Raw genomic sequence first — 107,567 nt, 5'->3', positions numbered from 1 at the left:
TCTGTGTGTGTGTGCGTGTGTGTTTTTTTTATTGCCCACAGAACTTAACTTAAATGTAATAAATTTACTTAAATGCAGCTACGTATGTGTGAGCACGTCGTATGCCCAGAGCATACATGGGGCTGGCCTATATTAGTTCTACACGTAGACGCGGTTGGAGGGCACTACCAAACAAATGTGGCACGCCCACCGCCCAACGCCCAACACATGCGACAGGCATGAAAAAACAGCAAGATGTGTGTATGTGTGTGTTTGTGTGTGTGTGTGCAACTCAATTATGGCAGACCTTTAAAACAGCAAAATTTTAACACAAAGGTTCGAAAGTTTTGGTTAAGTGCATGGTCATCGAGCCAAACCCCAGACCCAGAGTTGGCTTCAGGTGCATGCGAAAAGTTCGCACTGACGACAATTTGTAGTTAAACTCTACGAATAAAATTGCGCACAAAAAAGAAAGGGTTTGCATAATAAAGTTGTCAGAGTCTATAAATAATAAAAAAGCAAAGGGCACAGAACATTTCAAATTTATGTCGCTGCGATTTGTTAGAGCAAAGAGCAAAGCTGAAAAAAATGCTACTAGCACATACTAGCTGTTGACTCTTTCCTTACTGGCTGATATTTAAACGCCTTTAGCTATGCACTCAACTTTTTTAATTACTAATATAAACTTACAGCTGTGAGGCTTTGAGCTGCGCTTATGCCAAATTCTTAATGCTTATTGTGTTTTTAAAGGCTTTTAGCAATGCCAAGAGTTGCGAAACTTTAAGCTTGTTCACTTCGTGGTTGTCTTGCATGCAAAGTGGTTTACTTAAATACCTTCTGTACACATATCTGTGTATATATTAAATGCACATGCATATAAATGTATGCATATATGATTGTATGTGTGTGTGTATGCTGGCGTTTGTTTTGCTTCTTTACATATGTGCAACTGTTTCGCGCGCCAGAGGCGTAGCCAGGATGTAATTTCATTTGTTATACTCATACTGCAGTTTTACTTAAGCTCATTAACAAACAAAGCAAGTTTAAAATTTAAATAAAATGCAGCCGGCAGCCACTGTTTTTTAGCCATAACTTGAAGAAAACTCAGCCGATCTTTGCATATTTTACTGCGTTATGCTCGTATTGCTGCTAAAAACAAAGTTGCATCATTACATTTGGGAATTTAGAATATTTAAATTTTGTCAAAAATTTGCAGGGGTAACACTGCATTTTTTGCCAAAAAATCGAAAATTTTAAAACTTCCAAGTTTAAATGCAGTTTTAATAAGATGCATCTCACGAGTCTAACGCGGCATGAAACTCTGAAATCGGACGACATTTCGCTGAATTAGGGCTTATCAAAGTGCGATATTTCACAAAAATGTTGTCTTGTTTGCTTCACCCTATTTTTCCATCAACTTCGCCCAAATAATTTTAATTTATGCATACAGTCTTTGGTATACCCCATTCTTACATGCATTCCACGCCAACATATTGATACAAAGCAGTTATTGCCGATCGGCTTTCTTTTTAGCCGAGTTATAGCTCTGCAAGGTTTGATTAAACAAAAGGATACTCTTCAAGCCATTGTTTGCTTACCATAACTATGTCAAAAAATTTGTTTATTTATCGAACCAACAAAAATCATGTTTATTTGGTATCTCATGAGTTAAACTTAAGCCCCATGCAAAACACTCTGTGGCGATTATTTTTGACTGAGATATTTTTTTTTTTTTTTTTTTTTTTTTTTTTTTTTAGCCTCTCAAAGCTTAGAAAGTGATAAAAAAATGAAACGGCCATCATTTCTTGCGCCAAAAGTTACAGGGGTTACATCACGTTTTTTGCCAAAATTATCGAAAATCGATAGGATTTATCAAGCTTTGATGCAATTTTGGGGATTCTTAGTATCTCACGAGTCTAACAAGGCCATAGAAATTGAAATGAACTTGATCTTAACATCTGATTAGCTAGCTTAGTCAAAAGATTGATATTTGTAATACAGCTTAAGTTGCTGCTGCCTTGGATTATCTTATTCTCATACTTAGCTAAAATCTAATTACCTTAGAATTTATGCCTCATTTATTGTATTTTTTATGCGCACATAACGTGGTATGAAACAGCTAAATCCGTTTTGATTTCGCTGAGTTAGAGCTTGTCAAAGTTTGAAATTCAAACAAAATAGATAAGCATCAAATTGGGCGAACTTTGCACATTTACGCAAGGGGCAGCTGCTGACCCCCCCTTGGCCATTAGCTGGCTACGCCCATGTGGCGCCACTATTTATGCAGTTAGCTACATTTGGCCCAAGTGTGTGGGAGAGTTTATTTTATCGATTCAGCAAAAGTTCATGACGATTAAATAACACATAACTGTTAGCAGCAGGATGCAATTGCATAAAGGAACTACAATTGACACTGCAACTGCAACAGCAACTGTCATTGCAACTGCAACTAGCACTAGGTATTTGCTAGTCGCACATACTACGCAAACTTTAAACTATCTTGTTTGTTTTCTTTGGTGTGTGTTGTTAAATTTCAAGTGCAGATGTTAAGTTAATTTTGCCTATTGGTTTTAGTTGCTCTATTTGTTGTTGTCAATTGCAGCACCACCAACACCACAGACTTTACTTTTCAAAAGTGATTTAATCATTAAGTTGCTTTTGTTATTGTCTTGGGCTGCAAGTACTTGCTTATAAGAGAAGCTGCTTTTATATACTTTGTTGAAATTATTAAAATAAGCTTATAATAGTTTGATATATAATAATTTTTAATAATTTAAATACATTATAGCGCTGCTTAAAAACAATTGCCATAGAGTGTTTGCTTATTCATAAGTTGGCGGAATTTTAAAATAAAAGCATACACTTAAAATTAACTTAAACATGTAGGTTGAGCGCTTTGTAATTATGCACTTACACTCTAATATCAGTTATAATTTAAACACAGCCTGTTGTATTCCACAAAGTTCATTTTTTTAATGTGCTCATGCGCATTTACAAGCTTGTTCCTTGCTTCCATTGAATCAGTACAGGACATTCATTCTGTAAATGAATTTGTGGAACAAAATCAGAACTTGCTGGGCATAACTTAAACTTTGTTACCCTAAATGCATTTCTAATGCTAAGCAAGCTCTTTTATATTTTAAATACTTATGTGTATTGTATTGAAACTTGTCAATTTATTTAACATAAATTTATAATATATTTAAACTTATTTTGTGAAATCAAATTGGTTACTCACCTAATATAAACATGTTTTTTAAATCTTGTATGCAAACTATTGCATTTGATATGCAAATGGAATCCACATAACGAAAAACGCTGCGGGGTAAATCCACAGAAGCGAGAGAGCGTGAGTGGAACAGTTTGCAAGTTAACGCGCTCTCTCTAACGCTCTCTACACTATGCTACAGCATTTGCATTTCCAGTGGGCTGTAGCTAAGCACAAGTTAGTGTTCAATATAAATATATATAAAAATCAATAATACAATATATATGCTCATGCCTACAAATATGTTTTTAAGCCTTTGCTTTACTTTTATTTATGCTTGCCTATAATATTTGATATCTCATAAAGTAAACAAAGTGCGAATCAAATGCATAAGTAACTTGATTTTGTTGCACAGTGTTAGCTGCTGCTGAAGTAAGCGGTACGTATACGTCTGGTATGCCGAAGAGGCCAAAGCAGTTGTCAGTTTTGGAGGAACTCTGCACCAATGCAGTCGTTACTTGGAACTTGGCTACGCGTGTGCTTTATGGGCAAAGTCGTTTATCAAACACTTTGAATCGATCATATCGAGCATATGTTTACAATAATAAAAATGTAATTAGTTGCACACACATAAATTGTCAAATACTTGCCAGCAGCAAGATTAATAAACAATAAGTTGCCCAGCCAAATTTTCTTTTCACATGCCGCCGTGGAGTGTTGTACAATAAGTAAAACGCCGAAGTAAAGCAGAGTTATCAATGTTCTTTATCAAACAAAATTAAAGCCAAGCACATGCTTGCAATATTTTGAGCAGTGTAGTGTGTTGATAGTGGCTAACTAAGTGCAAGCATAAATATTAATAAGTTTGTGCTGAAAGCTGAAAGAAATGTGTAATTAAGAAAGCAAATAAAACGCAACTAATTAAATTCCGCCAACGACAACATGTGAAAGCTAAATGGCAAGATTCTTGCCATTTTATTATGCTGCTTTTATAAACTGCGTTTGTTTATAACAAAAGCCACAGTGCCAAGTTGCAAACTTATAAATTTCAATAAAACGACAACACACAATAAAAGTTATATGGAGCATATAAATAAATATTAGCAGCGCGTCGTCATAAAGAAAACTTCAAGTGATTTGTGCTCTCCACACCGCATCACCACATAAATTGTCATTGTTTATAGTTGTGTATTGTGGCATGTAAGTTGTAGTTGTAGTTGTAGTTGCGGCTGCCCCCGATTATGAATCCAAAAATGTGGCAACAGCTGTTGTTCCCAGTCATTACTGACAGCCGCCATTATTCCAAAAGGCATTGCAACCTAGATAAAGTGCCGTCACTTTGCAACTTTTATGAAACATGAACAATTTTTATACTTATTACGTATACGCACACACACACACAACCACGAGCTATATACATTTGCATAGTTGTAATAGTGTCCAACCCACAACGAAACTTTAATGCTCTGCAAGAATTTAATATAGCCTTTGTTAAAGTCCCACGCGCCGCGCTTGCCAATTTTCAATTTATTATACAATATCAAAAAAGATTTCTTTACACATTTCTCTTTTTCTTTTTTTTTTTTGTGTAGAATTAGCAATATTTTTCAAAATTTATGCGTGTGTTTGCTCCACATATAAGCTTTTAATAGCGCACATTAATTGGCTTTTTGCTGAATCTTTTTTTTTTTTTTTTTGGAAATAAAGGGAAGGTCGCAGCTGTCGTTCATCCGATAAAAAAAAACCAAATGGCAGATAACGGCTAAGTAGATAAACAACAGAACATGAAAGCATGAAAGTCTCCCCTCCCAAGAGCATACAGACCAAGGGGCTATGCTCCCTGCACAGTCAGCCGCATATAAATTTTAACAGATTACTGCATATTTAAAAGGCCAAGACCAACAGCAACACCTACGCAAATGTACAAAGTCAAACAAAATTTTATGTACTTATCTCAAGCAAGTTAAACTTTAACAAGAAAACAGCTTATTTGCGTTTAGAGAGAAAGGATTACAGTTATATTTGCACAAAAATTTAAGCCAACTTTAGCTTAAAGAGCATAATATTTTCGGCTCATCTTTGGCCACATTTGTGTTCCTGTGTTTATGGCCAACATAAGAGTCAAAGATATTGAACTTTGAGTGTGAAATAAATCTTGTGCGTTGGACAGGGCGTAAATAATGATGTATCTACGCTCGAACATCGATGCTTAAAAATGGATTTCGAGTGAAAGGCCAAGAGTGCAAAAATATACAACAATTTATTTATGTTTGTGGCTAGAAGCAAATTTAGCCAAACTTAACGTTAGCTCAACTACAGAACGCAGTGTGACTAAAAAGTATTTAATTGGATTAATAAAAAACCCATTTGCTGTTATCACGTGAGCGATAAACAATATACAATGACAAGCTGATGACTGATACCGAGACTTAAATATTCATTCATTTGTACGTACTGGAATTTGTAATTAGATTGAGTGCTGTGTATATTAATAGTTGGCGTTTCCAAAAATAACAGCATGATTTCGTTGAGGTAATACTATAGTTTGCCACCTGAGAGGCGTTAAAAGTTAATTTGCTCAAGGGTTTTTCTTTTTTATAGACTTAAGAACGCCGCCGCGTCTCTTGCGTATTCAGTTTTAATTTGCTTATCGTACAAACATACAAACTTTCCTATGTATATATATACATAATTGTAATCTCTAAGAGCCATAGCATGCGGTTGGGCACGCTATCGGGCGTTGAATAAATAATACTTAATGCCAAATTATTGTCAAACGCCAACGCCTAGCCTGGCATGTTGTTGTCTACTTGGCTATGCAATAAAGTTAATAGCAAAGTTGAGTTGAAGTTCATAGAAAGTTGCAACAAGTTGTCTATAAACTTATTTTTGTATCTCTCTGTTCTCTGTTTTGCAGCAATGAGAATCCAATAAACTTCAACATGCGATACCAAACTGTTCTCATATACAATGCTAATCCTAGACGAACTAATTGCCAACACTTTGCATTGACTCAACAGCTATAAATAGTCGTCTGTCCGCAATATCTATGGCTGCGCTTAGACTGAGCACTGCTGCTGCTTTCCTTTCAACGCTGCTGAGCGGTGTGGTGAGCGGCCTGCTCGCCACTAGAGGCGGCGTCCATGGCTACAAGCAGCAGAATTCGAGCAATTCCCTTGTCTACTACGAGCACAGTGTGCTGAATAATTCACTAACAACCGAAGCCTTTAATGATGCTGAGAACGAGAGCAGCACGGAAAGTGGACCCGCCTTAACTACGTTTAATTACTACAACGAATCAGCAGCTGCAGCCGAATGGGCGCATTTCTATGATCTCATACTATCCTGGCAGGGCATATGTCTGGTGGCTCTGTTCTCCACATTCATTATACTCACCATCATTGGCAACACACTCATTATCCTGGCAGTGCTGACAACGCGTCGCCTGCGCACTGTTACCAACTGCTTTGTCATGAGCCTGGCGGTCGCTGATCTGCTCGTGGGCATATTTGTTATGCCGCCAGCGGTGGCAGTGCATCTAATTGGTAAGTAAGTCCCGCCAACGCAGCCAACAAAGGCAACTAACTATGCTTCTTATCTTTGCAGGCTCGTGGCAGCTCGGCTGGGTGCTGTGTGACATCTGGATATCCTTTGATGTACTACTCTGCACTGCGTCCATACTCAGCCTGTGCGCCATTAGCGTGGACCGGTAATACACGTCACGCCGCCGCACGCTCAAGAGCTCAAGACTAATTTGCATATAAACCTTATTGTTGTAGCTACTTGGCTGTCACACAACCTCTCACGTATTCGCGGAAGCGACGCTCGAAGCGTCTGGCGCTGCTTATGATACTTATTGTTTGGATACTGGCTTTAGCCATCACCTGTCCCCCCATCTTGGGCTGGTAAGTGCAGAGGGAGAGGAGCTTTACATGCTTAAATACTTTGCTTGTTATGTTTGCATAGGTATGAGCCTGGTCGACGTGACTTGAGAGAATGCCGCTATAATCAGAACGAGGGCTATGTAATTTTCTCCGCAATGGGCTCCTTCTTTATACCCATGGCAGTCATGATTTATGTCTATGCGAGGATATCTTGTGTGGTGGCCAAGCGACATGACAACTTAACCGACATCAATAAACATAATAAGGTAAGTGCGGCACATAAAACGAATTAGTGCCAATTGATTTTATGGCCCATTGCCAACTAACTTGCTTTGCAGAAATTTAAGCGCTATACGGCCGCCGATGTCGAGATGGAGTATTCAGAGCATGAGCTGAGTGCGAGCTATACGCGGCACAGGCAAGTCTCGGAGCGTACGTTTTCCAATCAGACCATAGCCAAAGATCATGAAATAATATTAAGCGATAGCGACAATCTTGGGGTGGCAACTGCAAGTGGCGTACGTGCTGGAAATTGCCAGTCATTGCTGGCGTTGCCATCATCACAGAGCGGAAGTGGCAATGGAGGCATCAGCATCGGTCGAAATGGCTGTTACGAGCTAACGCGCCCCTCATCGCTCTCGCTGAAGCGAGCCTCCACCGCATCGACAACAATGACCACAATGACAAGTGGCATGGGCATGGGCATGGGTCCCAGCAATAGTCTATCAGATGCGCAATGGCAGCCCCAACCGCAACAACAACAACAACAGCAGCAGCAGCAGCAACAGCAACATGCACGTACACATAGCTTTCGACACTCACACCTAGGCATAGGATATGGCGAACGAGAGCGATTGCGACAGCATCCTCATCCACAATCACAGCCCCATCCACATCATCATCATCAGCAGCAGCAGCAGCAGCAGTCTGGTGCAGCTGCCGATGCGGCGGCGCCCACTTTATCAAACAATATTAAATCTCTGTCGAATCGCATTACATCGCTAAAGAAGGAGAACAAAACAACGCAAACATTAAGCATTGTTGTCGGCGGCTTTATTGCCTGCTGGCTGCCCTTCTTTGTTTATTATCTCATAACACCATTCCTTGCGGAGCAACAAGTCAGCCGCACGCTGGCCAAGGCACTCACTTGGCTTGGCTGGTTCAACAGCGCGATTAATCCTTTTATTTATGCATTCTACAGCGTTGATTTTCGCGCTGCCTTCTGGCGTTTAACCTGCAAGCGCTTCTTCCACGACGAGCAGAAGCCGCAGTTTCCCACAAACACAATGTCGATAAGGCGCTAAAGGCGTTACAAACTAAACACAGTTACCAATGCCAATCAATTCAATTCATTCTTGGCTCGCAGCAACTCTCTACTAGTACAACAGTTCCTCATGTCGTCAATTGCAATTACCAACTGGCTTTGCTTTTAATTCGTACAAAACACGTATCAATTTAAGCCATTTATGTTTTGTCATTTGGAATTGTTCGTTCTAATGCGATTAAAGACTTAAAAGCTTGACGGGATTACAACAAAATGCAATTAATTAAATTGTGCGTATGTGACAACAACAGCAAATTCAATGCAATGCCCAAAGCTGCTAGTTTTAATGCCTAAATGTAAACCAAATGCTTAATTGTAAATATTAAGCGATGATTTAACAACTTCTTGAGTACCTACTAAGCCACATAGCCGAGCACTGCCACAAGTTGAAATCTGTGTATTGGCGCTTTATTCCAAATAAATGGTATTTGTTGTGATATTTCCTTGATTAGCTCGCAGCCAGAATTTCCCATTCAAAGTATTCAAGTCGTATTAACTTTAATATGTAATGTATGCACTTGTTTTTTCCCTTAATAAATAGCGTTAATAGTACGCACTGTAGTAATTACCAAACGTATGTCTAAGTAGCTTCAATAAATCAAATTTATTATGTGATCTAGTGTTAACAACTATATATACCTATATATACTTTTTTAAACAACAACTCTAATACTTAGCATTTACATATATATAAAGTAGTACTTGCTTTTATGTCGGGGCTTACATATACGCATATTTATATAGACAACTGTTGCCACAATAATTTAAGCCATAGCAACAAAAACATTTGTTCGACATTAAACCAAAGAAAATCTCAAATATCCAACTCACCCCACCGCCAAATCTTATTTATAAGTACCATCATACATATGTGTTAACTATAATTAACTTTAATTAATGTTAGCGCGTATTCCAAAGCCAACAACAAGCTATTTTATTTCCAAATAAAAATACATGCATACTCAAGAGTCCTTGATTTGCGTTTTCTTATCATTCGAGGCATACAACAACTGGAGCTTAAGTAAGTATGTAAATTGCGCCTAGGTTTTGCCTATGTAATGCATAGCTTAAATTAATGTTCATTTAAATAGATTGTAAAGCTTAAAAAGGCTTTCATCTTATGCAAATAGCTAAGCAAATTTCATTTTCAGAAAATACCTTTTGTGTGCAAAATTTAACAAACATGCAGCAAAAGCTTTAAATAAATTTCAGCAGCCGCAGCCAGCCAGCCAAGTAAGTAAGCTGGTTTTAGCCATCAAACATACAAGCAAACATAGCTCACATAGCTGCGTTAGTTAGTGTTTTAATACATAAAAATAGTAATTTGTGAGTAGGACTAGCTACAATTCCTATACAAACTATAATATGATGTCAGTGCAAACCCAAAACGTCCAAATTGCTGCGGTTTTCAAACTGAAATAAATTATCGCACAAACACAGACACACACACACACATATGTGAGTATGATAGAGTATGTGTGTAGTTGTGCGTGGTAATTCATTGGAGACACCTTTCCTTTTAGTTGGTTACGTAACCATGATGACCACATTTTATCCACATAGTTAGTTTAATTTTAGCTTAGCTTATTTTTACAGCAATTAAAACCAGAGTTAATGATATTGATCAAAGCGTACGCACTTGCGCTTAGACGCCCTGTGCTAGTTATTGGTAACACTGACTAAATATAAACTGCAGTGCACAATTAAGGCGTAAATAAGCAATTAATACAAGCTCAAAAAAAAAAAGTGAACATTAGTTGTAAATGCAAATAGCAATTTGATTTATTATGCCCAATTTACTAAGCAAAATGCGAGTTTATTTTACTGCCATTGGTAAGCGCACTAAAAGCCACAATACTGATTTCCACTGGGCATCATGCGAGCGAGCGAGCGCTCGTATGCGTAATTACGCATACGCCTGGTTGTGCTTGCCCCGAAAAATTGATATTCTCACATGTGTGTGTGTGCGTGTGCGTGTGTAAATGTTTACCAATGTTGGTTAGCATACATACATATATTTGTCGTTTATTCATAATAAATACTTAAATAAAATATTACGTATACGTATAATAGATTTCACTTACACACTTAGAGGCTTTAAAATGCATTACGAAATTAGTTTCAATGTCAATATATAATACAGCTATAATGGCTGCCATATGCAGCGTATTTTTAGTTTCTATATATACAAAAAATTAGCTTTGCTTAGCCGCGAAACATATGCAAATGATTTGCAGACAGCTTGCGCCTCCAGATGCGTTTGCAGGTCAAACGCCAGAAGGCAGCACGAAAGTCCGGATTGAACGCATAGATGAACGGATTGATGGCACAGTTCAGCCAGCCCACCCAAGTGAAGAAAACCATTAGGATTTCGAGCGTTTTAAGCTGCGGCACAAAGGGCACAAGCAAATAGAAAACGAAGAAAGGTGTCCAGCATGCAATCAGGCCGCCCATAACAATCGTTAGGGTCTTGGTGGTTTTTGAATTCTTAAACTTTGTTGAGACGCGCATGGGTATGCGATTGCTTGCCAATGGTCGTGGCATAGTTATCGCCTTCTGGCTTTCTGCATTCAAGGATGTGCTGGCAAAGGACTCGCCGTCAGCGTAGTAAAGCGTTGGCATCGACATGGTCGAGCAGCAGCGCAGCTGATGCCGACAACGCTGCGCTGTATTCTGTATTAGCGATAGCCTTGATATCTCCATCAGTTCATAAAATGTTGGCTGCACTTTCAGCTGCTTACGCTTGTCATTTTGCTTAGCCTGGCATTTAGCACATTGAAATAAAGGATGCGGCTGCGTATTCGGAGCGCTGCTTATGTTGCTGTGCAAAGCCTTTTGGGAACTGCTGCGATACTGCTCGGGCTTTGTTATGAACGTGTCGCCATCGACTTCAAGATCCGCTGTACGCTCCGTTTTCTGCGCAAGAAATTGTTTTAGCTGGCTATAAACTATAAGCTGCTTAACTTACCGCATCATGCAGAATGCGCTGCCGTCGTGATGTGAGCACGTAACCAATTCTCAGATAAACATACAACATGATTGCCAGCGGTATAAAAAATGAGCCCATCGAGGAGTAAATCACATAGCCTTTGTTCTGATTATAGCGACAATCAACTACATCTGATGATTGATGCCGATTTCTGCCATCCTCATACCTGCAAGTAATCAAAGTAACTAAGTTAATCAATTGCAGTGAAAACAGCTGTCAACTGCTTCAGCTGTTGCGATCTTAGTTGCGCTTCATGCCACCATTATTTAGTACATTAAGCACGCTAATTAAATTTGACATATTTAATTGCCTTATCAGCGCCACAAGGGACTCGTGGGCGATTCCTGTGAATTTCGCTGTGGTTAATGTATGCGTGGGGTCATTGTCTTTTGTTAATCGAATTCGTCTCGACGTTGAGCTTTGAGCACTCCAATTTCAATTTCAGTGAAACAACTAATTGCGCTAAATTAGGCTCAAGTGCCGTTTGCTGGAAATTGTTGCCAAAACGAATGTGTTTACTTTTCGAAGGAAAGGGGTGGAATACTCACCAGCCTAGCATGGGTGGGCATGTAATGAGAAATGCCAGCAACCAAACGCCCAGAATCATCAACAATGCCAATCGCTTGCAACGCCACTTTTTCGAATATGTCAATGGTTGTGTCACTGCGAGATACCTAGAATACAAACAAATACAGACTCAAATATATACGCCCACACATATTACACATTACGTATACGTATAGCAAGCAATAAAGTAGAGAGTAAATGAAAACAAAAGCCAGTCGGCATATTGTTAATAAAACAGCCGAGCCGAGCTCAGTGCTGCTCGCTGTCGCAGCATGGCGGCAACAAGAAGCTTGGAAATGCCATTAAAATGTAATTGAAACTTCCAACAAAAGCAGCGAGTGCCAGTGCCAACAATTTTACTGTTGTCCTTGCTGATTCCATTGTTGCCGATCCACCCGCCCGCCCATATTGTAATTTTGCTGCTTTTCTTCCATACTTTAAACGCTGTGTGTGAAGGAATAGCAAGGAAGGGCTAAGTATATTCACCTTTTTATGCGCTCATGACATCACGATGATGATCCCAGCGCAAATGCTGGGCATAAACTAACGCACAATATTCAAAACGTAACCCTTTGCAATAATTTCACAACTCTATTGCTTAGCGCTAGCTATGGACTTAACTCACCTGTCCAGGCTAATGGCACATAAACTTAGTATGGATGCGGTGCAGAGCATTATGTCAAAGGATATCCAAATGTCACAGAGCAGCCAGCCAAGCTGCCAAGTGCCTATAAATATAATTGAGCATAATTCATTTACTAGCGTGTTATTACTGTAACAAACTTTTCAGTTGATGCACATTTCATTTGAATTTGAATTTAACATTTCAGCGGCATACTTTGGGCTGAAAGGTAAACTTTTGGTTTACATTGTTTCTGCAACTTTCAAGTTGGTTCAAATACGTTAAATACCATCGAGTGGCATTCGAGTTGAAATTGTTGCACAAAAGTTGACCCAAAGTATTTAAATGCAAAAAGTGCTCGACCATAAAATCAAAAGCACTCCACACAGTCACACACATATAGATGCATACTAATACTAATACATCAGCTGCTGCTGCTGCTTAGGCGTTTAATAAATAAATACATACCAATGACATGAAGCGCCACAGCCGGTGGCATTACAAATATGCCAACGAGCAGATCCGCCACTGCCAAACTCATAACGAAACAATTTGTTACGGTGCGTAGACGACGCGTGGTCAATACGGATAATATGACAAGCATGTTGCCGATTACGGTTACCAATATGAGTAGCACGAAAATAGCAACGGCTATTGACTTTGGCCACGCCATGCTCTCCCAATCCGTGCTCGCCATCATTCCTTCACGCCCAATCAATGAACAGCAAGGCGCCGGAGCGGGCGGGTTGCATCTTCTGACTCATGTTGAAACTCTCTCATATTTATTTATATTTATATTGATAAGTAAGTCTTAAACACAGTTAGCAACTAGTTGGCGATTAGTTGATGTATGCACGTTAATTAACTATAAAAATATTTTCAAATATCAAAGCACTTGAGAGATAACTAAATAAATTGTAGACAGCACAGCATAATTGTAAAAATATTATTGTTTTATATTTGTGTTCACTTTTAGTTTTGTTATTTTGAAATTCTCGCGCAGCCTTTAGCATATTTAGTTACTAAATACGTTTAACTTTTGTTTGGCTATTTTAGACACACCTTTTAAACAAATATGTAATACTAGTATAGAGCATACAAATTACATCAGAGTAAACTTTTAGCTGTTTCGCTGACAGGTAAAGATCATCAATATATAAATCAGCTAGCGACGGCAGATTAATTTTATTCAATATTCCTTATTTGTTTACACAAATTCCAATGAATTTCAATACGTTTCGCATGTTTAAACAATAGTCCGAACGTGTTCTAATTGTCTTGAGTGCAAAGCACTTGTAATATGCCAAATGTTGTGCATTTTAAAACTAATCTAATTATTATTTGGGTATTTATTAAATTATATGCGCAAAGATTTTCTTTTTGAGCTGCGGCTGCTGTTTAACACACACACGTTGCCAACAAACTGACTAAACAACAAATCTGGCGAACTGATGAATACCCAGACGGGAGGACTGGACTGGACTGGGTGCTGTTGCTGGTGCTCCCCCTCGCTGACCCGCAGACACTTTGTATGCACAATATTTTTTGTTATTGCCGCCTAAAGTACACAAAGCAGCGAATCAAGCGCAAAGGCACTCCGACTACTGTATGCTCTATAAAAAGTTGCTAAGCCCACACACACACACACGCACACACAATGTAAACAATTGTTTAAGCTAATGCTGTTTTTATTTGCAGTGCGTCATTTCTTGTGAATCCAAATGCCATCGTAATTAAGGCGTATGCCCTAAGGTATAAAAAATTAGCATTGTGAAAATTCCTACGCTATTTTACGCTTTTTTTTCGTTTGCTAGCTATTGTTTATTTTTTTTTTATTTTTATTAGTGTTTTGTGCTTTAATAAACGTGTACACACATTTGCGTTGGCGCGTTTCTAAAATATTCGCTGCATTTATTTTTTAATAATTTGAACGTCGAAATTAATTCAGTACCACACACTTTTGTTCGTCACCTATTTGTACACATTGCGGATATGTCCTTTGTGCTTACAGCAAATAGATAAAATGTTTATGAACATGTGTATAAGTGATTGGTATTAGCTTTTGCCCACACAAACAATTTGCTTTGGTGCGTAGTTCAGCTGATATCAATGAATTAATTGATAAATTAAATGCTCTATTAATTTTTATTACGGCCTACGTGATATTTATCTATTTATGAAGTTATCTGCGAGTGTTTATCACTTGATTAGAAAATTCTCGATGACATTTTTTCTATATATAGCAAAGGGCTGCATGTCCTTTGGAGCTAGCACTAGACGGCTGAACGTTTCGCGGACGACTGAACTAATTGCCAAACGCACGTTTAATGTCTCTACCCAAACTCTTGGTTAAGCTAACAATTTTTGACTTGTCACTGCACAATACACACGACTGTATATATATATATATATGTAGTATATATGCTCGTTAGATTGGCGTGGCTGACAGTCTGAATTGCTATGTGGCCAGTGCTGCTCACTTGCTTAATTACATGACATCGAGTCGCACGAGTCGTTGAACTTGAGCCAATGCTGCGTATACTTAATGTTGCGCGAACAAGTTCTAAGTTTAGCCTTTTATTTCCGTTTACGTTTAACATTTATATAATACTTTTTTTTGGCTTATGAGCTAAGTTTAATACTATTCAAAGCACTGCATTCATACATAGATATCAGCCAGTCCTATACCATTGCTGCATTAGCTCCGAGAACTTCCACTGCCATTCCTGCAAGTAGTTCGAGAGATACAATTGTTGCAGAAACGGCGCCTTATGCTATATGCGCTGAATAACGCAGCCTTTAAACGAATTCATGCGTACGTCGATCTCTCCCTCCTCCAGCTGTAAGGAAACAGAACGAAAGTTGTGCGGGTTTGGTGACAGGCACTTGAAACTTTTACAATTTGCAACTTACCTCATTAAACGCGTATATATCCTGATAACACGACGGCGATATGCAGCGTCTTAAACAATTTAATTTCGCCACAAGATTTGCATTATTCTTACACATCAAATTCTCGCTACAAGCCAGCTCATAGTCATGATAGGTTACTTCCTGTAATGCAAAAAACTGTTGAGTTCAGTCCTGTCAACACAAAAAATCAATATCCTTTACGTACATTTTTGCTGGTCTCCTTGTAGGCATATTCCGGAAAGTGAAAAGTCGCTGCACGCGCGCCACTTGCAGCATTTTCCGTAGCACAAATAACATAATTAAATACAGTAAGTAATGAAATAAAACAAAGCGTAGTTTCCACAAGCAGCGACATTGTTTTGGTTTTGTCTGCCGCCTCTTCTTAAGTACAGCTAACTAACAGCTGTTGCCAGTTGCTGGTATTTTTGCAGTTGGTATTTTTTGTACATGGGGGTTGGTTTCTACTTGCTAGTGATGGGCAACGCTGCCCTGTTCGATAGTCTGCAATATATAAAAGAGCATTAACTGTAGTTCAACTGTAGTTGCGCTGCTTACCTTGCTGCGAATTCATACAAATGCCTCCTGGCTCTTTAGCATCTTCTGCGTCTCTGGCTCGAGTATCTGATGTCCTTTATATCCCAGCGAGCTCTGACGGCCGATGGAGCCACGCACAGTCAAATGTGAAGAGGCGGTAGCTTGCATTGAAATGCTGTTTCTATACTTCAATGGGAGGCCTGCACGACAGAGACCCAGCCTATGAAATTATTTAACTTAATTATAAATACATGCACATGCATCTTATACATACTTGGACATAAGCGTAACAAGATCGTCGCGATATTGTGAAGTTAGTATAGCATACAAATAGGGATCAGCGCAAGCGTTTAGTGGAAAGAATAAAACAAGCAGTATCTTTGATTCGGATACATTTATCAGTGGATAGCCAGCCAAAGCAGTGAGGCCAAAGAATGCAATAGGCGCCCAGCAGGTGAAATTCGTAAATACCTATAAATATAATTTATTTAACGCCAGTTATAATAGCCACCCAATTAGCCACTCACCAATAGCGCCATTTTCTTGGCAATGCTCATTTCTCCGGAATTTGTTTGCCGTGCATTGCGTGTAGTTTGATCCAGTGAGAAATATATTTGTGTATAGCAAATGGCAATAATTAAAAAGGCGAGGAAATTGGAGCCCAAAATCAACATTAAATACAGCGAATCGTAAACATCACGTCGCTCCATAGGCAAACAAATGCTGCCAAATGCAAATAAATGTAAACTACGAGCTTTAAATATTTCAAATTGCAACGCTTACCTAGTGGATGAATAATTACTTATGCCGAATAGCGGCATTGATGACATTATTATAGAGTAGGTCCAGCCAGCGAGCATGATTTTGTAGGAATCGCGTAATCGTATGCGCTGATTTAAATCTAAAGCGTGTGTAATGGCCAACCAGCGTTCAATTGTAATGACAGTTAGTGTGAAAACGCCCAAATGTGTGGCAAATACAGTTAAAAAGCCAGCAACCTTGCAACCCAAGCCTAAATGAAAAGCAGACCATAGACAGTTGTGTGTTGTAAATTGATTTAAATTTAGCTTACCATACTGCCAGTCAAAGGCGTAATTAAAATATTCGCCCATGGAATGTGCATCGATTGAGGCTATAAAAAGCAGATAGAGGCCCAAACACAAGTCGGCAAAGGCCAAATGGCAGATTAAGAAGCGCGGCACTGTAGGAGTTTCGGCTCTAAGAAAATGTACAAAATGTTAAGCTAATTGATACAGAAATGTGGCCAATTAACTTACTTAATTGATAAATTAACAGTTAGCACAGCTACATTGCCCACCACAGCTAAGCCCACAACAATCCACACAGCTATGCGCAGCCATTGATAGCCCATAACATCCTCACAAGGATTCAATTCATTCGGCACCGGAAAGCATTCGATAATTGGCTTTCTGCAAAACAACAAAACTTAAGCTTCAAAGGAAAGGAAGTTGTTGTAAGGCTTACCTTAAAGTAAAGTTGCCGCAGTACTCAGCCAGCTCTTCGTCTGCACGATTGATGGTAATCTCCTCATGAAATATGCCTACGTTGGCATCGCCCATATAATCATCAGCTATGGCCGAGAACTCGCCAGGAAAATCAGTTGACTCGCCTAGCTCAGCTGCATCACGACTATTGAGCAATAATTAGTACTTAGCAAGTAATTTAAATCGATTATGTTACTCACCTCAAGCGCACACGCTGCGTATTCGTTTCTTCTGCAGTTTTTCTTGCATTGCCATTGCACTGGTCACGCCATTTTTGCATTTCCGCCATTTGTAGCGCATGTCGTTGCGGATCGTGGCGCGAGGGAAAGCGAAAGGCGCAGCAGTGAAAGGAGTGTGTAAGATGTGCGCGCTCCAAGTTCTTGTGTAAATTAAAAGTTAGTTTAATTATTGCATTGACTTAAAATACAAACCTTAAAATTATAAATGGATGGTATTGTTTTCAAGGTATGCGTATGCATAATTAGCAGCTCCTCAATGGTTTGCAGTCCCACCGATGGCAGCGTTACCAACGAAGTGCTTGAGAGATCGCTAAAAAACAAATGTTATATATCGTATCGAAGTTAAAGTATTAAAACTTACAGTTGTCCTATATCTAAGATGCCTTGGAATGCATTTGGATGTATCTCGCGCAGATTGCGATTGTCCTTTAAAGAGCTGTAACTGGCTTATTAGTTTGCTTACAATTGCTTTTAGTTTTTACTTACAGTCTTGCAATTTTGGAACCAGCAAACGCTTGCTCATCTATATAGGCTATGTCATTATTTGCTAAAATTCTGCAAAATAAAAAGGTTTAAGTGCATTGTTGACTTATTTTTATAGTGGACTTACAGTTGTGCAGTCTTCAGGTTAAGCGACTTGGAGTCAATACGAGAAATGTGATTATTATCGAGATCACTGTAAGCATAAGTTATAAACAATATGAATTTTACTATTTTCGCTGTACTTACATCATTTGTAAAATAATATTGGACGGTAGCAACTTAAAATCGGGTACGCTAGTTAAGCCACTGTTGATAATGCGTCTAAAATAATATAATATATTAAAAAATTAATAGATTAATTTTTAAGCTTTGCTGCTTACATATTTTCAATAGTTTCCGAAACATCTTCAAATACTTGCTGCGTTATGAACGTCAATCTAGGCGCATTTGATATGTAACTGAAATAGCAAAAGTTAATAATGATAAATGATAGTTTAGAATTAAAAAGCTTACATAGTGCGAAGGACAGTTAAATTCCCAAATGCGCCATTCTCTATAAACTCCAACTGCAGACAATCGATAAAGGCGCTGAAAGAAAACAAACAAACACATTAAATTGGGATTACATAAATGCATTAGAAATGCGTTGGCGCCACTTACACGTCCATTAATGTCGCAGCATACACCTTTAATCCTGTGGAGCGTACGCGCGGCAAGCCCGCAGCTGCTATGGTGAGCCTTTGTATGGGATATTTTATTGTCTGTGGCACACGCTTTAGCGCCTCCCCCTCACAGCGGCACTCAAACTCTTTCTGTGGGGGAAAGATAGAAAATAAATGTGGGCTTGTTGTTGATATTTAATATACGCGCTGGCACTTACTTGATTAGTTGCTTCATAGCAGCAGCATTTCCAAACGGATGCATTCGCTGTTGACTGCAAAGTTAATGCAGCTGAGCGTGCCAATAACAAATGTGGGTCGGTTACATTGACATTGTCCGTAGACAATATATTTGAATACAGATTGAAGCCACTGCGCTGGTTATAGCAGTTGGATGCGCTGGGGTCCGCGAATATGCTAATGTTCTGCCCATTCATTGAAGCTGCCAGCAGCAGCAGCAGCAGCAGTAATAAACAACTAATTTGATTTTCCATGCAATTGAGCTGCATGTTTATTAATAATTGTTGCTTTAATTAAATCTTAATAAACACAGGCTGCCCATTCACTGTGGCTTAGCAGTAGCGCATCAAATATTATTAAATTTGGCATCTTCGACATGTTCAAATTGCGCTGCGTTAGCTGTTCAAAATAAATGTAATTTGCATTGTAAAATTAACATATTGAATTTTCCGCTGTCAGTTGATAAGGCGACAAGTCAGCAGCTTGATAACAAAAGCCTATAGAGAGACTACACAAATAAATCAGCATACATATTTACAAAAACTGAGCTTGTGCCCCTCAATATTTTGCACCTATTGATAAAGCTGTGAATTAACATTTCACGTTTTGGCGTTGAATGCATGTTTGATTGGTTTTTTCAATTTATACAATATTATTTTGTTCATGTTTAACTTGCAAACACTTAAACTTTCATATATGACAAAAAAAAAAAACTAAGCTGACAGAACTTTTGCACACAATTTCATTTTAATTTTTGCGAACTAAGCTGCTATAATTGCCTTAATCCCACTGCAGTGACTAAGTTGTGTGCTTTTTGTTTTAATTTTCAATCATGTTTAATTTTTATTGCTGTGCATGCTACCATATTATTAATTAACATGTTTTAGTATACGCATAAATAAATTTGCAAAATGCTCGCTTTGGCTATTTTTAGAGCAACTGCCCATGTCCATAGCAATAAAAGTCAATATTTTCACAATTTATCAAGTATACACACACACATTTTACAACTCGTCCCAAAATAAACAATAACTAAAACATTGTTGTGTTGATAATCAATTAGTGAAGTAATCAGAAAAAAAGCACAGCGCAAAATTTCATCTCATAGCTGTTTAATTTATCAACTAGCAATGAAGCTGAATATCACAATTATTAGCCAAATTCTGACTTTGTAATTTTTACAAACATATGTCGACATATATATGTGTGTGTATATATGTTTTATAGTATAAGTCACGGCGAGAACAACTGAAGCAATTTGCGTTTATAAAAAAAACTTGCCGACGACACATGTGCGCCACTTTTTCACATTTTTAATTAAGCCACAATATTTGTTTGTTAAACAGTCATGGTTAATAATTTGTTTTGTTTCAGTGATAACATATATATAGATATGTAGATTTTATTATAAAGTTGCGTAATAATATGCTGTTTAACCACTGTAATAAAATTGTTTATTTATTTGACTTTTATTGCTGTAAAGCGACTGAGAGATAAATGTTTTGTCCACAGCAACACTTTGGTGTAATTAGCAGTTTTTAGAATACGGAGCATAAGAGAAATGCAGCAAACGCATAAGAGAAAGCAAATGAAAATTCCTTGGGCACTAAAAGGATTAAATTGACTTCATTTGAATTCAAAGCATACGCATGATACGCTTTACAAATTTAAATCAACACTTATCACAATTTAAATCAGTTGCAAGCTTTAATCAGCTAATGAGCTATGATTACACTTTATACATTAATTAGCAGCTAACAAACTTATTTTAATTAGTTACAAACTTGCCATTGCAAACGCACGCGGCACCCACTTAATTGTATATTTGATTTTACTTAATTTAACTGTTGACAAATCATGCAAACTAAAAGTTAGTTTGGCAGAGATTTCTTGAGTTAATTTGTATTATTATCACCGAACCGTGGCTATAATGTGCTCGCTTAGCTCGACACCTGTTGAATGACAACGACTCGCGCTGTAGAATCGACAAAAAGCTACTCCAATTAAAACCGGAAATCGGAGGCAACCCAATTTGCTGAGAGCCGTAGTACAGGCGGAGATTTATTATATATAGAGAATACACGACGATTTACGACGGAGAGCGCACACGTCCAACGTATTATAGCAGCGTTCGCACAATAAGCTTTGCAACTTCAACTAAACTGGGTCCCTGGCTTCCGGGACGATGTTAGCAGGCACCAAAGGCTTTTAAGTGCAACGAGCAGCTTTAGCCACAACTCTTGCACTTGGCCGTAGGAGTGATGTGCGTGCACTTAATATAAACAAAGCTTTCCAGCTATGTATGGATGGCATGGACAACGTCGTCGTTGTTGTTGCTGCTGCTCTCTCGTCTAGCTAAACAAACTGAGTGGGCACTAAAATCAAATTTTGATGTCAGTTTACACAGCTAGCAGGCATTTGACTTGCTAACTGAAAATAAATCAAATTTTAAAACATACTCTTATTACATTTGTGGCTTACTTTTACATTTTATTTGCTTTGGCCTGCATATCGAAGGGAACAACGCCGCGATGATGAATATGAGCTTTCAGTACAAAAAGGATCATACCTTTGATAAGCGACGTGCAGAGGGTGACAAAATACGCCGCAAGTATCCGGATCGTGTGCCAGTCATTGTAGAGAAGGCGCCCAAAACACGTCACACCAGTCTGGAGAAGAAGAAATACCTGGTGCCCAATGACCTAACAGTGGGACAGTTTTATTTTCTTATCAGAAAAAGTATTCATCTTAAAGCAGACGATGCACTATTTCTGTTTGTCAACAATGTTATTCCACCCACTTCGGCTACCATGGGCTTGCTGTATCAGGAGCATCACGATAAGGATTACTTTCTATACATGGCCTATACAGATGAGAACGTGTACGGACAGGAACAATAATTTTAGTTCATGCAAAAGCTTTCAAGTTTGGTTTTAGCAATGCAAATTTTAAACAGCAATAAATTGGTTATAATACAAAAGTTTAACAGTTTTTAAATAGATTAAAGCATGACAACAAATTGTTTATTAGTGCGCCAGTTTACTAATCAACAAGTAAATATAAAATGACTGCATTTTATAAAAAGGTGCAAAGACATTGTCAAATTTAATTAACAGCATGCTGTGAAAGATTTTCATGGCTTTTATTTTTAAAATGCACAGGAATTGTAAAAATAGCTTCATATTTATTTAGCAACTTTAATAAATAGCAATATTATTTATAAGCGCCAAGCATTCAGATTAACTGCAGGCAGATTGGGATCATCACAGCGCATTAGCTTATTGCTAGAGTAAAAAAAAAACAAAAAAAAATTAAAGTTTTAACTTATAATAAAGTATTGGCACTCACCCGGCAAAGTCAGAGCGTACAAAAGCTGACATGGGCACAGCATCCAGCGCCAAATGATCGGCATTATCACATATTAAGCGAGCCATGCTCGTCTTGCGCAGTTCCTGTAGCTGCTCCACACTGAATGCAGTTGGATTTACTTTGCTATCATATTCATAGAAATAGCGATCGCCGCGCTTAAAGCGTGCAAACTGATCGCCTATAATTTCGGCAAACGTAATGCCAACAATGCCATCCTCAACAGCGTTTTCCAGCAGTCCGCCTACCCATAAGTCAATATCCTCTGGCGTGCGATAGACGCGCGAAAGCTTCTCTGCTATCTGCAATATACAAACATGAATAAGAATTTTGGCAAGCGGCTTACACTTACTTCATTGGGAAACTGACTAAAGCTGCGCAGCTTTGGTGCGCCAGTTAGCTCAAGATAGTCGTTATAAGAGCGCAGTCCTTGATCACGTCCACGTTGTATATTAATGGCTGCCAGATCCAAGCCGAATGGACTATCGCCGCGAAACAGAAATCTGCTAAGCTATAGACAAGAAGTTAAACAGCTGCATATATATTTCTAATTTTTAGTTGCTTACGCCATGGGATATAGAGCTGTCCACCTGTTGCATGGGCTGTATTAGAAGCGTGCGCAGCATGTGATCATAAAAATCGCGCTTGCGCATGCGTGAAGGATTAAACATAACATCGGGTATATTTATAGTTTCATCATGCATGCGATATCTGCCATCAACACTGCAATGCCAACCAAGTTTGTATAAGCGAGCAATGTATATATTAACGCTAGTTACCTGGAGTGTCCCATGCGAAAAGCTGCGCCAGAAAATTCAGCTGTTATAGCTGCATTCATTTCCTTATTGTAATCCACGGCATATCCTTCAGTCAGCGGCGACAAACGAAAGCGTTTCATTTGCTGTGGACCAATTACAGCTGGCAGATATTCGTTGTACGTAATGTGTTGCAACTCGGCAATGACAATGCGGCGCGCTTCCTGATATAGACGTTCATCGCTGGCAGCCGGATTGAGCTTGGCCAGCGCAGCGGCTAGACGATTATGCTCGCGTGCCAAAACAATATGCAGCGTAATGAGTGATATAATTTGATTAGTGCGTCCGTCACCTGCAAATTACATTGTTTATATGTCATTTAATTTAAAGTTTGACAGCTTACCGGACTGAAAGCACGTCTTGCCAGGCTCAGTGCTGCTGCAGGAGTTCTTGTCTTCTGTTAGCGGCAACAAATCGCGTCCAAAGTCATTCAGCATGCGCAGGCGACCGCCTTGAAATGTGCGCAAATCACGTGCCACCTGCTCATTGGAGCCATATACGGGAGAAGCATCCAAATAGTGTGTGACCTTGCTGTGCTGCTTTCCATAGCTCATGCGACAGTCTGCACTGGGCACTAACGATTGCCTCACCAAATTCAGACAACGCACATCAAATGCTCTATAAAATTCATCATCCTTTGATACTTCAATGGGCAGGCAGGCAAAATGTCTCTGCTGCGCTGGCAATACGCTTTTACCACCCTCTGAGCAGCACTGCACCAGGCCACCATTTGCATTGAGACGTATCGAGGAGGATTGAGTTACATCGTGCGCCAACAATTGGCCAAATTGCATTGCCAGCAGATTGTACTTGGCATGAGGGCGATCCACATCGGTAAACAGAATGCGTGAAATTTCACGCGCGCTCGTTAATGGAGTGCCATCAGTTGAGTGTATGCGTGGCGTCCAAATGCCATCTTCATAGGCTGGCGGCAACAGGCGCTCCATGGGCTGACCAGCAGCACCCCAATGTGAGCGTTCTGCCATCGGATTATTGCAAGTGCCGTCCAAACTACGCGGTCCCTGCTTATTGCGACAAATAGGTGGCTCTTGACAATGGTGAGCCAAGGGTGTCTCGCCAAATTTCACCGGCACGCTATTGGTACTAAACTCGTCAACTGTTACTTGCTCTTTTTTACCAAACACTTGAGTGGTAATGACCTGTTCCAGCGCATTGTTCGATAAGGCAAAGCTATGGGAATCTTCTTTGGGCGTTGAATGAAATACAAGTCCATGCATGAAATCAGGCAAACCACGTTGTACAGGCATTTGACTAAATCCATGCATTAGATGCTGAAAATTCTTGTTGGCTTCTTCCAGCACATCATTGGGCAAAGATAAAGGAAACGCTACTTGGCGTTCTTTGCTTGTGGTTGCTGTATGGTTTTGTCCAGTTAAACAGCAGTAACCAAATTTACCAGCAGGCAAATCGCATATTTGTGGCTTCTCATGCCTTTCCATGCGCACATGGGCAGGACATTGAATCTGTGGCACACAAGGAACATCAGTGCAGCTTTTACATTTCTTCAGCAGTCCACTTTTGGCGCCATCTAAATACAGACATGCATTTTTGTAAATTACTGTACTTTTAAATGTATCCGCACATTTACTTATACTACATACATACATTTTTTCCAATTATAACTGTAAATACTACTAATATACCTAAAGTAACTGTAATTTACCTTTTGATTTTTCCTCGAGAGTAGAATGCGCATGATCAGCTTGCACTTCTTTTAAGTCATTATTGCGCAACTTGTATGCGTTGCAACACACAAAAAACAATATTAAAATAAATAAAATACGCATTTAATTGCAAAATTAGCACACACAAAAAATTAAAATCTAACTCCAACGGTGCTTATAAGAAGTGTGACCAGGACTAAGAAAAATATTTAAAGAAATACTAAAAAGCTATTTTTGATTGCCAATTTTGTGGTTGCATTTCTGGTTGCATTTTAGCTATCGATAGATTGCGAGCTGTACAGTTTGGAAGTCATTGCTAGTTTGCGACTAACTATTGCCAGCAATCGCTAGCTATTATGTATTTCCATTAATAATATTTCAAGCGGAACATTTAAGCTAATCGTAAAGTGTGTTCAGTGTCAAAGCAATATCGAAAATATTATCGCACAAAAATATCCATGTGTATCGAAAATATTATCAGAAAAAATATCAAGCCTAAAATATCGTATCGCAAAATAAAAAATATCGATATCGACACAACTCTAGCTCGTCGTCATGCTGCTGCGAAATAATGAAGAAAATTAAGTGAAATACATTGTTTAAATAAGAAAAAGTGTATAAATTATGTACAGCATACATCAAGTGATTAGCCGCGTGTGAATTTATTAATTTCGCGCTGATTTTGCCTTCTGCACGAGCATTGCAAATAATTTTCTTCGGCAGTGGCAGACAAGACTCTGGCATACAATTTAATGTTCGTATCGCACCCGTACCGAGCTTGTCTTTTCACGCGAGTTCGTTTTTAGTATATACAGCCAAATATATATGTCTATGTGTAAGTGTAGGTGTCTGTATGTTTTTGTTTATTGATTAATGATTGCTAATATTTACAAAAATTGTTACAAATCGCCAAATAATTGCCGGACCTTTGTGTAAAATACATAAGTTAGTTGACTGCGCGAAAATTGAATATGTGTATATATGCAGGCTCCAAAGTTCGTTGATGTAAAGAGATACATATGAATGTTTATGTATGTGTTTGTGTGTGTGTGTATGTGTATACATAATTTATTAAATAGTACGCTACATCCTTGCATCATCAGCGCCACGGGGCCACACCAGCGGAAAATGTATATATCAATCTTCGGCAACTACAGCCAGCCAGAAGTACTAAACCAAAAAGAAAACCACACCAAAACGTAAAAAGAAACGTCCTAAATGAAGCATAAACGAGACGACGACAACGTTAAACGTAAGCAGCGGCAGCAAGCGAAGCTGAGAAGCTAAGGCTGTTGCAACTGTGCGAAAAACAGCCAAAGTGTGGCAAATTGTGCATAAATGTTTACCCCCCAGGAGATTCTGTGGCCAGAAAATGATGTGGAAAGCTATTAAATGCGCTTATAAAAACAACTAGAAAAGAATTTGTTGAAAACGCGAAACCCAAACTCGTTTTGTTGTCACATTCGGCATTAAATTTAAAACGTAACAGTAGTGATCTCGCTCGCACTCACACGCTTGTCGTACATAAAAAGACCGCATTGCAAGCGAGAAAGAGCACTTGAAAACGAAAAGCAACGAGAGCGCGAAAAATGCAAAAGTAAATTGTACAAAAAAAAAAGTAATCAACGCCAAGTGGATAATAAACTATAGTTAATATATTAATATGCAGTTTGCTGAAGACATATTGGATAACTATGAACAGAATTTGAGAGGCAATGCCGTTTGAGCTTAAGTATTGTTGGTTGAAACGTTTGGACCTTAAAATAGGGTTATTATACAGTTTTTCCGGCCATTTGCCTATTGTTGAACTATTATATTGTTTGTTAGCATAAGCTAGCAAAATTGCTTTCGACGTACAAATATAATTAATAAATAATTTACTGGCGGTTTTAAACACAAACCAATGTATAGGTGCGACTGTGAGCACAGCACTCTTGTGCAAGTGAGAAAGAGATGGAAGAGCGCGAGAGCACGCAAATTGAGAGAGAGAGAGAGCACGCCAACGAGCGAACGCTCTGTGGTTGTCAACGCGCGACAAATTGTAAACGAACAGTAGGAATGGCTGTGGCCGTTGTTGTAGTTGTAGGCAGATTTTCCAATACACAGAATGTATATAATTCACAAAATCTTGGGGCAATATATGCGATGATTGTGCGATGATATTAATTAATGTGAGGAGTGTTGCTGTATTTAGAGATTCACAATGTGTATTTTGATACTGAAGCTAAACAAAACTAACGAGTACTTTTACCAACTTGCAGCTAACATAACCTCAAACTTGCCGCTGCAGTCGGAGAAGTCGTCGTCATCAGCATCTACATTGTTGTTGGTGGATATTCTCCAGAAACCACAGCCACTTGCTTTGAGCAGTATTGCTAGCACAACCATCAGGTCATGAATGAAAAAATCAAATCGCCCTCGGGCCAGGGACAGGGAAGTGCCGGTGGTGTAGTTGCTGGTAGCGCGGCACCAACAGCTTCTGCCGGTAGTGCAGGTGGAGCCACACCGCCCGTATCGGGACCACCTACGCCAAACAACGGCAGTGATCCAAATATTCAGCCAGGTGGTGCTGCACCACATCCATATGGCGCGCCGCCGCCAACACCTGGCGCTCCGCCAGGAGCACCACCTGATCCAGCCGCTGTCATGTCGCACTATCACCATTTACATCAACAGCAGCAGCCGCCACAACATCAGCAAGGTCCACCACCACCCTTACCTCCACATATGCAGCACCACGGTGGACCACCGCCACCGCAGGGCCCGTTGGGCGGCCCAGGAGTACCTGAGCATGCGCCAAGTGTAAAGGATGATTACGGCTCAGCCCATTTGCCGCCGCCACCCGGCAGTCAACATCCACATGCTCATCCCGCATACGCGCGCTATCACCCGGGTGATCCCAATATGGATCCCTATCGTTATGGCCATGCGCCTACGCAGCAGCAACAGCAGCCGCCGCCCGGCAGCAAACCATCTCATCAACAACAACAACAACAGCAGCAGCAGCAACAACAGCAGCAACCTCAGGGTGCTGGTGGCTCACCAAATCGTCCTCCACAACAACGCTATATACCTGGACAACCGCCACAAGGTCCTACGCCAACATTGAACTCATTATTGCAATCTTCAAATCCGCCGCCTCCGCCCCAGCATCGCTATGCGAATAACTATGATTCACAGCAGGCTGCCTCTGCAGCGGCGGCAGCTGCAGCAGCAGCACAACAACAACCCGGCGGACCTCCGCCTCCGCTACCGGGTCATCAACCATTGCCGCCACAACATCAGCCGTATGGCGCACAACAGGGTGGTTGGGCCCCACCGCCAAGACCCTATAGCCCACAATTGGGTCCAGGTCCATCACAGCAGTATAGGACACCACCACCGGTGAGTTTCATTCAAAAATACTTAAAAACAAATCAATATAAACAAATAACAAGTCATAATCATAGTTGATTAAGTGGCGTCTATTAAATTTAAATGTTTACTCTTGGCTTGCATTGAAAGAATACTTAAAATTTATCTGTGCAAAAGAAAAAATAGAAACAAAGATAATGCAATTGATTTTATATAGCAAATTAAATAGTATTGTTTGAAAGATTTATTATCATACTAGGTTTGGCTTGAGCAAATATATAAATATTTAGCTGTGTTAATGATAAAACATTAGAAAAGATAGTAAAATTAATTTCATAAATAGTTTTGTTTGAAAGATTTATTATCAGATTTGATTGGATTGACTTGAATAAATATTTTAAAATTTACCCTTGTTAAACATTAAACATAAGAAAAGATACTTCACTTAGATACATATAGTAAATTCTATAGTTGCGTTTGTACGATTTACATTGAGTAACTGTAAAGTTATACTGGAAACACTTGTGTAAACAACAAGTAAACGAAACTCGCTCACTCCCTTCTTAAATGTGTTTCGCGCTTTCGCTGTTTTTGGCGTATGCGACTTCACCACCTTCGCTTTGCTATAAAAAAAAGGCGGCCTTAACAATATTTTGGTTGCTTGTTTTTCCTTCCGGCACTTTTTTTTTTCTTTTTTGACTGCATCTCTCTGTTATGTGGCGACGGCGGCGGCGAGTCTTTTTCTTATGTTTTGGTCGGTGCTGCCTGACGTCGTGTATCGGGGGTCATTGGCTATGTTAACAGTGTCTGCATGTCTATGTGTGTGTGTTCTGTCTGTGTGTGTGACCTGGTGCCTGTGCCTCTTTTTGAAGTTCGACCTTCAAAAAGTGGAACACATTGTTGCTGCTCTTTTGGCACGCGCTTCTTAACTTATTGTCACACTAGCTGCTCCTGCTGCCTAGAACTAAACAAGGATATGCATGCAAGCATATGCACAAATATTATTTATTAATTGCCTGTCTGCGCAACAACAACAACAAACAAAAATCTTGCACCCTTAAATTGGCGCCGTCTGCAATTTTGCAATTAATACATACATACATACAATAATTTCCCCTTCAATTAATAGTGGTGTACATGCATATTCATAAATCTATATATGTATGTATATGTGCGTGTGCGTTATGAAATAATAATGACAGGACTGCTGTCCTGTATAAATTCCTTTTGTTGTTATTGCAACGCTTTCCTCTCGAATGTTGTTTTTGTTTCGACGGTAGTGTAACCTACCACCGCTAAGCCGGCGTGCTAAGGATGCAGTTCCCTGCCTTTCCCTTCCATCCCGTCCCTGTTCTTGTCTGTCATATACACAAGCATAATTTTCCCCGTCGCGCTGTCATCCGTTTGTGTCGCTGTCGCTGCCGCTAGAGCCGGTCGCTCGTTCGCTCTTTGTCTGTATGTGCGACCCCTGGCGTCATTAATTCAAATTCCAGTTTGGCCCTCTGCCCTCTCTCTCTCTCTTATATGAACGCTTCTACGTATATTTGTGCTCTTGATTTTCATCCATGATGAGTTTTCCCTTTTTTACTTTATTTATCATTGCCTCGAACTGACTGCCTGACACGCAAACACACACACAGGCACAGAAACGCACACATATACACATACACAGGGGTTTCTCGGTGGCAGTATACGGTAAAACCATTCATTCATGTTTCCTGTCACCCCTTAGTGGACCAACCAATGTTGCTGCTTTATCCTGCCGGCACACACACACACTCTCCCTCATACATACAAAAGCCGGTGCTCACTGCTGTTCGGTCCCATTAGATTTATTGCCGCATTTTACTTGAGTCTGGCATTCGCAAGCAGAGGCTTAACTACCTCTGATGTGTGTGGGATGGGCGGGGTGCAAAGGGGGGTCAATGTCAGCGAAATTTGTTTTGTTTTTGCACATGGGTAATATTATTTTCACTTGTCATGAGCTCGCTCTCGGCTAAACTTTTTGGGCCAACCCTAACACTTGCAAAATATCAAATATAATTTTATGCATGAAATTTAGATTCTGTATGACTTAATATATTAATTAAATATCTATTTGTATTTTTTATTTTGCAGACAAATACTTCCAGAGGTCAATCACCATATCCTCACGGTCAAAACTCAGGTTCCTATCCAAGCTCACCCCAACAGCAGCCCCAGCAAGGGCAGCAACAACAGCAGCAGGGCCAACAGTCAGGTCCGGTGGGTGCACCTGGAGCTCCTGGCGCGCCACCACCTGGACCGGCGCAGCAGCAGCAGCAACAGCAGCCACAACAGAATACACCACCCACATCTCAATATTCGCCGTACCCGCAAAGATATCCAACACCTCCAGGCTTACAGGCAACTGGGCCCAATCATCGAACTGCCTATTCGACGCACCAGGTAAGCCCACGAAATTCATTGAAATAAGTTATATAATATGCTTATAATTTGTTCAACTAATAATTGCAGTATCCCGAACCAAATCGACCTTGGCCTGGCAGCTCATCGCCTAGTCCTGGTCCCGGCCATCCATTGCCGCCTGCTTCGCCGCATCATGCGCCACTGCAGCAACCGCCAACACCGCATTCCGCTGCTGGTGGCCCACCACCCAGCAGCAGTCCAGGGCATGCGCCGAGTCCATCACCGCAGCCCTCACAGGCGTCACCATCACCGCATCAGGTAATTTATGACAATATTTCCAACACCTTTCTCACAAATAGCTGTGTGTATAAATTGAATATAGCTTTTATTTTTATTGCAATTCAACATATAAAACTTAGAGTGCAAAACCGTCTAGTGTGAGTTCAATGAACCCGCAGACATTTAAAAGATTTAAATCAAAGCATCAATTTAGTTTTTTTTTTTTTTTTAAACATTATCGTTGTTACTATCGTGTCGCTGCGACGACGCGCGATTATTTTAATGAAACTTGACGATTTTATTTTGTTTTGATTGCTATTTCTTTCGCTGCTTTTGTATTTTGTTTACTTTTGAGTTTGCCGGCAAGCGCAGCAGCAGCAACAACAACAACAACAACGCCCTTTGCTCGATGAGCGACGCTGTTATACTAATACCACATGAACAACTTAGCTCGTGTATTTATATTAAAGTACTGTTGTATACGCCTCCAGAGGGGGGCGTGGGCAAGACCCAAGCAACTACTTCCTTTATGTTGCTTTTTCGGGCTCTTTCACATACATACGTATGTGTGTGTGTGTGGTTGTGTTTATTTTAAAGAAGATTGTATGTAGATATAGTACCCAGTAACCATTTATTCATTCAGCATGTCCGCCAGCGTCGACGTCGTCGTCGTCAACATTCCTCATGTCCCTCATACCATTTTGTTCTTTTTTCTCATTCCCTTTGTGTTGTTGTTGGGGATATGCACAACAAATACACTACACTCAAGATCCAACAAAAAGCGTGTTTCCATATATACATACATATGTATGTACATGTTTGTGTATGTTTTGTTGTATTTGGGTCAATGCCAAGGTCATTGTTGTTTGCAAGCTCTTCACTTTTTTATATTGTATTTTATATAGCATGCCCCATGCCTCCTGCCTTAAGATAATTGTATGGCGCCTTATTTTAGGTTTGAAAGCCCCGCATTACAAATTCCTTGCAGCTCACTTCACTTTGTGCCAAGCCGCAGTTACTTTCGCTACAGTTTGACAATTTCAAACGATCGCAACTTGTCTAGCCGCCGCTTCTAATCTAACTTAAAGCTCTTAGTGTTCCATTTTGTGCGTTTACTGCTGTCAGCCAGTGTCAAGCACTTAACTCTGCTGCGCTCTCATTTTGTAATCGATCTTATATCGTATATCATATACTGATATATCGCTTTGTAAATAGCGTCTCCAGTCATGTGCAACATCTGCAGTTTGCTTAATGCTTAAATCGACTGACAAATGTAATAAATTTATGCAATTTTGCATTTTTATACATTTCAAACTTCACATACACACACACATTCACATTCTCAGTTGTGAGTTACGTACTTGAAAAAATGCTTATACTTGCTGGATATAAATGATTTCATTGTGTCTCTTCTCTCGCAATGTATTTCGCTTTTTGCTTTTTTGTGTTGTTTTCAAGTCATTTTTCTACAGTTTGAAAAGCTTAAATACAAGTGCACACACAGCTACAAACGTGGGCTGCCTTCATTTCCAGCTGAAACGTTGGCAAACAGCAGCAGCAGCGTCGTCGTTGTCGTCGTCGTCGACGTCGTCTTCACCCCATCGTTCGTTCATATAAAAACATTATAGAGCTCTTTTAGCTTTGCCTTTTGCTACCGCCTGGTCTGCCTGCCTGCCTGCCTATTCTCATCATCGCAGCCGTCGCTACTCAAGTATATGCCGCGCTCCCGGCTCCCCGCTCCCCCCAAGCACACACACACACAATTTTCCCATACACTCAACAGTCGTTTCTCTCTCTTGGCTCTTGGGCTCGTCTGAGTGTACGGAACGAATACGAATAAATAGAGGGAACGAAGCGAATGGATGGCTGGCTGGCTAACACTGCTTGTTCGTTGCTGCTTACTTCATTTTATTATATTTTAGCGTTGAGTGTGTGTTTGCACGTATTTGTGTCTGCGTGTGTGTGTGTGTGCTTTTTCTTATCTACGTCTTTGTCATCGTACGTTTGCTCGCTCCAAGCGCGCCATAACTACCAATGTCATACCGCCGACCAAGCCCCTCCGGACGCTTCAAGTTTGCTGCTTTGCTTGCTTGCTTGCCGTCGACTTTGTCGTTATTCGTTCCACATCTACATCCACCATAGCTTTTCGAACGAACGTGAACGTTGTGCTTGTGCTTGTGCTGCTTTGTGCCTTGTGCTTAAGTTGCTGCTGTCGCTGTTGTTGTAGCTCTCTTTGGCTTTGCCGTTGTTGCCGTCAGTTCGTCGTACATTTCATTTCACTTCACTTAATTTCTCAGATACCACAGCAGTGTTGTTATTGCTGCTGCTGTCGTTGTTGTTGCTGTTGCCATTGCGGCCGGCTCCATCTGCTCTACACTCTCTTTACGTCTTGTCCCGCATTGCTTTGGACAACATTCATCCCGCGTCGTTCGTTTTTATGTTCGACCCGATTTGCTGTCGGCTTGAGAGTCTCTCTGTGAGTGTGACTGTGTGTGTGTATGTATGTTGACTTTGCATGTGTGCGTAGTTTTTGCTCCCTTGGCTTAAGCTTTATCTTTGCTGTTTTTTTTTTTTAACATACTAAGTTTAAGTCGTGCCGCGTTGAGTTTCTACACGACGGCAACCTTTTATTTATGTATGGTTCTAATGCAATTTTTGAGTTCCTTGTAAGTTGGTTCAAATGTCAGTTCTTTTAAATTGCAACTACATACAAACATATATATGTATATGTGTGTGTATATCAGCTACGTTAGAATCTATAATTATCTGCCAGCAGCTGCTTTATATAGTATAGAGAACGCTCGTTTGCTTTCAATATTGCAAGTATTTAATTCTTATTACTTTTTATTTTAATGCAGGAGTTGATTGGACAGAATAGTAATGACAGCTCAAGCGGCGGAGCACACAGTGGATTGGGTTCAGGACCGCCGGGCACACCCAATCCGCAGCAGGTTATGAGACCCACACCATCACCCACTGGCTCATCTGGCTCACGTTCTATGTCACCGGCAGTGGGTAAGTTATCGAAGCAGCTGTTGCTAATTCGACGACCAATTGACCAACGCTTTTGTTTTTAGCACAAAATCATCCAATCTCGCGCCCGTCGAGTAATCAGTCAAGCAGCGGCGGTCCAATGCAGCAGCCGCAAGTTGGAGGTCCTCCGCCTATGCCGCTGCATGGCATGCCAGGTGGGCCGCCATCTCAGCAGCAGCAACAGGCAACAAATTCGTCTGCCAGCAATTCACCACAGCAGACGCCTCCACCTGCACCGCTGCCAAATCAAACTGTTAACAATATGGGCACACCACCACCGCCGCCGCAGGGTGGAGCTGGTGGCTATCCCATGCAGCATATGCATGGCAATTACAAAATGAGTGGACCAGGCCAAAGTCCCGGACCACAAGGTTATCCGCCACAGCAATATGCACAAGGTAGAGTGGAAATTGTCCTTTAGTTAAACTGTACTCAAATATGAATATTCCTTTTAGGTAACTATCCACCACGTCCGCAATATCAGCCGGGTGCGTATCCAGCTGGTCCGCCAAGCAGTCAACCCGCTGGTGGCACCAACAGCATGCCGGCCGGCGCGCAACCGGGCTATCCACGACCTATGCCAAATCATGGAGGCGGCAGTCCACATCAGTATCCGCCTTATCAGTGGGTGCCGCCTTCGCCACAGCAATCAGGACCTGGTCCAGGCCAGGGTCCAGTTGGCAACCATGTGCAGGGCAAAGGCACACCGCCACCAGTTGGACCGCCACCCACACAGGGCAGTGGCTCACCGCGGCCGCTCAACTATCTGAAGCAACACTTGCAGCACAAAAGCGGATATGGCACAAACCCAGCAGCCGGACAGCCGCAGGGCTATGGAAATGGGCCCACGGGCATGCATCCCGCAATGCCAATGGGGCCGCCACATCATATGGGACCGCCTCAAAGCATGGGACCACCCACTAGTACGCCACCACAATCCATGCTGGGTGCACAGCCTGGCGCAGGTGAAGGAGGCCCAGAGCATATACCGCAGGACAATGGCATTAGCTCGTCGGGTGCACCAGCGGGCATGCATCCCGTTACTTCAGTGGTAACAACTGGACCAGATGGCACACCCTTGGATGAAGTTAGTCAGCAGAGCACGCTTTCCAATGCATCTGCGGGTGAGTCAAGGCAGCAGCAGCAGCAGCTAGAGAATTATAATTTATTCATTTCGTTAACCCAACAGCTTCAGGCGAAGATCCACAGTGCACCACACCAAAGTCGCGCAAACACGATCCATATAGCCAAAGTCATTTAGCACCACCAAGCACTTCGCCACATCCCGTTGTTATGCATCCAGGCGGTGGTCCGTCCGGCGAGGAATACGACATGAATTCACCCACTAATTGGCCACGCCCAGCTGCTAGTCCGGTAAGTCTCTCAATTATATAGACATGCATATTTTTATTAAACTGTGTGACTTTAATTTGCAGCAGGTGTTCAATAGTCACGTTCCTGTGCAGCAAGAACCGTTTCGCAGCACTATCACCACCACCAAGAAATCCGATTCGCTGTGCAAGCTGTACGAGATGGATGACAATCCGGAGCGACGTGGCTGGCTGGACAAGCTGCGCACCTTCATGGAGGACCGACGCACACCGATTACCGCGTGTCCAACAATCTCAAAACAGCCACTCGATTTATATAGGTTATATATTTATGTAAAAGAACGTGGCGGATTCGTCGAGGTATGCAAGGTGCCGTAGTAACTCCTTTTACTAACTTCTTTTTAGATTCACTAGCAATCCAAAATCAAACCAAACCAAAACCAAACCATAAATTAACGTACAACCAACACCACAAAAAGTAACAATTGAGTCTTCACCACTTTTACTTTTAAATGCAAGAACTCTAAATGTGCAACAGAATTTGGCAATAGTTTTGCTCAAAACCATTTATGTTCAATTGTTTAAATTGTTGCCTGCCTACTCTACTCTATTCGTTGATATATTGTTGATTTTGTTTCAATTTAAATCGGTGTATTGAATTGGAAGTTGTACAAACTTCTTTTTACTCTCAGCTCTCTCGCATGTTTTACAAAACTTCATTTACAATTTATGCCATGCATAACTAATTAAACAATCAATTAAACATTTGCTGTGTAGTTTATTAGCGCATATGCCTTACTTATATTTTCAATTTTGTTTAACTCCCATTTTACGTGTTCAAGATTTTTGTGTTTGCATACCAAGTTTTTCCAATTTCTTTTTTCTAACTATCCGCTAACAAAAAAAAAAACGAATGTAGCCTGCATTTGCCAACAATGTTATATATTTGTGTTTATTTTTGGTATATGCAATTGTTATTATTATGTTTCTCGTCAAAGGTAACAAAAAGCAAAACCTGGAAGGACATTGCTGGGCTACTGGGCATAGGCGCCAGCAGCAGTGCCGCCTACACGCTGCGCAAACACTATACGAAAAATCTATTGGCATTCGAGTGTCATTTCGATCGTGGCGACATCGATCCATTGCCCATTATACAACAAGTGGAGGCGGGCAGCAAGAAGAAGACACCGAAAGTGGCATCTGTGCCATCACCAGGTAAGAGTTGCACACAAGTTTGACATGCGACAAACATTTATTAACATTAAATTTGTTATTGTGACCCAATGGGTGGTGGTCATTTGGACGCTGGCACCACAAACTCGACAGGAAGCTCAAATTCGCAGGATTCCTTTCCAGCGCCACCGGGTGGCGCACAGAATGCCGCAATTGATGGCTATACGGGCTACACAGGCGCAGGTGCTCCCTATCCGCCAGCTGGTGGTCCACCCCAGCCAGAGTATGCTGCTCCAGGACAAATGCAAAGACCTCCATCGCAGAACAACCCACAGGCACCGCATCCAGGTAAGCAGTCGCCGCAGACTTTTCGTTTTTATTGTTAGTGTTTGTTTATCGAATATTTTACTTTGTATAAATTGCATTGCAAACTAACTAACAATACCAACATGTAATTATAATTAATTGAGTTTTGATTTTATATATGTGTGTGTGTGTCCGTATGTGTATTTTGTTTAATCAATTTTATGTTAAAAACAACAACGTTAACGTTGAATATGGGCGCACTACTTAAATTACAATCACATCCACCAACAACAACCACAACCACACAACAATTTTAAACTTATATGAACACAAATCAATTTATAACCAAAATCCATGTCTCAACTACCAATCAAAATCTCATTTGTGTTTATGCTGTGTCATTTGTTCATTTCCATCAATCCATAACAAATCATCAACCATTATCAAGGCACACAAAATCAAACATCCGCCAATGTTGTTGCCGGTGATAATGTCAATGTGAGCAATCCATTTGATGATCCTGTTGCTGCCGGTGTGGCTGCTGCTGCCGCTGCAGCCGCCGCTGCTGCTGCTGGTGCTGGTGGTGCACCACCGCCGCCGCCGCATACTACACCACCACAACAGGGTGTATCGACGCAATTGCCACCACAGCCGCAGCCACCATCACAGCCGGCACCGCCACCACCGCAGCAACATGGGGCGCCGCCAACGCAACATGCACGCCCTGTCGCTGGAGCACCTTATCCGCAGGGTGGCTCCGGTTATCCAACGCCTGTGTCTCGAGCGCCAGGTATATTTTCATGTGTTTTTCATTTGTTTTTATTTCACTCTCTCTCTATCTTCATTTCCTTTACACATTTCTGCGTCGTCATCTGCATGTGCATCAAACCTTTTGAGTTGGGCTGCTTGCTGGGAATTTTAGCTACTACTATTGCTACTATATACTAAATTCTAAGATATATTCGGCAACTAACATCTAATAAACTGTACAAAATTGAACTAAATAACTTTTATAGCTCTATTAGTATTATCTTTTATATATATGTGCAGACATATTTAAATATATGGCAACTAATTTGTAATTGTAATTATTGCAGGCTCCCCCTATCCCACACCACCAGGTGCTTACGGTCAGTACGGCTCGAGCGATCAGTATAATGCTTCGGGGCCGCCAGGTCAACCATTCGGACCGAATCAGGGACAATATCCGCCGCAAAATCGCAATATGTATCCTCCCTATGGACCCGAAGGGGAAGCGTGAGTGCTAATTCATATAACCCTACACATATACAGACACCAGATCATAACACACACACATAACGTACACTAAGTACTGTTCCAACTGCACTGGGTCTACATACAAACATAATTCCAGAATTTGTCATGGACGTCATGAGTCAAGCTAAGACTAAACTGCTGCTCACTAGAATAGAACAAGATTTAAATGCCTAGCGATGTCCACAAGTTCTTAATTAGCAAATGTATTTAACATTGATCTGATGTCCACAGATGTCCACAAGTTCTTAATTAGCAAATGTATTTAACATTGATCTGATCTGTTGATTGACTTATTTCAAATGTTATCTTGTGAGCGGCAGTCTATAAGTTTATATAACTAAAACTAATTGCAATTTCATTTGTGTATTTACATTCGCTACAGTCCGCCAGCTGGTGCCAATCAATATGGACCCTATGGCAATCGACCTTATGCACAAGCGCCACCCGGTGCACCACAGCCACCAGCGCAGCCGGTTGCGGGCGGACCACCACAGCCTAGCGGGACACCAGGTGCGCCACCCAATAGCGGTTACTCACCAAATACGCCCGGTCAGCAAGATTATTACAGGCCGCCAGATCAAGTAAGTAATTGCCAATGACTGTCAAACTAAATTGTAGCTAACTCTGCGCTTTACTTTCATAGAGTCCACAGCCGCGACGACATCCTGACTTTATGAAAGATTCTCAACCCTTTCCAGGCTATGCAGCGCGTCCTCAAATTTATGGTAAGTCGCTAGCTGTAGCTCGCTCTATATCCATTTGCTAATTGCTTGACCTTTCTAGGTGGTTGGCAAGGCGGCAGTCAACAGTATCGTCCGCAATATCCTGCGTCACCTGCTCCGCAAAGTTGGGGTAATGCGCCGCCACGTGGCGCTGCGCCTGGTGCTGCACCAGGACAGCATGGACCTCATGGCCAACCGCCGGCAGGCGTAGCACAGTGGGAGCAGCATCGTTATCCACCGCAACAGCCGCCACCGCCTCCGCAGCAGCAGCAGCAACAACAGCAGCCGCCCTATCAGCAAGCTGGCGCACCACCGGGACAACAGCCTGGTGCGCCGCAATGGGGACAGATTAATGCAGGCCAAGGGCCACCACAGCCCGGTGGCGTAGCGCCTCCTGGCTCACCACTGCGTCCCTCACCAGGCGCGCCGCCGCAGCAGCAGCAACAACAGCGCATGCCCAGCGGTGTACCTGGCATGCCGCCACAGCAGCAGCAGCAGCAACAACAACAGCAGCCGCAGCCAGGACAGACGCTACAACAGCCACAACATGGCGGCGTGCCCGTTGGAATGCCACCGGGCGCGGTGGGCATGGTGAAGCCGCCTTATGTTATGCCACCGCCGACGCAAGCTGCTGGCGCACCGCCGATGATGGGTGGCTGCCCAACTGGCGGACCGGGCAATATGATGTCGCAGAAGCCACCACAGCAAATTGTGGGCGTGCCAGGCATGCCGCCGCAGCAACAACAGCAACAGTCGCCACATCAAATGTGCAATCAGCAAGCTGTCTATGCCCAGCAGCAGCAGCAGCAGCAACAACAACAGCAGCAACAGACTGGAGTTGGCGGTCAGTTGGTGAAGAAGGAGCTTATATTCCCGCTGGACAGTGTGGAGTCCACAACGCCGGTGCTTTATCGACGCAAGCGTCTGACCAAAGCCGATGTTTGTCCCGTTGATCCTTGGCGCATTTTCATGGCCATGCGTTCGGGTCTGCTAACCGAATGCACCTGGGCATTGGATGTGCTCAATGTGCTGCTATTCGATGACACCACAGTGCAGTTCTTTGGCATATCCAATCTGCCTGGACTGCTCACGCTGCTGCTGGAGCACTTTCAGAAGAATCTCGCTGAAATGTTTGATGAGCGCGCCGACGAGCAGCAGCAGCTGGAGACGCAGCAGGAGCAGGAGTGCGATGAGGCTGACACCGATGATGCGGACAGTGGCACCGTTCTGCCCACAACCAACAGCGAGAGCAGCACCAAGTCACGCAGCCGTCGCCAGGCGCGTTGTGTGCGCAGCATTTGCAGCTACAATCGCAAGCGTCACTATGAGAATATGGATGTGAAGCGTGGCGCGGACTCGGACGACACCGACGAGGGCATTGACTTGGGTCAGGTGCGCGTGCAGCCGAATCCCGAGGAGCGCTCACTGCTGCTCTCCTTCTCGCCCAACTACACAATGGTCACGCGCAAGGGCGTGCCCGTGCGCATTCAGTCGGCGGACAATGATATTTTCGTGGATGAGCGTCACAAGAGCTGGGACATTGATGTCAACAGGCTGTACGAGCAGCTGGAGCCCATTGGCAGCGATGCCTGGACCTACGGCTTTACGGAACCGGATCCACTCGACGGCATTATCGATGTGTTCAAATCGGAAATTGTTGAGATTCCATTTGCGCGCTACATCAAAACCAAGAAGCGCAAATGCCTGAACAACAATAACAACAAAAGCAGCAGCAGCAGCGCGAAGCTCGATGAGGTGCAGCTGATGACGCTAAAGCTGGAGCCAAAGGATGCGCAGACAACGGAGGAGACTAGCGTCAACAGCATTGGAGCATTGCAACAGGCGTTCAACAAGAAACGAAGACTTGTCAACAATGTGGGCGAGCTAAAGAAGCCGCGACTTACGTCGGAGGAATTTGCACAGCCGACAGTCGAGCTGAAAAAGGAACCAGGCAGCGAGCTGCTGCAGGCTAAGCTCAGCTCCACAGACAGCGATTGCCGTGCCGTAGACATGGACATTGAGTCGCCGCAGCAGCTGGAGCGCTTAACCAATGGCGTTGTTGCACAACCGGAAGGCTTTGATCCCAAGTCGACGGTGCGTGATGCGGCGCATGTGCTGCAGCGACGACGCGACTCCAGCTACGAGGATGAATGCTATACGCGCGACGAGGCCTCCTTGTATTTGGTCAACGAGAGCCAAGACTCGCTGGCTCGTCGCTGCATTGCGCTCTCGAATATCTTCCGCAATCTAACCTTTGTGCCCGGCAACGAAACGGTGCTGGCCAAGTCGACGCGCTTTCTGGCCGTGCTGGGTCGCCTGCTGCTGCTGAATCACGATCACTTGCGACGCACGCCCAAGACGCGCAACTATGATCGCGAAGAGGACACGGACTTTAGTGATTCGTGCAGTTCGCTGCAGGGCGAGCGCGAATGGTGGTGGGATTATCTCATAACCATACGCGAGAATATGCTAGTGGCCTTGGCCAACATAGCTGGCCATCTGGAGCTATCACGCTATGATGAGCTTATAGCGCGTCCGCTTATTGATGGCCTACTGCACTGGGCTGTCTGCCCAAGTGCGCATGGTCAGGATCCGTTTCCGTCGTGTGGCCCCAGCTCTGTGTTGTCGCCGCAGCGGCTGGCGCTGGAAGCGCTCTGCAAATTGTGCGTAACCGATGCCAATGTGGACTTGGTCATAGCTACGCCACCGTTTATGCGCCTGGAGAAACTGTGCGCCGTGCTCACGCGTCATTTGTGCCGCAATGAGGATCAGGTGCTGCGCGAGTTTTCCGTTAATCTGCTGCATTATTTGGCTGCTGCCGATAGCGCCATGGCGCGCACAGTCGCGCTGCAATCGCCTTGCATCTCCTACCTGGTGGCATTCATCGAGCAGGCCGAACAGACCGCCTTGGGTGTGGCCAATCAACATGGCATTAACTATCTGCGCGAGAATCCCGACTCCATGGGCACCAGTCTGGACATGCTGCGACGCGCGGCAGGCACTCTGCTGCATCTGGCCAAGCATCCAGATAATCGCTCTTTGTTTATGCAACAAGAACAGCGTCTGCTGGGCCTGGTCATGTCCCACATACTGGATCAACAGGTGGCGCTGATTATATCGCGTGTGCTCTACCAAGTCTCGCGTGCCGCTGGCCCTGTACACTCGGTGGAGTATCGTCTGCTGCAGCAGCGCCAGCAGCAGCAGCAAATCCAACAGCGCGTCGCAGCAGCAGCGGCCGCAGCAGCTGCACATGAGAAGACTACAGCAGCTGTTAAGAGCGAACCCTGCGCGGCAACGGAACAGCAAACTGAATGCAAGCCAGCAGCAGCAGCTGCAGCAAGTGCTGCCGCCTCCGCTTGCAACACACCTGTGGTCGTCAACGATGACAACAGCAACAGCAGCAGCCAACAGCTCGTGCCAGCAGCCGCATTTAATGATGTCAGCAACAGCAGCACCAACAGCAACAGCTGCGGCACTGTCAGCAGCAATCAAACCAACAGCAGCAGCAGCGTCACCAGCAACAGTCTGGCCCTGAACAACATCGGCGCTGACCGCTCGGAGGAGCAGGCTGTCAGTGGCAAGGTTGCAGCAGCAGCAGCTGCAAGTGCCAGCGCCTTGGCATGCAGCAACTTGAGCAACATGAACGCGACGGCAACAGCAAGCAGCACAGCAACAACGAATGCTAGCAACAGCAACAGCAGCAGCAATACTCCAACAGGAATGGCACAACCAACAGCAGCAGCACCACCAACTGCTAATCAAAGCACCACAGCCGCAGTTGCGTAGTATACAACAATGATGCCAGCGTCTTACTATTGGTATCATGGCGGAGGAGCAATTGATTCGTATCAGACTTGAATTCAATAAGGATTTATGCTTAGCATACACGTTCTCGTATATATTTAGCATAGCCCAGTTTTTGTATATGCCAAAACAGTTGATTGAATGCTATTGCCACACACACAAACCCACACACACAATAACTGTATATTTTTTCACTCAAATCTATATAGTTAATAACTGGACAATTGATAATATGGCTGAGCAAGTAGCGTTCAAATTTTTTAGCAATGCGTTTTCAGCGTCGAACTTAACAAAAGATTGGAACTAGGATATCATGCATTACATTTAAGCACTCTACATACTTATGTATTAAAAAAAAAACAACAAACAACAACAACAAACACAAATAAATTAACATGAGCGAAAATAATAATAACAATAATGATAATACTAAAACCTAATACATTCATATGCATACGCTATAGGTAATCATAAGCATAGTTATATATAACATAAAATGCATACAATTATTATATATATATAATTCGTTTATATATATTCGTGTATGTGTAATATATATATGCGAATTGTGTATGATAATGAATACACACACACATATATATATATATATATATATATATATATATAGAGGATAGTTTCTAATTCTGCTATACAATAATATTTACCATAATATATGCATATAAAGAAAAACTCAAATAGTGAACAAAACATTTAATATCTACGTACGCAAACAATATTAACTATGTAATACAATCTTATAGATATTTATGTCAAGTATATTGAAACGCAGAAACAAGAAAAAACAACAACATAAACGTAAATTGTACATACATACTTAACTATTTTGTAAATTTATCTGTATTTTGTTTCCGCATGCAATTTATATATTGTATATGTCAGTGACAGCAGCAGCACTGTATAGAATGTCTCCCAAAAAAAAGAAAGGAAATCTATAGATTGTTTGATTTTTTGGTGGCCTTCCATACACGCGCATATTTAAAAGAGAAAGGAAACACAAAAAATAGCACTTTATGTAATTTTTTATGTTTTTTCTTTTGTATTATTTACTGAGTGTGCTGCTGCTTTAAGGTCTTATTTTATATATTGGTCATAATTTAGGCGTAAATGACAAGCTTAATGAATAGGTTTTAAAGTTATTTTTAAATTAATATAATTCAAATATAAACGAAATACAGTAAATTAAAAGCAAGAAAAAAAGTGAAAACAAAACAAAAACGACAAAAAACTAACTATACATATAGATGCACGAGAACTTAACTTTTGCATGCCTTTTATAAGACAGGCGTGTCAAATCAATAGATCACAAAAGGCAAATTTTGAAAATAGTTGAGCACACAAAAATAATAATGTGCAAAAAAGTTGTAAACTAAATTTCGCTACACATATAATTAAAAAGAAAAAAAGAAAGAGAAAAGAAAAGCCCCTTATTATTACAAAATGGACTGCTGTATTAAAAATAAAGTCATATAGACTGGGTTTGTAGCAGCCCCCTCCTCCCTATATACTAATGATAGTAGAGAAGAAGGCCAAGATTATGTTGATATAAATCTGAACCGGTAATGTCTTCTGTTGGACCGTTTTATTTATGTAGTTGTTTGCGAAACACAAAATATGACTCAACATCTCGATATCGATATATTTCCTGTAATTATTAGATTATAATTTTGCTAGGATGTAAATGTATATCCCTCAAAACTTGATTTAATTATTTAATTAATATACATACACATATAATATACAATACTGTAGTTGTCTTTATCTTTTAGTCACTAAGGGAAAACATGCAAACCAAATAGTTTGTCATTAACTTGTTTCAAAAACTTAATTGGTCGTAATGCTACTTTTGCTGTATTTATAAGCGTTACATTTGAATTTAAAATTCCGTTACATAATGCAAATTTCCAGTGGTGTAATAAGACTGCAGTGCTAACAACGCAGTATCATCCAGTCCACTATGTAATAAGACTGCAGTGCAAGCAACACAGTGTCATCTAGTTCACTATGCAAATATAATATCGATAAAGTCGATAGTATTTTGTTACTACTTAAAAGGAAAGGGTGCGCGATAGGTGTGGCTGCAAGAAATTTTCCTAAGGTTTTAAAGTTCAACGGTAAATTGAAAGAAAGTACAGTGTATACATATTTAATGAAACTCTACGTTATTGATATCTTATATTTAACCCTGTTCCCCTTATAATTTGTGTTCTTTCTTTCATTTTTAACACTTTCGTGCCAATTGTGCTTTTCTATGCTGAGTGGTTTTCCATTTAATATGTGTATATGTGTATGTGTCTCGCCCTACTTCTCACCCGTCCCGCTCTAATTTCCCCATCTTCCCCACCCCACACAATTTGTTGAATACAGCATTTGTTTCACGCAAATGATTTAAAGGAATTATTCAATTACAGAGCAGAGAAAAATATACTATAATAATGGCAACTAGTCCGAAGCCCGTTAAGAAAGTGCCTATTCACTTGCAAAGTGCTCAAAATCGAGTTTATATCAAAAACGGCGAAATTGTCAATCATGATAAATCGTTTAAGGCAGACGTTTACATTGAGGATGGCATAATTAAGTAAGTATGCGGTATTTAATGTGTTAAATTCAGCATGTGTGTTTATTAACCGCTTACCGCAGGTTTGTGGGTTCTGCGGCGGATATAACAATACCTGGGGGAGTCCGCACCATTGACGCGGCCGGAAAATTGATTATTCCCGGGGGCATTGACCCACATACACAACTGCAGAGTCCTGCGCGCGACGCCGTATCCGTTGCCGATGAGTAAGCTAATTCAACTGATTTATTTGCATTTTGCGACAGGCTAAACATACACATACATACATATATTGTTTATAGCTTTTACAACGGCACCAAGGCAGCAGTGGCTGGTGGCACAACAATGATAAGTGAGTGGCTTTCGTATTTGGCTTAACGTGCGTATTTATATGTAAAGCTTTATCGATTTATTAGTTGACTGTGTGCTGCCTAACAAGCATGAGTCAATGGTGGAGGCCTATGACGAGTGGCGCAGCAAGGCGGATCCCAAAGCCTGTTGTGACTATGCACTGCACTTGGGCATCACCTGGTGGTCAAAATCCGTTTACGAGGAGATTGGCATATGCTGCAAGGAGCTGGGAATTAACTCGTTCAAAATGTTTATGGCCAACAAAGGTGTCTATATGCTAAGCGATGCGGAACTGCTGGATGTGTTTGAGCGCATAAGAGGCTTAAATGGAGTGGCCATGGTGAGAGCGCCACACGCTAGCAGCTAATGTCTGCGACTATAAATTATCTCTTTGCAGATACATGCTGAGAATGGCGATATTATTGCCAAAAACACGCATCGCCTGTTGGCCGAGGGTATCAGCGGTCCCGAGGGGCATGAGCTATCGCGCCAAGAAGAGGTTGAGGCGGAGGCTGTCCATCGCGCTTGCATCTTGGCGCATCAGGTAAACATAAAATTTGCAATAAACATTAATTTAAGAATTGTTCAACTGGGGTATGTTTTTTTAAACATGTATTTTAATTTTGTATTCTTTTAATTTATTATCATTTTCATTTATTGTCTGATGCACCTTGTTGTACATAAATAAGTACTATGTATGCGGTTATTGGCACTACACTATAAATTATGCCTGATGTACAAATGTATATGTCAAAATAAACGAGAACATCAGTTAGCAAGTTACATATGTATACAAACATATATGGCATGAGCTCCAAATGCAATATGAAGCGATCAGAGTTAACGAAGTAAGTTTGTTTTGTTTAGCAAAAGACTGCGCTGGCTAATCCTTATAACTAAATCTTCGCTAACATTTTATATGCAACAATTAACAACTTAGCAATACTAACAATATAAGTTTGCAATTGTCTTTTATTGTTAATTATTAATCAATTAAAAATATCAAACTACAAATAGATGAAGACGCCGCTGTATGTTACCAGCTTAACTAGCAAATCCTCTGCAGAACTTGTGGGACGTGCTCGTCGCAGCGGATATTGTGTGTTTGGTGAGACACTGGCAAGTTCTCTTGGCCGTAGCATGAGCAGCGTACGCAAGCCGGAACGCATTTACTATATAACTAGCCCACCAATACGTGAGTCTGCTGAAACTCCCAGACAACTAATGAAATCCCTAGCCTAGTATGTATTAATATTATTCAATGTGAACAATTATTTTCAATGCTAATTAATATTTGCTTTTAGCGATGATCTGCAGGTAACTGGCAGCGACAATCGTACCTTTAATAAGCAACAAAAGGACCTGGGTGTTGGCAACTTTACTAAAATACCAAATGGCGTTAATGGTGCTGAGGATCGCATGTCCTTGGTTTGGGAGAAAGGCGTACATCAGGGTTTACTCGATCCCTGTAGATTTGTGGCTGTTACAAGCACAAATGCTGCTAAAATATTTAACATTTACCCACAAAAGGGACGTATTGGTAAGTTTTTTATTGAACAGTAAATGCTAAATGGATTATAAGTAACCTAAAATATTCTTTTAGCTGTTGGCTCCGATGCGGACATTGTTATTTGGAATCCGCAAGCCACACGCACCATCTCAAAGGAGTCGCACCATCATGCTTGCGATTTTAATATCTTTGAGGGCATGACTGTGCATGGTGTGCCAGAATATGTGTTGGTGCGTGGACGTATTTGTGCTGAAAATGGCGTTGTACGTGTAGCCGAGGGCTTTGGACGCTTTATACCCATGCAAGTTCGACCTCCTTTTGTTTATGACATCATCGAGGGTAAAGTGCAGAAGACACTTGAGGAGCCGCATGAGGAAATTCATAATGGAAATTTGGCTAAAAAGTTGGCTGAGCTAGATATTCAAATACCACCACATGAGCCAATAATGCTTGCTGGTAATTTACCGATGCCTGCAGAGGGTTCAATATGCAGCACACCTTCCGTGCGTGGTCGTGTTGATGGCAAACGCGATATGCAAGAATCATCCTTTTCGATTAGTGGTGCGTCATCATAAATATTTTACTATTAACAATTATAAATTGATAATGTATATTGCAGAGGAATTGGATAGATCAGGAGTACGTGCTTGCATTAAGGTAAAGAATCCACCTGGCGGAAAATCATCTGGTTTTTGGTAAATAGCGTTAACAGCTAAATAAACATGTGTTGCATTTGCACAAAGTGGGCTCCCATCAGTCAGAATCATCGCTCATCACACACACAGACACAGACACACATATAATATTTACTATTTATATATATTTATACAAGTGTAATCTTAAAAGTTTCATGTCATGATTTAATAATGCAACATTGCATTCTCTTGTAGCCTATTTCACAAAGACAATTAGTAATATTATAATTTACAATTGAGAATTCATTGCTCATCGCTTAGTTGAGAATTTATAGAACAATTTCAAGTCGTGCAGCTTACGGACCAATTAAAACAATTACAATTTGTTTGTTATGTTGTAGTTCATGCACTCTTTATTCAAAATATATGACAAACTAATGAAACGAATGGGCTTTTCATTATTATAATATATTAACTCAATAAAATTATTAATATATAGACTTATTTACGCTGGATATACATTTACATTTATTTACTGACAATATATTATCCTTTGCGAATAAAATATATATCTATACCTGCCTGAACATACCGTTTGATTTAAATATTTAACGTAAATAAATGATTTGAACAAAACTGAAGCAAAATTATTTAATTGAATATCAATAGTTTTTGTTTGGTTTTCTTTTTAAATAATGCCAATGAGCCTAAAAATTATCAACTGCATAGAGTCACATTCACATTACATACTTAAATTGTGTCAGATCAGAGAAAAATACAAAATTATAATAAAAAATGTCATACAAATAAAATATTCAACTAATATTTGTGTAATTTAACTGTGTGTGAGGGGAAAAATGAAGGTACCTGCTTAGTAATTAGGTTTAATTTCTGTATTAGATAAATCACTAAAAAAAACTCATTCGTAATGTGATCTTAGTCTTGCTTAAAAACTAAATTTTAAATAGCAATGCCAATTAATATGTGTTCTTATTTTTGTTGCGCTCATCGGTGCATCAGTTGTAATTGAACGAGGCCTAGGAATGCATGCAGCTGCAGTTTTTGCGTGATTTGTCTAGAAAAAACAACTGCAAAAGAAAATAAATTAATTAGTTGATGTACATGTATATGAATGTAGATTACTTACTGTTGCCATTCCACTGACATTTGCTTAGAGCTTCTTTAAATATGCGGCACATTTGACTGCACTGCTTACTTGCCCCGTATTTAGCACACTCAGTTTTTTATGTTTAGCGCGGAACTTTTTCACATAGGCATCAATCAAGTTTTTGATTTTATGTGGATTGATTTCACCCGAACGACTGTGGCAAATCTGCATAGATAATAATTCAATTAGTTTTGGATTGTTATTGTGCCTTCGAGAGTAGCAACTTACTTTTGGCACAGCGCGACGCATAATATCTTTGTAATCTTCTTTCGTGATTACTTTCTTATTGAAATGTGGCTTCAGCACAAGCTTGACCTCCTCAACAACGCGCTCCTGTCGATTCAATTTACGCAGGAACTGAAATAGCAATATGTTTACTAATGCATCTAAATTATATATAATAGGTATTACCTTATCCTTGACTTGCAAGTCAACAGCTGAGCTTGGTACATCATCATATAATTTGCCATGATCATCTGTAGATTTACTACCTTTAAAAACATAGAAATAATTGAGTGATTTATAGTTTATAATTTATAGTTTATACACACCTTTTGCTTTTGATTTACGATCGTTTTTGTTACTGGAGCGCTGCTGTTTTCGGCCAGAGGATGTGTTGTTGAAACGTGAGGACATTCTCAGCTGCGTGACGGGTGAGCTGCTGCCAAAGAGATTATCAAACATTTCCGCTTTGCCACTGTTCTTTGAGCGTCGCATGCCAGCAGCATTGCCGCCCTCTGGCGGCGGCTCGAACAGATCTTCATAGTCCGCCGAGCCAGGCGAATAAGGACTCTCAATTTCCATATTATAAGTATCATCCAACGCAGCAGCGCTCGTAGCAGCAGCAGCAGCCGCAGCAGCGGCAGCATTCACGTTATTGCCAGCGCCGCCGCCCCCGCCATTTCGCATGTTGACAATGCCGCTGCTGCTGCTGGCCACACTGCCGCCGCCTGCCTTGGGCACTTTTCTGGTCAAGCTGCTGGGCGGACTGGAGATAACGGGTATGTGTTGCGTTGGGGCAGAGCAGACAACAGTGCTGCTGGCAGTGAGCAGCACATTGGAGAGCACTGTAACCGTATTGCCGCTGTCGCTGGACTGCTGTTTATCCTCAGCACTTACAGTGGTGCAGGTGCTGCTGCTGCTGAGATATTGTGTGGTGGTGCTAACCTCCGAGGATTTACTCGATAGCTCCTGCGTAGTGGCACAACTGTTGCTGGGCTTGTTCATCAGGGCCATTACCAAATCCACTGGATTGAGGTTAGCATTGGGCAGGCTGGGTGTGGTGCTGGCATTGGGCATGCTGGGCGTGCTGCTCTCCGGCAGCTCATCCGCGTGGCTGTGACTGCTGCTCAGCTTTTGTGTGCTATCTTCAACGCTGGACTGCGTCGCTGTGTTGGCTTCCACCTGTGCACTGGCGACATTGGAGGCCGGCGGGGGCGAGCAGGGAGACAGCGAGGGCGACTTTGTGGGCTCGAAGGGATCGTAGGCATCCGGTGAGCAGGGCGCTGAGTCTGGCGGCGTATTTGGACCAATCTTTTGACCCTCATTTGGATGCGACTGTTGTGGCTCCGTGTCCGCGCTATTGCGCGTCGGTGGCTCATCGCCAAAGTGCATGTCGTCCGCTTCATCGTGCAACGGATTGTTGCGCACTTTGTGCTGCTTTTTGGCGGGTAAGTTGAACTTTACAAGTGGCGGCTCCGGCGGCGTTTTGGGTCCCGTTGTGGGCGCCTTATTCTCGTACGATGTTTCCAAAATGCTCTCCAAACGATCCACTGCCGGCGTCTTCTTGCAATCTCGTGAAATCTCACGTAGCAGTAACTCATCGGCTGCGCTGCCACGTCGTCGCTCGTTTCGCCGCTTAGACTGATTATCATTGGCATCTTCACTGTCGGTGAGCACAATAACATCAGCCGGCTCCTGATGCACCTGGAACGGGGAACGCTCCAAGTCTATAATAGCCACCGGTTTAGCATCTAACTTCTTGCGTTTACGCTTGGATTTCTTGCCGGATGTGCTGCTGCTGCTGTTGTTGTTTGCCAGGCGCTCCATGGATTGGAGTCGTGTGCTCATGAACTCACTTCGCGTGGGCGGCAGGCTGACCACCGACTGTTGCTGTGAATTGCCAGCATTGGATGTGCTGGTGGCTTCCTTGTTGAAGCTAACACTGACGAGTATATTGTTGCCTGAGGCAAAGACTTCCTTGGAGGGCACCACCTCCGGTGTGAGCGTGCGATGTTTGCGTTTCTTATCCTTACGCGATTTGTCCAACGGCTTCTTCTTCTTCTTGCTCTTGTCGCGCTTGGGCTTGAGCTTCTTGGTGTTCAGCAGCGGCGTGTGGCTGCGTCGCTGCTCCACATAATGTGACGGTGGCGAGCCCAAGGGCGGCGTCCAGGAAGGCTTGTCCATACCGCCACCTGTTAGGCTTGGTGTGGGCGACGGTGACCAGTGCCCACCAACTGCCTTTTTCGCCTTTTTAGCATGCAACGGCGGCGCCAGGAAATCATCCGCATCATCAAACGGATCACGTTGGCGCGAGATGCGACGCTGCCTGGACACAGGACTATTGTTGCTCTGGCGCTTTTTGGTTTTCTTCTTTTTGTCCGTGCGTTTTTTCTTCTTTTTGCGCGGACTCTTCGAGCGACTGCGACTTAGCCGCGGTGTATAGCGTGGCGAATAGCAAGGCGAGTGCTTGCCGGCATTGACATGACGTCCTCCGTTTACACGCGTGGGTGAGCCCGAAGGCGAACGCGGCGACATCGGCTGGTGCACTGCTGACGCTGCTGGCGGCGGCGGCGATGCTGAGAGCGAACGCTCAAAGCGTCGCGACAAGGATCGGCGTCGTGTGTTGAGCTCATGTGCCGCCAAGCCAGGTGAAGGTGACATGCTGAAGCTGCGGAATCGTTTCGGCGTGGGCGAGCGTGAACGGGAGCGCGTGCAGCTGCGTGAGAAACTGCGCGAGGGCTGACGCAACTCGTAGCTAATGACTGAACGACTGCGTCGTTCATGCCGAGCATCGCGTCCATAGCGATCCTTTTGCTGCTGTTGCTGATGGCGCGAGGCGCCCACCACATTGCGCACATCGTAGCGCGGCAGCTCGCGTCGCTTGGGACGCTGACCATACGATTGATATGATTGCTGCTGCTGGTAGTTTCTATTCGAATAATTCTGCTGCTGACGCTGCTGCTGGTAACGCCCCTGGCCACGCCCACGGTTAAAGTTGCGTGACTGATCACGATCACGTCCTCGATACTGGCCCCGCTGACGTGAGCGTGAACGAGATCTAGAGTGACTATAAGAGTGACTGCGCGTTCTGGAGCGAGTCTCACGTCGTCGTGGGCGCGGAGGTGTGCGGGTTCTGCTGCGACTTCGGCTGCGACTTCTACTGCGACTATGACTATGACTACGACTGCGCACTGGCGTATGGGAGCGACTGCGTTGCTGCTTATCGACACGATAATTGCGATCCTTTTGACGTTGTCCTGCCTTCTTGAAAGTTTCCTTGCTGCGACTGCGGCTACGCTTGCGATTGCGCTTGTTTTTGTGGCTCGAGGCGTGGTGTTCATCTCGTGGGCGACTGGGCGTGCGCGGCTTGCTTACCGCATCATTGCCTGTAGCCTCCTCGTCCTCAGAGATGAGCTCAGTGCCCATTACACTGCCAGCTGCCGGCGCCGCTTCAGTTGACTTTTTGTCTGCTGCAGCTTCTGCTTTTTTGGCTTTTTCCAGACGCAGTCGATTAGCCTCCTCCTCAGCACATTGCTCATCTAAGCAAGGCGTATAGGAGCGCTCTGGCTCAGCGTTGTCTTCAGATTTCTTTCTTGCTTCTTTTTCGCCTTTGGTTTGCTCCCCAGCTGCTGGCGTTTCATTGGCCAGCGCCTTTTCAAACTCTTTGGGCTTCTCTATGTGCAACTCTTCCCAATCGCTGTCATCGTATAGTTCCAGCACACCTTTGCCTCTACCTGCCTCCGCCTCCTTCAATGTGGGACTTGGCGTGCTTCGCGTTTTGCTGTCATCTTCATCATCAGCAGCAACAGTAGCAACAGCAACAGCAGCAGCAGCCGGCACAGACTCCTCTGCTTCCAATCTGTTGCTATTTTGTGACTGCACATCCTCATCTTGCTCTGACGTGGGATTCTCTGGCTCGTAAAGTTCACTGCCCGCACTGTTGTTATTATTCGCAGCTGGTTCTGGCGGTAGAGGAATCTCATCATCATCATCTAGTTGTACCAGATCCTCCTCATTCACATCAGCCGCTTCCTCCTGCAAAGTATGTACATAAATGAATAAATGTAAAATGCATTTTATAGCTAATATTAAAAACCTTCTCAGTATCCCTTGCAGCTGGTTGCAGCTGTGTAAACAACTCCGTGGCCACAGCCTGCGATTCCTGGGAATAAATTGAGAAATTTGGACAGTTCTCCTCCTCATCATCCTGCTGCTTGTCAGGCTGACTTTTGCTGCTGGCATAATCTGCGCTCAGTTTGAACATGGGATTACTCCAAGGTGAGCTAGGTGGCGGTGTGGGTGGTGGTGGTACTGTAAGCGTTGGTGGCAGTGACATGCGTGCAGTATTTGAGTTTACGGGCGCTGGCAAGCCACCAAACAATTGTGGCTGTGGCTGTTGTTGTGGAGTTCTAAGTGGCTGTTGAAAATTACTGCTTGAGGGACGCATTTGCTGGCGTTGTTGCTGCTGCTGCTGCTGTTGTTGTTGTTGTTGCTGCTGCTGTTGATGCGGCGTATTGAAACGAATATTAAAAGGCGTAAAATTGTTGCTGTTGTTGCTGGCGTTATTGTTGTTGAAATTGCTAAAGTTTTGTTGGCCAAAACCAGCGGGAGGAGCATTATCCAAGCCACCCGTAGAATGTCGCTGATATTGATTATTGCCACCGCCGCCACCACGATAGTTGCTGTTGCTGTTGTTGCTGCCACTATAGCGACTGTTGAAATTGCGGCCACCTCCACCACGACTAAAATTGGCATTGGCGCCACCGCGCTGATATAATGGCATCTGCGTAACTGGCTCCTGGTTCGGCTTAGCTGCATTAGCCGCATCTGTGGTGCGCTTTAAGTTCGTTTCCTGCTCCAACTGTAGTTTACCATCGGGGCTGATATGAACCTCACTTAGATTGCGCGTGGCGCCCAACCAACGCTCCTGCAACTCCATAATGCTTGAGAGTATATCGCCAGTGGCCGCCGCGGTGCTTGCACGCGTTTTGCCCAGCAGCAGCGCCTTGCGTTGACGCGAGCCACCAATGGTAGCCAAACGCACCGATGTCTGCACCGCTGTCGTGGCCGCATGCCCAGCGTCAATGTCAGCAGCAGCATTAGCGCCATCATCACTGTCCGAGAAATACTCCAGCGCATTGGCATTGCCGAAGAGTGTAAAGCTTTGAGCGCTGCTCCCATTTATATGCGAGCCACGTCCAGTGTCGTGCTTGACGCCCAACTGCTCGGCCAGTCGCTTGCTAGCGCTTAGCCGCACACCCGTCGCCGCAGCCGCTGACAACGCTTGAGCACTGCGTCTGCGGCCAACAGTGCGCCGGCGTCGACGTCGTATAACCTTCTTGGTAGTCTTCAGTGCAAACTTTTCATCGAAATTGTTGATGTCGTACTCGACAATGTAGGTGCGATGACGTGCGCGTCGTCGCCGACGACGTCGTGGCTGTGTTGTTGTTGTTCTGGCGCTGCGATTTCTTGTTGTGGATGTTGATGGCCACTCACAATCCGCAGGCACTGCAGCTGTTGAGTTTGCACTGGCGCGTGTGCGTCGCAGTACCGCTGCACGGATGCGTTCGTTTTGACGCGTGCGTAATATGCGCGGCTGTTGCACTTGGCGCACGCGTAGACGTGTTTCAGGCAAACCCATGCCTCGAATGTCCTCGTATAGCATATGCAAATCCTCAGCCAGGTCCAGTTCTTCACCATCCTCATCGTTGGAGTCAATGCAGTTATCGCAGTACCACGAGCCTTCGGGTATCGACTCCAACGGCGGATCCAGGCAGTCCATGTGATAGCCTTGATTGCAGCTATCGCACAGTAGCATAACATCTTCACGATCCGGACTATTGCAGATTTCACAATTGGTCACATCATCCGGGACAGCAATCACATCGTCGTCGTCGTCATCGTCATCCTCCAGCACTAACTCTTTTTTTGATTTGCTCAAATCCACGCATACTTCGCGTAGAATGTTTCGATCCGTGTAGTTATCGCGCACTACGATGCGGTCAAAGCTAAGTCGATCTATGGGGCAGGTTTGTACGTTCTTTGACCAGGCTTCAATACATGCCGCGCAGAACGTGTGCTCACATGTGGCAGGTGTGCCAATTGCCTGCTGGCGGAATGTCAACAAACAAATTGGACATTTTTCCAATAATTCATTGCTGCTGCTGTCGGAACTAAAACCGCCATCAGGTTTGTTCATATCCTCGGCAGCATCAATTAGCTTCTCGGAATTTGTGGACTGCAGCTTTTTGCGCTTCCTACCACGTTCTCTTAGGCGTGTGCTGCGCCTATCGTCCTATAATTAAAATATATTAAACATTTGAGCAATTGTTGTTGTATTAATTTCTACCTCACTGCCGCTACTGCCAGCTCCATTGTTAGCTTCATTATCCGATAAAATGCGTTGGGCAGCACGTCGAATGCGTCGCTGGCGAGGCGCATTGCGGCACGTTTGGGACACTGTGGAGCTCGTCGTTGGTCGCGTATCAAGGTCAATGGCGCTGGATATACCGGTGGTAGGGGAAGTATCGTTGCAATTACTGGACACAGAACTTAAATCATCTGCATCTGTATCGTCGGAATCGTTGAATTCGATTCGCATGATAATACGACGATTTCTTTTATCTCGCTCATTTTTACGTCCAGCGTTCCTGCTGCAAGACGGTTGATTCATGTCTGCATCACTGCAGTCGCCGGAATTAGGCATGCTAATACAATTGTGTATGTGTATGTGAATATATATATATTTATATATATATATAAATAACGACTTTGAATTTATGTACAGTTATTACAATCGCTATAGGTAATACTTTTACAGCGAATTGACCTCTTGATTTGCATGCATTTATGTTTATTTGTCAACTTTTACTTCTTTCTCATATTTTCTACGATTTTTCTACTTCTTTACAGCTACACTTTGAAGTTAAGTTGGCTGCGCTTATGCAAACCTATCGATACATTGGCATCGGTGTTTTCAACAGCATCTAATGCTTCACAAACTGTAACTTTATATAGTTTTTTGCATGGCCTGTATAGCACGCACTTTAACTACATTTTAACTTTTGCTCATAGTATTGATCAGGAGCGCTTAAATTTTAATAAATAGAAGCTAATTTTGGCATTGAAACCGTTGCTTAAGCACTTTTAAACTTGTTTAATTTTGCACGCAAATTTATTGTACACAAAACAACGTCAAACTGTGTGCCGTAAAGTGTGACCAGCTTATATCGAGCTGCAACTATCGTTTGTGATAAGAAACAAGAGTTTTTAAATGACACAAAATACTGGAAGCAAATTCAAGCGCAATGAATTCCGAGGAACTTATTGCCATCCATGTGGAAGCTATTGAAGTTATGTTAAATCATATTCTATATATACGTGGAGTATATCCTGCACAAATATTTAAAAAAAGACGCGTCTATAATACGCCGGTATTTATAACTTGTTTTCCAACATTAAACAATTACATTACCAATGTGCTGCGTACAGTGCGAAGCCTATTGGAATCCCAATTAAAGTTGAAGCTCGAGATGCTGATATACCAAACCGACAGTGAGAACATTGTTAATAAGGAAAGATATTTCTTTGAGCTACAAGCTCCCGCTACAAGTGGCACCTTCAATTCAGATCGATACTTAAACGAATATGAGCAAGAGCTAAGCGCTGCGCTTTATAAGCTGGCGGAACGCGTCAAGACTCTACCAGCACTTGGTTCCCAGACAAAATTTAAGCTGCACATACATACCACGCAGTCATCATTTACGCAGCTTAATCAGGATGCACAACAGCAGGAGTTTCCCTGGATGATAACAACAACCGAGACGAAGCATAATGCCAAGCTACTACCTTTGGTCAATATAGAGAGCTTGGGCTTAAAGATGGAGGCACATATTGTTTCTTAGCTATACTTGTTGAATTTATTAAAAGTTTACAAAAAGCCGAGACAAATATTATTTAAAGTAAGCCCTGTCGTTTCAGATCCTCAAATGTCTTGCGATTAACTACATTGCCCAAGGAGTCCTCGTACTCTTCCTCCTGATCAGCAATCCAGCGTTCGCTTTGCTTTTGCGACTTGAGTTTTTCCCACAACGTAATTGCGTCTTCAATTTGGGTCACATTGGCGAAATGCGCCGTATTTGGAATGCCAAGGCATCGCATACCGTGCGCATGACGCCATTCGGCGAAATGACGCTGAAATGCCTTTGGTCCCTTATAGGTGAAATTGCCACATATTTCGCAATTATAACTAATGTTCAGGCCATGCAGCTTGTAAAGCCAATAGGGTATGGGCTTGCCATCCCAGCCTAGTGGTAGATTCTTCGGATTGAAGGGCACATCATCTGCATCGGGATCATCATCGTTGTCCGACTCGCTGGCCTCGGCATCGCTGTCGTCACGCTCGCCACCAGTACGTGCCTGCTTACGCTGCACATTCTCCTTGGTGGCTGCACGTTGGTCCGATAAAAGTTCAGCGTATTTGTAAAGCAGTGCCTCCAACTGCGCTATATCCTTATTGCGTTCATGCTCACGTGTCTGTGCATTGGCATTCTTAGCATTGGGTTTCTTGGCCATTAGGGCTGGATCCAGCGTGGTTTTGCCTTTGGTGGTAAATAGTCGCTGTGCACGCTCCTCCAAGGTGCCGCCACATTTGAGCCCTAAAGCCATCAACCCGGATTTCAGGCGATCCAGGCCTAGCGATGCCAGCTCTTCCCAACTAGAAAATGCAGATAAATCCAAATGTGCACCGGTATTTGCCAACGCAGATTCAGTCTCCTTTACGGACCAACCAGGAAATGAACCTTGCAGCCATTGCCGCTGAAAATCTAGCTCCACCTTAACTAGCTCGCCTTCAAGATCAAGCAGCGGCTGTATGCGCAGTAGAAAGTTATGCAGATAGGTATTTAGCGTTTCGATATACTTGCGATACTCCCGATTCTTACGCTCACGTGCTATTTCAAACACATGATCGAAGGACGTTATGTACGTTATGTAGTCCAACTTTTCAACGCCACGTAAGTTTAGATAGAGCTCATAGGACTCATTCAAGTCTAAGTAACGTCCACCCCCTTCCTCATCGGTAAACTCTACAAGCGCGCCCATCTCCTCCGGATTGCTGTACACTTTAATCATTTCCTCAAATTCTACGGACAGCGGCACGCTCACTTCAGCCGGATGGGATTTGTAAAATTGTTTGATTTGTTTAAAGCGCGCATAAAATTCATTGAACTCGTTGGGTCCGGAGAGCGCTGCAATTTCTGATTTGCGCTCATTGTCCTTATCCTCATATAAATCTCGCAATTGTGAGCTCGCATTGTGGTGCAGTTCCATGAGATACTTTAGCCGGTGCTCACTGAAAATTCTTTCCTTTTCGCCGGCCTTTTTCGTGGCATGCTCGTCGACCATCAGTTTGATAAGACGCTCGCGCTCCTCATGGTATCGACGCTGCTGCTCCAAGAGCGTCTCCATGCTGTTATTTATTTATAATTCGTAAAATATACAACGAAAACAAAATTTTCGCTTTTTCTTAGCAACGCGCGGATGACAGTGCCGAAGATTTTTAAGGCACGATACTTTTGTAACACAGGGTGCTCAGTTTCTTCATTTTATTGGTCCTACCAGTGCTGCAATTTTTTGTATGTTATAACCAATGCTTTTATAAACTTTAGGGTCATTTTGATTATTATCTTGGGACTACAATCTAAAATCAATATTTTTATTTTTACGAGCAGTTAATTTAAACTTATATAGAAAACACAAAATACTGAAAGCGCGCTAAATTTCGCAACACTGGTCTTAACAGAGCAAATTATAATTGGAATATTTTATCTCGTTCGCACTTATTGCATTTATATCGCTGCACTGTTTGCACAATAATATGGATAATATGTGCTAACTTTGAACGGTCACATAATTTTGGTCACGAAGTAAATCATATGATTTCGTGAAAACTGTGAAAATTTTTAGACGACGGACAAAAGGCACTCGCACTGCAAGTATATTTTTCATTCAGATTTTAGTTTTTAGTAAATTCACTGTGCGGGTTGTGTAATTTGGATAAACATTACATCAAATTAATATATTTACAGGCATACAGTAGTACGTGAATTCCTTCGGAACAATTGAATTTCGTTTTCGGTTTTGCACAAGTGAAAAAAAAAATCCCTCAAGATGGCTTTAAGCGATGCTGATGTACAAAAACAGGTAAATAACATGGAAAACATAAAGAAATTGTGTAGGAAGTCGAAAATTGGATTGTTAACTACAAAAGAAAGTGTTATTATCAATGCCAATAAGAATTTGACAACACTTTTGCTGGGCGCAGTCATGGGATGTTTGCGCGAGTCATGTGAATTTTACAGCAAACATATGCAGTTCGCAGCTGCTTAGCGACCATGCATATATAGTATGCATTGTGTTTTACAAGTTAACATCACCACAGCTGTTCAATATTGTGTTTTAAAATGTAAAGTTAAAAACTGTAAGACATGAGGCTGAAATGTTTATTGGTCATGTGACTTGACACGCAAGTACACCATTGCCTACACCTGTGAGTGGGAGCGAGACAGCTACTGTATCGCAAAAGTAGCTCCACTGGTGACATTTGTCACACGACTGCGTTTTCAATGTTATAAGTTAACAATTTAAATAAAATAAATTAAGTGGTTACATTGATAATGGATTACGGCAAAGTAGCTACATATATGCATAACTGGACTCCGTGCCGTATGCAGTACTTTTGTAATTGTACGTAACAAATTTGCTGCAGCAGCGTCTAATCATGTGATAAGCGCTGAAGCTAAAAAAAATGAGCTAGGTATTGTATCTTATTGTTTAAAAAACTAAAGACTTATTGTTTTTATTCAAATTCAGATCAAACACATGATGGCATTCATTGAGCAGGAGGCCAATGAAAAAGCCGAAGAGATCGATGCAAAGGCCGAAGAAGAGTTCAATATTGAGAAGGGCCGTCTCGTCCAGCAGCAGCGTCTCAAGATCATGGAGTATTATGAGAAGAAGGAGAAGCAGGTTGAGCTGCAAAAGAAAATTCAGTCATCAAACATGCTTAATCAGGCTCGCCTCAAGGTCTGACATCAGTCTTAAAACTCTACAGCTCGTCAAAGATTTTCATTATATTTGTTTTTAATTGACAGGTGCTTAAAGTGCGTGAGGATCATGTGAGCAGCGTACTCGATGAGGCCCGCAAACGCCTGGGCGAAGTCACTAAAAACCAGGGCGAATACAAGACCGTCTTGACCAAGCTTATTGTGCAAGGACTCTACCAGGTGATGGAGCCTAAAGTAACCTTGCGCTGTCGTGAAGTTGATGTGTCGCTGGTGCGCGATGTGCTCCACGATGCTGCTGAGCAGTACAAATCCCAAATGAAGCAGGATGTTGAGTTGTACATTGATGAGAAAGAATATCTGTCAGCCGACGCATGCGGAGGTGTTGAGCTGTTGGCTTTAAATGGACGCATCAAGGTAAGAGACTGATGATACCAATAGTTAAACAACATTTTTGTTAAATAATATAACTTTATCTAGGTTCCCAATACCCTGGAGTCCAGATTAGAGTTGATTTCACAGCAACTTGTGCCAGAAATTCGTAACGCTCTATTTGGTCGCAACGTTAATCGCAAATTCACCGATTAAATGTTTAATTAAGTAACAACAAAAAATACAAAACAAAAGTTCAAGATAATAACAACAACCCACATTTTGAAAAGAAAGAAGAAAAAAAACTGCAGAAAAAACTTGATATTTTCAACTCATTCAAACTATAAATTGTACTGTAATTATTATTGTCGTTGTCGTTTTATATTGAAATTGCGAAAACAACAAATGATTTGTTCAAATATGTATGCTACAATTATAAGTTATTTACGTATTTGCCAATATTTACAACTCACCATTTTCGAAGATGTGACAGATTAATCTAAATCCTTAGAATGAGTTTGTTAATTTATAATAACATTCCTCATTGCGGTCCATTTTTTAAATTTGCCATTGCGAATGTGTATTTTGTTTTGCCCTTGTTTGTATATTTTTTGCTGGACAGTTTATACATATATATATATACTATCGTTGATTTTTGTTATCTTCCTTTTTAGAAATGTTATAAAGAAATATTTGAATACAATATGTGTGTGACATCAGCGGCAGCATTCTGTGCCACTCCCAGGCTGCGCAAGCGTACAATCAGCATTATTGTCCTGCGGCTCAACGAAATAATCAACTGCATTTCGCTGGCCCGAGGACAATGTACACTTGCGCACTTGTGACTGGCACTGTTAACTATAATAATCATTAATCATGTCTGTTGTTGTTTGACAAAGTTACATTTATTCATGCACGCCAAGTTATCGAAGTATTGCCAAGTGGCCCCATAAATATAATAAAAACTTGCTAAATTTGTTAATTGTATCCTGTTTAACCTGCTTCCAATTCATATAAATCGTATACGTATATAATTACCAAAAACAAAAAAAATGGAAATTAGTTACTTCAAATTATTTATATATGTTAAGCTGCCGCTTTGTCGTATCACTTTTAATCGCACGTTAATATCTGATCCATGCAATCATAATTGTATTTAAATATGTGAGTTCAAGTAAAAATCTTAGCATAGATCAATAGCATATGCATTATAATAACACCGAGTAACTTGAAATACATACAACTACAATAAAATTACACCTAAATAAAAACTTATGTTGAATAAAAACAGTATTTCCTAAAACAAACCCCAATTTGTTTGACTATGCAGCCCAAACTCTTTAGCATCGTAAAGACTCCTCCATTCTTCATAAAAACCAGATTGTTGTCTTTGTTGATCATTTTTTTCATTTATTTATTTTATGCATATGTTTTTTGTGAAATATTTTATGATTTATTCTTTATTTTTCCCCATTTCTGCATTGATTGTGTTTATGTGTTGTTCCGCAAGACATTATTTGTATATACAGTTGTATATCAGTCAAATATATATAAATTTCATATGCTATTTTCAATAAATTCTGACCAGAAGTAACTTAAAATAATTGCCTGTTCCATTATTGAAAGTGATAAATTATCTATTCTTTATACAGAACATTGTTTTCGGAGAGATTATTATTGACAACTATATTCAGTTATTTTTTTTTTGGAATTCTTTTAAATATTATATGTATAGCTCACTTTAAAGAAAATAATTAAAAATTTCAAGTGGAGAAAGCGTTATGTAAAAAAAAATTTAACTGTGTACAGTAAATTTCGAATTTTGCGGCTTGGCTTCCTCCCTCTCTCTTTCTGTGAGTCTCCTCTCTTTAATTTATTGCAGAGTGCATAGGTCTTGTTTACATCTAGATAAATATCCAAATGGAAGTGTAGTTCGGTTGGCTGTTGAAATGTGAATTACAATGGGGGTAGTGGTGGTGGCTCTGTTGTTGTTTCAGGCTGTTGACATTGCCCTTGTTAATCGCCCAACTTCTGATCATCCTCGGACTCAGATTCTAAAATTTAAAACAAAATAAATATTAATAAGTTTCTAACGAACACATGTCAATATATAATATATCTGAAATTGTCCGAACGATTATTGGCCAAACGTAACTATATTTAGTTATATGGACACCCAATCACTCTTTTGCTCTGGCATATTTTCTACAAGATTGCAATCTACTAAAGATAGCCCTTTTAAAGTGTATGAGTAATATGCGCACGTAGTTATAGTATTGTAACTAGACTGTCTGAACGATTATTGGCCAAGTTTAACTATATTTAGTTATATGGACACCCAATCATTCTTTTGCTCTAGCAAATTGTACATAGAGTTTTAAAGATCTATATACATTAAAACTTAGTAAGAGAAATGTGCATACTTTGTGTACAGATCTATAAATGAACTCAAAAGAGGGTGTGCAGGTTTTCATTGGCCTAGTAAGTTTATGGCAGTTGAAAAACAGAAAGGCAAGCAAAAAACCCAATTGCTTTGGCAATTTAGTACACAGATGATTCCTAATGACCATAAAATCAAGGAAATATCCTTCTCAAAAATTGCTAATATATACAAATTTAGTACGTAATAATATGGATATGTGCAGGTTTTCATTGGCCTTGTGAGTTTATGGTAATTAAAACAAAAAGGCAAGCAAAAAACCCAATTGCTTTGGCAATTTGGTACACAGATTATTCCCAATGATTATTATCAAGGAAAAATCCTTCTCAAAAAATTGCAAACAAATTGTTTAGATCATTTAAATACGGTTTCTAAATACTAACCTTCTTCGGCCGATTGTAGCCATTCAATAAATTTACGCATTTGTTCAAGGAAATGCATCTTGCCCTTGGTAGAATGACTATCCTTATACCAGCGCAGTATGTTCTCCTCAGACAGTACTTCGGTTTTGTAGAACAGCAATATGATCTTTTGGAACGCCTTCATAAAATTCATGTTTTCATAGCAGAACTCTTGCACCTTCAAGATCAACGCCATTTCTGAACGATCTGTTGAAGCAAATGCTTGCATAAGTGGGCAATATGCCTTCAGATGGCGGACAGCTTGATCGGTGACAAGCTCCTCCTTCTTATTCCATTCTCCCAATGACATGATAGTGGACCAAATCTAAAATTTAAAGTACAAACGTAAAATCCGTTTATCTCTCCTTGTTGCTTTGTTTTCACTTACAATAACGATAATTTCATGATCAGGAATGTTGTTGCGTAGAGCAAACTCCTTGATATCAGACGTTATTTCATTATGTGCTTTCTCGTCATTAATATCATCGATAAGAGTTTGCTGTAGTTCACGTTTGGCCTCCTGGCTGGCCTGTGCCTTATGCAATTTAACGATCTCATTTAGTTCTTTGTCAAGAAAAACTTGTTTAAAATATTCCTCAGTACGTTTGTTTGGTGGGAAAAAGTCCATAAGTCTAAAATACAATACAAATTTGTTGGTTAAAATACTACAACAATAGTAATGAGACGTAGTTGTTGTTTGAAATCTAATGAGCACCCATATAAATCATAGTTTATTTGCGTTATGCATTACATTCCCTAAATTTAATCTAGGAAAATCAATTAAGGATACACAAAAAGAGAACTTGTGCATCTTCCTGAGAACTTTCCGAATCAAATGGTATATGCAACAGAGAAACTTACTTGCTTTCCAGTCCACCTTTCTTAAGCGCCTGTATTAGATATGCGATGCCCTTCTCTTGTTTGAACGTCAAAAAGAGCTCCAATAAAAATTCAAGAGCAATGCCATCCTTGATTAGATGCTCATTGTTTAGCACATGCAAAACATTTGGCGGTACAGAGCCATTAACTAAAAATATAAGGAAAATATGTTGTTAGCGTGCGTATAGATACAGATAGTGTCAAGTGTAGAGATATTTTCTAATGGTGTCCTTGGGCTCGTGCCTTTTGCAGCTGGTTTTTATTGCTTAGCAAAAGTCAGTATACCAAGCGTTAGTTTATTATAAGCCAACTGGGTTTTGTGAGTGTACAACAATTTGTTATAGCTCAACAAGTAAAACAGCTGACTTTTGAAGGATGCATGTATAGTATATGTGCATTAAATAGGTCATCGTTTTGAGTATGCTTACCTAACCAGAGCGCAGTCATGCGCGCAAGTTTGATACGTTCACTTGGCGTAAAGCCTTTTACGAACAACAGAACTTTACCCATTTCCTCTTCGAACATTTTCTCAAGGTACTTATACCGTCTGATGAGTTTGACAAACACCTGCAGAATAAACACAAATACATGAATTAGTTGACCACTCCTTATATGTGCAGTGTTATTGTTGCAACAATAGAAAACTCCGAATTTTGAGTGTTATCAAAATCAAAGGCAAGTAAAATGTCGCGTTTCATTTTGCATATTTTGACACCGATTAAAATATAATTAACACTAATAATCAGTTCTAATAATATGCGGCAGCGACTGTTAAAAGTACATAAATATCTTTGTTTATTTGAATGTCGCAAACATAAGAAATCTTTAAGATTTGATTTGGGCAAATGCTAAAGTCAAGTAAAATGTAGCGTTTCATTTCGCATATTTTGACACCGATTATAAAAATTAAATGTGAATAACCGGTTCTAATAATATGCAGGAATTACAATGATCATTATGTACTTTAACAATCAATATTATATTGACAAATATATTTACAAACCTGTTCATGGTTGCGCATTGCTTCCATATCTTCGGGTGCATCAAAGATGCAGTAATTTGTGCGTGGCTTGTCGCCATCTTGAGATATAGAACCGCCAGGGACTGAAAATCAAGATCGTATTCAATGTCAAGTTGAGAGCTAATAAAGAAGTTCTTGGCACTTACCTAATAAACCACCAGCAATAAGTATATCAAACAGCACTTCACCGTAACGACGATAATCGAGCTTGTTGCCTGCACTGTCTAGATATTTAGAGATTTGATCCAAGTCGCCTTCAGTTTTTTCGAGACCAGCAATGACCGCATCACGGAAGCCCGTTGGGTCATATTTTTCTCTTTCATCTAATAGACAACATCAAAATGATTTTAAATAACAATACATTTTGAAATTGCATTTAAATTGTCTTACCTCTTTTTCTGGTCTTGATGCGTTGACCTGATAGCACTGGTCTTTCAGTTTTTTGACTCATACAATAAATTGCTGTAGATAAAAGAAATATATATATTTATGAACTTTAGTTGATATTTTTCTTTAAATATGCATACACTTGAGATGTATGACGTGACACAAATTACTAGGTTAAATGTTGAGAACAACTTGAACACCCTGAATTTAAAAAAAAAAGTGCCAACGCTATCTAACCTAAAATTTAATTTGCTGGCTTTGCTCGATCATCGTTGTATGTGCGAGCGGTTCACATATGAGTGTGCGAATGGGTTATGTATGTGTGTTTTTCACATATATATATTTATATATATGTATTAGTTTTTACTGTTTGATAATGCCGGAGAGCGTATAAAAAATCAAAGTGAGAAACATCATATATATGTATATACGAAGTGAAATTCGCTGAAAAGGAATTTACAGAATTGAGGTCAATGTACAACTTGCACTTAGACCTCTAATATACATTGGGAAAACATAGCACTTACACTTTCTCTTTATGAAATAAAATTAACTAAGGTTTTAGCTCCCGCGTGTCCTCGATTGACTCTATATGCAATAGTATATGTGTGAGCGCGCTAAATGTGGTTGCGAGGTTAAATGCGAGTCAATTGCTTTTTCTTTACATATATTTTATACAATGCTCACAACAACGTGACTAACGAGACAAACGTTCAGCGTTAATTTCTATTTATTTTCTAACTGCTGTAAACTTTCTTTAAATTTTTCTCTAAAAATGACACGCACGCACACACGTACACTCAACAGTTGAAAGAGAGAGGGAGACAAAGAGCAACCCGCAGAATTTATTGCTGAAACGTATTTTTTTGTTGCTTTTTGTATTAACTTTAACAATTTCTTTAATATGAATTTCTCAGCGTTTGTCAAAATTCTATTTTTACAAGTATCACAATCGGTTACTATATACATATGTAGTTATATACCTACATATATATGCTTTTTTGTTAAAGTGTTTTGACGTCTGGGCGCCTCGTTTTCTGCGCGCACAACTTTGTCAAAAGAAACTCAGCAAGAAAATGACAAACGATTTTGCCGATAACGATTGCAACACGGCTTCGACATGTGGTCGGCAGCCATTTTGTTGCATATCAGTACGCATGTCAGTGTTGAAATCGTAGTAATTTTATAGCTAGATTTAGCTATTTTGAAGTTGCTAAGAATGGAACAAATTATAAATTTTAACACAGCAAGGCGCTAAAAGTAACAAACCCCCACTACAAATTAAAATATTTTTAGAAATTAAATTCAGCTTTTTTAGCATATGACATTCCATCAACTCTGATGTACATATATATATATATACATATATATATATATACATATATATATATACATTGGTATCTGGGACCCAAGTAATTTTCGAGGTTTAATTTTACACGACTTTGAAAACGTATTGAAAGACTTCTGCTTTAAAATTAATCACATTCTTGTGTGCACAAACAAATTAGTCATAATTGTGTATGTATGCGTACATACACAAGTCAGTATGTATTGTGCGTTGCACTTGATAAGGGGAACGAACTTTTAGTACCTCGTATTTAAATAAGAGTACAGTTGCGTTGGATGAATTTTATTGATTATCTATTAAAGCTTAAGGCAGCAAAACGAACGATTTTTCTAGAAAACAATAGACACATGGACGTATTCATTATAACCTTTCTTTAATGTCACTTATTTACACACACACTTTTGCACCAATGTGCACATAGAAGATGAACATCAATATGTATGCATACATGCCTTGCTATATGGAGGCCAAACGCGTGTTTATTTACTAGGTAGCAAATTATATACCATATAAACGTATATATACACATTTTATAAAAAAAAAAACTATTTAAATTATGTACTTACGGTTATAAAACAAAAAAAGCTGTTTTGTTGAAAATCTGTCTGCTCGCCTGTACTTCGAGGTGTGAAAACGATTGAGTCGTATCGAAATCGTTCAGAATTATTTCGATATCAAATTATTCATATGGGAACACTAGTATTTTGTTCACAAGCTCGATATAAATTAAGCCGTGAACTGTGGAATATTAACTAATCAATTGAACAACTACAACTTAGAGCGATGAATCGATAAGTCACGGGCTATCAAATAATCGTCTATGTTTTGCGTGAATATTTGCAATGATAGATTTAAATTTAAAGAATTTAGAATATTTAAAATTACAAGATGTTATTCATAAGATACGCCCGCTCGAGAGGTTTTCGGTTGAGCTTGCTATGGAAGACGAAAACAAAAATCAGGCTAAAGGCCAAATGGTAGAGTAGTTTAGGGACTTTTATGTTTACAATTGTTGAACGTTGTGTTTATGTTATTTTTTCAGCTCAGTGCAATTATATTGAAGGCTCTCAAGAATCCACTTAACCTGGAGGAATTGGTATGCACGTACTCGGCAACAATAATGTTGCTTCTTCTGGATCGGGAAATGCAAAGCAAACGATTGGAAATTCTAAGCGAGAGCTTCAATTACTCTGATATGTTAAAGCCAACCATGATCCACTATGCCACACGGGAGCTGCTGGAGACGTTTAAGCATTTAGCCAGTCTAAAGGAGGAGGAACCCGAAGACTTTGATTACATGTTATATTTACTTGCCTATATGCCCCATATTATAATTGCTAGTGAGACTGGAAAATTTATATCGTTGTCCTTACTGCGATCATTTATTGCCGACTTGACGAGGTCTCCTCCCATAGTGATGCATATATATCGAAGTGTAAGTATATTCAGCATTGCATTTGTCTTTTCACTTTTGTGTATTTTAGATTTCAGAAGTCTATCAAATGATTAAAGCAATGGACATGACGGAGATTTTGGGTGAATGGTCGCTGCTAAAGATCTATATATTTGTACGAAGCTTTAGCTTGATTTTGACCACGGCTGCACTAAACACAAACAACGCAGCGCTTAAACAAGCTGGTTATCGCGGTTTTGAGTTACCCCAGGGAGAAACGGAGCTGGAGATGAGTAATTGGTTTAAAACACTACGAAATAGGCTAGGCGAGAAGCATAAAAATGACAGCAGTAGGCAAAGTGCAGAGGTGACTACTAATATTCGAATTTGTTCAAAGAGTATTGACTTTAATAGATACATATGCTTCATTTTAGCTCCTACGATTCATTGACTTTAATATTCTAAACTTTTTAAGTGAATCGGGAACCGAAGTAACTTCTGAAGCTGGAAATGAACCTTCTGCATAATATAAACACTCTAGATGTAATTGTATATATATTTATTCATGTATAATTGTAGTTGTATTTATTTGAATTTTTTGCCGCTTTTGCGTTGATGGCCTTCCACAGTAACCGCTGCGGTCGAGTAGTAGCTTGTAGAGATTCGATTTAAGAAATACAATCCCACTAATGAGAAGAGTATACTAAAATTGATATTAGTATTATTTGCTTATAGTTATTTTACAATGATTTTATAAGCTTACCAAGTTGTTGCACACACACGGTGCACAAAAGCTGCTGCACAAACTGTTAGTGATAGACACAAAGATATTTCTGGTATAAGCTTGGCTTGAAACTCGGGACCAAATATGACCATCTCAGCATTGGACAAACAAGTGAGCCCTAATATGAAGAGCCATGAATAAAGATATCCGCCCAATAAAATGTTTAGCTGCGTGGTAAACAAATGGGCATAGAAGCGTAGCGATACAAAAATAACCAAGCTGAGTATGCCAGAGATTATAGCTGAGATTAGGGGGCTCTTGGATGTAACACCTGTTGCTTGTGCTATAATATAACAATGTTAAAAACTTAGTATGTTGACCATTGATAAAAACAAAGCCACCTACACATTTTGCCGGATGAAAATTCAATTGTTGTATATATTGGAGATGGTAAAGTATATCGATGTACAAGTTTGAGCAACATTGCAGCTGAGTGTATCCGATATAAAATACCAAAACACCATCGGTATTTTGCACTTGCAACTTACGTATATATTATTACCTATAAAGTAAAACGATGAGTTTTCTTATAAAGGCTGCAAATAACACATTCAGATGTTCGCTGTGGCAGTCCCGAGGCATTTCAACAACTGCGCCGTTGTTATTAAAAGAAAGTAAGTTGAAATTTATTGAATGTTTACGATTTGCACGAATGTACATACATAGTATGTTTCATAACGTGCTCGCTGTTGCTGTTTGTTTTGAATTCGCATTTGGTTTTTCGTAGTTCAGGAGAAGCGTGAGGATAATGCAGTGGTCTACGAGGGAGTAAACGTGGTGTCACCACGGGCAGAGACTATGCTGCAGTCCGCCTGTGACAAGAGATTCTGTCCAGAGTGCTCTCTGGGTCTGGATATAAAACACACCGATGTTCTCATATTATCACAATATGTCAGATCTGATGGATGCATGTTGCCTAGACGTATAACAGGATTGTGCCACAGGCAGCAGAAGAAGATTGGAACGCTGGTAACTATGTGCCAAAAGGCCGGTTTGATGCCCAATCTTAATCCTGCATGGAGCAAAAAAGATCCGAAAAAGCGTTTTGGCTGGCGCAAATTCAACAAGTACTTCTTGGAGTCAACGATAAAATATTAATGCTGGCTATAGAAATAAATAATTTGTACATTTTACTGTCGTTAAACATTACTTCTGGTTTTATTATGCCGTTAACCGGCCTTATCTGCCCATGGCGCCACTGCCCGTTATTTGGTATTTCGGTGCTTAGAATATATGGTCACATTGTATGTGGCATTTTTTGTATTATTGTTTCTTGAATTCGGCGCGATTATTAAATAAAATGAATTTAACGAAGTTAAATAGCAGCAACACAGTACACGTTGAAGTGCGCTTGCACCGCAGTGAACAGTGAGTTAACAATGCTGTAAAAATGGGAAATTTACTAAAGTCGCTTGTATTGTAGAAGAATACAGACAATTCGTGCGGCTATTGAGAAGGATTTGGAAGACTACCTACGATCGACTCCATCGGTGTGTTGGAATGCGACATTTTCACCTAGCATCGAATTGCAGTCGGTTCAATCAATTTTGTTGGAGAAGGACAATGGAGATCATGACGCTCTGCTTACGGACTTAGCTAAGTGCGAGTTTTGTTTTCATTTCTACATGACTCAGCGGCCAGAAATGCATTTGGACACAGCCTTGTTCAGCGGCGAGGGTGATGAGGATAACATTGATAGTGTTGTAGCTGCTAATCATGTACTATTGCCTGCACAGGAGTTTGCTGGTCTCTGGGAGAATTTAATCTATGAGCCAGGACTGAAGGAAAAGGTTTGCTATCGCAGCTAAATACGCTATTTTCACTTTATTTAACTACTCTATATGTATTTACAGCTGTTAAAGTTCGCCTTGTCTGCGCTAAACTTTTCGCAACATGGTGTCAACAGCAATGTAATTGCTTGTAATCGGCTTATCTTGCTACACGGTCCACCAGGCACTGGTAAGACTAGTCTCAGCAAGGCGATTGCTCAAAAGTTATCCATTCGCATGCAAGGCTGCTTTGCGTATACTCATCTCATTGAGATAAACAGCCACAGTCTGTTTTCCAAATGGTTTTCGGAGAGCGGCAAGCTCGTAGCGAGCTTATTTCTTAAAATAAGAGAGCTACTGGCGGATAAGCATAACTTGGTTTGCGTCCTTATAGATGAGGTGGAATCACTGGCTTATGCACGCAGTGCCATGAGCAGCAATGAGCCGCGCGATGCTATGCGAGTCGTTAATGCGGTGCTTACACAGTTGGACGAGATCAAATCATATTCGAACGTGCTGGTCCTGGCCACCTCAAACCTGGCCCAGAGCATTGATATGGCGTTTTTGGATCGGGCTGACATACGCCAATTTATTGGCTTTCCAGCTGCTGCAGCCATCAAATCGATTTATACGTCAATGCTACAAGAATTAATGGATAGAGGCATTCTGATAAATGGCGAACCAGGACAGGATGCGCAAGTTGAGAGCCTGCTTACTACTTTGGCAACTAATAGTATTGGTCTGAGTGGACGCACATTAAGGAAGATGCCGCTTTTGGCTCATGCGCATCATATGAACTGGAATATATTTGAATTACAAACTAAGATAGGGCTATTGGATTTTCTGCAGGCAATGCACATGGCTCTAGATCAACATCTTCAAGAACAGCAAGAATTGAAACAAGAAAATCTTTAAGATTGATTGTTTTTTCTGTATTTTTTTTTATTACATACAACTCAAAGTGAGAAAATTGTTTTCTTCATTTAGACTTAAGGCTATTGTTACTCAAAGCGTGCCACTCCGCAAGCTTGCAAAAAACCGTGAACTCGTTGGTTCAACTGCAGACTATAGGAGGACTTACGGTACACCAGCATGTTTGCATTATATTGTCGACGTTCAGCTGCGATGCGTTTTAAATCGTTTTTTGATTTATCTAATGGCGACTTTTTCTGTAAGCAAAATGTTTCTAATGGATCCTCCGCGCTTCGTTTTGATTCATGTGATCGATCTAGCTGTGTTTCTCCTTTGCTCTGTTGAATGCTGCACGTTGAACTATTGAAATCATCATTCGAATTTTTGAACATGCAAATTAGATTACGGCGGATTTTGTAATTAGTAGCTTTTCCCCTTTGCTTGCTAACGTGCTTATTGTTAATTAAATGTTCAACTAATTGATCAATGCGCTTGTTAAGCGTTTCCAGCTGTGCTTCAATGGCCTGCAATTTTTCTATGTTGATGTCCTGCTGGCTTTTTTGTTCATTTTGCGGCATAAGCATTAACTCCTTGGCCATTTCACTTTTAAAGCCGGGCGCTGTCAAGAGCCTGCAAACTTCACGACGAATAAGCTCACTGAGCGCTGGCTCAAGGCTTGGTGTAGCAACTGCCTGGTCAGCAGTAGCATCATTAGACTCCAGTTTGTTTGCATTGGCAAATTCTTGTGCGCTCATTGTCAAATTATGTAAAATTAACTAATAATTTAAATTATTATTAAGAAATGTTGGTAACGATTTGCTGTCACTCTCGGATTTCAAAGTCAACTATGTATGTATTTATAAATTTGAGCAGGGCTAGAAAAGTTTTGTGAGCAATTTTCATTCAATTAAAATTCCTGCGGTAGGCCTTGATTTTTCTGAATTTTGTGTAAAGCCTTCAAACTATTTTAGTCTGTGGCCCAACTCGCTGAAAAGTTGATTGTTATATGTAACTGATAGGTTTGCGTTTATTCAAGCGGCTTCCAATAAACGTGACTTTAACTATAAAATATTGACAAATGTTGTTTCCATGCTTGCACATTTTGAAGTTTTTGCAATACTCTCAAAACCACAGGCAAAGTTGCCTGAGATACTCCGCAGCTAATCCGTTGGCTGCATTCACCCACACACACATGCCAATTGGTCTGAGTACTTTTTTATACACTATTGTGTGTGCATGTGCATGTTGGAATTCAATAATAGTGGACGACAATGTGCAGTGCCCTATTGGCTTGCCTCAGACTGACTTCGCGTTGACCTTATAGAAATATACAATTTTTCTTCATTTGATGAAATGAAATACAATTTCTCAGCAAAGCCAACGCAAAAAGTTGGCTACAATTGCAATTTCTCTTTAGTTTGGCTGTGCTGCGTTGGGGATATTGACATTTTTATAAGCCAATTTCTTTTTTGGCTTACTCTTAGTTTGATAGTTTTTAGAAATACGATCGTTGTAGTATAAATTGGTTTGTGTCTTCCAAAAGAAAAACTTTACGCAAAGTTATTTTTTAGAATTAATTTATGCATTTGTTATACTAAAAGTCAAGCAAATAATTTGTGGGCTGCGCCGTGGGAGTAAACAGGAGGAGACAAGTTTAAGTTTATACATTACAAATTATTGAACTAACCCCAATAGTAATAAAACAATCGAACGCGTTTTTGTTGCAGTTAATAGTGCATTTATTTGCATGCAAGCTTAAGGCAAAGTGAGAAGAGCGTGTGGTGCTGGTCAAGGGACATCGTCGCACCTTGCTGGCTGCTGCTGCTGTCGCCAGCAATTACATTGATTAATAGCCATTTGACAGGCAATGAGCAGCAGCGCCTGTGGTCTGAAGTAAATAGACAGAGAGCCAGTGCAACTGTCTGAACTGCAAACTTTTTTGCAAATGAAAAAAAAAGTGGGAAATTAGTTGAAACTATTTGGGAGTGAGCTGCAAGTTCGTGACAGAAGCATTTCTAATTAGATTGCGAGCTGGCCATATAGCGTTTACGCCTGTCAGTCCATTTGTCGACTTGGCCTCTAATTGATTTTCATTTGAATGCGCCAGCTAATTTTAATTGAAAAAAACATTCTTTAAATATGCTCACAGCCATCTAGTCAGCCAGGCATAAAAATGTAATTAACTAAACGCAGAAACTCTTGCGAAAGCTCGTTATGTTAACTTTTGCAATTTTATGCTCATCAAAATGCAATTTGCTATAAAGATTTGACAATTGTCGGCGTATTTAAATTACTGAGCGTACATGCTGCGCACCAAGGCGAAGAACTTGTAGGATAACTGGAACAGCTGCAATGAAACAAGCTTAATAGACAGAAATATAAATTTAATTATACATACTTACAGATGCAACGGTTATGTGTGATATGGGTAGAAAGGGGGTGGCTTTGAGGTAACAGGCACTTTGAGAACGAATCATTATTTGCAGCATTAGCTTGCGATATTGCAAATTCGCATTGAACCAATCATGATTATATATGGCTTGACCGATTTGCTCGCTCTGCATGAGATATAAAGGGAGAAGGATTGGTGTATTTTCAAATTGCAGCACTTACCGCATTGATCAAACGTTGAGCATGGTTGCCAATTAGAATAATCTGCACCATGGCACAGATGAGAAAGAGCAGCAGCATCAATAGAGTATCCAGCTGGCCGCCAACGGTTAGCTGAAAAATGACAAAGCAAATGATGCCACAGCTGCTGCCAAAATTACACAAGAGTGAAATGCCGAAAATCTTATTAATATCCTCGCATAGCAGCAGCAAACGCTGATGATAAGCAATGCAGCTTTGAAGAAAGCGTATGTCACGCTTGGCACAGACACCTGCCACATGCTGCTCCAGCCGCAGGCCCAAGCGCTCAAAGTGCATTACCATAAGCGTGGCCAGAGCCAGCAGCAGCATATCCGTTGCCAGTTGGCCAGCGAAACAGTATTGAGCCGCCAGATTTTGCGCTATGTATGTGGGATAGTAGCTCCAGTTATGTTGGTAGTCCCAGGGTGTCCAGCTGTAATAGGGCAGCATGCGCACATAGCTGACCTTGCCTAGCCACAAGTCCATAATCAGATAGTAGACCGCCCAGTACAAGTTGTAGGTCCAAGCGAGTATCAAGTGCATGCCGCAGTAAAATTTGCACATGCCCGTAAAGCTGCGTAGGTAGTGCTCCACCCTGTACTCCACTTGCAGCTCCAAAGTTTGTGGATGCAACTCTTGCAGACAGTCCACAACGCTGCTTATGTGTGCATGCTGCATATAGATGTAAGCGATCTTTACATTGCCCACAATGCCGAACGAGAATATGGCGATATTCAAGGTAGCCTCAACAAAGTTACTGCCATTATTAATGGCCACAATCACAAACAAAATTTGACCCAAAAGCACAATATTGAGTATAATTAGCTGACTGATAAACGAGGCATGCAGCAGCATTGAGCGCCACTTGGTCAGCTGAGTTTCGGTTGCGTACGCCTTCATGCCAATTGTCAGATGCAGTATGTTGCTATACACAAAAAAGTCCTTTAACTTTATAATCTGCGGCTTGCTTGCTTCAGAACTGCTGCTAGTAGTTGCCATCTTCAAGGCGCTTGATGTCCTGATTTGTCAGCAGACTTTTGTGAACGGCTTTTATAGTTGGCTATGACAATTGGTAGCAGCCACGCCCGCTTGATTAGCAAACGTCTCAATTAGCATGCACCTGTGAACAATGGCAGTTGGCCATGGGCTAAATCGATTTAAATTAGCCTGCGCAAACATTAATGCCAATTAAGTGTAAGTTACCCTCGTTTCATTTCTAGAAGAAGTATTCTAAATGGCAATTAGATAAATACATTATTTATCGATTGAGCACCTAACTAAACGAATTAGTTTGCACTAAAATTCGACTGCTGTTTTTAAGGTTTTTCTATAATCAAGTGTTGTGCGTAGTTATCCCGCTGACCTACATGCGCTTTTCATAAATAATTGGAACGCATTGTGCCTTGAACCTTAGACGGAAACAGCGAACACAATAGTCAGCATCCGGAGTTAGCAGCTGTCGTACGTTTGGATGTGTGTACAGCTACTGCAATGCTTTGGGGAAAAGGCTGGACAATCTGTTGCAGCAGGGAGAGAGAGAGAGAGTGAGAGCTCCATTGTTGTTTGGGCTCAGCAGCTGCAAATGTTGCAATTACTGTGCAACAAGCCGATGATGTTGCAAGCATACGAATGTGTGCAAAAGTTCAATATGGAAATTGGCAGCGTATGCATGTCGTGTCAACACATTGGCAAACGAAAATGAAACAATCACCCTGGGAGTCATCAACAAGGCCGGGCATAGGCTTGAACTGAAATTAAGTATACGCGATGATTGGCTGAGTGGCGAAACGTTAAGTTAGCGCAAAGGCTTATTATAGTTTATGAAAAGTAACAAGTTTAATTTCAACATTTCTTCGTGTTTAATTAATGTGTTTTATTTGCAGCAGGCAACATAAGAAATTGCAGTTGACTGCTGCTGCTTGTCGACCTAATTAACGAAAATGTAATTGAAAAATAACACAGCTTAGCTAGCAATGGTGTAATGAGAAATCTTAGTCAAAACACGACTTGGAAAATGACTTTAAGCAAACACATATAGAATTCAAAGCAGTTACAGTTCTTTAGCAGCTACAACGCTGCATTGAGTCATTAAGATAATTGGCAGACGGGCCAACAGGTGTGCTGGGCATTTCATCAATTGTTGGACTTAAATGGCAGCAACTATGACTGACTGGCCTCTAGAAGTTGCTGGCGCAAAAAACAAAATGTGTAAAATAAAAGTGAATAGCGTTGAAAAGGCCCAAAGCAAACCATTCGGAAACTGTTTCAAATGCTGGGCGGGCTTTTTGTAAAGCAATGTCCTTGCTTCCAGCCCTCTGCTCAGCCCGAACACACAAAACAGATACATTAGCGACCATAACGTATGAGCAAGCACCTCTTCACCATGTGTGCGTGTGTGTGTATGAATGATGCAGCTTTTAGATGACTATGCAGTAACGGGCTACATGAGTGCTGCTGCCTGTTGCCTAGAAAACTGTGACACTTTTCCGCATGTTATGCCTGTTGTTGAAATTGTTTGCATTTTCACACATAAACAACACTTTCAATGCTCTCTCTCTCTCTTTTTCACTCTCTCTGTCTCTGTCTCACTCTCTCTACGCTGGTTGTATCTGGCTCTGTGCATGCATTAGAGCATTGTGTTTCATAATATTGTTATTTTGTGGCTCTATTTCGATTCTGCCTGGCAGCCAACAGCGAAAACATTTTTTGCAGGCTCTTAGCCTTCAACAGTCGATAATTGCTATCTCGGTGTAAGGCTTTTAACTATCCTCCAGCAGAGCAGATTAAATAGCTTTAGCAGCTCTTTATGCTAGCACTTGACTTGACTTCACTGAGTTTCGCTTAAGCAGGCATATTGCATATCGAAAATAAGTTTGTTTACAATTGTACTTCGGCCATTGATACGTGATTCGCATCATGTGCACGCAATTTGCCAGGCTTACCTAGAAGTTTCAGGTTTAAGCTACGACCCAGTCAATACATAACATCCGGCAACCGGCAGCCGGCAACCGGAATTATGCATCACTACTGCTGCTGTCGCTTCGCATGCTGTCCAGGGGACAACAACAATTTGTTGTTTATGCGCATTGGCATTGGGCGCTAATGCCAAAATGGCGTCTAGCTGAACAAGTTTCAGTATCATCGATTTGCAGCGAATTTTGTTCTGCAGTCGGCTGCTTTTTATAGCTATTGTCAAGTGGCATTTTATTATGATCACGTATACGTGACTGCAGCTGCAACTGACGCAGAATTCTACACACTGCATAATGGCCATTGTAAACTTAAAGTTTACAGTTTTGCACTTTTGCCAAAAGTGAAAAAAGCAAACGGAAAATAAACATTCCAAATTACGCATACGCATAGTAGCGTCGCTTCAAGTTGGTTTAAGAGTTGTGCATACCCGTAAGTAGATCTATAAGTGAAACAACAGTCAGTCAATATTTTTATTTTGTTTTTGTTGGTCAGCAATTTAGGAGACTTAACGCTGCCAGTTATAAAAACGAAATTAAGCACAATTTGGTTATGGTTAATAGCCTTGAAATAATAATTGTTATGCTGAAATCTTTTTACTTTAGAGTTAATTAAACAAAATAGCATTGTATAACATATGGAGTTGATTATTTAGTATAAACCATAGTACACAAAAAAGAAATCTCAAAATTTGACAAGAAAAGACTCAAATATTGTTAACTTTTTAATGAGTTGTGACAGCGACACAGGGCCAGGACCTGAAGCTGGCAGCTGTTTTTCTCAATAATTTAACACGCGTACGCGCGAGCTACTGCACAATCCAATCAAAAGTTTGCAATTCATGCTTGGAATGTAACGCTTGCGCCTTTAAATAGGTGGCAACAAAACTTTGGCATAGGAGATGAGCACAAAAAACGAGGATAAATGTCTCGTTGCTTAAGCTGCTCAAGCGGCAGGTGCGTATGCGTAATTACTTATACGACGTGTTAAACAACTTTGTAAATATTTGATTTGTAAATATCTTACAAGTTACTCTTGTAGTGCTTAAGAGTCTGCAAAGAATTCAACTTTGCTGCTCACGTGCGCAATTGCTTACGCATTCATTGCACAATATTGACGTATTTACATATACATATGTATGTGTGCATGTGCGTATGCATGTGTGAGTGTAACAATAGCGCTGACGCAGACAGCGTACATGCATGAATATATGCTATATATATATACAGGTACAGTAGCAGCTGAAAAGTCTGTCTGGGGCAGCGGCAAACTTTATTAGGATCCATCAATGTGGGCCAATTTATGCGCATATTAAAAATGCGGTCTGGGTTCTGTTGACGACAAACACAACGCACGCCTTTCAATCACACACATATGGGTGTGTCTGTGTGCTTGTGTGTGTGAGTGTGTGGCCCCCCCAGGCAGCGTGTGACGACAGCTAATATGGCGAACGACTGATGCACGTGACAAAGACGTTGACAGCAAATGTAGCCTTAATACATTCAAGCTCAAGTTGCTGCACATTGAATAGAACTCATATCCTTATCAGGGATATCGCTATATCCTGCTTCATATCAGCAGCTCTCATTGTAACTGTATCATTAGCACTTCATTAGCTAACAATGCCAAATATTTGTAGTTAAATGGGAAACTAATGTGTTATTAAGTCAAACTACATTACGATTTAGTTGTAAATTTGTACTGCCATAAGCTCCGCAATCCTTTAATTGAAATAAAAAGGCGATTTGCTTGGTCTTGTAAGCGCATTTAAACTTCGCACTCGTGGAGCCGGAAAATGTTTATCAACTTGCATTAACATTTTGTTGATATAATGTTTATTTGAGCACGGCAACAGAACTATTTACAGACAAAACAGAAAACAAGCCACAAAAAACTCAGCAACTAGCAAAAACACGAGAAATAAAAAGCACAGCGTAAATAGAAGAAACAAAACCAAAACATGCCGCAACATAAAATATTTATGATTTTGCGGTTTTGCTTGGCTACCGTAGAGTATGCCAGGAGAACTTTTTTACAGCTTTCACAAAAGGCTGAAATTTGAAACTATTTAGGTTAACAACAACAAGAACAGCAACAACAATAACGACAACAACAACAAGTGCCGTTTAACGTTTGGTTGTTAATTTTTAGTTGTACATATGTATGTATATGGGGCGTATGCTTGTTTTATCTTAATGATATCATATCGCATAATATTTGGCAGCTTGCACTTAAGTCAGCATAGGAGCTTGCTAACCTGCGGCTAACCGAAGATGCTGCTGCACTTGGCCTGTGTCCAAGTTGGCTGACTGTGTGGCCAAGAACTTTGACTTCATACCCTTTTGACACTTTGGCACAGAATATGCTAAAAGTTTGTATATAGACATAGTATATGTTTTATTATCTATTTGTTGTGAAATACAAGTGTCTGTCTGTCCGTGTGTGTGTGTGTGTGTGTGTGTGTGTGCGTCACGCCTGAGAGCATGCAACAAAAAGTTTTGCTACACAGAAGTGTTGCCTGCTGACTATTTGGACAACAAAGTAAATTTGGAACAATTTGAATGAAATGTTAAATATTTATGTTTACCCCCTTTTTGACCAGGTAAACAACAGACAAACAGCAGCTGCAACACATTGGTGCAAGTTTGGCTTTCATAAATAGCAAATGCATGTTTGGGGGCTATTGCGGCTAACTAAACTCCAAGCAAAGTTATTTTCAAACACATTTATTTCAAAACGCATTTGTCACAATGCAGCTGAAGTTAAAGGCAGTACACACACACACAAAAACACATACCTACAGATGTATGTATCTGTATAAGTAATGCAGCTAAATTGTATTTTTGGCTAAAGTGTGTTTGAACAATAAATTCTGTAAGACTTTGTGCATTTATATCGACATTTATTGTGATTATATTCTAAGTGTACATAAATATTTAGTGGAGCAATGAATTTAAGCTCACGTCGTAAATTCAATTGTAGCATAGAGCGTAGAGAAACAAACTTGCACTAATTATAAGCAGGCACATGCAGCAATCAGCGACTGCTTCTCTCTTTTTCAAAGAGCCACAATTGCTCCATGTTTGTCACATTTGCTTTTCAATAACAACATAATTAAGTGTGAAGCGTATCAACTTTGTAGTTCCTTAAGTTTTGTTGCAATTAAGCAATTTCCTTGCCGTACGCCACATATATCTGCATCCGGTCAACAATTGTTTTTCAATTAATATAATCGAGTTTTTAGTTGAAGTTGGCAAAAAGTTTTAGCTCAGCAACAAAAAAGTTACTGTCATATCCTGACTGCCGCATAAGCGTTTCAAAAGTTAAACTAATGTTTCTAATGGGCCAGACATAGTTGCTTTTGTTGCAGCTGCATTGCCTTTAAGTAGAATATAAATGCTTGTCCAACGCTTTATACAAATGGCAGTGAGTTTCAGGTGTAGCCTGCTTTATAGTATAGAAATTTTCGAATGCGTAAATTGTTTAAGTACCAGAGATATTTTAAAATGTTCTTAGAATTTTGGCATTTGAAATTATTTGTAATTTGCCTGAAAAGCACAAATTCACAGCAAAGCTGCTTGCAATTCTAGATTATACTGCTGGTCAGCCAGGCAGGCTATATAATGTCCACACAGAATTGCAACTGAATTGGCTCTCATCATGGCAAATGACATTGCACTTGCAACTGCAGCTGCAGCTGAAGGAACACACAGACGCCCGCTCATCAGTCTTGATTTCTGATTAGTCTACTGCCACTGCTTCAACAGCTAGGCATTGCAATAGTAAACACACACAGATATACACACACACACACACACACACACACGGACAAGGACTTGCACTGACAGTGCTGTCTAGTTTAGGATATTATTGAGATAACTGGCAACAGTACTGCAGTAAAGCCGAGAAGTTTTTGTTGCTGCTGCTGTACTTGTTATTACCAATGTAGTTGTTGGCCTGGCTGTTGGACTGTTTTTGGACTGCAGTGGTCAAGTAAAATTGCAGGTGGCCTCGGACCCTGGAGCAGTCAATCTTTTCGGAAACAATTAGGCAACATTGATTGTTGTCCATTGAGCAGCCGACTTGCCACTTCTCTCTCTCTCCCTCTCTCACTCTCTTACACTCTCTCGCTCCCGCTCAGTGGGGTGTCCTTAGGTCAACCACAGTGCGGTTTTTGTGGAAAAGAGCACAGTTCATTTGTAAATGGCATGAATTGCCGTAATTGCTTGGTCACTTACTCGCACTAATTTGGCTTTAAAACAAACACAGACAAATCTGCCTGGTCTGTCTCAAATTGCAATTTCAATTAAAACGCGAATTCCACTTAATTTTGCTGACAATTAGTGATGATTGTCCGTATGTGTGTGTGTGTGTGGGTAAGTAAAATGTTATAATCAGCAACAAATCACGACAGCAAACAAGCCAACAAAGTCAACAACAAATCAGGCAAATTGCATTAAAAATGCTGTCGCACTTGGCAGACAGATAGACAGACAGACAGACAGTGGGATGGAGCGGTAGACGATGACGACTGAGCGATTAGTGTCAGACCAGCGCTGTCCATTAACCAAGAGCAACTGCAATGATGTCAACAACAAATCAAATCAAACGTACTTTAACACGCCCGTTCTGAGTTCCGAGTTCGAGTATTTAAACGCGCTAGCTGCAAAAAAGAGTAAAGCAAACTATCTGATAGCTGAAAAAAAATTGAGTGCATGTGAAAATGGGGTGGGTGGGTTGGAAATGGCAATGGGCAAACAAAGTTGGCTACGCTCAGCTCAGCTCAGCCTGACAATGTGAGCTCACCGCTTCCGTTTGCTTGTTAAGTGCTTGCGCCAGTGCTAGCAACAATCAGTACAAGGCAAAATGGTTGTATTTCATCAAGTGCCAAGTGCCAAAGCAATGCAACTAGCAGCTGCAGTCTAAGCCTTGCTCGTTAGTTAAAAGTTGCTTGTCTGTCTGCCTGTCTGTCTGTCTGTCTGGCATCGTCTCATGATGCTCGTCTAAGTGATAAGAGCAGTACAAATGTTTGGCCAAGTGTGCGACAATTTTAATTTGCTGCTTTTTTTGTTTTTCGATGCCCCACCCACCAAACAAACACCACTAAATCGTTCATTTTGTTGTGCAATCGAAGGCATAGTCACTGCTGGCCAGACTAAAAAAACTATTTCAGTATTCGCTTTGAAAAATACATTCAATTAAGTCTAGCAGGAAAACAGATTAGTTTAATTAATACTCGCGAGCATAGAATTTAATTGAAACTCTCCTATGGAGTTTTTTGTAATTTATGCAATGTTTAAGATTTAGGCATTTGGCTAAAAGTTTGTCACATGCTTCAAGCCAATTGCCGTTGAATAAAGTGCTGCAATTACTTATACGCCACATTGGCCAGTCTGCTTGGGCTATTTAACTTGGCAAGTGTAGCGCTAACGTTGGCCAGCTGCTGCTGCTGCTGCTGATGCTACGCTTAGCCATATGCTGCCCACAAAAATTGTTGGCAACAGCTGGCAACAGTGCAGTGAAGATTGAAGCTATTAAATTGCGCTGCAGTGAAAATTTGTTTAAGCTGCTTCATTTATTTCGATTTGAAATTAAAGGCGACTCATCAGGCCATCAGTCTGTCTGGAAGTGCAATTGTAAATATTTCAATTTGTGTCTGGAACATGGCCAATTGGCTGCCAATTTTCAAACACTTGATATAAAATCTGTATACGAAATTAAAGCTACTTGTTTATGCAATAAAATGTGCTTATTAGATTAATCGCCCATTTATGTGGTTGACCTATTGACACAAAATTGCATTAGTTGGCATCAAGCGCAAATTGAATTTGGCTCACTTGTTATTGCAAATCATTAATTAAGCAAAGCGAACTCAAACATACTCAGCTCACCTCACCGTTTGCCTCAACACTGCAGTTTGTTGAAAAATTGCCAAAAATTGATACGTGAGCTATCGCGTTAAGCTGCTAGCAAGAGCTTTCCTAGTCGTAGTCTACAAGAAGGAATGAGAGCAGACACACGAACAGAGACATTTGGAGCCTTTGCCAAATAGACAATGAAAATTCTATGAAATGCGAGAAAATGGGCAATTGCAAGCAACGGCAACGAGCAGCAAAAAGGTAATGTTGTTATTGCAGAGTCGTGTACAAGCGACAACAACAACAACAACAATAACAACTACTACTTGGCTGGGAGATAAGGCAAAAGCAAAGGAAGTGCAGCGCTCACAGCGGCGACTAACAAGATAGATAGAAATGTCTTTGCTGGCTCAGGCTTACACACATACAAGTACACATGTGTGTTTGGATGTGTGAGTGTTCCAGAGAGTATGTGATTTATGTGGTAAATAAAAGCAGACACAAATGTGAATCAAAGCTCGGGGATACGGGTACAACTAGTATATAGATCCGCGACTAACGCTACAATTGCAAAATGCATTTAGGCGCAGCTTACCAACAGCATTGGAATGGATGCGTGTGAGCGAGGAGTCTGCATCTGCATCTGCTGGTAGACAAAAGCAATCTGGATTCAGCTGAGCGACAGCCAATTGAGTAAGAACTTTTTAATATTATTTCGAGAGTGAAATGAGGGCAATCAGATGTGCAATTGTTGTTTGAGTCGCAAGCATAACAAAGACAGCCAACATGACAAAGGCACAAAGCCTGGCAGCCGCAGTTTGTGCATGTGAATGCACCAAGGCCAATTGCTAAATCAAGTGCATATCACTGTTTTTAGGGTATGCTTAAAATGCTTAGCTTATGCATGACTGCAATTAATAGCATGAACAGACAAGCATATGCGTAATTTAGTTAATCTATTAGTTAGCTGTGACGCCCATTGGCAGTTGCACTTGCTGTTTCAATTCACACATGGCCAAGAGAAACGCATGCCATGCACTGCGCCGAGAGAAACCAAACCGAACTTGTAACAGTAACCCAGTTAGAGGACTCTCAATAAATTCGCAACTCGCACAAATTTGCATCAAACATGTCTGAGTGAGTGAGTGTCCTGCGCTCTTATACAACTCAAGGCGACAAGGACTCAAAACACGAAGCCAACCGACGAAGCAGCTGTTCCAGCAAAGTTTGAGCGCGTTCGAATGTAACAATGTTGCTCAACAATGTTGCTGACGCCTTTTTTGAATTTTGATTGGGAAATTCGTGTTGGCGTAATTTAAATTTATTTATATAAAAAACGTATAAGAATGATTCGCATGAATTTAAATGAATGACCATATTAAAAGAAAAATTATAGAAAAATTGCTTATGTGCAGCTTACTTACCAATCATTTAAAAGTTGTGCTAAACAATTGTGCCAAGTGTTTTGTACATCAACAACCAAGTGTTCTTTGCTTTATACATCAGCAACGAAAATTGTTTGTTTCATAAATCAGCAATTAATAGTTGTTTCTTTTGAACATCAAGTACCTATGGTTACTTGTTTATATCATTTTATGATCATTTTAATTGTGCTTTACACGTATAAAGCATTTGGATCGGATTTTTTACTGAGTTATAGCTAAGCAAAGTTTGAAATTAAACAAAAAGATACTCTTCAGCATGGGCTTATTTGTGATAATAAAGTGTAAAACAATATAATAAACTATAATTTTTTTATTACATTTATTAATATCTCATGAGTAATCTTAAGCTAAACATACTTCGTGGCGATATTTTTTCGGCTGAGACTATGAAGCTTCTCAAGTTACATAAAGTGATAAGACATGAAGTCGGCATAATTTTTCGGTCACAAATTTACGTTTTTGCAAAATATCCGGGGAATAATCGCTAGACTTTTCCAAGTTTGTGATGAAATGACAGATTTTTTAATTCTTAATGCACTTCAGATTCTAATCAAGGCAAATGGGAACTCCGCAACTCGAGGATGCAATTTAGCTGAATTACGGCTTATCAAAGTGCAGATAATTAATCACTAAAAATTTGTCTTGCTAGTTTACTATTTTGTTCATAGCTTCCTGAAATAAATTTTTAATAATTTAAATTTAAATGCAGTTTTGTTGAGATGTATGTCAAGATTCTATCAAGCTTTTAAGCATTGAAATCGGACGCCATTTCGTTGAGTTTCAGCTTTGAACTTTGAACACAATATTAATGTAACAATCTTTTGATATTGATGTAACTATTTATTCCTCCCGTTGAGAGTGCTTTACTGAAAATAATGTGTATAATTCAAATAGTAGTGTTAAGGAACTTATTAGTGGATGCCTAACTCGAAAACTAGTTGATTTATTTGCATAATTTTCTTGTTTACAATTTGAAGTAGCTCGACAAGTGCTGGGATGAGTCTGGGCCAAGCAAATGACGATTGACATTAATGAAGTTACGACTTGGCAACAGCAGTGCCCCAAGTAGTTCCATCGACTAAACGGCGGCACTAACAGCAGTCGCAAAATGGGTGGCAATTTATAATATTCAATTTATATGCATTTCTTTTTTCTTATGCTTTCTTTTTGCGCTGCGTTGACAGTAAGTGTGAACAACAAGAAAACATTAGAAGAGGCGGGCAACAACTGCAGTTGTAAAGCTGATAATCCTGCAACAAGGACACACACACACAGCTGAAGACAGAATTATGCGCTCCATTGATAAATGAGCCAAGGATTTGCAACAATCTTAAAGCAAATTAAGTCTAAAGCGAGATTAATGAAATATGTCTTTGAGGCTAAAAAAGAGACTGCGGCTTAAGTGCATTAATTGTTGACTTCAAGCCAATATTTAAATTATCTAAAATTAGTTGAAACTGCATAAATACGAATAAAACCTTTTTAAAGTGCTTTAATATGCAGACCTTGGGCTTGCCTCAATTGGTCGCAAGCTGTTTTATTTGCATATATTATGGCAAAGTTTACGACTACAACATATACATAAAATAAAATAAAATACCCAACGGCATAACGAAGTGCCACATTAAATTTGACCCAGACAATAACTCATTTGTTAAGCCCAGGCTCGTCGTTCGTCCTTGCCATCACGTTGATGATAGTCTGTACTGAGTACTGAGTTGTCTTTTGCGTAAATGTGTGTACTATATATTTTTATTTTAAGTAAATTTTAAATGTGCGCTGAGTGGTGCTGCACTTTTGGCCAGACGTCTGAATTATGTTGGGCAATACATTTCTATGACATACTATAAATGTAAATAATTGAGTAGCACTTGGGCGTGCCCCACCCACTGACATGGCTTACTTCATTTACATTTTGGGCTTGCAGAGTAGTTGGCACTGTGATTGATGCACAATTGTAAATGTTTAAACGCTGGCCAGAGCATGGAAGACTCATTGTTGAAAATTAATATTTTGTTAACAATTTATTTACGACTCATTTGCCATAATAACAATGAATGCTGCAACTAAACGACTAGAGCAAATTTCGGCAGTTCTGCGCTCATATTGATGTTAAGCTTCTTGACAACATCAGATATTTGCTGCTGACTCTTGAGACCAAAGACTTCAAAAGCTTTCACATTATAGCGCGCGATTCTGTGAATGAAAGTGAAAGAGAATTAAAACAAAAGCATACATAACTTGTAGTTGTGTTACCTTTGGCCAGAAATATTCATTAGGAACTTGTAGTAGCTGTCGCGCAAGGTGCCGGCCTCAAGGATAGCGCAGTGGAAGAGAATTCCTGTGCAAACGGCATAGAGCATGACAATGAAATGCGGCACTTCGGGCAGCTGGCGCTGCTCAAGACCCCAACTGTAGAACAGCTGCAATGCCTTCCACATCACATATAACGCAATCGTAGTGTTGGGGAACTGAAACAGTCCCACTGTGCCAACCAAGCCAGCGGGTAAGGCAAACAAGGCGCTATCGTAGCCATAAGAATTGCGTAGCGCACAGGATATAGCCTGAAAATGGAAATCAAAGTAAGCTTATAAGTTCCTCTGGTTGCAACCGTAACTCACCTTGTATAGCAGTGAGAAGCTGCCCAGCGCCAGGCCCAGCTGCAGCGAGCCTTTGTTAAAGATTTGTTTGCGCCACTGCATCTTTAGTTTGAATATCTTCGTTGCGTTCAGCAGCAGCTTGAGGCCCACCTGCAGTCCAACGCCGCCCAGGAAAGGTCGCAGACCGCCACGTAGCGCATAAGTCAAACAGCCCTGAGTATGCGGGCAGCTGGGATGACGAAACTTGGTGAGACGGTCGTATAGCTGCACATAGCTGCTAATGCAGCGAAGATTGAGCGGTGGGTGGCGTGAGGTTTGCTGCGTTATGACTGGGTTCTGCCTTAGCGGACCCTCCTCCTGTTTGCCAATGACTATGCGCAGAGCTTTAAAGGTCGCATCGTTGAGCGAAGGCTTGGTCAGATGCACGCCCGTGCGATACATATAGAGCAGAGCTGTTAAACTGATGCCCAGAATTAAAACTTGTCCATTAGGCAACGAGCGCACCCAACCGCGTGCCTCGAGCATTTTCCAGAGCGATTCAGTTGCGACATTGGCCACATAAAATGCCAGCGGTGCACGTCGCACGGGCCGCTCAATAGTAATGGCTATCCTGGCAGCGATTAACGCCGGCACAAAGACCACAGTGCTGAAGTAAAAGCGTCCGAGTAAGTAGCGCAGCAGGCAGACAAAGACGCCAAACAGAAAGCCATTGGAGGCGAGAAAAGTGGTCGAGGTTAAAATGCTCTGTACTGTGCGTTTCAAATCCAAAAGCGTTGGCACACGCATACGCATTACTAATGCTGCCTGCAAATGGAAGAGTAATCAGCAAATTAAAGAGTTTAACTTTCAACAGCTGCAGCTACTTGCCAAATAAACAGTAGAGTATGTCTTAAAGGCTCCTGGTATGCCGGAGAGCAACATGCCCGCCGCATGACTGGCACAGCTTGTTGTCCAAGGATGCACATAGGGTTGGCAGCTGCAATTGATTGCTGCCTCCAGTAGCTTGCTCTGTGCTGCCATAACCGTTCCTATGGGATCAACTAATGACGAACCGTGACTTTTAGATTTGCTTATGTTCTTCGCTAACCCAAGATGATAAGATTATGAATATCTTGCACGCACCAATACCATAAATCGAAGTGCAAACTGTTTTGCTCTGCCAAAGTGCGTAATCTAAATCTTAGATGTTGACATCCAAAGATTAGTGCGTACGCTTCAGTTCTGTAAGCCCGCACGTTTCTTAATCGACTGGCAGAAGAAAACTTATTGAAGTTCGAAACGAACGAACTATTGAATTACAAGTTTAAAGAGAAATGCGTTTACTGCTTATCTTCGAAACTCAAACCGTTTGAAATATTTGTTCATTCGAATTCTTATCGTAAGAGTCCCAAAAGCAGCAGCTCTCCGCCTTAGTCAGGGCAGGGCATATCGAATTAATTATATTGCGGCTAAATTGTTAACACTTAGCTACAAATTATCACATTTGAATGGATTAAGAACTATTGTATAAATGCATATTGGTTGAAATTCTTTTCAAGATAAACAACAAACAAATTATTGTCTAAGGTTTCATTCATTGTAACTTATCAAGATAATAATACAATGCCATGTGGGCGTCTTATCGCTTTTGTTTATAATTGTAAAAGACTGCAAGCTAATAGCGTTACGCACATTTGTTGCACAGTGTTTTTATTGTTAGCAAAAATATTTCTCAATTATCAATTAGTCCCCATATGCCAACATCAACGGCTGATACTCTACTTACATATAAGAATACATACATATATACATGCACACGCACACAACGATAATTGTGTACTATGTTAGCTGTTTCTAGTGTTACGGATATGCGCACTTATAGTGCTTAGACTGATGGGTTGGGTTCTCTCTTAGTTTTCAGGCACATTTTAGTATTACTTGAGCCGTTCGAAGCCGCGTGAGGCAAAAGAAAATGCTGGCAGCGACGATTTATCCACAATATTTAAGCTCTTTACCATCTCGTGAGCTTGCTGTTGAGTGTTCAGGCCAAATACATCAAAGGCGCTCAAGTTAAACTTGCTGAGCCTGCAACGTTAAGAAAAATGTCAGTGAAAAGTGTAATTTTCATTGAATTGTGAATCGAGACTTGCCTTTCGCCTGATATGGCCTGCAAGAACTTGAAATAGTTCGGTCGTAGTGATTGTGATTCCATGACGCCAGCGTGAAAGAGCACGGCCGTAAAGAATGCGTACAGATAAAGCGTAAAGTGTGGAACGTGGGGCAATATTCCGCGCTCTTGGCCCATAGTACCAAGTATCTGTAAATGCAAGCAATAAATAACAAACAAGTGTGTAACTGTGTGTTATCAACTCACCTGCAAGGCTTTCCACATCACATACAGAGCAACTGTGTTGTCCGGATATTTGGTGAAGGCTAGCGACGCCACCAGACCAGCTGGAATGGCATAGAAGGCCTGATCGCGATTGAAACTGTGACGCAACAGGCATGACACCGACTGCAACAATAAAAACACAATTAAGCTCAACACTTTTGTTTGTGTTCTTGCTGTTACCTTGTATAGAAATGAAAAACTGCCCATGAATATGCCCAGCTGCAGTGTGTTTTTGTTGAAGATGTGCTTCTCCCATTGCATCTTGCCGCTGGCCACCTTCTTGATGTTCATCACTAGCTTGAGTGCCACTTGCAACGCGACGCCGCCAACAAAAGGACGCAGGCCACCCAGCACAGCGTAGGCGGCACAGCTTTGCTGGTGACGGCAGCTCGTATGCTTGGCACGTATAAGATTGCTATAGACGCGCACCCAGTCCGAGACGGAGGAGAAGCAAACCGATGGTCGACGTCGCGCTGGTGCTGGCTGCTGACCGGCCTCTAAGGGCTCTGGTTCTGCTATGGGGCCAGCCTCCTCTTTGCCCACAAAGATGCGTAGAATGTTGAAGATGGAATCTTTTGGCGCTGACGTGCGGTACATATAAAGCAATGTTGCAATACTGCCGGCGAAGATAAGCGTTTGACCATGTGGTATTGAACGCACCCAGTTGCGTGACTCGGCCATGCGCCAGAGCGCTTCTGTACCCACATTGGCGACATAGGTGGCAAGTAGGGGACGACGTGCTGGACGCTCAACAATAATGGCCGTCAGTGAGGACAGGAATGACGGTATAAATGCAACAGTTCCAAAGTAATAGCGTCCCAGTAAATTGCGTAGCAGACAGTTGTACAAGATAAACGTATACGCATTGGTCACCAGAAATGCTGTGGATTGTATAATGCCCAGTATGGTGCGTCTTAAGTCTCCCAGCGTTGGCACGCGGTGGCGCATGAGCAGCGAAAATGCATAGACGATTGTGTAGACGCGTAGACAATACGGAGTCGCGGATAATAAAATGCCAGCTGTGGCATTTACACACTTGTCAGTCCAGGGATGCTGGAAATCTTTGCACGTGATGCACAGCGGATCAATCAACTTGCTTTGGACTGTCATTGTAGTTTGCTGCAATAATTATGAAACATTAGTTATCTTAAACGCATTAGATCGGTTCGGTTCGCGTATGACCAAAGTTTGACACTTAATCTTATCGAATTCTTTGTTCAACATTTGATCGGATTGCACTTTAGTCAAAGCAAAACAGATTTACACACATAATATATACAAATAACCGATTTAGTTGTGTACAACAAATTATCTACGGGTCACAAAGGCCAATGTCCATTGTGCGATACACAATTAGTTTCAATGATACTTACACTAAGTGATAAGAATACTATATATTTCCAAGTGAAAACTTAAAAATAATAAAATTCGTGTGTTCCAAAGCAAGCTGAGATTATGATTCTTAAAATATAAATTTGTCAACAAAAACATTAAAATCAAAACAAACTAACGGAATTACCACATATCATCTAAAAAGCAAGTGCGACCTAGAGGTGGAGGACCGTCGATAGCTATCGAAACTTGAATATTTGATATTCACCTCACAAGCAGTTTCATGCAGATTGCCGCTAGATGGCGCCACGTCAACATTAACAGCGCCTGAACTCGCCAAAATGTTAAGTTCTCCTGCAGCGAAATCGTGTACTAAAAGTATGATGTTACTTTTGAGGCTTTATTTTTGATTGATTGTAGACAACAGAGTAGAAATGCAAGTTGTATAAAATTGTAATATTTTCTTTATTATTCATAGGTATGCATATCTCTGTACGTTTTACAAGCTAATTTAAATATTTATGGACTTTTGTTTCGTGAAGAACTCCTGTTGTTCGTTCTTAAATTACGATATATGTAATATATGTAAAGCTAAAATTTACAAGTTAAACTAACTATGCATTTAGAAATCGCTAGAAGAAACATTTTATACGCTCAGCTCGGCTACAAATTGTAAACTTCTAGTTTCAGTTTCGCATCTAGTACTGTACTCTATATACACAAGTTACAATTGTTTAACGCTTATTACTTTCTTTAGATAGTTCCTTAGATTTTTGATGCAATTATTTCTTAAGCACTACGCACAACATGGCGACCTAGTTATCCTAGGTGTGGATATTTGCATAATCCGGCGCCGGGTATTCTTTCTTTCTTTTCTTCATTCTACTGACACTGAGTTGGAGTTATTTGTTTTTGTCTTTTGAAGTATTTACAAGAACCTTTAGAGTTCTAAGCTAGTGTGGGAGAGTTGCCCAGCAGTGTGGGCCGTTACAGATCTGTAAATATATTTGGTTAGCTTTCGTTGAATAAAATTGCAGATTGACGGACTTACTCATGGTCTCTTGCTGTATTTCTACTTTATACGAGGGATTGTCGTAGGCTGCATCGCTCTTGCGGGGTGGGGTAATGGAAGCCGTTTGATGCACTCGCCGCCTGGTAATGATCAGCAGCAACGCCAGCGTGGACATGATAGCCAGCGCAGCAATTACAGAAACCACCACGAGAGGACCGTAATAGTCACCAGTTGGTTGATCTGTCATTCCCGCCGTAAGCAGTTTACCTAAAAGGTAAATAAGTATTAGTTTTTGTTATACTAAACAACGCTTGGACATATCTTGAGTTTACCAAGATTCTTAAAGCTTTTATATATCCATTTAAACACTTGCAAGACTTGAAATTGTATAAACATCAAGTTGGCAATAAAATAAATTGAATATTAATAACTGTTGAGCGTACCTGTTTTGCCTGGCGCCGCTGGGCCACCTGGTTTGGTTATGAAGTTGACCACATTGCTCTTCTTCGTGTTGCCATTGGTCAGATACATTTCCAGCCAGAGGCGATACTTAGTGCCAGGTTTGAGGTCCATAATGAGCGTTCCTGTGGTGCTGTCCCGTTTGGCCACCTTGAAGACGCTCGAGTCCTCCTTGCCAGCATCGCTCTGGTAAATAGCACGATAGATGTGCACGAACTTGTCCTCCGGATAGGGCACGCCATTCCAGGAGATTTCCACGCTCTGTGTCTTCACCTTGGTCACATTCACCGTCACATCAAAGCCATAAACATCGACCTTTGGCGCTGTGCGCACCTTGATCATGTGTCCAGCACGCAGCTCAGCGCCATGTCCGGCAAATGGAATATAGTAGAGACCAATCTCGTAGCCCGTATCTGGCTGCAGATTCTGTATGGTGTAGCTGGTGAGTGTGCGATGGATGAGCGGCGAGGACGAGTAGATCATGCCAGTTAGCTCCTTGTAGCGCAGCTGCATGCCATCCACCACATCCAGCTGTTCGTCGGCCAGTTTCTTCCACGTCAGCTGCAGCCAGGTGGCATTGGTCTCGCTCACATTCAGCTCCGGATCCTCCACGGTCTTGAATATATCCTGGAAGTCCGGCCTGTAGTCCGAGATTTGCGGCGGCGGCGTTATGGTGCGCTCCGCTGGCATCTTAACCGTAAACACGCTGCTCGTGGGCTGTGAATTGAGATCACGCAGTATCAGCGTTATTTTCACCTTGTACAGCGAATTCGGCTCGAGTCCGGGCAGATCGAATTCCATTTGCGAGGTGGCAATCAGATCTTCGGGCGGCGCAAATATCTGCTGCTCCCAGTTGGACGAATCGTTGCTGGGTCCGTTTGTATAGCGCAGCTCGACGCGGCCGTGAAGATTAACATAGACCTGCGGTACAGTGAACACAATGCGTATGGTGCGCGGATCAATGGCCTCCAGTGTGTGGACCTCAATGTCGGGCTGCAGATTGCTGAAGCCTAAGAAGCAAATGGGAGAGCTGTGAGTATAATTAAAGTTCATCTAGCACCACCCGACTCAAGGTTAGAGTTAATTAATTTCTAAGAAGCGTTAAGTTAATGTGAGATGACGGCCTATGGATGTGTATGTGTGTGTGTGTGTGTTAGTACAGTAAAGTCCTGTGTGTCGTTGTTTTTCACTTGTCCGCACAACGGCATGAGGGACAGAGACAGAAAGATAGAAAGAGACTAAACTAAGGAAAAGCTTGTGACTAGAAAAGTTAAAACGTATTTTGAACCTGCTTGCTGCGCTGGCGTTGGTCGCTTATCCAAGCTCAGCATCTGGCTTGGAGCTTGACCCTGACTATGATGCAGACTATGTTCGCTGGCCTGTGTGGAGAGGCCGGAGCTAGTGCTAGAGCTTGACGGTATGTTGGGCTGTTGCTGTTGTTGTTGCTGCTGCTGCTGCTGTGAATGATGCAATGGGTGGCCTGGTATTAACGGATAGCTTTCGTAGGCTACAGGTTGGCCATCAACAATGGCAATGCCATGTGGTGGTGGAGCATGTTGCTGTTGCTGATGTTGATGCTGTTGTGCTGCTCCGCCGGGCACACTTTGCTGCAGATGCTGCAGTATCTGATCGATTTGCAGCTGAGAGTTTGGATTGGGATTGATGTTTTCCTTTTGAGCAGTGTGCTGATGTCCGGGCTGCTCTGCGCCCAGTATATTGAACAGATCCGATTGACTAGTAGGCACTGGTGGCGGTTTACCTTGCGGTATGCCATTGGGATTGATTTCGTATGGCTCGTAAGGATTGTAGGCGTCATAGGCAGGCTTGACAGGATTGTAAAAGCCATAGGGACCCAAATGTTGCTGATGCTGGTGTTGCTGCTGATGCTGCTGCTGTTGTTGGTGGTAGTCGTTGTAGTGACCACCTAGCTGCAATGGCACAAAGCCACCAGCTGGCAACAGGGCTGCTCCATTGTTAACCACATCCTCTTGCTGTTCCTCATGCACATCGTATTTAATATCATTCTGTTGTTGTTGCTGCTGCTTTTGTTGCTGCTGCTGGTGTTGGTGTTGATGCTGCTGCTGCTGGTGTGCTTTCTTATGTGCCTTGTCGTGCTTCTCAAAGATGCCAGCGCTCGCTTTGGGCGGCTTGCCATCCAGAGTCGGATAGAAGGCACTCAACGTGGGCTTCTTTTCATAGTCAAGCTCTATGGGCTTGGCTTGTGGCACTGTTGTCTCTGTTATCGGTTGCATGTTGAATGGTATTTGGATTATTTACAAATGCATAGCGTGAATTTCAGTTTGTATGAGCGTAAGATTATAAAAAGAAATAAAAAGGCAAAAAATATAAAACAATAGCGCAGATTATAAAGAATGCAAAGCAAACAGGCAAAGCGCAAATAAATGAAATTTGAATTTAGAATAAAAAAAAACCCAAAAATAAATAATGCGATGAGAACATGCAAGAAAGAGAGCCAGTGAATGAGCGAGAGAGATGAACATGTTTTGGCTGCATAAATTTGGATGAATGCTTTGGATTTACATAATCAAAACGTTGGCATTACAACTCCAAGTTCCAGACGCCAACTTGACAACATGCGTTGATTGAGTTTGAAATGCCAACGGTAAATTGCCCAGCATGCAAAACCGATTAGAAATAAAATATATGAATGTACGCTTGCGCCTTGTTTACCATTGGGTGTGGGCGTGGACGCTTGGGTTGGTAATGTTTGCTGTTGGTCCTGCTCGTGCTCCTGCTGGCCACCACCCAGCTTGGGCGCTAGCGGTGCACAGGTCCAGTGCTTGCAGCACTCGTCTTCGGGTATGGGCAATAGACGCGCCTGCGCTGGATGGCAAGGCAAGTCCGCTGGTGGCAAAGCCAATACTGGCGGACAGGCGGGACGACACTCAACCTTGCCGTTCTCACAGTAGCAATGCTTCTCGCAACCTTGATGAGAATGAGAAAATGTTTAAGCATGAGCGGACATGAGTTGCGTGGCATGTGGCAGCGCTAGCTTACCTGTTATATTGGCCGGTATGGGCGCCCAGTTGTCGAACTCCATGCCCTGGTAGCTGCAAGTGCCGTTATCCACGCAGCGCATACTCTCTGGACAGCAATGTGGCGCTACGGCCTTAAAGTCCGCCGGCACTGGCTCCCAGCGTATGCAGTGTGGATTGAGCACGTCCAGACCAAAGTTGGAGGGACACTCTACCTTGGCACAATGTAAGCCCTGCTCATTGCAAATGCACAGCTGCTCACAGCCATCGCGGAACTGCTGTCCCAGCTCATATTGCACACCCTTGTGCTCACAAGTGGCCGTGGCGCCGCCAGCAGCGCGAGCCTGCTCCGTCGAGCCAAAGCTGCGCTCCTGCTCATGTTCCTCACCAATGCTATTGCCGGCATGCAGTGTTGGCGTCGGTGGTTGCTGCTGCTCGTGGTCATCCAGCGTAACATCGCACAGTTCCAGCTGGCAGCAGACATCCTTGGGATCCTTCACATACACACACTTGTCGGCGCGCGTATGATTGCGCTCTGGGCAGCGTGGGCGGCAATTCATGATGCCTCCCTCGTCGCAATGGCAAATCTGCTCGCAGCCAATTTCCAAGCGTTCGCGGAACTTGTACACATTATCCTTGTAGGAGCAGTCGCTGCGCGGCCTTGGCGTGCTCCCTAACCATATGCGTATGCAGTTGTATATAGGCGTATATGTGTGTATGTATGTGTGTTTGTGTGTGTGGAATGCACGCATGATGATGTTTATGGAATGCATAGAAAACACAGCGTTAAAGCATGAACTAACTACAAAGCGAAGCTAGAGCAAAAGTCGCTTTCTCTGCACTCACCTCCTTCCTCCTGCTCGTAGACAGGTGCTGGCGATGCTTCCATATTGGTCGTCGAAACGCTGGGCTCCAACAATGGCTCGTCACAGACCATTGTGCGGCAGCACTCATCCTCCTCCACCAGACGCTCGTGGCAATGCGGATTAGCCATGCTGCGCTGGCTGCCACGCGGATAAGTAGCGCCCTTGCAACGCGGCTCACAGATCCATTCGCCGCGATTGCAGGTGCAACGCTCATCGCAGTCGCGTTCCATGCTCTCGCCATGCTGCCAAAATAGAAACGGGAACTGATTAAATAAAGCTCGTCTAATTATATTAACTAAATCTAAGTCCTTTATCTGTTTTAATCTCACTTGTAAGTTTTTCTTTACAAATGGCGGCGATTTTATTAATACGGATATATCGATAACTAATCGTTTGAGTGCATAATTTGACAGCCCTGAATCTTCTTCAAAATGAATAAATGCTGCCAAAGCGAACCAAAAAAGCTGCGCCTAGTACTATTGAGCAAGCGCAGATGGATCCTAACAACCCAGGGCTCTAGTTGGACCACTGCAGACGCCCAGAGAAGATGCTGACGTACATTGTCAAATACACACAATCGAATTAAAGCCAATTTATGTAGGAGAGAGAGACTTTTTCAATGCACTATTAAGTTAACTAAGTTTAGATTTTGATTTGTAAATAAATAAAAAGAACTACACAATAAACCCCAATTTTGTATTAAATAAATACTACTCATTATTCCTCATTAGTTGTCATTATTTGCAGTTCCAGTTATGCAGTGGCCTTAGCTTTATCTTAGCTTTCGCCGACTGCGAATACAAATGGCAATTGCCAGGCACAGTTTCTAATGCTAAGAACTGCTGCTACAATTGACAAGTAATGACAATAGACGCCGTTTGACGCTGGCGCTGTGCCAGTTTGAGTAATGGCATTTGCTAAAAATTATGACGTGAAAGCGCGATGGAGACGAGGGGAGCGTGAGCGAGCAAATTGCGTCAATTTTGTAGACAAATCATCAATCAAGTGTTTGAAAGGCTTGCAGACAAGATTAACGGCAGGCATTTCCTGTTTTGCAGTCAGCTGGATTGGCTGAGCTGCACCAATAACCAAATATGTCAAAGTGCCACCCACACGCGGCTAGTTCGTTGCCAGACTCTTTTGTTTTTAAAGCTGCTTACGCATTTTAATGAGCGTAGAGGCGTCCGTTGGTATTCAACGCTTTAACGCGCATGCTTGAGAACTCAAAACGCCGCCAAAACTCATGAAACTATAGCTATTTGTTTTTGAGGCGTGCCCTGCCCATTGTGGCACATTAAACTACATTCAAGTTGGCTAAAATTGCTTCGCTTCGGCTTGTTGTTCAATAAAGTGTGCGCGATTGTTGAGATATTTGCTGGTGGCGCACTTTAAAAAAGCATTTGTGGCATGCGGCTGGCATGTTGCACGTGTCCGCTCGATCGATCGGACAAACGAATGAACGAGTCTGAGCATTACAACAATTCATTAAAAGTGAAAGCAACAATTATTTCATATCGAGCCAACACGATTATGAAAACAACTGTTGAACGAGCTTAAAGAAAAATTAATAACTAAATTGAATTAAGGCGGCAGAGTTTATAGCAGCAGCGCATACCCTATCATTGGGCTAAGCAAACAGTTTAAGCAAAGCAATGGACTATCAATTGGTTAGTAGAGCTGCAGCTTAAGTGGGCGCGGCAGTGCTGAGTGCAACGTTTGATGAACACGTCACACTTGGACAGACGCCAAAAGAGAAGCGTGTGCAACAATTTATGTAAATTACACGCAGCTGTTAATTAGTTTAAAGATAAAAGCGCGAGCAGCATTTAAGCTCGTCGAGTGCCGACAACAATGTTAACAATATGCAGTTTGCTGTGGAAAGAACTTTGGAGAGTAACAACGACAACAGCAACTGTTGCAGCATCAATCACACAGCCCAGCAATTTGTTGGAATTTAAAAGGCGCGCAAATATTTGCATAATTGCTGCTTTGGCACAAAACAAAATAACAAAAAGGTAAACCGCATAAAAGGCAATCAGCGAAATGTGCACCAAAAAATGAATTTTGTGCCAAACGGCAACTGCTGCAGCTGCGGCAAAATGTTGCTCTTGTTGACCGGTTTGCGTTGTTCGCTTTTTTATGAGTTGCCCAAACTTGTTGCACATTATGCAATCAAGTGACGACAAGGCAAACTGGAGCTGGAGCTTGGCTGCGCCGCCAGGAAGTTGCAGGCGTTGTTGCAAAGTGAAATAAGTTTATAAATTTAAAGTTGCTTGCCATATTAAGTATACGCACCTTATAGTTCTTGTTGTTGGCCAGACATTCGCGGTGCATTGTATCGCCGCTGGCTGTAATTTCTACGATTTTCGGCACTTCCGTTTCCGCTTGCGCTGTTGTTGTTGTAGCTGCAGTAGTAGTTGAAGTAGTGGTTGTTGATGTGGCTGGCAGCTCAGTGCGATCCTCATCCATGCTGACGTCGCTTAGGTCCATTAACGATTCATGCATGGTGGCATTATTATGCTGGAAGATCAGCTCCGCATCGCTATCGTCGCCCGCGGAGCGACCCTCGCCGGCAAACGCAACAAATGGCGATTCGCTGGTGGTTGTTGTTGTTGTGGTTGTTGTAGTATCCAGCGCTGGGTGCGCATGTTGTCCTTCAACAATGTTAATCACTGCGTCGCTCGGCTCTTCTGGCTGCGCACTACTCATTGTGGTTGCCTCTGCTTCTGCCTCTTGCTCTGCCACCAACATTGGCTGCTCTTCGTGCTCATTCATATGCATGGCGCGTGCTCGCGATGTTGTTGTCGTCTCAGTTGCCGGCTGTGCAGTCGCCTTGTGCTCCATGCTGACAACAATGCCAGCAATCGACTCGCTTGTGCTTGTTGTTGTTGCTGCTGTTGATGTAGCTGCTGCTGTTGTTGTTGCTGTTGTCGCTGACTCGCCCTCCTCAGTGCTGCTTGACAGCATTTGATAATCTTCGTGCTCGGCCAGGCGATCATGATTCTCGGACAGTATATGCACATGATAGGGATCTTCTGATTCACTTGTTGCTGCCTTTTCAGTTGTGCTGCTTGTGGTTGTTGTTGTTGCTGCTGCTGTTGACGCAGCGACTGTTCGCTGCTCGCTGTCACTTTCATTCTCAACGGGGCGGGGCTCGTTCTCCTCACTATCGCTGGCAGTTATGAGCGTTGCCGGATGTCGGAAATTATTCAAATCCTTGGCATCATCTTCGCTCTCATTGGAAATCTGATTGATCAAGAGCTCATGCTGCTGTTCATGCTGCTCCTGCTGCATTTGGCTCTCAGTTGTGGCGACTGCATCAGTCTCTGCGTGCTCATCCTTTAGAGGTATATGTTGTATATGCGTCTGATCCAGCTCTGCATGCTGAACAGCCTCAACACGCGGTGTTGTCGTTGGCTCCGTGGAGGTAATGGGTTCAATACTTGTAGAGCGCACTGTAGTCTCCTCCTTGCTGATCATTACAACAGTCGCCGTTGAGCTCTCTGCAATAAGCAAACAAAACAATTTTATTATTGCATTTAAATAGGTTTAAAATGATTGCTTATGCAATCAAAGTTTTAACTGATAATACATGCTAAATTTATTGAAAGGTTGGGTGAAGGGAGCTGCTAAATTAGTTCAAGCTCATCATAAAAATATTTGCAATACTTTACATAAGCGTGCAGACCGCTCTCTTTGTCGAATGCCAATTCGTCACATTTTAGAAATCAATTAGCACTAGCCAAAGCGTTTGCCATTCTGCTTACACAACTTTCTGCTGGGGTAAATAAACTTTAAGCCATCGATCGATTCGATAAGCTGTCCCACATTTACGGTAAAGAATGCCATACGCAAGGCTAGCGGAAACTGAAGCATCTGTAGGTTATGGCATCTGACTGAGCTGGCTGTATTGGAAATATCTCACGCGTCTCATCATCATTGGTAGCAACATTCGCAACGCCATCATTGAAACGTAAACGTAATTTCAGTTGCTGCCTGTACACAGCATCAATTCTTCAAAATCAGCAAAGTATTCATTAAGCTGCGATTGCGTCTTTCGCTGGCTGGCTGAATCATCAGCCATTCTTGGAACAGTCGCGGAACAAGCCCAAGAAAAAATAATAATATCAGTCAGCCACATCTTTCTGCAAAGTATTTCTTTTCGTTTTTTTTTTTTTGTTTTGGGTTCTCTTTGAGCTTCTCGCCTTGGGAAAGATGCAAGTTGTTGTGCTTAGAGCTTTTGTTGCTGTTGTTCTTTTTATGTTTCTTTGCTGTTGTTTCTACGTTCCTTCGCGCTTATATAATTACATTGATATTTGGGCATAGTTTCGGGGCGCAAAGCTCATGTCAAAAATAAATGATGATTTTAGTGAGGCAGCAACTGGTTCCCAGCAACAACAATAAATGCCGCACACTTGACTTAGTGCCCCGCACAGTGGACGCTTTAAATTAAAGCCTAATTCGTTAATCATAATTGCGGCTTAACTTAAGCAGCATTTTAGATTGTAAAATAATAGTGTAAGCTAGCAGTAAAAAATAATAATTATAAACGAACGTGTATAACATTTTTACAAGTCATCACAGACTGGCGCTCAATTAGCTTTTCAAAAGGTTTCAGCAGTGAATGAAATGTGTATTGAAATGTTGAGCATAAAGCACTAATAAGAAAAAATATGCTTATTCTTTAAACTTCCTGAAAATGGCTGTGGCTCTGAACCCTTCACTGCTTCATGGTAATAAAACGGAGAGCAAAAGAACTTCAACTTCAAGTTGTAGCAGCAAAAACACCCGCAAGTCAAAGCTTGACGAGCGCTGCAAATGTGCTGCCCCATGGGGGCGACATAGCTAAGTGTACTTGCAGCCATGTATGTGTGTGTGTGTGCAGACGGAGCACTATGAGTCTGTCTCTGGACACGCATGCGTGGTAATAAGCATAAAGGCGGCAACGAGACCAAGCAACAGCTCCGACGCAGTTGTCGTCGCTCCAATAAAAAACAAAAAACTAGCAAAGCAAAATAATAAAACTCCACCTTTGGCTATGCTGTGGCAGCCACAGTCAAGTCAAAAGGCCCCTTGCAACGGACGCCAATTTAGCGTTAAAATGTAGAAGAGCTTAGCTCGCTTCGTTAGGCCAGACACAGCTCCCAGTCGCCAGTCCCCCCAGTCTGACTGCACCAACGCCCTCTCGCGCTCGCTCTCACTCTTTCTCTCTTTCTTTTGTTTGCCTGTCTGTCTGCCTGTTGCCGTGTATGTGTGTGTGTGTGTGTGTTTTATGTTTTAGTTTGCAGACATTGCTTTTATTGTTGCTCTTACTAAGAACGCTTTGGGTTTTGTGTTTTTGGTGGGAGAGCGCAGGGCGCAGAACTTGAGCTAGGGTTAGTGACTTAAACCTTGAGTTTTCAGTTGTTTATGCTGCCTGCCTGCAGCTTCAACTTGTTGTTGCTATTGTTGCTGTCACGCTTAGCTGTTTATAATACTTGTTGCTGTTGTTGTTGTACGCTTCTTTTTGCTAGCTGCTCCTTTGTTTTGTCCGTTTTTGCTTGGCACACAATTTGTCTTTTACTGTCATTGATTTTCATTTTTCACTGACACTCGTTAAGCGTTTTGCGTTTTGCTGCAGCTTCAATTTTAAAGCTGCCTGCCTAGATATGCACATATGAGCGCTTTTGGTGGTCTCATTGCCTATGCACCGTTAGCCAAGTTAAGTTTTTAGTTTGCAGACAAAAGACTCAGGCAACGAACTTGACTTGAGTTGACTTGTTTGCTGCGCATGTCAAAAGGCATTTTGGTCTTGGACTCGTTTATGATATGCAACAAACACTTAAACAATCAGCAGCTTGATTATGCTATGTGTACGTGTGTGTGTGTGTGTGTACGCCCACAGCAAAGCAACAACAACAGCAACTTATGCAGAAATGCAAAACGTTGGCTCAACTCATTGGCGGTTGCTTGAAGTCGCCGCACGTAGCGCGGCTCTAAGCAAACAGACAGCGCCGCGGTTAACCCTATAAGAGTTCTACAAACGATGTGCTTAGAATTGACAAGCTGCCACAATGCCGCAAGCTGCCACAAGTTGCATGCTAACCGGATGTCTTTACTGTTGAATAAGACAAGCGCGCTGGCATTACAGTAGTCCACCATTAAACGGTACAGACTGTAAACAGCTGTCAGCTTCATGCATTATAATAATTATGCTTTGATCTGAGTGCAGCGCTTAGGCTTTCAAACTGGCACAACTTGCTTAATAGCCCTCGCAGCACCGGAAGCAAGTTATGTGCTGCCCACTCGTAATTAAGCTCACTCTATGCTGAGCCTTGGCCAACGGTCAAGCGTTGTAAAGTGCGCAAAAAGTGTCAACAACATTAACTATATGCATACAATTTATATTTTTGGATTTTGGGCAATGTAACGGTTGTGCGCTAATGCTTTGTCACGTAGCCACAAAGCGAGACACAAAATGAAATACAAAAACAAAAACCAATTGGATTTGCCCACTCCGCTGATCCGGTTTTAGTTTGAATTGAACAAAACTTTTTAAAATTTTAAACAAATATATATGCGGGCGCTTACGCAATTGGTATTGCACTTGGAAAGCTCAACACACACACATTTGTTTATATTTTTTGCGGTTTATTAATGGTGATTAATAATTAAATTCATTTAATATATTGTTTGTATAAAAAATTCAACTGCCTGTTTTCCATTTGTAGTATGTTAATTTATGAATCAAAGTGTGAAATTAGAGTGAAGGTCGCTGCATGCATAAATAAAGTTAAAACTGCTGCCTGGAAACTGGAGCAAGACTCAAAACTCGCAGCTTGTTTTAATTGTTTCATTTCTCATTTTTATAGTTGATGCTAAGCGTATAAGCGTTGGCATTTGGGTCAAGTACTTACGAGAGAATTCACTTGACGTTAAGCAACTATTTTTGTTGCATTTTATCTGCCTTTCTATCTAAATGTGCTTGGACAATAGAGTAGAAGAGAAGTAAGAGGGAGCGAGGGTGGGAGCGCAGGCATTTTCTCTGACATTAGGAATGCAGGAAAATAGGAAAATAGCTGACCGACCGAGCGACCATAAAACAAAATAATTTCCCCCCATTTGACCTTTTCAGCTACGAAAGTTCAGACGAATGAAAAATGCAACTTGATGTGGAATTCGGGCAGAGATGTTGGCTGAAAGCAAAACACGTTTGAAGAAGACAAAGACCTCTGGCAGTTAATTGCAAGCAAATATGACTAAACATAAAAGCCACTTAGCCATTGTACAATTGTTAGCTGTTATTTCGCAGCTCTAGCTGTATCTATAGCTGTATCTATAACTCCAAGCAATGACAACAGACTTTTGAGTAAACAAGTGAATGCGCTGCTCGGCTCGGCCATGAAATCGAATTGCAATTCAATTTAGAGCTACAGACAAAGAGGCTGTCTGTGTGTGTGTGTCTAATATGTGCGTTTGCCTTAGTGTGAAGGCCAGTAGAATGGCACAAGCTGGCTTTGAGTGCTTTTAGATTTAAAACTTTAATAGGCAAACGGCATGTAAAGCATTTGAAATAGTTCAAGTTGAATTTAAGCTGCAGTTAATGCACAATTTGATGCGTTGCTGCATCTTATGTATTTAAAGCTTCCTGTTAACATTCTATGCACCGTTCAATGACACAGTTAATTGCATAAACATAAGACAAGCCACACACACACACAATTATGTTATGTTGCAACTAAAGTGCATTAATTATTTATGGCAAGGCGCTACTTTTTTTCTCAGCAATAAAAAATATGGCATTACCTAATGCAATACAGTGGGTGTTGCATATATATTGCTAAGTGCATGCGCTGCATTGATGCAATTAACCAATGCATAAATCTCGCAGAGCAAGCGCAAATACAAGTTTTAATTAGCTCGTTCATTAATTGGTTGCTACTTCATTCTTTTCGTATTTTGCTGTTCTTGTTATTGCGCCCCTGACACAAATAACTTGCCTAGTTGCTTAGCTTTTCACCTGGCATGCGTTGTCAAGTGGCCAACCAGTTGGTTCTTTAATATGATTCGATGCAGGCAATAAATTTCCAGTTTAGGAGAAAGCCAGCTTGTCTCTCTATCGGAAAAATCCCACACAGGGTTCAAAGCCCACTGTTAATGGTGTCGGCTTGGGCATGTGTCTCTTTCTTAATTTTATATTTTATGTATTGACACCACAGTTCGAAAATCCATGCTGTCATATTTATGGGCAAAATGTTAATTGTTAGCTGCAGACACTGTCTACACTTTCACGCGCTTCAAAGCTCAAAACTCAGCCTCAGGCCATGGCATTCGCACTTGTATGCGTTCGCCCAAGTGTCATATACACTGGAGTAACAAACAAGCTGCAATTAACAACATTTTGTTGTTGCGTTAGCTATGTGTGTGTGTGTGTGTGTGTTGTTGTTGAAAAGTCTTAAGCTACTTTTACTTATCGGTTCATTACAACGCACGCTGCCAGCTAATCGAGCATGAACCCCTTAGCGAAAGGTAAACTACAAGCAAAATACATATTAGAAGAAAAGAGAAACAGTTGAAAATAGCAACATAGCTAAATATTTGCACGCACTGCCACACCCAGCTGAGAAATACACACGCAAAAACTTTTGTTTTTATCCTTGAGCACAAATGACTTAGGGCACAAACTTGTGACCTGCGGTTTCTGCAGAATTTCTCAACGATAAACAAATGTTGAGTATGCATATTGCTCATATATTAACGCTACCGTCGTCATGCTGTTGCTGGTAAACAAAAGACTTAAGCGAGAAGCTTAAAAATATTCTCTATTGTGTTTTTATTCTATGCGGCCGTGCGAAAATTGAATATTGTTTCAAGTTCTTTGCATAAGTTTTTATGTTTAACAATTTTAATTTAGTTTTATTGTCTCCTTGCGAGCCGAATTTAAATATCACGATATCGTGCATTAAATATGCAATAATTTGAAATTATAAAGACATATAATCATAATTTATACACAGTTTATTGTTTTCGTTGCAGAAAGTTGCCGAAAAACAAACCAACAAACTGCTGATGAGTGCGCAGACGTAATTGAGGTCGTTACTTGCCATTTTGAATTGATATTGAATATTTCGTGATGTGCTTTTATTGTTAAAATTGTGCAAGGAGCGAGAGAGATAGCGAGACCTTTGTACAAGTGCAGGCAATGGAACTGCTTAATAGGATTTCATAGCATTGAATTTTGAACCAAGGCAAGGCCAACAATTAGCGCCCAATTTACAGTTGGCCAAAACAGCGAACCACAGCCAATTTACATAAATGATTTATGCACATTCAACAACAACAAGCACTGCAATTTTCCAACACATTAGCGAGTGATAAAAGGTCAATATTAACAATTGGCATGAGTTAGTAACTATAACGGCGCTTGGCTATAATTAATATATGTAGATTCTACTGCGACAATAAAACAAACAGGTTTGACTATATATTACGATATCTACGTTTATATATTGGCAGTTAAATTGTCGCCCACCTGACGCCAAGTTAGTCAAGTAATCTTGCAATCTTTAAACAATCTTTGTCTTGGCATTTGATTCATTAAGCACGAGGGTTGAACTCCAAAAGAGTTGCGTGGAGGCGTTTGCGGCATTTGAATGATTTATGTTTTATAACTAATTTACTACACGTCTTTTTAATTGTCGTTGTCCAAAAATTAAAAGTGTAGGTTCATAAGGTGGCACCTAGAAAAACAAATTGCTTATGACACACACACAATTAGTTGAAGGACTAGACACCCAACCTGCTGCCTTCAACCTCAAACAGTTCATTGTCTAGCGAACGCTTTGTGTGGTCTAAATCGTTTCGTTGGCTAAAAGCTCAGCATGTTATAAATAGAGTTTTATTAACGCTGCTGATGTCTATCGCCAGCAACGTGACACGTTTGATGAGCAGCTGACATTAAAACTCAAATTACAGGTAAACTAATTATAAAAGCAAACGTTACAACAAACAATTAAACTGTTAACCCAATTCGAACGTCGATTGTACCAAAGTTTCGATTGGCTAATGAAGTGCTGCGGCTGTCTTTCACTTTTGTGCAGCTCTAAACTTAGAATCAAAGTTTATGTAAATGAAAGCAGCTAAACTAGTTATGGCAACAACTTTTCTACGCATTGGCAAATGTAAATGGAAATTCAAAGACAATTTTTTAGCATGTTTATATTAATTGTTGTGTGGCATGCCTCAGTAGTCACACATAAAAAGCTTTCATTACAAACAGAAATTTCACTTTGAAGTAGCGCATAATTAACAAAGTAATTCAAGAGGAAATGCCAAACAGCATTCTATACATGATTAATCCCCAAAAAAAAGCGCTGCGCTCCATTTAAGCGTTATAGGAAAACGTTGGTAATTACCTAGAAATGCTTTTTCGACTATCGCAAAGGGCGGCAGTCAGTTGTGTAGCTGTGGCTGTGGCGTGGCGTTAATTGGTGTGGCTCAAAGAACGAAATTTGATTATGGGTCTGGGGAGCAGATTAAAGTGTCTGAAAAGCGTTCGAGATGCGCCTTGGCGACGTCTGCCTTACACAAGTAACTATAATTTTCGTGCCATGGCTTTTGTAACTCACCAGCATCGCTTGCGTTCAATTTGTTGTTGCTGCTGCCCAAAGTCGTTGAACTATCCAACATGGTTGCAGTTGTTGCGGCTGTTTCTGCTGCTGCTGCTGCAGTTGTTGTAGTTGTTGTTGTTGTTGGCTCGCTGCTGCTTTGTTCTACGGCAATTGTTGTTGCTGCTGCTTCGCTTGTTGTTGTTGTTATGCTGGCAGCTGTTGTGCTTGTTGTTGTTGTTGTAGTTGCTGTAGACTCTGCAGCAGCAGCAGCAGCTTCGGTTGCCGTTGGTGTTGTTGTATCCATTGCTGGCATTGCAGTTGTTGTAAGCATCTCTGCTGCTGCTGCTGCTGCAGCATCCTCGCCTGCAGGCGCAGACGCTGCGCGCTCAATTTGAATGCCAAGCAGCAATAATCCGCAGAGACTGGCCACAAGCAGTCTACTCCATTGGCACGCCACTGCTGCTCTTCTTCTTCTTGCAACCGCTTGCATTATGTTTTTATGTATTTATGATTTGCACTTGTTATGTA

General features: G+C 41.4%; 21 protein-coding genes across 28 annotated transcripts; 9 read left to right on the top strand and 12 right to left on the bottom strand.

Annotated features, from left to right (window-relative positions):
* The first annotated feature begins 3,627 nt into the window (after window positions 1-3,627).
* Window positions 3,628-9,319, top strand: LOC108601728 (5-hydroxytryptamine receptor 1A). Of its 2 annotated transcripts, none has more exons than XM_017989647.1 (6): window positions 3,628-3,799; window positions 6,105-6,732; window positions 6,794-6,896; window positions 6,967-7,092; window positions 7,154-7,337; window positions 7,410-9,319. In XM_017989647.1, exons 2-6 carry the CDS (start codon window positions 6,237-6,239, stop codon window positions 8,373-8,375), a joined length of 1,875 nt encoding a protein of 624 aa, XP_017845136.1. In that variant the 5' UTR covers window positions 3,628-3,799; window positions 6,105-6,236; the 3' UTR covers window positions 8,376-9,319. The 2 variants fall into 2 exon arrangements, with proteins under 2 accessions (XP_017845136.1, XP_017845137.1); XM_017989648.1 differs by lacking the exon at window positions 3,628-3,799 and adding an exon at window positions 4,332-4,387.
* Window positions 9,320-10,494: 1,175 nt separating this feature from the next.
* Window positions 10,495-13,410, bottom strand: LOC108602473 (tyramine/octopamine receptor). Its single transcript, XM_017990597.1, has 5 exons — window positions 13,042-13,410; window positions 12,577-12,679; window positions 11,933-12,058; window positions 11,364-11,550; window positions 10,495-11,311 (listed from the first exon to the last, which is right to left on the bottom strand). Exons 1-5 carry the CDS (start codon window positions 13,271-13,273, stop codon window positions 10,601-10,603), a joined length of 1,359 nt encoding a protein of 452 aa, XP_017846086.1. The 5' UTR covers window positions 13,274-13,410; the 3' UTR covers window positions 10,495-10,600.
* A 1,741-nt stretch (window positions 13,411-15,151) lies between these two features.
* On the bottom strand, window positions 15,152-15,949 carry LOC108601759. The gene is made up of 3 exons (XM_017989683.1): window positions 15,692-15,949; window positions 15,487-15,627; window positions 15,152-15,413 (listed from the first exon to the last, which is right to left on the bottom strand). Exons 1-3 carry the CDS (start codon window positions 15,839-15,841, stop codon window positions 15,348-15,350), a joined length of 357 nt encoding a protein of 118 aa, XP_017845172.1. The 5' UTR covers window positions 15,842-15,949; the 3' UTR covers window positions 15,152-15,347.
* On the bottom strand, window positions 15,897-19,525 carry LOC108601758 (lutropin-choriogonadotropic hormone receptor). Its single transcript, XM_017989682.2, has 18 exons — window positions 19,128-19,525; window positions 18,908-19,059; window positions 18,761-18,835; window positions 18,628-18,705; window positions 18,494-18,568; window positions 18,375-18,440; window positions 18,251-18,319; window positions 18,126-18,200; window positions 17,957-18,074; window positions 17,726-17,904; window positions 17,506-17,670; window positions 17,298-17,450; window positions 17,093-17,238; window positions 16,804-17,032; window positions 16,548-16,743; window positions 16,295-16,491; window positions 16,042-16,240; window positions 15,897-15,987 (listed from the first exon to the last, which is right to left on the bottom strand). Exons 1-17 carry the CDS (start codon window positions 19,413-19,415, stop codon window positions 16,054-16,056), a joined length of 2,448 nt encoding a protein of 815 aa, XP_017845171.2. The 5' UTR covers window positions 19,416-19,525; the 3' UTR covers window positions 15,897-15,987; window positions 16,042-16,053.
* Window positions 19,526-21,560: 2,035 nt separating this feature from the next.
* On the top strand, window positions 21,561-22,126 carry LOC108602324 (gamma-aminobutyric acid receptor-associated protein). Its single transcript, XM_017990409.2, has one exon. It carries the CDS (start codon window positions 21,678-21,680, stop codon window positions 22,044-22,046), a length of 369 nt encoding a protein of 122 aa, XP_017845898.1. The 5' UTR covers window positions 21,561-21,677; the 3' UTR covers window positions 22,047-22,126.
* A 227-nt stretch (window positions 22,127-22,353) lies between these two features.
* On the bottom strand, window positions 22,354-27,400 carry LOC108601439 (chorion peroxidase). Its single transcript, XM_017989337.1, has 8 exons — window positions 27,268-27,400; window positions 25,012-25,089; window positions 23,671-24,876; window positions 23,292-23,619; window positions 23,079-23,235; window positions 22,865-23,023; window positions 22,495-22,814; window positions 22,354-22,430 (listed from the first exon to the last, which is right to left on the bottom strand). The coding sequence occupies exons 1-8, from the start codon at window positions 27,398-27,400 to the stop codon at window positions 22,364-22,366; spliced, it is 2,448 nt and encodes an 815-aa protein (XP_017844826.1). The 3' UTR covers window positions 22,354-22,363.
* On the top strand, window positions 25,579-43,179 carry LOC108603323 (trithorax group protein osa). 2 transcript variants are annotated; one of them, XM_017992044.2, is made up of 16 exons: window positions 25,579-25,847; window positions 27,274-28,396; window positions 30,485-30,793; window positions 30,863-31,072; window positions 33,892-34,048; window positions 34,111-34,464; window positions 34,522-35,190; window positions 35,256-35,440; window positions 35,503-35,757; window positions 36,396-36,612; window positions 36,685-36,918; window positions 37,325-37,666; window positions 37,974-38,133; window positions 38,537-38,735; window positions 38,798-38,879; window positions 38,938-43,179. In XM_017992044.2, exons 2-16 carry the CDS (start codon window positions 27,407-27,409, stop codon window positions 42,660-42,662), a joined length of 8,088 nt encoding a protein of 2,695 aa, XP_017847533.2. In that variant the 5' UTR covers window positions 25,579-25,847; window positions 27,274-27,406; the 3' UTR covers window positions 42,663-43,179. The 2 variants fall into 2 exon arrangements, with proteins under 2 accessions (XP_017847533.2, XP_033150062.1); XM_033294171.1 differs by lacking the exons at window positions 25,579-25,847; window positions 37,325-37,666 and having other exon boundaries at window positions 27,407-28,396; window positions 35,503-35,766.
* Window positions 43,180-44,745: 1,566 nt separating this feature from the next.
* LOC108603599 (dihydropyrimidinase) lies at window positions 44,746-48,206 on the top strand. 2 transcript variants are annotated; one of them, XM_017992543.1, is made up of 10 exons: window positions 44,746-44,812; window positions 45,110-45,276; window positions 45,339-45,482; window positions 45,558-45,607; window positions 45,672-45,946; window positions 46,004-46,150; window positions 46,624-46,847; window positions 46,911-47,146; window positions 47,210-47,677; window positions 47,736-48,206. In XM_017992543.1, the coding sequence occupies exons 2-10, from the start codon at window positions 45,134-45,136 to the stop codon at window positions 47,813-47,815; spliced, it is 1,767 nt and encodes a 588-aa protein (XP_017848032.1). In that variant the 5' UTR covers window positions 44,746-44,812; window positions 45,110-45,133; the 3' UTR covers window positions 47,816-48,206. The 2 variants fall into 2 exon arrangements, with proteins under 2 accessions (XP_017848032.1, XP_017848033.1); XM_017992544.1 differs by lacking the exons at window positions 44,746-44,812; window positions 45,110-45,276; window positions 45,339-45,482; ... (1 more) ...; window positions 45,672-45,946; window positions 46,004-46,150 and adding an exon at window positions 46,339-46,454.
* Window positions 48,207-48,238: 32 nt separating this feature from the next.
* LOC108601438 (PHD and RING finger domain-containing protein 1) lies at window positions 48,239-55,856 on the bottom strand. The gene is made up of 7 exons (XM_017989336.2): window positions 55,491-55,856; window positions 53,238-55,436; window positions 49,471-53,176; window positions 49,331-49,410; window positions 49,148-49,276; window positions 48,899-49,084; window positions 48,239-48,839 (listed from the first exon to the last, which is right to left on the bottom strand). The coding sequence occupies exons 1-6, from the start codon at window positions 55,845-55,847 to the stop codon at window positions 48,923-48,925; spliced, it is 6,633 nt and encodes a 2,210-aa protein (XP_017844825.1). The 5' UTR covers window positions 55,848-55,856; the 3' UTR covers window positions 48,239-48,839; window positions 48,899-48,922.
* Window positions 55,857-56,489: 633 nt separating this feature from the next.
* Window positions 56,490-57,081, top strand: LOC108601749. The gene is made up of 2 exons (XM_017989673.1): window positions 56,490-56,574; window positions 56,633-57,081. The coding sequence occupies exon 2, from the start codon at window positions 56,674-56,676 to the stop codon at window positions 57,043-57,045; it is 372 nt and encodes a 123-aa protein (XP_017845162.1). The 5' UTR covers window positions 56,490-56,574; window positions 56,633-56,673; the 3' UTR covers window positions 57,046-57,081.
* Window positions 57,047-58,709, bottom strand: LOC108601748 (splicing factor 3A subunit 3). The gene has a single exon (XM_017989671.1). The coding sequence runs from the start codon at window positions 58,607-58,609 to the stop codon at window positions 57,098-57,100; it is 1,512 nt and encodes a 503-aa protein (XP_017845160.1). The 5' UTR covers window positions 58,610-58,709; the 3' UTR covers window positions 57,047-57,097.
* A 334-nt stretch (window positions 58,710-59,043) lies between these two features.
* Window positions 59,044-61,830, top strand: LOC108603811 (V-type proton ATPase subunit E). Its single transcript, XM_017992914.1, has 5 exons — window positions 59,044-59,136; window positions 59,230-59,344; window positions 60,014-60,226; window positions 60,295-60,621; window positions 60,685-61,830. Exons 2-5 carry the CDS (start codon window positions 59,312-59,314, stop codon window positions 60,790-60,792), a joined length of 681 nt encoding a protein of 226 aa, XP_017848403.1. The 5' UTR covers window positions 59,044-59,136; window positions 59,230-59,311; the 3' UTR covers window positions 60,793-61,830.
* Window positions 61,458-66,431, bottom strand: LOC108603810 (protein krasavietz). Its single transcript, XM_017992913.1, has 9 exons — window positions 66,232-66,431; window positions 65,708-65,779; window positions 65,464-65,640; window positions 65,300-65,400; window positions 64,725-64,863; window positions 64,279-64,444; window positions 63,806-64,049; window positions 63,400-63,742; window positions 61,458-62,630 (listed from the first exon to the last, which is right to left on the bottom strand). The coding sequence occupies exons 2-9, from the start codon at window positions 65,766-65,768 to the stop codon at window positions 62,593-62,595; spliced, it is 1,269 nt and encodes a 422-aa protein (XP_017848402.1). The 5' UTR covers window positions 65,769-65,779; window positions 66,232-66,431; the 3' UTR covers window positions 61,458-62,592.
* Window positions 66,432-67,907: 1,476 nt separating this feature from the next.
* Window positions 67,908-68,981, top strand: LOC108602042. The gene is made up of 4 exons (XM_017990049.1): window positions 67,908-68,029; window positions 68,095-68,487; window positions 68,537-68,812; window positions 68,880-68,981. Exons 1-4 carry the CDS (start codon window positions 67,991-67,993, stop codon window positions 68,970-68,972), a joined length of 801 nt encoding a protein of 266 aa, XP_017845538.1. The 5' UTR covers window positions 67,908-67,990; the 3' UTR covers window positions 68,973-68,981.
* LOC108602043 (protein KRTCAP2 homolog) lies at window positions 68,978-69,668 on the bottom strand. Its single transcript, XM_017990051.1, has 3 exons — window positions 69,575-69,668; window positions 69,209-69,512; window positions 68,978-69,148 (listed from the first exon to the last, which is right to left on the bottom strand). The coding sequence occupies exons 1-3, from the start codon at window positions 69,651-69,653 to the stop codon at window positions 69,031-69,033; spliced, it is 501 nt and encodes a 166-aa protein (XP_017845540.1). The 5' UTR covers window positions 69,654-69,668; the 3' UTR covers window positions 68,978-69,030.
* Window positions 69,669-69,739: 71 nt separating this feature from the next.
* On the top strand, window positions 69,740-70,362 carry LOC108602044 (28S ribosomal protein S18a, mitochondrial). Its single transcript, XM_017990052.1, has 2 exons — window positions 69,740-69,843; window positions 69,957-70,362. The coding sequence occupies exons 1-2, from the start codon at window positions 69,747-69,749 to the stop codon at window positions 70,325-70,327; spliced, it is 468 nt and encodes a 155-aa protein (XP_017845541.1). The 5' UTR covers window positions 69,740-69,746; the 3' UTR covers window positions 70,328-70,362.
* Window positions 70,363-70,514: 152 nt separating this feature from the next.
* On the top strand, window positions 70,515-71,922 carry LOC108602232 (pachytene checkpoint protein 2 homolog). The gene is made up of 3 exons (XM_017990280.1): window positions 70,515-70,597; window positions 70,653-71,019; window positions 71,083-71,922. Exons 1-3 carry the CDS (start codon window positions 70,530-70,532, stop codon window positions 71,911-71,913), a joined length of 1,266 nt encoding a protein of 421 aa, XP_017845769.1. The 5' UTR covers window positions 70,515-70,529; the 3' UTR covers window positions 71,914-71,922.
* Window positions 71,923-74,187: 2,265 nt separating this feature from the next.
* LOC108601437 (putative odorant receptor 85d) lies at window positions 74,188-75,540 on the bottom strand. Its single transcript, XM_017989335.1, has 3 exons — window positions 74,524-75,540; window positions 74,313-74,468; window positions 74,188-74,257 (listed from the first exon to the last, which is right to left on the bottom strand). Exons 1-3 carry the CDS (start codon window positions 75,538-75,540, stop codon window positions 74,201-74,203), a joined length of 1,230 nt encoding a protein of 409 aa, XP_017844824.1. The 3' UTR covers window positions 74,188-74,200.
* Window positions 75,541-86,848: 11,308 nt separating this feature from the next.
* On the bottom strand, window positions 86,849-88,706 carry LOC108602303 (transmembrane protein 135). 2 transcript variants are annotated; one of them, XM_017990386.1, is made up of 5 exons: window positions 88,537-88,706; window positions 88,282-88,454; window positions 87,436-88,218; window positions 87,071-87,378; window positions 86,849-87,010 (listed from the first exon to the last, which is right to left on the bottom strand). In XM_017990386.1, the coding sequence occupies exons 2-5, from the start codon at window positions 88,432-88,434 to the stop codon at window positions 86,881-86,883; spliced, it is 1,374 nt and encodes a 457-aa protein (XP_017845875.1). In that variant the 5' UTR covers window positions 88,435-88,454; window positions 88,537-88,706; the 3' UTR covers window positions 86,849-86,880. The 2 variants fall into 2 exon arrangements, with proteins under 2 accessions (XP_017845875.1, XP_017845874.1); XM_017990385.1 differs by having other exon boundaries at window positions 88,282-88,705.
* Window positions 88,707-89,057: 351 nt separating this feature from the next.
* Window positions 89,058-91,255, bottom strand: LOC108601909 (transmembrane protein 135). 2 transcript variants are annotated; one of them, XM_017989886.1, is made up of 5 exons: window positions 91,159-91,255; window positions 89,966-90,904; window positions 89,768-89,908; window positions 89,544-89,710; window positions 89,058-89,478 (listed from the first exon to the last, which is right to left on the bottom strand). In XM_017989886.1, the coding sequence occupies exons 2-5, from the start codon at window positions 90,893-90,895 to the stop codon at window positions 89,328-89,330; spliced, it is 1,389 nt and encodes a 462-aa protein (XP_017845375.1). In that variant the 5' UTR covers window positions 90,896-90,904; window positions 91,159-91,255; the 3' UTR covers window positions 89,058-89,327. The 2 variants fall into 2 exon arrangements, with proteins under 2 accessions (XP_017845375.1, XP_017845376.1); XM_017989887.1 differs by lacking the exon at window positions 91,159-91,255 and adding an exon at window positions 91,054-91,142.
* A 779-nt stretch (window positions 91,256-92,034) lies between these two features.
* Window positions 92,035-107,186, bottom strand: LOC108603984 (putative epidermal cell surface receptor). Of its 3 annotated transcripts, XM_017993211.1 has the most exons (9): window positions 107,058-107,186; window positions 98,746-99,953; window positions 96,431-96,692; window positions 95,607-96,257; window positions 95,280-95,534; window positions 93,877-94,824; window positions 92,573-93,598; window positions 92,169-92,396; window positions 92,035-92,112 (listed from the first exon to the last, which is right to left on the bottom strand). In XM_017993211.1, the coding sequence occupies exons 1-9, from the start codon at window positions 107,116-107,118 to the stop codon at window positions 92,105-92,107; spliced, it is 4,647 nt and encodes a 1,548-aa protein (XP_017848700.1). In that variant the 5' UTR covers window positions 107,119-107,186; the 3' UTR covers window positions 92,035-92,104. The 3 variants fall into 3 exon arrangements, with proteins under 3 accessions (XP_017848700.1, XP_017848702.1, XP_017848701.1); XM_017993213.1 differs by lacking the exon at window positions 93,877-94,824; XM_017993212.1 differs by lacking the exons at window positions 95,280-95,534; window positions 95,607-96,257.
* Window positions 107,187-107,567: the final 381 nt, after the last annotated feature.

The sequence above is a fragment of the Drosophila busckii genome, chromosome 3R (assembly GCF_011750605.1).
Source record: "Drosophila busckii strain San Diego stock center, stock number 13000-0081.31 chromosome 3R, ASM1175060v1, whole genome shotgun sequence".
NCBI classification, from domain to species: domain Eukaryota; kingdom Metazoa; phylum Arthropoda; class Insecta; order Diptera; family Drosophilidae; genus Drosophila; species Drosophila busckii.
This window is presented reverse-complemented; position numbering and strand designations above follow the sequence as displayed.

Coding starts and splice junctions, on each gene's coding strand:
- LOC108601909 (XM_017989886.1), bottom strand. CDS start 90,895: ATGACAGTCCAAAGCAAGTTGATTGATCCGCTGTGCATCACGTGCAAA. Junction 89,711..89,767: donor TGATGTGGAAAGCCTTGCAG/GTGAGTTGATAA, acceptor TTGCATTTACAG/ATACTTGGTACTATGGGCCA. Junction 89,479..89,543: donor CAGGCCATATCAGGCGAAAG/GCAAGTCTCGAT, acceptor TTAACGTTGCAG/GCTCAGCAAGTTTAACTTGA.
- LOC108602042 (XM_017990049.1), top strand. CDS start 67,991: ATGGAAGACGAAAACAAAAATCAGGCTAAAGGCCAAATG. Junction 68,030..68,094: donor ATCAGGCTAAAGGCCAAATG/GTAGAGTAGTTT, acceptor TTATTTTTTCAG/CTCAGTGCAATTATATTGAA. Junction 68,488..68,536: donor TGATGCATATATATCGAAGT/GTAAGTATATTC, acceptor TGTGTATTTTAG/ATTTCAGAAGTCTATCAAAT.
- LOC108602044 (XM_017990052.1), top strand. CDS start 69,747: ATGAGTTTTCTTATAAAGGCTGCAAATAACACATTCAGATGTTCGCTG. Junction 69,844..69,956: donor GCCGTTGTTATTAAAAGAAA/GTAAGTTGAAAT, acceptor GGTTTTTCGTAG/TTCAGGAGAAGCGTGAGGAT.
- LOC108602232 (XM_017990280.1), top strand. CDS start 70,530: ATGAATTTAACGAAGTTAAATAGCAGCAACACAGTACACGTTGAAGTG. Junction 70,598..70,652: donor CGCTTGCACCGCAGTGAACA/GTGAGTTAACAA, acceptor CTTGTATTGTAG/AAGAATACAGACAATTCGTG. Junction 71,020..71,082: donor AGCCAGGACTGAAGGAAAAG/GTTTGCTATCGC, acceptor ATGTATTTACAG/CTGTTAAAGTTCGCCTTGTC.
- LOC108601437 (XM_017989335.1), bottom strand. CDS start 75,540: ATGGCAACTACTAGCAGCAGTTCTGAAGCAAGCAAGCCGCAGATTATA. Junction 74,469..74,523: donor CTCAACGTTTGATCAATGCG/GTAAGTGCTGCA, acceptor TATCTCATGCAG/AGCGAGCAAATCGGTCAAGC. Junction 74,258..74,312: donor CACACATAACCGTTGCATCT/GTAAGTATGTAT, acceptor GTTTCATTGCAG/CTGTTCCAGTTATCCTACAA.
- LOC108601748 (XM_017989671.1), bottom strand. CDS start 58,609: ATGGAGACGCTCTTGGAGCAGCAGCGTCGATACCATGAGGAGCGCGAG.
- LOC108603810 (XM_017992913.1), bottom strand. CDS start 65,768: ATGAGTCAAAAAACTGAAAGACCAGTGCTATCAGGTCAACGCATCAAG. Junction 65,401..65,463: donor TATTGCTGGTGGTTTATTAG/GTAAGTGCCAAG, acceptor CTTGATTTTCAG/TCCCTGGCGGTTCTATATCT. Junction 64,445..64,724: donor CATGACTGCGCTCTGGTTAG/GTAAGCATACTC, acceptor TTATATTTTTAG/TTAATGGCTCTGTACCGCCA.
- LOC108602324 (XM_017990409.2), top strand. CDS start 21,678: ATGATGAATATGAGCTTTCAGTACAAAAAGGATCATACCTTTGATAAG.
- LOC108601439 (XM_017989337.1), bottom strand. CDS start 27,400: ATGGTTGTGCTAGCAATACTGCTCAAAGCAAGTGGCTGTGGTTTCTGG. Junction 23,236..23,291: donor TTTCGCATGGGACACTCCAG/GTAACTAGCGTT, acceptor TTGGCATTGCAG/TGTTGATGGCAGATATCGCA. Junction 22,431..22,494: donor GTACGCTCTGACTTTGCCGG/GTGAGTGCCAAT, acceptor TTTTTACTCTAG/CAATAAGCTAATGCGCTGTG.
- LOC108602473 (XM_017990597.1), bottom strand. CDS start 13,273: ATGATGGCGAGCACGGATTGGGAGAGCATGGCGTGGCCAAAGTCAATA. Junction 12,059..12,576: donor TGTGCCATTAGCCTGGACAG/GTGAGTTAAGTC, acceptor TTTGTATTCTAG/GTATCTCGCAGTGACACAAC. Junction 11,551..11,932: donor TGCCCACCCATGCTAGGCTG/GTGAGTATTCCA, acceptor GATTACTTGCAG/GTATGAGGATGGCAGAAATC.
- LOC108602303 (XM_017990386.1), bottom strand. CDS start 88,434: ATGGCAGCACAGAGCAAGCTACTGGAGGCAGCAATCAATTGCAGCTGC. Junction 88,219..88,281: donor CATACTCTACTGTTTATTTG/GCAAGTAGCTGC, acceptor TTCCATTTGCAG/GCAGCATTAGTAATGCGTAT. Junction 87,379..87,435: donor GCTTCTCACTGCTATACAAG/GTGAGTTACGGT, acceptor TTCCATTTTCAG/GCTATATCCTGTGCGCTACG.
- LOC108602043 (XM_017990051.1), bottom strand. CDS start 69,653: ATGTTGCTCAAACTTGTACATCGATATACTTTACCATCTCCAATATAT. Junction 69,513..69,574: donor ATTTTCATCCGGCAAAATGT/GTAGGTGGCTTT, acceptor GTTATATTATAG/CACAAGCAACAGGTGTTACA. Junction 69,149..69,208: donor CGTGTGTGTGCAACAACTTG/GTAAGCTTATAA, acceptor TATCAATTTTAG/TATACTCTTCTCATTAGTGG.
- LOC108601728 (XM_017989647.1), top strand. CDS start 6,237: ATGGCTGCGCTTAGACTGAGCACTGCTGCTGCTTTCCTTTCAACGCTG. Junction 6,897..6,966: donor TGCGCCATTAGCGTGGACCG/GTAATACACGTC, acceptor TTATTGTTGTAG/CTACTTGGCTGTCACACAAC. Junction 7,338..7,409: donor ACATCAATAAACATAATAAG/GTAAGTGCGGCA, acceptor CTTGCTTTGCAG/AAATTTAAGCGCTATACGGC.
- LOC108601759 (XM_017989683.1), bottom strand. CDS start 15,841: ATGTCGCTGCTTGTGGAAACTACGCTTTGTTTTATTTCATTACTTACT. Junction 15,628..15,691: donor ACAAGGAGACCAGCAAAAAT/GTACGTAAAGGA, acceptor TTTGCATTACAG/GAAGTAACCTATCATGACTA. Junction 15,414..15,486: donor ATATATACGCGTTTAATGAG/GTAAGTTGCAAA, acceptor GTTTCCTTACAG/CTGGAGGAGGGAGAGATCGA.
- LOC108603984 (XM_017993211.1), bottom strand. CDS start 107,118: ATGTTGGATAGTTCAACGACTTTGGGCAGCAGCAACAACAAATTGAAC. Junction 96,258..96,430: donor CTACGAGCAGGAGGAAGGAG/GTGAGTGCAGAG, acceptor GCATATGGTTAG/GGAGCACGCCAAGGCCGCGC. Junction 94,825..95,279: donor GTCCACGCCCACACCCAATG/GTAAACAAGGCG, acceptor AACCGATAACAG/AGACAACAGTGCCACAAGCC.
- LOC108603811 (XM_017992914.1), top strand. CDS start 59,312: ATGGCTTTAAGCGATGCTGATGTACAAAAACAG. Junction 60,227..60,294: donor TTAATCAGGCTCGCCTCAAG/GTCTGACATCAG, acceptor TTTAATTGACAG/GTGCTTAAAGTGCGTGAGGA. Junction 60,622..60,684: donor CTTTAAATGGACGCATCAAG/GTAAGAGACTGA, acceptor AACTTTATCTAG/GTTCCCAATACCCTGGAGTC.
- LOC108603323 (XM_017992044.2), top strand. CDS start 27,407: ATGAATGAAAAAATCAAATCGCCCTCGGGCCAGGGACAGGGAAGTGCC. Junction 36,613..36,684: donor GGCATCTGTGCCATCACCAG/GTAAGAGTTGCA, acceptor GTGACCCAATGG/GTGGTGGTCATTTGGACGCT. Junction 37,667..37,973: donor GCCTGTGTCTCGAGCGCCAG/GTATATTTTCAT, acceptor TAATTATTGCAG/GCTCCCCCTATCCCACACCA.
- LOC108601749 (XM_017989673.1), top strand. CDS start 56,674: ATGCTGATATACCAAACCGACAGTGAGAACATTGTTAATAAGGAAAGA.
- LOC108601438 (XM_017989336.2), bottom strand. CDS start 55,847: ATGCCTAATTCCGGCGACTGCAGTGATGCAGACATGAATCAACCGTCT. Junction 49,277..49,330: donor ACTTGCAAGTCAAGGATAAG/GTAATACCTATT, acceptor TTGCTATTTCAG/TTCCTGCGTAAATTGAATCG. Junction 49,085..49,147: donor TGCGTCGCGCTGTGCCAAAA/GTAAGTTGCTAC, acceptor TTATCTATGCAG/ATTTGCCACAGTCGTTCGGG.
- LOC108603599 (XM_017992543.1), top strand. CDS start 45,134: ATGGCAACTAGTCCGAAGCCCGTTAAGAAAGTGCCTATTCACTTGCAA. Junction 45,947..46,003: donor GCTTAAATGGAGTGGCCATG/GTGAGAGCGCCA, acceptor ATCTCTTTGCAG/ATACATGCTGAGAATGGCGA. Junction 47,147..47,209: donor CCCACAAAAGGGACGTATTG/GTAAGTTTTTTA, acceptor ATATTCTTTTAG/CTGTTGGCTCCGATGCGGAC.
- LOC108601758 (XM_017989682.2), bottom strand. CDS start 19,415: ATGCAGCTCAATTGCATGGAAAATCAAATTAGTTGTTTATTACTGCTG. Junction 16,744..16,803: donor AGTAATTATTCATCCACTAG/GTAAGCGTTGCA, acceptor TGCATTTGGCAG/CATTTGTTTGCCTATGGAGC. Junction 16,492..16,547: donor CCAAGAAAATGGCGCTATTG/GTGAGTGGCTAA, acceptor TTATATTTATAG/GTATTTACGAATTTCACCTG.